Below are 144,179 nucleotides of genomic sequence, written 5' to 3'. Positions count from 1 at the left end.
ACTCCCGCGCCTGTGCAGGGGACCTGTGACAGTAGACATCCATTCATGGTGCATCGTCCTATGTCATGTACCACACATGTCTCACATCCTGTCGTGACATTGTTTTGCTGTGCTACCTTGGTTGTTGCATCATTGTGGTAGTACTTGGCCTTTGTGAGGTACTGCTACGTCAAGTCATCTACTGGAGGGTGTTTGGGTTCGTTTTTATGCCTTGGATTTTGTGATTTTGGAAATGAGTGTGGATTCTGAGGGTTCAGGCATCTTTTTACACACAAGGTGGGAGATGGTGACGAAGGGTAAAGGTGATCCTGTGGCCAGGTGGAATTGAGGTTTGGTGGCTCCATGACCAAGGTGCAGTTGTTCAGTGGGTCAAGGTCATTTGTGAGGGGGGGGTTGTTGTTGATAGTTGCCTTGCCCTGCAGTGTGATGGGAACTCTGACATAGTAATGGTGGTATCCTATGTACATGTTGTGTTCTGCTGATCAATGCCTGTTCATGTGTTGTGTTTTCCTTTCAGGTGCGAGGGGATAGTTGTGGTTTGACATGCTGGGGTGTACACATGGTGGATGTTCACATGTGATGTGTAGGGAACACTGATGGTCACTTGAGTGCACATGCATATGTGGAGTGCATGTCCTTGCAGAACCACACACTTGCACTCTGATGCACTACATGTACTCCCACCCTTGCATATCCACGTGTACACTGTTTGCCTTCTGGTGCCCACTGTGTCCCGGCAGCACATGTTCTGTGACCGATCATGGATCCAGTACATGCCTAATTTGCTGATTGACGTGGTCTGTCACTTAGATTTGATGCTCAGGGTGTGCATCACACACAATGGCTGTTCACTGTGCTGTGCGCTGAGCAGTGTGATGCAGGAGTAGGACACTGCACACATGAGCTGCAGTGTTGATTTTGCAATGCATAATGTGCATGTAGACAGGCATTCATTGTGATGTTACGTCTACGACTGTTGTAATGCATTTGGAAATGACTTATTTTGGGTGGGAGGTTGTTGGTCTGGCATTTCATCTGATTCCGGGTCAGGCAGCAGTGTCCGATGCCACTGTGCATTTAGGACATGGCAATGTGTACCTTGTCGTTACTGCATTGGTGTATGGGTATTGCGTGTCATGTCATGTTGATGTTTGGGATGGTTTGAGTGACATGACAGTGATGGCCATGGCCTGTTTTGCAGGTGTGTGTGATGCACACCTTGCATGTCCGTGTCATCCGCTTCTCAGAGCAACTAGCTGGGGGTAGATTTCTCTCCACAGCAGGGCCCTCCCCCTGGAACAGACTTCCGGCCTGACTTGAACTTGAGGGGAATCATCTGCAGTTCTGGAAGCACCTCAAGACCTTCCTCTTTGCTTCTGCTACTGTCTGCCTCTCCCTTGCAGAATTCTCCACTGGAACTGCACAGGAGCTGCAACTGGCCCACTCTCACCGACCTCGGTCCCTGGCCCAGCCACTCTCCACTTGCACTGCCTCCCTGGCAACCCCTGCACTGCAGTACTGTCTCTCTATCCCTACAGCCCTCCCTTCCCAGCACTTGTCTGCACTTACCTTTGTAGTTGCCACCAGGCGACCTATGTATTATTTTTTTGGGCTACTTCCCCTGTTCTGGACTCCCCCCCACCCTTCCCCTTGCACTTTTCCCATTCCCCCTACCCCTGCACTTGCACGATCCCAATGACACCTGGCCTAGTAGTACCGTTCCCTGTGTTCCCTTGTTCCCCCCTCCCTGCCTCATTGCGCCTTGGAATACTTGTGTATGGCCCATATCATGTCATATGTCATATGTGTGCCTTTTGGCCACACAGGATAGCTTGTGTTTAAGTAGCTAGGGATGCAGACGATGTGGCACTTCCATGGCAACTTTCTCAGGGTGGTAGGGTTGTGACAGTTAACTGTCTCTTTGTCATCATCGATTGTCACCTGGTATGTGCCAGGCCTGTGTGTACTCCGCAGGGGTGGGAGTTTAGGTGAAAAATGTGGCATCAAGCTGGGTCCGGGCTTCCTCGCCACGTGCCCTGTCCCCTCCCATGGGCAGCGCCTGTGCCTGTGGTTGGGGATGTGGGGGCACCACCATGTCCACCGGGACGCCCTGCCGTGTTGCAACATTGTGCAGGACACATGCTGCCACAATGATCCTGCACACTACTGGTGGTGCATAGAGTAGTTGGCCACCAGAGCGGTCAAGGGAGCGGAAACGTGACTTGAGCACTCCGAATGTGCGCTCCACTATGCCCCTGGTTGCAATATGGGCGGCTTTGTATCTTACCTGGGGTGGTGTGGTGGGGTTCCGGATTGGCGTCATCATGTGGTTGCTCAGAGGGTAGGCACTGTCCCCTGGGGAGGTGATAATAGTTGAGATTATTAGGGTTTGGATATTTGTCTGTGTGTGACTTGCATGCATGTGCAAGGGCATTTGTACTGACCTAGGAGCCATGTGTCGCCATGCTGCCCAGCTTCCAGGGCCCGGCTCAGGGCGGACATTCTGTATATGAAACTGTCATGGGTGGAGCCAGGGTAGTTTGCATAGACAGAGGTGATGATTCCCTTTGCATCACATACCACCTGTACATTGATGGAATGCCAGTGCTTGCGGTTTCGGTAGATGTGCTCAATGGCCCTAGGTGGACGTAGGGCCACATGGGTGCAATCTATGGCACCGAGCACTTTGGGGAAGTGTGCCACCCTGAAAAAATCCAGGACAACGGCCTGCCTTTCTGCGGGTGTTCTGGGCATGTATATGTGCCTGCGGACTGAGGGGCGCGCTGTCATGATTGCCAGTACCTGGTGTAGGCAGCGTGACTGCGTGGCCTGTGAGACCCCCCACACTATGGCAGTAGTCCGCTGAAATGACCCAGTGGCCAACCAAAAAATGCAGGACATTGAGCAGCTTCTCCAAGGGGTGGGGGATGTGAGGTCATCTTCCCACTCCCTGACAAGGTCTAGGATGATATGGGGTGGAAACCTATACGTGCCATAGACCTGGTCGTCAGGCATCCCAAAAAGGCTTGTCCGTGGTGCAAAAATGCGTGCCCTGGCTATTCTCCTCCTCCTGCGGTGTCCCACGATCAGTGCAGCGACAAATGGGGCATTCATCGTAGCTGTATATACGCGTTTGTTGTTTGCGCGCACTTTTATGCTGTGCGCGGGGACGCTTCCGCCTGCCTTCGTGTGGCAGACGCGTTGAGGCCTGTGCACGTCTTTTGCCGTGCGCGGGGTTCCCGTATTCGGATACGGTCCGAGTGTCATCGCATGTGATCAGAGGGGAGTGAGCGTACATGCAACTGGCCTGGGTACGTGTGTTTCGGGGTGCGCGGGAAGTTCCACACGCGATTAGCCTGGGTACGTGTGTTCCGGGGTGCCAGGAACTTTCACACGCGATTGGTGGAAATCCACGTGTGTTCTGTCATCACGTGCAATGAGGGAAACACCTGCGCGCGTCACGTCACAGACGCGCTCACGCGCTAAGGGCCTTTGGTCCAATGAAATCGCATATGCGTGCTGCCGTGCATACGCGCATGGGCCCTTTCCTCGTATTACACGCGGACGTGCAGTTTTTCATGTGCGCTGAAATGCGCATGCACGTCTGTACGCGTCACATCACAGGGGCGCTTGCGCTTGTGGGGCCTTCTGTCCAATGAAAATGCGCTAAGGGCCTTTCCTCGAATTACAGGCTGACGTGCAGATTTTTCACGTGCCAAATCACTCCGTATCAAGCTGGCCACGCGTAAGCACACGGAAGACCACGCTCCTGCCCAGAAGGCCGGACTACTGCCCCCCAGAGCCCCGAGCACGCTCCCACCTGCCATCTGCTGCTGCCTGACTGCCTGCTGCCCACGTGCCCTGCCATTTGCTGCCTGCACATCAGCCAGGGGTGCTGTTGCTGTGACCACCCCTGCTGGAACCGAAGACTCCCGACTGGGATTCCATGGCTCCACAGCCCAGCCCCAGGACCCAGTTGCCCACCCACTCCTGCCTCTGGGGTTGTCATGTCGGGGCAAACACCATCTGTGACCACTGACAACCCCCGGCCAGAGAGGCAGAGGGGCACCAGCTTCAGTGCCACCGAAGTTGGTGTCCTGGGGCAGTATGATGCCCTCTTCGGAAGTTCCCGCGCCGACAAGGAAGGACGGACTCGGATCTGGACTGACATCGTGACTGCCATCAACACGGAGGGGGTGGCAGTCCGCGACTTACAACATGTCAAGAAGCGCTGGGAGGACTTCAGGTCCAGGACCCTGAACAAGGCCCGGCGCCTCTTGAAGGCAGCGGATGCCAAGGGGCGCCGGGGCCACTTGTCGGAAGAACAGATGAGGGTCCTGGAACGCATATCCCCAGCGCTCCACGTCCAGGTCCTTGAGAAGCAGACCCGTCTGGAGTCGAGCGGTGAGTGTACATGCATCCTGATTGTGAGCAGTGCGTGTGGTGATTATTCAGTAGTGTGCAGGTTGCACATCTGTTTGTATGGGGTCGAGTATGGGTGGGGGTGTACAGGGCCGTGGGGCTGACACATGCGAGGGCTGTAATGTGTGAGACATGGATGGTGCTTGTGTGTGTAGGCTTGCATGCCAAATGCAGTTGTGTGGGCACACATGTTTGGATGAATGTGTATGTAAGTAGACATGTCCGTGATGTCACGCATGTATGTTGTTTTCGGCTGCATGTATCAGCACTGTGTACATGTGCATGTGTGTGTATTTGACAAGGGTGCAACAGTGATGCAGCATGGATGCATGTGACAGCGGTATGTGGAAGCCTGATTGGCAGATGTGACATGGATGCCCGTCTGAACAGTGCGACACTTGGCAGAGGTGTACACATGCATGCAAGTGTGGTGGTGTGTGTACATGTGTGGTGCACTTCCTGTGTTGCATGTGATGTCTGGCTCACCTTTGGCTGCTCATGCTGTTGTATGTGTATGGATGGTGGTGGCAGTTGCGATATGGCTGTGGTATGGCTCATGTGTGCGAGTTGTAATGGCATGTGTGTTGGGGATTGTGATGACATGTCTGAGGTTTGCCAATGCCACTCATGTACAACTGTCATGTGTGTATGTGTCCATTGTACAGTGCCATGATGCCTGTGTTTTGTTTCTCCCTGTCTGCAGCGTCAACTGATGAAGAGGGCGGAGAAGGTGCTGTGGAGCACAGCGGCGGGGATCCGACCGCCAGCCGGAGACGCAAGGCCCGGCTCCCCTCCCAGGTTGTCATCTTGTCGGGGAGTGAGGAGTCCGGTGCCGCGTCCCAGGCCGCAGCTGCCGGGGGGAGGTCCAAGAGGCGGAGGTTGGAGTTGGACTCCTCGGCAGCAGAAGGGGCAGCTGGGACCCCACAGGGCCCAACAGGGGAAGATGGCACGGAGTCATCCAGGTTGGTGGGGGGTTTGGTGGAGGAGGAGGCCGTGCAAGCACCAGAGACGGGGTCTGGAGGTGGGGATCCCACTGGTGCTAGTGGTGCAGTGCAGGACCAGGGACAGGAGGCAGCACAGGCCGCCGCGGAGGTGCCTGTGTGCAATCCTGTCCCCGATCCTGTCCCTGCATCATCTTGCACCAGCAGGGATGCCTACGTCCAGACCCGTTTTCAGGCAGGGGATGAGCTCACGTCAACTGGCCTTCCTCTGCCTGCGGACGTGGCTATCCAGGTCCGGGTTGAGCCTGTCCTGGCTGGTGTGGCGTTGCGTCAACGGGCCATGCGAGGTGACCTGCAGTCTTTTCATGAAGAGACTGCGAGTCATCTCGAATGGCTCGTTGACCACGTCAGCTTGCTGGGACAGGTCACCCAGGCCGGATTCCTCCGTCTGATGGGGCTTGCTCCGACCCCCTCCACAACTGGACCACCTACGCGCCAGTCGTCCTCTGTGCCATCTTCCCACCCATCAGTCACCTGGGTGCCCTGTGGAGCTGCCTCTGACGGTGCAGCCAGGCTGGTGGAGGAGGCATCCCTGCCACAGTCGGGAGTCGGACGTCCAGCAGGGGTGGCCACATCAACAACTGCACCCCAGCCGGCGGAGGATGTGCAGGCAGCAGGAGGAGGTGCACGGGCAGAGGCACAGCAGCAGCAGCAACGTGGTGGGAGCCATGAAGGCTCGGGGCCTTCGACATCGGAGGGGCAGGCATCGGCCGGAGGGCAGGAGGACCCAGGACAGAGAGTGTCTTCCGTGTGGCAGCGGTTGGGCCACGCCATAGATGCGGAGCGGCAGCGGGCGGAAGAGGCACGGCTCACAATGGTCAGGGCGGAGAACTCCATGCGGAGGGCCCTGAGGCGGGCCGAGTGCCTCGAGGCAATCCGCAGGGGTTTGGAGGTGGAGACGTCGGCGGCCCTGCGGACCCTCGGGGCCATGGAGGAGGACCGCCTCCGGGACATTGAGGAGGAGTTCGATGATGCCCTGGCCCGGAACATCCACAAGTGAGCCGTGAAACTAGCCCGCTGCCCTTGTACATAGTTTCTAGGTAGTGTTAGGTTTCATTTTTGTTTTTATTTTATATGGACCTTTCGGCCACATTTTTGTATATAGTTTATTTTATTAGTTAGTGTAGTTAGATAGGTTTCCTTTATTTTGTTGGGATAATGGACCCTGGATTGTTCCCATGTACATAGTTGACAGTTGGATTGTATTTATTTTTCTATTTTTGACCATGGAGCAATGGCTTTCTTTTTTATTTCACATTGGATTTTGTTTTGTGGACATTGACTTTGGACATTACTTTGGATTTTTATTTTTGGTTTTGCTTTTTTTGACGGACATGCTTCTTTTCATTTTTGTACATTCACGTTTCTGTTTCTTCATTTTTTATTCTATTGATGTTTCCTTTAATACATATTATTTTTGGTGAACTTCAATGTGTGGTATCTCATTGGTTTCATGCATTTCATGATATGTGTTTTGAGATTCACTGACACCCATTGGGTGTATGTGAGGGAAATGTGTTTGTTTCAGAACTTGCAATTGGTGTTCTGTGATGTAATTGCAAATTATGAGTGGGTGGATGCAATACTCGGGTGGGTGTTTTGCATTTGGAGGCTGACCATAGGGACCAGGGATCTAGATTGTGATGACATGTTGGCTGGGGGACATGAGTTGCACATGGGTGGGGGCCTGGTGGAGGCTGCCCCTGCACTGCTGGGGTGGGGGTGCAGGGAGACATGAGTGGGGGCCTGGTGGAGGCTGCCCCTGGTGGCTGGGGGGTGGGGGTGCAGGGAGACATGAGTGGGGGCCTGGTGGAGGCTGCCCCTGGTGGCTGGGGGGTGGGGGTGCAGGGAGACATGGGTGGGGGCCTGGTGGAGGCTGCCCCTGCACTGCTGGGGGTGGGGGTGCAGGGAGACATGAGTGGGGGCCTGGTGGAGGCTGCCCCTGCACTGCTGGGGGTGGGGGTGCAGGGAGACATGAGTGGGGGCCTGGTGGAGGCTGCCCCTGGTGGCTGGGGGGTGGGGGTGCGGGGAGACATGAGTGGGGGCCTGGTGGAGGCTGCCCCTGCACTGCTGGGGGGTGGGGGTGCAGGGAGACATGAGTGGGGGCCTGGTGGAGGCTGCCCCTGGTGGCTGGGGGGTGGGGGTGCAGGGAGACATGGGTGGGGGCCTGGTGGAGGCTGCCCCTGAACTGCTGGGGGGTGGGGGTGGTGGGAGACATGGGTGGGGACCTGGTGGAGGCTGCCCCTGCACTGCTGGGGTGTGGGGGTGGTGGTAGACATGGGGGGGCCTGGTGGAGGCTGCCCCTGCACTGCTGGGGGGTGGGGGTGATGGGAGACATGAGTGGGGGCCTGGTGGAGGCTGCCCCTGGTGGCTGGGGGGTGGGGGTGCAGGGAGACATGGGTGGGGGCCTGGTGGAGGCTGCCCCTGCACTGCTGGGGGTGGGGGTGCAGGGAGACATGAGTGGGGGCCTGGTGGAGGCTGCCCCTGGTGGCTGGGGGGTGGGGGTGCAGGGAGACATGAGTGGGGGCCTGGTGGAGGCTGCCCCTGCACTGCTGGGGGGTGGGGGTGCAGGGAGACATGAGTGGGGGCCTGGTGGAGGCTGCCCCTGGTGGCTGGGGGGTGGGGGTGCAGGGAGACATGGGTGGGGGCCTGGTGGAGGCTGCCCCTGAACTGCTGGGGGGTGGGGGTGGTGGGAGACATGGGTGGGGACCTGGTGGAGGCTGCCCCTGCACTGCTGGGGTGTGGGGGTGGTGGTAGACATGGGGGGGCCTGGTGGAGGCTGCCCCTGCACTGCTGGGGGGTGGGGGTGATGGGAGACATGAGTGGGGACCTGGTGGAGGCTGCCCCTGGTGGCTGGGGTGTGGGGGTGGTGGTAGACATGGGTGGGGGCCTGGTGGAGGCTGCCCCTGCACTGCTGGGGGGTGGGGGTGATGGGAGACATGAGTGGGGACCTTGTGGAGGCTGCCCCTGGTGGTTGGGGGGTGGGGGTGCAGGGAGACATGAGTGGGGGCCTGGTGGAGGCTGCCCCTGGTGGCTGGGGGGTGGGGGTGCAGGGAGACATGAGTGGGGGCCTGGTGGAGGCTGCCCCTGCACTGCTGGGGGTGGGGGTGATGGGAGACATGAGTGGGGGCCTGGTGGAGGCTGCCCCTGCACTGCTGCGGGGTGGTGGGAGACATGGGTGGGGGCCTGTGGAGGGTGCCCCTGGTGGCTAGGGGTGCAGGGGGACATGCGTTGGTGGGCAGTAGTGCAAGTTGACATGTGGGTTGGCTGGTGGGCATGGCCATGGTGGATGGGGTGCCTGCATGACATGTGCTGGGTAGGCCCCTGTGGTGTGAGCCACCTGCAGGGGCCGTGGAGGGTGTAGAGGGAACACCTGGGAGGACCCACACGTGCAATTCACGTGTGCTGCTCCCCGCGCACCCCTGTAATACACGTACCCTGATGATATCGCGTGTGGAACTTCCCGCGCACCCCTGTAATACACGTACCCTGATGGAATTGCGTGTGGAACTTCCCGTGCACCCCTGGAATACACGTACCCTGCTGATGTTGCGTGGGATACTTCCCCCGCACCCTGAACTACACGTACCCTGATGAGATTGCGTGTGTGACTTCCCGCGCACCCCAAAATACACGTACCTCGCTCAATCGCGTGTGTAACTTCCCGCGCACCTGCGAAATACACGTACCCCACTCAATCGCGTGTGTAACTTCCCACGCACCCCCGAAATACACGTACCCCACTCAATCGCGTGTGTAACTACCCGTGCACCCCCGATATGCACGTACACCGCTCAATCGCGTGTGTAACTTCCCGCGCACCCCCGAAATACACGTACCCCGCTCAATCTCGTGTGTCACTTCCCACGCGCCCCCGAAGTACAGGTACCCCGCTCGATCGCGTGTGTTGCTTCCCGCGCACCCCCGCAATACACGTGCCCCGCTCGCACAAGCCCAATTGCTGTATGTTGTCACTTTTGTGATACGCTGGGACTCTACCGCCTGCCTTCGTGTGGCGGACGTGTTTCAGCTTGTGCGTGTCTTTGGCTGTGCGTGGCTTTGCCCTATTCGATTCCATGAATACGTGTGGTTCGAGTGCGTGTGGGCGTTCCGCCTGATTCCCTGCAGTACATCCCCAGTTACGCCCTTATTTTCGCACGTTGTTCCCCATTCCGCGCGTTACGCCCTGTGTCCCGCCCACTTTCTGGTGTATGCGCTGAGGTTGTGCGCGTTCACTGTGCGCGTCGCGCACGCCTTTCGGGATGTTGCAGTGACTTGTGCGCCATGCACGGGTTTGGCGCACATCCCGAGGTGAACACGCGCAGGGACTTCCATGAATCGCACGCGTGCGCGTGCACCTGTTTTTTTCCGCTTGCGCCTGCTTGCGCGAAGATTTTCGGCGCACGTTTGTTCCATGAATCGGCCCCCTAATGTTGTGTTTTTCCCACCCAACAGTGCTCAATGCATAGGCATCCTAAATAAAGCTGAGGCAGCCTTGATGAACTTCAGACCTGAGACTGCAGGATGCACACAGAGATAAGAAGCAAGTGCTTAACTCACTGAGATACCTGTTTTGTTTCAAGCTATGAAAATGACCACCGCATAAGAAGGAACATGTTAGTTTGAAATGCCTTCAAAAGCTTTGCACATTACACTTTGTAGCTGGAAGGTTGCCGAACGTTAAATACATACATGATTAGCAACCATTAGAGGGCTATAGTTCAGTGTTTCAAAGAGGAGCATTTTTGCTTCTGAGGAGGGGGATTAAATCTGTCACAATCCATTGGATCGGTTTGGTACGCCAAATCCAGAATATTAGTATGTGCCCGCATAACAGTCAGATCACTTTGACAAGCTATATCAGACATATCTGGTGGAACCTGTGATACGATATCATCAAAAGATTCCTTTTGCAACGGCCCCTGCAGGTAGACTTGTGGTACGGTGGTCCCGAAAGGGTGCCGGTACGTTGCTACCGGAACCCTTATTTCCGGACCACCACACTTGTAATGAGGCACATAGTCTGGCAATATCTGCTTTACAATGAGCATAAGCATAGATTGCCACTATCCATAGACATAAGCTTGTGAAAATAGAATATGTAGACAACAAGAACTGTACTCCACGCCACGCTACTTCCATGGGACAGGGTACCTTAACACAGCACCATGTAAAAAAGGTAGCTTCATTTCGTTACCCTCTGTCTTTATGACCCAGACAATGCTGAAAGTGTTACAGCCTAAAGTACACTATTAGCATCCTCTGCGTGTTCTCGGTGTGGTACTAGGATTACACGGCAAGTGAGTGCCATAAGCTTTCTTGGAGGCCCTTGCTATGCCATGAATATTAAGTTTTGATAAATATATATATATTTTTCTCTGCCCCCACTAGGGTCAATAGTTTCACCTGCCCTGAGGAAGGCTTGACATGGATGCCACATCCATTGGCACACTGTAGTGTGCATCAGTGCTTGACTAATACAAGAGCATTGCCAAATAGTCCTGATTTTTCACGTACACGTAGGCAGACAGACAACATGACGACATGACTATTTATTAATCATGTCAACAATATAAAAACTCTCCAGGGTAACATTTTAAATACCCTGCAGCAGTTCTAGAGTAGTATTCAGTATAACTCACAGCAGTTCACATCATAGAAATGTTTTGTTTTCTGTTTTGTGTATTTTTTTTTTCAAATATTGTGTTACTTTGATGACTTTAGTATTGTCCTAGAACACTGGTTTTAGGTTTTTTATGCGTTGAGAAAAAAAGAAGAAATGCATTATTCATCACTGAATTAAACAATCTTTATATTCTAATGACACTCTCTGTGACCTCTGAGCACACAATGATTTTCTAAAAAATAAGCAGAAATGGTGATAACACAGGCCTCATTACAAGTGTTGCAGGGTGAGGCAACAACGGCGCCGGTAGTGCTACCAGTGCCGTTGTTACCTCACCGCAACATTAAGAGTTTGCTCGTGGGTGCCGCTCTGTACTCCTGGTCAGACCAGATGTCCAGAGCGGTACCCACAAGCAGGCCAGGATGCTAACAACGGTCCCGTCATTAACGGGCCCGTTGTTAGCATCCTCCCCATTCCCGTTGAGTCCCATGCAGGCTCAATGGGAATGGGGACGTACCGGGTCCCGAAAATGGGAATTACCGGGCCTGCAAATGTCGGAATGGCCCGGTATTCCCATTTTTCGGGACACGGGTTTGGGGGTAGCCATGCCGGTAGAAACGGCATGGCTACCTCCAAACCCGTAATGAGGCCCATTGTGTTGTCAGTAGCGTGGGCGTTTTCCTTTGCCTAACCTCGCTAAGCCCTTGTCTGCCAGATTAGGATAGTGGGGCTATTTCAGTCTGTGTACACCGGAACCTTTGGCCACTAGCCCTGCAATATAAACAAAACATAGAATGATTCAAGACAGATAATAATTACAAACCAAGTTCATAACACAATCCATTTACTCACTGGATAAATGACTGTATGCGAAATTTGATTGAAAAGGAACGGTAGTAAAACAAATCACAAATGAGAAAGGGCTTAATTGGCTTTTCTTTCAGTTTGTCAATTAACAGTACTGTTAAACTTGTATCTACAGTATTGTAACATAAGGTCATAAAGATCCTCTCAGCATCCTTTTTTCCACCCATGTACCAGTCCTTGTGGACCAACAGTCAAGAGCGTTTTTAAGAGACTCATGAAGGACACACAGACAACATGGACCATAACAAATAAATATATAAAACACAATTTGGATTCAGCCACCCTCCCCTGCCTTCCTCTGCTGTCCCAATCCTTCCCTCCACTCAGCACTGGAAGTCTGGGGCGGCAGACGGAATGCTGTATTTCTCTGCAGCGATGACGCGTCAGTGGAATATGCCTTCCATATTCCACTGCTATGATGTCACAGCAGGAGGATTTATCATTTAGAAATGCGCTGTCGGCTTCTTATGAAGCGGTACACAACAAAGATATTGTAAGTCACAGGGGCTAAACCGACTGAAGGTAGAGCAATTAATTTTTTTCAGAAATTCGTTTTTATAAAGTAATTGTTTTTATTTTTCCGAATGGAAGTCTCATATATTTTATACTGTTTGTTTTTTCAAACAGTGAGCCCAACTCAATAGGTTTCTGTCAACCGGTAATAAACTGAAAACACACACACACGCGCGCGCACGCACAAACTCATGCACACATTGTTGTGTTGTTTTAGCTCCTGTTGTAGTCAAGAACAGTAGTATGTCATAGTAGAATGTACAGGGGTTTAGGGAAATCTAGAATGTAGGGGGCAGTTAGGAAATATAATTAAAATAGTATGGATTGCATATCAAGGGCTCCTGCATATTAATGCTAAAGATACAAAACAATGGCGACTAGGAAAAACGAAACCTACGGAAAGTAAAGACTGTATAGCGTGACGGAAATAAGAAGGTGGAATGGCAGAAATTGAACAGCAAAGATTGAATAAGAAACTGGAGGATTAGAAATGAAATAGAAACGGTAAAACGCATGTTATATGGATTAGCGGCAAAATAAATAAAATGATTAAAGACATTTATCACTAAAGAGGGATATAAGCAATGACAAGCAAAGTTTAGAGAACTGCATCTTTTGAATACTAAAAAAACATACTTACTTGAAGTAAAGCGCGAGCACTCGATTCAACAGATAACAAACGCGTATAAAGACACTGCACGTAGATTAGAAAAAAACACCCCAAATAAACATAAAAAAACAAGCCACCATGTTGGATTCTGTTAAGTATATGAGAAGGTTGCCATAACAACCCAGCGGGCCCCATTGAATGACTATTACGAACTGGATCACATAATTCATATAAAGGCAAACAAACAAAGGGAAATGCAAATAAAATGGGAGCAAGGTGAAACATAACAAAACGAAAGTTAACAGACCAAATATTTGCGTGACATCAATAGATAAATGAAAGAATATAATACAAAGCTTGAACAATAAAATATATAGAGAAAATTTAAAATATTGTACAAAGGAAACTATAAAATATGTCTTCTGAAAATGCAAGTGGAGACATGAGCACATCATCACAGGCCATATTAGGAACACCGGTCATATCAACAGACCAAACTAATTATCTGAGAAAGCCCAATCCTTTCAATTTAGAGCCACAAGACGATCAAGGGAAAAGGTGGCAAGAGTGGCTTCATGAATTTTAAGAATTTCTAAGAGCAGTTGGTAACCAAAATGCTGTCAATAAATTGGATATTTGTATAAACTTGGTGGGAAGAGAAATGAAGCGTGTCATTAAGACAATACCAGCAGAGGAAAAAGTTATGTATCAGCTTCTGGTGACAGCAATAAACACAAGGATTATAGTGCCACCAAATCGAGACTATGAGTGTTACATTTTTAATCAATGCACTCAAAGCCCACATGAAACCATAGCACAATTTGGTTTACGTCTTCAGAGAAAGGCAACATACTGTGATTTCTCACATTTTACTGATGATGAAGCAATCAGATTAAGGATCATTGAAGGTTGCTTGTCATCCCCGTTCAGGAAACACCTACTTAAAAAGTCCCTTCCGTTGAAAGAGGTATTGGAGCTGGCAAGAATCTATGAGAGGGTAGACACACAAGCAGCTAACATGGAAAACCCTAAGAGACTGGACACCATTTCCGTCATGAATCAAAATCAGGGTGCACAATGGCAAAGAAGATATTCAAATGAGTCATTGGGGTCAACACCTTATTAGAACAATAATCACAGAAATCCTGGGGAAAGGCAATGTTACAGGTGTGGATTTGAATTTCCACATAGAGGTCAATGTCCGGCCTTAGGTCATATGTGTCTACGATGTGGTCAAGAAAATCACTTTCAGAATATGTGCCGAGAGAACATACCATGGACGCCTATACAAAAATCAAATGTGCAGACGGTTCCAGGTCAGAGGTATGACAGTCAAAGAAATTTCAATGCAAGAGCAAGCATGGAGAGGTTGAATGAAAATATAAGACCAAACCCAAATCAATCGGTTTCTCGACCAGGATTTGTAAGGACAATGGATGCTCTGCAAATAGAAGACACAAGACAAAAAGAACCTGAACAAACTCAAGTAACACAAGTATATCATAATCAAGACCAAGTAAAAGAGTTATATAGTGATCCATATGAAAATCCTCCGATAGAAGAGAGAAGCATGAATGTGGGTATGAGTAATGAATATTTTTAATATGACATGTACAGCAAAGAATATGTAAGATTGATGTATGACATGTCAGATGGAAATACGGCTGTAAAAGTAACAGTGTGTCTAGGAGATCAGAATATACAATTTTTGGTGCATAACGGTACTACGGTGAACGTAGTGAGCAACAAAATATATAAAGAGATAGCTCAGCTATACCCATTACAACCATCACAAGCTCATATATTCCAGTGGGGAGCGATACAACCACTGGCTGTGAAAGGGAAGTTTAAATGTGACTTGGTGCACAAAAATAATCATATACCTATTGAAATGTTTGTCATAGACAGTCCTGTGGAAGGGAGATGTCTTATTAGTTGCAGGACTGCAACAAAGCTAAGGCTTATCAATGTAAACTATAACCAGTCAGAAATGATAAAGGGTGTACCACCACAATGTCATAACATACAAACTATAACAGAAGAAACAATGGATCTAGAGAAACTAAAAGAGAAATTTCCTGATTTATTTAAAGGAGTGGGGAAATTGAAAGGAGATGCAATATATCTTTATATTGATCCACAAATTCAGCCGGTTCCTCAACATCCAAGGAAAATAGGATTCCATCCTCAGGAGAAAGTTTCTAAAGAGCTACAACAACTCATCGATAATAATATAATTGAAAAGGTGGAGAGTGGTCCCGTACCATGGGTGTCTCCATTGGTAGTGGTTCCAAAGGCAGATGGATGTATTCGTTTATTTGTAGATATGAGGATTCCCAATATGGCCATACAGAGAGAAAGGCACCCAGGGCCTAATATTGAGGACTTGATCATTAGATTAAATCGAACGACTAGATCTACGAAGCTTGATTTGAATCAAGGGTATCATCAACTGGAAATTGACCCTGAGTTTAGATTCATAACTATATTCACAACTCATGATGGTCTGTTTAAATATAAGCGATTAAGTTTTGTAATATCATCCGCAGCGGAAATATTTCAAGAGGCAATACGAAAAGTCATTGCACCTGTGAAGAATGCATTTAACTATAGCGATGATATACTAGTGTATGGGAGTTACTCAAAGACAGAATGATGAAGCACTACAGCAAGTGTGTACAGCTTTGCAAAACAGCAGATTGACTTTAACCCCTTCAGTGCCAAGGATGAGCTATCTCGTCCTTGGAATTACTTTCATAGTTCCAAGGACGAGATAGCTCGTCCTTTTTGGCACCCTGTTTTGAGCGATCCCTGCAAAGCAGTGATCGCTCAAAACTGTAATCCAACCCCCTGGCCTGGCTATGTGAGGGGGAGGGCCCCCCTCACTGCCAGGGGCTGGATTACCTTCAGTTTCACGTCGGCGTGCGTAATGCACGCCGGCGTGAAACTGAAAGTAAATTCACTGCAGCAGCCATTTTCGACTGCTGCGGTGAAGAGAGAAGGTGAGTGCCCTTCTCCATCTGCCTCGATCTCCGGCTGTATTTCAAGCTGGAGATCGAGGCAGGTGTCGTTGGAAAGGGGAGATTCTCCCCTTTCCAACGACACCCTTTGTGCAGCATTGCTGCTCATGGATCGGGCGCAGGCTGCGCGATCCGTGGGCAGCAATGTCACTGGATCAACAGGGATCCGTTTGTGAAGTGGGGGGTGGGGGCATGGGGCATGGGGCCACATGTATGTAGACCCCTGGGGGTGGATGGGTGACCATCTGCCCCCAGGAGTGGGGGGAGAAAAAAATAATTGTAAAAAAATATACTATGGGAAGAGGTGAGGGGGTTGCGGACCCTTAGGTCACCAGGGAGTTTTTTGGGGAGGAGGGTGTCGTTGGAAAGGGGAGATTCTCCCCTTTCCAACGACACCCTGTTTGTAAGCATTGCTGCTCCTGGATTGGGCGCAGGGCGCTCGATTCAGGGGCAGCAATGGCCACAAGACACCATGGATGTGTTACAGAGGGGGGGCAGCTTAATAGGTAAGCGCCTCCCGCCCATGGCCCCAAATCATGGGGCCACATGTATGGAGAGTGCCCCCCCCTCCACCCACTGGACCACTAGGGAATTTTTTTATGGAAAGGGGTTGCCCCCCCACCCCAAATGGACTTGGGGTCATGTCACGACAACCCCCCTCTTATCTGCCCCCAGGGAGGGCTGAATGAGATGCCCCCTCCTGCATTTGGTGTGGGGGGAGAGGGTAAACCCCCAGTACATTAGAAAATTACCTGGCAGTGTAGGGTGCCCCTCAGCCCCTGCTAAAGGGCAGCCTGCCATTTTGAATTATTTTCTTTGTTTACCAAACTTGCCTTGGCGCAGAGGAGCACATTGGTGTGCCAATCTGGCCCCGGGGTGCCCAAACCTTACTGCCCCATCCACCGGGGGGCCTGTCCCACAATTTTTGGGGGCCATTTCCCCCCCACCCAAATGGAGGGGGGTGTACCTCACGCAGCCGTTTGTAGGAGGCCCAGGGAGGCCTGCATGAGGTGCCCCCAGCACCCATTTGGGGTGACGGGGGAGAGGGCCCCCAAAAATTGTGGGACAGGCCCCCCAGTGAATGGGGCAGTAAGGTTTGGGCACCCCGGGGCCAGATTGGCACACCAATGTGCCCCTCTGCGCCACAGGGATTTGGGTTACCAAAAGAAAAAGTGAAAATGGTTGAACACATTTTAGAGGGGGCAGTGGGGCACCCCAAAGGGACAGGGAATTTTCTAATGGGATGGGGCATTGGCCCCCTAACCCCTACCCACAATGGAGTGGGTGCCATGTCATGTAGCCCTCCCTGGGACCAGATATCTGCTCCTAGGAAGGGACGCCTGAGCCCAGGGAGGAGTGCAGGATAGCCCCCCCTTATCTGCTTCCTGGGAGGGCTACATGAGATGCGCCACCCCTCCAATTGGGGTGGTGGTGGAGAGGTGCACCCCCCTTCACATTAGAACATTACTCAACGGTGTAGGGTGCCCCTCAGCCCCCGCTAAAGGGCAGCCTGCCATATTGAATTATTTTCTTTGTTTGGCAAACTTGCCTTGGCGTAGAGGGGCACATTGGTGTGCCAACCTGGCCCTGGGGTCCCCAAACCTTACTGCCCCACCCACTGGGGGGCCTGTCCCACAATTTTTGGGGGCCCTCTCCCACCTCACCCCAAATGGGTGGCGGGGGCACCTCATGCAGACCTCCCTGGTTGCAGATATCTGCCCGTAGGAAGGGGCAAATGGGTATTCACTGGGGTGAGGTTCAGTAGACCACCAGGGATGGCTTGCAAGGGGGGGCATGCTTGCAAAGTATTTATTTGTTTTTGCTGGTGTGACCGTAGGTAACACATGTTTTTTCTTTTGTGGACAGCTTTTTCTACGCGAGCAGCTGCAACGTTATGTGAGTAATGTTTTTTATTATTCTATGGTTAGGGCCCACTGTCAATGTGGTGGGTGAGACTGGGGCTGGATTGTTGGTGGTGTGGGTGGGAATGGGCCGTCTAGGCAGATATGTTGGTGGGCTGGGACACAATTGCAGGGGCAGGCCACAAATTGGCCCCCATGCCAGCAGAACATTGGTGTTTCCCTGGGAGTGGATCCCTCCCATGTGGGTTTTCCGCCTGCAAGCCCAGGCTCCACCTCTGGCTGTGCTACGTTACAGATGTCACCTCCGGGGAGGAATAGGGATCCTGCCGGGGCTCCCTGGAGCTGCTGCTGAGCTTAGGGGACGGTACACCCACATGGTACATGGATGTCCAAGGCCAGGAACATCACCTCTGACCGTCCTGGAGTTGCGGTTGGTGGCCTGCATTACCGGTTTTCCCTTCGGGGAGGTATTGGCACACTGCCGGGACTCCCTGGTGGGGAGAAGCTGTAACGCAGGGCAGCCAGGGCTCCAGCAAAGTCAGCGGTAATATCCCTGGCCTTGGGCACCCTTCTCCCATGTGGGTCTTTGCCCCAGGTTCTGGGTAATACAAATTCTGGGCCGATTTGCGTAAGTCAGACCTCTGTGGATTCCCACGCGTGTCCTCTTTTGGGAAATGCATAGGGTTCCCTGTTTTCCTTGTTGGCTTCGACACCCTAGGCCCAAATCTGTAGGTTGCCCATATGAACAAAATGTGCTGTGCCGAAAGGCTTGGGGTTACCAGTGGGTTAACCTTTTTCTTTTGCGCCCACGGTAGGTGCACCGACACATGTGAGGTACCATTTCAATCAGGACACATGTGGGGAGGTGGGAAGGTAGGCCATGTGTTGTTGGTGGTGTGTTTCGGTGGGTGTCCAGAGCAAAATGTCTGAGAATTGTGTTAATTTCCAGCCAATTTCAGAGACATTTCCCTTTGACCACTCACCGAAACACGTCGCCAACAACAGATGTCATACCTTCGCGCGTTCCCACAGGTATCCCGATGAAAACGGTACCAAACATGTGTGGGTGGACCTACCGAGGCACAAAAGGAAAAGGGTAAACCAATGGTAACCCCAAGCCTTTTGGCACAGCACATTTTGTTCATGTGGGCAACCCACAGATTTGGGTTGAGGGTGTCGAAGCCAGCAAGGAAAATGGGGAACCCCATGCATTTCCCAAAAGAGGAGACCCGTGGGAATGCACAGAGGTCTGACTTGCGCGAAGTGGCCCAGAATGTATTACCCAGAACCCCAGACAAAGTGAACATTGTGTGTTTCCCCCACCAAATATCACACTTTGTCAGAGATTGTGGCTAATAAAAACTGGGGCAATTTGTGCAAGGCAGACCTCTGTGGATTCCTCCGGGTGTCCTCTTTTCGGAAATGCATGGGCTTCCCCGTTTTCCTTGCTGGCTTCGACACCCTAGGCCCAAATCTGTAGGTTGCCCACATGAACAAAATGTGCTGTGCCAAAAAGCTTGCCGTTACCAGTGGGTTACCCTTTTCCTTTTGCACCCTTGGTAGTTGCACCCACACATGTGAGGTACCGTTTTCATCGGGACACATGTGCGGGCACGGGAAGGTAGGCCATGTGTTGTTGGCAGTGTGTTTCGCTGGGTGGCCAGAGCGAAATGTCTGAGAATTGTCTTCATGTCCAGCCAATTTCAGAGACATTTCTCTGAAAACAGATATCATATCTTCTCGCGTTTCCACAGGTGTCCCGACGAAAACGGTACCTCACATGTGTGGGTGCACCTACCGGAGCGCAAAAGGAAAAGGGTAACCCACTGGTAATCCCAAGACTTTCGGCACAGCAAATTTTGTTCATGTGGACAACCTACAGATTTGGGCCTAGGGTGTCGAAGCCAGCAAGGAAAACAGGGAACCCCATGCATTTCCGAAAAGAGGACACCCGTGGGAATGCACAGAGGTCTGACTTGTGCGCAGCAGCCCAGAATTTATTACCCAGAACCCAGACAAATTGAACATTGTGTTTTTCCCCCACCAAATATCACACTTTGTCGGGATTGTGGCTAATAAAAGCTGGGGCAATTTGCGCAAGGCAGACCTCTGTGGATTCCCACCGGTGTCCTCTTTTCGGAAATGCATGGGGTTCCCACTTTTCTTCGCTGGCTTCGACACCCTAGGCCCAAATCTGTAGGTTGACCCTATGAACAAAATGTGCTGTGCTGAAAGGCTTGGGGTTACCAGTGAGTTGCCCTTTTCCTGTTGCACCCCCTGTAGGTGTACCCACACATGTGAGGTACCGTTTTCGTCGGGACACCTGTGGGAATGCGGGAAGGTATGACATCTGTTGTGGCGACGTGTTTCGGTGGGTGGCCAGAGCGAAATGTCTGAGACTTGTCTTTATTTCCAGCCAATTACAGAGACATTTCCCTCTGTCCACTTAACGAAACACGTCGCCAACAACAGATGTCATACCTTCCGGCGTTCGAACAGATGTCACAACGAAAACGGTACCTCACATTTGTGGGTGCACCTACCAGGGTGCAAATGGAAAAGGGTAACCCACTGGTAACCCCAAGCCTTTCGGCACAGCACATTTTGTTCATGTGGGCAACCTACAGATTTTGGCCTAGGGTGTCGAAGCCAGCAAGCAAAACAGGGAACTCCATGCATTTCTAAACAGAGGACACCCGTGGGAATGCACAGAGGTCTGACTTGTGAACAGCGGCCCAGAATTTATTACCCAGAATCCCAGACAAAGTGAACATTGTGTTTTTCCCCCGCCAAATAGCACAATTTGTCGGGTATTGTGGCTAATAAAAACTGGGGCAATTTGCGCAAGGCAGACCTCTGTGGATTCCTACGGGTGTCCTCTTTTTGGAAATGCATGGGGTTCCCAGTTTTCTTTTCTGGCTTCGACACCCTAGGCCCAAATCTCTAGGTTGCCCATATGAACAAAATGTGCTCTGCCGAAAGGATTGGGGTTACCTGTGAGTTACCCTTTTCCTTTTGCGTGTCCAGTAGGGGCACCCACAAATGTGAGGTACCGTTTTCATCGGGACATGTGTGGGGACGTGGGAAGGTAGGCCATGTGTTGTTGGCGGTGTGTTTTGGTGGGTGGCCAGAGCGAAATGTCTGAAAATTATCTTTATTTCCAGCCAATTTCAGAGATATTTCCCTCTGTCCACTCACCGTAACACGTGGCCAACAACAGATGTCATACCTTCCTGATTTGCCACAGGCGTCCTGACGAAAACGGTACCTCACATGTGTGGGTGTATCTACCGGGGCGCAAAAGCAAAAGGTTAACCCACTGGTAATCCCAAGTCTTTCGGCACAGCACATTTTGTTCCATAGTGCCACCAAATCGTGACTATGAGCGTTACATTTTTAATCAATGCACTCAAAGCCCACATGAAACCATAGCACAATTTGGTTTACGTCTTCAGCGAAAGGCAACATACTGTGATTTATCACATTTTAATAATGATGAAGCAATCAGATTAAGAATCATTGAAGGTTGCTTGTCATCCCAGTTTAGGAAACATCTACTTAAAAAGTCCCTTCCTTTGAAAGAGGTACTGGAGCTGGCAAGAATCTATGAGAGGGTGGACACACAAGCAGCTAATATGGAAAACCCTTAGAGACTGGACACCATTGCCGTCATTAATCAAAATCAGGGTGCACAATGGCAAAGAAGATATTCAAATGAGTCATTGGGGTCAACACCTTATTGGAACAATAATCGCAGAAATCCTGGGGAAAGGCAATGTTACAGGGGTGAATTTGAATTTCCACATAGAGGTCAATGTCCGGCCTTAGGTCATATGTGTCTAGACTGTGGTCAAGAAAATCACTTTCAGAATATGCCAGTCAAAGAAATTCTAATGCAAGAGCAAGCATGGAGAGGTTGAATGAAAATATAAGACCAAACTCAAATCAACCGGTTTCTCAACCAGGATTTGTAAGGACAATGGATGCTCTGCAAATAGAAGACACAAGACAAACAGAACCTGAACAAACTCAAGTAACACAAGCATATCATAATCAACCAAGTAAAAGAGTTATATAGTGATCCGTATGAAAATCCTCCGATAGAAGAGAGAAGCATGAATGTGGGTATGAGTAATGAATATTTGGAATATTACATGTACAGCAAAGAATATGCAAGATTGATGTATGACATGTCAGATGGAAATACGGCTATAAAAGTAACAGTGTGTCTAGGAGATCAGAATATACCATTTTTGGTGGATACCGGTGCTACGGTGAATGTAGTGAGCAACAAAATATATAAAAAGATAGCTCAGCTATACCCATTACAACCATCACAAGCTCATATATTCCAGTGGGGAGCAATTCCATCATTGGTTGTGAAAGGGAAGTTTAAATGTGACTTGGTGCACAAAAATAATCATATACCTATTGAAATGTTTGTCATAGACAGTCCTGTGGAAGGGAGATGTCTTATTAGTTGCAGGACTGCAACAAAGCTAAGGCTTATCAATGTAAACTATAACCAGTCAGAAATGATAAAGGGTGTACCACCACAATGTCATAACATACAAACTATAACAGAAGAAACAATGGATCTAGAGAAACTAAAAGAGAAATTTCCTGATTTATTTAAAGGAGTGGGGAAATTGAAAGGAGATGCAATACATCTTCATATTGATCCACAAATTCAGCCGGTTCCTCAACATCCGAGGAGAATAGGATTCCATCTTCAGGAGAAAGTTTCTAAAGAGCTACAACAACTCATCGATAATAATATAATTGAAAAGGTGGAGAGTGGTCCCACACCATGGGTGTCTCCATTGGTAGGGGTTCCAAAGGCACATTGACGTATTTGTTTATGTGTAGATATGAGAATTCCCAATATGGCCATACAGAGAGAAAGGAACCCAGGGCCTAATATTGAGGACTTGATCATTAGATTAAATAGAACGACTAGATTTACGAAGCTTGATTTGAATCAAGGGTATCATCAACTGGAAATCAACCTTGAGTCTAGATACATAACTAATTCACAACTCATGATGGTCTGTTTAGATATAAGCGATTAAGTTTTGGAATATCATCCGCAGCAGAAATATTTCAAGAGGCAATAAGAAAAGTCATTGCACCTGTGAAGAATGCATTTAACTATAGCGATGAAATACTAGTGTATGGGAGTTACTCAAAGACAGCATGATGAAGTGCTACAGCAAGTGTGTACAGCTTTGCAAAATAGCGGATTGACTTTAACCCCTTCAGTGCCAAGGATGAGCTATCTCATAGTTGGAATTACTTTCACAGTGCCAAGGACGAGATAGCTTGTCCTTTTTGGCACCCTGTTTTGAGCGATCCCTGAAAAGCAGGGATCGCTCAAAACTGTAATCCAACCCCCGGGCTATGTGAGGGGGAGGTCACCCCTCACTGCCAGGGGGCTGGATTACCTTCAGTTTCACGTCGGCGTGCGTAATGCACACCGGCGTGAAACTGAAAGTAAATTCACTGCAGCAGCCATTTTCGGCTGCTGCGGTGAAGAGAGAAGGTGAGTGCCTTTCTCCCTCTGCCTGGATCTCTGGCTGTATTTCAAGCTGGAGATCAAGGCAGGTGTCATTGGAAAGGGGAGATTCTCCACTTTCCAACAACACCCTTTGTGGAGCATTGCTGCTCACGGATCAGGCACAGGGCGCGCGATCTGTGGGTAGCAATGTCACTGGATCAACAGGGATCTGTTTGTGAAGCTGGGGTTGCTGGGGCTGCTTACTAGGTAAGCGGCCCCCTTGCACCCGTGGCTGCAAAGCATGGGGCCAAATGTATGGAGACCCCTGTGAGCGGATGGGTGACCATCTGCCCCCAGAAGTGGAGAGAGAAAAAAATAAATGTAAAAAAAATACTATGGGAAGTGGTGAGGGGGTTGGGGACCCCTAGGTCACCAGGGATTTTTTTGGGGAGGAGGGTGTCGTTGGAAAGGGGAGATTCTCTCGTTTGCAACGAAACTCTGTTTGTAAGCATTGCTGCTCCTGGATTGGGCGCAGGGCACTCGATCCAGAGGCAGCAATGGCCATTAGACTCCAGGGATGTGTTTCAGAGGTGGGGGCAGGAGAGCATCTTACCAGGTAAGCGCCCCCTCCCCCAGTGGCCCCAAAGCATGGGGCTACATGTATGGAGACCCCTGGGGGCAAATGTGCAAAAGTCTGAGCGAAATGTCTGAGACTTGTTTTTATTTCCAGCCAATTTCAGAGACATTTCCCTCTGTCCACTCACCGAAACACGTCGCCAACAACAGATGTCATGCCTTCCGGCGTTCGCACAGGTGTCCCGACAAAAACGGTACCTCACATGTGTGGGTGCACCTACCGGGGCGCAAAAGCAAAAGGGTAACACACTGGTAACCCCAAGCCTTTCGGCACAGCACATTTTGTTCATGTGGGCAACCTAGAGATTTGGCCTAGGGTGTCGAAGCCAGCAAGGAAAACAGGGAACCCCATGCATTTACCAAAAGAGGACACCTGTGGGAATGCACAGATGTCTGACTTGGGCGCACCGGCCAGAATCTATTACCCAGAACCCCAAATAAAGTGAACATTGCGTTTTTCCCCCCACCAAATATCACACATTGTCAGGTATTGTGGCTAATAAAAACTGGGGCAATTTGCGCAAGGCAGACCTCTGGATTCCCACGGGTGTCCTCTTTTGGAAAATGCATGGGGTTCCCCGTTTTCCTTGCCTGCTTCGACACCGTAGGCCCAAATCTGTAGGTTGCCCACACAAACAAAAAGTGCTGTGTCGAAAGGCTTGGGGTTATCAGTGGGTTACCCTTTTCCTTTTGCCCCCCAGTAGGTGCAGCCATACATGTTAGGTACTGTTTTTGTCAGGACACCTGTGGGAATGCGGGATGGTATGACATCTTTTGTTGGCGACGTGTTTCGGTGACTGGACAGGGACATTTCTCTGAAATTGGCTGGGAATAAAAGACAATTCTCAGACATTTGGCTCTGGCCACCCACTGAAACACCCGCCAACAACTCAAGGCTGACCTTTCTGCATCCCCACACGTGTCCCGATGAAAACAGTACTGCACATGTGTGGGTGCACCTAGCTGGGGCGCAAAAGGAAAAGGGTAACCGACTGGTAACCCCAAGCCTTTCGGCACAGCACATTTTGTTCATGTGGGCAACCTACAGATCTGGGCCTAGGGTGTCGAAGCCAGCAAGGAAAACAGGGAACCCCATCCATTTCTGAAAAGAGGACACCCATGGAAATCCACAGAGTTCTGACTTGCGCAAATCGGTGGACAGAGGGAAATGTCTCTGAAATTGACTGGAAATTAAGACAATTTTCAGACATTTCACTCTGCTCACCCACCGAAACACGCCGCCAACAACAGATGTTATACCTTCCCACATTCCCACAGGTGTCCCGATGAAAACAATACCTCACATGTGTGGTGCACCTACCGGGGCACAAAAGAAAAAAGGATACACCACTTGTAACCCCCAAAGGGTTTTGGGAGACAACCTACAGATTTGGGCCTAGGGTGTCTAAGCCACAAAAGAAAATAGGGAACCCCATGCCTTTCCAAGAGAGGACATCGTGGAAATCCGCAGAGGTCTGACTTGAGCAAGTCGGCCCAGAATTTATCACCCAGAAATCCCGGCAAAGCCCGAAATGTGGCATAAACCCCCCAATTTCTGGACATTTCACTCGGCTCACCCACCGATACACGCCGCCAACAACACACAACCTAGCGTCCCCCGTTCTTACACGTGTCCCGATGAAAACAGTACCTCACATGCGTGGGTGCACCTATCCGGGTGCCAAGGGGAAAGCCTAAAAGACACCGAACCCCAAGTCTTTTCCGACAGCTGAATTTCACAATTTTTTCAGACAGGCACACCCTACAGATGTGGGCCTAAGGTGTCCAAGCCTCCACGGAAAAGAGGGAACGCCATGCATTTCTGAAACGAGGACACCCGTGGGAATACACAGAGGTCTGACTTGTGCGAAACGGGCCAGAATTTATTACCCAGAATCCCTGACAAAGTGAGCATTTTGTTTTTCCCCCACCAAATATCACACTTTGCCGGGGTTTCTGCGTAATACATTCTGGGCCGATTTGAGCAAGTCAGATCTCTGCAGATTCCCACGCGTGTCCTCTTTTTGGAAATGCATGGGGTTCCCTGTTTTCCTTGGGGGCTTGGACACCCGAGGCCCATATCTGTATGATGTGCCCGTCTTGAAAAAGTAGGAAATTCAGCTGTCAGAACAGACTTGGGGGTAGGGATATTTTAGGCTTTGACCTTGGTGCCCAGGTAGGTGCACCCACACATGTGAGGTACCGTTTTCATCGGAACACCTGTGGGAACGCTGGACGGTAGGACATGTGTTGTTGGCAGCGTGTTTCGGTGGGTGAGCCTAGGGAAATGTGCGGAAAATGCATTTTTTTTGCCAGATTTCAGACTTTGCCAGGGTTTCTAGGTAATAAATTCTGGGACGATTTGCGCAAGTCAGACCTCTGCGGATTCCCACGGGTGTCCTCTTTTCGGAAATGCATGGGGTTCCCTGTTTTCCTTGGTGGCTTGGACACACAAGGCCCATATCTGTATGGTGTGCTCGTCTGGAAAAAGTGTGAAATTCAGCTCTCAGAACAGACTTGGGGGTAGGGATTTTTGGCCTTTCACCTTGGCGCCCAGGTAGGTGCACCCACACATGTGAGGTAACGTTTTCATCGGGACACCAACACCTGTGGGAATGCAGGACGGTAGGCCATGTGTTGTTGGCAGTGTGTTTCGGTGGGTGAGCCGAGTGAAATGTGCGGAAAATGTGTTTTTTTGCCAGATTTCGGATATTGCCGGGGTTTCTGGGTAATACATTCTGGGCCGATTTACGCAAGTCAGACCTCTGTGGATTTCCACGGGTGTCCTCTATTCGGAAATTCATGGGGTTCCCTGTTTTCCTTGGTTGCTTGGACACCCAAGACCCATATATGTATGGCGTGCCCATCTGGAAAAAGTGTGAAATTCAGCTGTCAGAACAGACTTGCGGGTAGGGATCTTTTAGGCTTTCCCCTTGGCGCCCAGGTAGGTGCACCCACACATATGAGGTACCGTTTTCATCGAGACACCTGTGGGAACGTGGGACGGTAGGCCATGTATTGTTGACGGCGTGTTTCGGTGGGTGAGCGGAGTGAAATGTGCGGGAAATGTGTTTTTTTTGCCAGATTTTGGGTTTTTGGGGGTTTCTGGGTAATACATTATGGGCCTATTTGAACAGGTCAGACCTCTGCGGATTCCCACGGCTGTCCTCTTTTTGGAAATGCATGAGATTCCCTGTTTTCGTTGGTGACTTGAACACCCGAGGCCCATATCTGCATGGTGTGCTTGTCTGGAAAAAAGTGTGAAATTCAGCTATCAGAACAGACTTGGAGGTAGGAGTCTTTTAGGCTTTCCCCTTGGCGCCCAGGTAAGTGAACCCACACATTTGAGGTAGCGTTTTCATCGGGACACCTGTTGGAATGAGAGACCATAGGCCATGTGTTGTTGGCGGCGTGTTTCGGTGGGTGAGCCGAGTGAAATGTGCGGGAAATGCATTTTATTCGTTAGATTTCGGACTTTGCTGTGGTTTCTGGGTAATAAATTCTGGGCCGATTTACGCAAATCAGACCTCTGTAGATTCCCACGTGTGTCCTCTTTTCGGAAATGCATGGGGTTCCATGTTTTCCTTGGTGGTTTGGACACCCGAGGCCCATATCTGTATGGTGTGCCCGTCTGGAAAAAATGTGAAATTCAGCTGTCAGAACAGATTTGGGGATATGGGTCTTTTAGGCTTTCCCCTTGGCGCGCAGGTATATGCACCCACACATGTGAGGTACCGTTTTCATCAGGACACCTGTGAGAACGCCGGACAGTAGGCCATGTGTTGTTGGCAGCATTTTTCGGTGGGTGAGCCGATGGAAATATGCGGAAAATGCATTTTTTTTGCCAGATTTCAGTCTTTGCCAGGGTTTCTGGGTAATAAATTCTGGGCCGATTTGCGCAAGTCAGACCTCTGCGGATTTCCACGGGTGTCCTCTTTTCGGAAATTCATGGGGTTCCCTGTTTTCCTTGGTGGCTTGGACACCCGAGGCCCATATCTGTATGGTGTGCTCGTCTGGAAAAAGTGTGAAATTCAGCTCTCAGAACACACTTGGGGGGTAGGGCTCTTTTAGCCTTTCCCCTTGGCGCCCAGGTAGGTGCACCCACACATGTGAGGTACCGTTTTCATTGGGACACCTGTGGGAACGCGGGAGAGTAGGCCATGTGTTGTTGGCATTTTGTTTCGGTGGGTGAGCCGAGTGAAATGTGCAGAAAATGTGTGTTTTTCGCCAGATTTCGGACTTTGCCAGAGTTTCTGGGTAATACATTCTGGGCCGATTTGTGCAAGTCAGACCTCTGTAGATTTCCACGGGTGTCCGCTATTCGGAAATGCATGGGGTTTCCTGTTTTCCTTGGTTGCTTGGACACCCAAGGCCCATATATGTATGGCGTGCCCGTCTGGAAAAAGTGTGAAATTCAGCTGTCAGAACAGACTTGGGGGTAGGGGTCTTTTAGGGTTTCCCCTTGGCGCCCAGGTAGTTGCACCCACACATGTGAGGTACCGTTTTCATCGAGACACCTGTGGGAACACGGGACGGTAGGCCATGGTTGTTGACGGCGTGTTTCGGTGGGTGAGCCGAGTGAAATGTGCAGAAAATGCGTTTTTTCCCCCAGATTGCAGACTTTTTTAGGGTTTCTGGGTAATAAATTCTGGGCCGATTTGCGCAAGTCAATCCTCTGCGGATTCCCACGGGTGTGCTCTTTTCGGAAATGCATGGGGTTCCCTGTTTTCCTTGGTGGCTTGGACACCCGAGGCCCATATCTGTATGGTGTGCCTATCTGGAAAAAGTGTGAAATTCAGCTGTCAGTACAGACTTGGGGGTAGGGGTATTTTAGCCTTTCCGCTTGGCGCCCAGGTAGGTGTACCCACACATGTGAGGTACCGTTTTCATCGAGACACCTGTGGGAACGCGGGACCGTAGGCCATGTGTTGTTGGCATTGTGTTTCGGTGGGTGAGCCGAGTGAAATGTGCAGAAAATGCGTTTATTTCGCCAGATTTCCGAATTTTTGGGGGTTTCTGGGTAATATCTTCTGGGCTGATTTGCGCAAGTAAATCCTCTGCGGATTCCCACGGTTGTGCTCTTTTCAGAAATGCATGGTGTTCCCTGTTTTCCTTGGTGGCTTGGACACCCGAGGCCCATATCTGTATGGTGTGCCCGTCTGGAAAAATTGTGAAATTCAGCTGTCAGAACAGACTCGGTGGTAGGGGTCTTTTAGGCTTTCCCCTTGGCGCCCAGGTAGGTTCACCCACACATGTGAGGTACCGTTTTCATCAGTACACCTGTGGGAATGCCGGACAGTAGGCTATGTGTTATTGGCGGCATGTTTCAGTGGGTGAGCCGGGTGAAATGTGCGGAAAATGCATTTTATTTGCCAGATTTCGGAATTTGCCGGGATTTCTGGGTAATACATTCTGGGCCGATTTGCGCAAGTCAGACCTCTGCGGATTCCCACGGGTGTCCTCTTTTGGGAAATGCATGGGGTTACCCATTTTGCTTGGTGGCTTGGACATCCGAGGCCCATATCTTTATGATGTGTCCGTCTCGAAAAAGTAGGAAATTCAGCTGTCACAACATACTTGGGGTAGGGGTCTTTTAGACTTTCCCCTTGGTGCCCAGGTAGGTGCACCCACACATGTGAGGTACTGTTTTCATCGGGACACCTGTGGGAATGCGGGACGGTAGGCCATGTGTTGTTGGCGGCGTGTTTCGGTGGGTGAGCTGAGGGAAATATGTGGAAAATGATTTTTTTTCACCAGATTTCGGACTTTGCCAGGGTTTCTGGGTAATAAATCCTGGGCCGATTTGCGCAAGTTAGACCTCTGCGGATTTCCAGGGGTGTCCTCTTTTAGGAAATGCATGGGGTTCCCTGTTTTCCTTGGTGGCTTTGACACCAGAGGCCCTTATCTGTATGGTGTGCGAGTCTGGAAAAAGTGTGAAATTCAGCTGTCAGAACAGACTTGGGGGTAGGGGTCTTTTAGGCTTTCCCCTTGGCGCCCAGGTAGGTGCACCCACAAATGTGGGGTACCATTTTCATCGGGACACATGTAGGAACGGGGGACGGTAGGCCATGTGTTGTTGGCGGCGTGTTTCGGTGGGTGAGCCGAGGGAAATGTGCGGAAAATGCATTTGTTTTTGCCAGATTTCGGACTTTGCCAGCGTTTCTGGGTAATAAATTCTGGGTCGATTTGCGCAAGTCAGACCTCTGTGGATTCCCACCGGTGTCCTCTTTTCCGAAATGCATGGGGTTCCCTGTTTTCCTTTTGTGGCTTGGACAGCCGAGGCCCATATATGTGTGGTGTGCTCGTCTGGAAAAAGTGTGAAATTCAGTTCTCAGAACAGACTTGGGGCTAGGGTTTTTTTAGCCTTTCCCCTTGGCGCCCAGGTAGGTGCACCCACACATGTGAGGTACCGTTTTCATCGGAACAGCTGTGGGAACGCGGGACGGTAGGCCATGTGTTGTTGGCAGTGTGTTTCTGTGGGTGAGCCGAGTGAAATATGCAGAAAATTTGTTTTTTTTGCCAGATTTCGGACTTTGCCGGGGTTTTGCCTGGTTAATACATTCTGGGCCGATTTGCGCAAGTCCGACCTCTGTGGATTTGCTTGGGTGTCCTCTATTCGGAAATGGATGGGTTCCCTGTTTTCCTTGGTTGCTTGGACACCCAAGGCCCATATATGTATGGCGTGCCCATCTGGAAAAAGTGTGAAATTCAGCTTTCAGAACAGACTTGGGGGTAGGGGATTTTTAGGCTTTCCCCTTGGTGCTCAGGTAGGTGCACCCACACATGTGAGGTACCGTTTTCATCGGGACACCTGTGGGAACGCGGGACGGTAGGCCATATGTTGTTGGCGGCGTGTTTCGGTGGGTGAGCTGAGGGAAATATGCGGAAAATTATTTTTTTTCACCAGATTTCGGACTTTGCCAGGGTTTCTGGGTAATAAATCCTGGGCCGATTTGCGCAAGTCAGACCTCTGCGGATTTCCAGGGGTGTCCTCTTTTCGGAAATTCATGGGGTTCCCTGTTTTCCTTGGTGGCTTGGACACCCGAGGCCCATATCTGTATGGTGTGCGAGTCTGGAAAAAGTATGAAATTCAGCTGTCAGAACAGACTTGGGGGTAGGGGTCTTTTAGGCTTTCCCCTTAGCGCCCAGGTAGGTGCACCCACAAATGTGGGGTACCATTTTCATCGGGACACATGTAGGAACGCGGGACAGAAGGCCATGTGTTGTTGGCGGCGTGTTTCGGGGGGTGAGCCGAGGGAAATGTGCGGAAAATGCATTTGTTTTGCCAGATTTCGGACTTTGCCGGGGTTTTGCCTGGGTAATACATTCTTGGCCGATTCGCGCAAGTCAGACCTCTGTGGATTTGCACGGGTGTCCTCTATTCGGAAATGCATGGGGTTCCCTGTTTTCCTTGGTTGCTTGGACATCCAAGGCCGATATATGTATGGCGTACCCGTCTGGAAAAAGTGTGAAATTCAGCTTTCAGAACAGACTTGGGGGTAGGGGATTTTTAGGCTTTCCCCTTGGTGCTCAGGTAGGTGCACCCACACATGTGAGGTACCGTTTTCATCGGGACACCTGTGGGAACGCGGGACGGTAGGCCATGTGTAGTTGGCGGCGTGTTTCGGTGGGTGAGCTGAGGGAAATATGCAGAAAATGCTTTTTTTCACCAGATTTTGGAATTTGCCAGGGTTTCTGGGCAATAAATCCTGTGCCGATTTGGTCAAGTCAGACCTCTGCGGATTTCCACGGGTGTCCTCTTTTCGGAAATGCATGGGGTTCCCTGTTTTCCTTGGTGGCTTGGACATCCGAGGCCCATATCTTTATGATGTGTCCGTCTCGAAAAAGTAGGAAATTCAGCTGTCACAACATACTTGGGAGTAGGGGTCTTTTAGACTTTCCCCTTGGTGCCCAGGTAGGTGCACCCACACATGTGAGGTACTGTTTTCATCGGGACACCTGTGGGAATGCGGGACGGTAGGCCATGTGTTGTTGGCGGCGTGTTTCGGTGGGTGAGCTGAGGGAAATATGCGGAAAATGATTTTTTTTCACCAGATTTTGGACTTTGCCAGGGTTTCTGGGTAATAAATCCGGGGCCGATTTCCGCAAGTCAGATCTCTGCGGATTTCCAGGGGTGTCCTCTTTTAGGAAATGCATGGGGTTCCCTGTTTTCCTTGGTGGTTTGGACGCCCGAGGCCCATATCTGTATGGTGTGCGAGTCTGGAAAACGTGTGAAATTCAACTGTCAGAACAGACTTGGGGGTAGGGGTCTTTTAGGCTTTCCCCTTGGCGCCCAGGTAGGTGCACCCACAAATGTGGGGTACCATTTTCAACGGGACACATGTAGGAACGGGGGACGGTAGGCCATGTGTTGTTGGCGGCGTGTTTCGGTGGGTGAGCCGAGTGAAATGTGCGGGAAATGCATTTTATTCGTTAGATTTCGGACTTTGCTGTGGTTTCTGGGTAATAAATTCTGGGCCGATTTACGCAAATCAGACCTCTGTAGATTCCCACGTGTGTCCTCTTTTCGGAAATGCATGGGGTTCCATGTTTTCCTTGGTGGTTTGGACACCCGAGGCCCATATCTGTATGGTGTGCCCGTCTGGAAAAAATGTGAAATTCAGCTGTCAGAACAGATTTGGGGATATGGGTCTTTTAGGCTTTCCCCTTGGCGCGCAGGTATATGCACCCACACATGTGAGGTACCGTTTTCATCAGGACACCTGTGAGAACGCCGGACAGTAGGCCATGTGTTGTTGGCAGCATTTTTCGGTGGGTGAGCCGATGGAAATATGCGGAAAATGCATTTTTTTTGCCAGATTTCAGTCTTTGCCAGGGTTTCTGGGTAATAAATTCTGGGCCGATTTGCGCAAGTCAGACCTCTGCGGATTTCCACGGGTGTCCTCTTTTCGGAAATTCATGGGGTTCCCTGTTTTCCTTGGTGGCTTGGACACCCGAGGCCCATATCTGTATGGTGTGCTCGTCTGGAAAAAGTGTGAAATTCAGCTCTCAGAACACACTTGGGGGGTAGGGCTCTTTTAGCCTTTCCCCTTGGCGCCCAGGTAGGTGCACCCACACATGTGAGGTACCGTTTTCATTGGGACACCTGTGGGAACGCGGGAGAGTAGGCCATGTGTTGTTGGCATTTTGTTTCGGTGGGTGAGCCGAGTGAAATGTGCAGAAAATGTGTGTTTTTCGCCAGATTTCGGACTTTGCCAGAGTTTCTGGGTAATACATTCTGGGCCGATTTGTGCAAGTCAGACCTCTGTAGATTTCCACGGGTGTCCGCTATTCGGAAATGCATGGGGTTTCCTGTTTTCCTTGGTTGCTTGGACACCCAAGGCCCATATATGTATGGCGTGCCCGTCTGGAAAAAGTGTGAAATTCAGCTGTCAGAACAGACTTGGGGGTAGGGGTCTTTTAGGGTTTCCCCTTGGCGCCCAGGTAGTTGCACCCACACATGTGAGGTACCGTTTTCATCGAGACACCTGTGGGAACACGGGACGGTAGGCCATGGTTGTTGACGGCGTGTTTCGGTGGGTGAGCCGAGTGAAATGTGCAGAAAATGCGTTTTTTCCCCCAGATTGCAGACTTTTTTAGGGTTTCTGGGTAATAAATTCTGGGCCGATTTGCGCAAGTCAATCCTCTGCGGATTCCCACGGGTGTGCTCTTTTCGGAAATGCATGGGGTTCCCTGTTTTCCTTGGTGGCTTGGACACCCGAGGCCCATATCTGTATGGTGTGCCTATCTGGAAAAAGTGTGAAATTCAGCTGTCAGTACAGACTTGGGGGTAGGGGTATTTTAGCCTTTCCGCTTGGCGCCCAGGTAGGTGTACCCACACATGTGAGGTACCGTTTTCATCGAGACACCTGTGGGAACGCGGGACCGTAGGCCATGTGTTGTTGGCATTGTGTTTCGGTGGGTGAGCCGAGTGAAATGTGCAGAAAATGCGTTTATTTCGCCAGATTTCCGAATTTTTGGGGGTTTCTGGGTAATATCTTCTGGGCTGATTTGCGCAAGTAAATCCTCTGCGGATTCCCACGGTTGTGCTCTTTTCAGAAATGCATGGTGTTCCCTGTTTTCCTTGGTGGCTTGGACACCCGAGGCCCATATCTGTATGGTGTGCCCGTCTGGAAAAATTGTGAAATTCAGCTGTCAGAACAGACTCGGTGGTAGGGGTCTTTTAGGCTTTCCCCTTGGCGCCCAGGTAGGTTCACCCACACATGTGAGGTACCGTTTTCATCAGTACACCTGTGGGAATGCCGGACAGTAGGCTATGTGTTATTGGCGGCATGTTTCAGTGGGTGAGCCGGGTGAAATGTGCGGAAAATGCATTTTATTTGCCAGATTTCGGAATTTGCCGGGATTTCTGGGTAATACATTCTGGGCCGATTTGCGCAAGTCAGACCTCTGCGGATTCCCACGGGTGTCCTCTTTTGGGAAATGCATGGGGTTACCCATTTTGCTTGGTGGCTTGGACATCCGAGGCCCATATCTTTATGATGTGTCCGTCTCGAAAAAGTAGGAAATTCAGCTGTCACAACATACTTGGGGTAGGGGTCTTTTAGACTTTCCCCTTGGTGCCCAGGTAGGTGCACCCACACATGTGAGGTACTGTTTTCATCGGGACACCTGTGGGAATGCGGGACGGTAGGCCATGTGTTGTTGGCGGCGTGTTTCGGTGGGTGAGCTGAGGGAAATATGTGGAAAATGATTTTTTTTCACCAGATTTCGGACTTTGCCAGGGTTTCTGGGTAATAAATCCTGGGCCGATTTGCGCAAGTTAGACCTCTGCGGATTTCCAGGGGTGTCCTCTTTTAGGAAATGCATGGGGTTCCCTGTTTTCCTTGGTGGCTTTGACACCAGAGGCCCTTATCTGTATGGTGTGCGAGTCTGGAAAAAGTGTGAAATTCAGCTGTCAGAACAGACTTGGGGGTAGGGGTCTTTTAGGCTTTCCCCTTGGCGCCCAGGTAGGTGCACCCACAAATGTGGGGTACCATTTTCATCGGGACACATGTAGGAACGGGGGACGGTAGGCCATGTGTTGTTGGCGGCGTGTTTCGGTGGGTGAGCCGAGGGAAATGTGCGGAAAATGCATTTGTTTTTGCCAGATTTCGGACTTTGCCAGCGTTTCTGGGTAATAAATTCTGGGTCGATTTGCGCAAGTCAGACCTCTGTGGATTCCCACCGGTGTCCTCTTTTCCGAAATGCATGGGGTTCCCTGTTTTCCTTTTGTGGCTTGGACAGCCGAGGCCCATATATGTGTGGTGTGCTCGTCTGGAAAAAGTGTGAAATTCAGTTCTCAGAACAGACTTGGGGCTAGGGTTTTTTTAGCCTTTCCCCTTGGCGCCCAGGTAGGTGCACCCACACATGTGAGGTACCGTTTTCATCGGAACAGCTGTGGGAACGCGGGACGGTAGGCCATGTGTTGTTGGCAGTGTGTTTCTGTGGGTGAGCCGAGTGAAATATGCAGAAAATTTGTTTTTTTTGCCAGATTTCGGACTTTGCCGGGGTTTTGCCTGGTTAATACATTCTGGGCCGATTTGCGCAAGTCCGACCTCTGTGGATTTGCTTGGGTGTCCTCTATTCGGAAATGGATGGGTTCCCTGTTTTCCTTGGTTGCTTGGACACCCAAGGCCCATATATGTATGGCGTGCCCATCTGGAAAAAGTGTGAAATTCAGCTTTCAGAACAGACTTGGGGGTAGGGGATTTTTAGGCTTTCCCCTTGGTGCTCAGGTAGGTGCACCCACACATGTGAGGTACCGTTTTCATCGGGACACCTGTGGGAACGCGGGACGGTAGGCCATATGTTGTTGGCGGCGTGTTTCGGTGGGTGAGCTGAGGGAAATATGCGGAAAATTATTTTTTTTCACCAGATTTCGGACTTTGCCAGGGTTTCTGGGTAATAAATCCTGGGCCGATTTGCGCAAGTCAGACCTCTGCGGATTTCCAGGGGTGTCCTCTTTTCGGAAATTCATGGGGTTCCCTGTTTTCCTTGGTGGCTTGGACACCCGAGGCCCATATCTGTATGGTGTGCGAGTCTGGAAAAAGTATGAAATTCAGCTGTCAGAACAGACTTGGGGGTAGGGGTCTTTTAGGCTTTCCCCTTAGCGCCCAGGTAGGTGCACCCACAAATGTGGGGTACCATTTTCATCGGGACACATGTAGGAACGCGGGACAGAAGGCCATGTGTTGTTGGCGGCGTGTTTCGGGGGGTGAGCCGAGGGAAATGTGCGGAAAATGCATTTGTTTTGCCAGATTTCGGACTTTGCCGGGGTTTTGCCTGGGTAATACATTCTTGGCCGATTCGCGCAAGTCAGACCTCTGTGGATTTGCACGGGTGTCCTCTATTCGGAAATGCATGGGGTTCCCTGTTTTCCTTGGTTGCTTGGACATCCAAGGCCGATATATGTATGGCGTACCCGTCTGGAAAAAGTGTGAAATTCAGCTTTCAGAACAGACTTGGGGGTAGGGGATTTTTAGGCTTTCCCCTTGGTGCTCAGGTAGGTGCACCCACACATGTGAGGTACCGTTTTCATCGGGACACCTGTGGGAACGCGGGACGGTAGGCCATGTGTAGTTGGCGGTGTGTTTCGGTGGGTGAGCTGAGGGAAATATGCAGAAAATGCTTTTTTTCACCAGATTTTGGAATTTGCCAGGGTTTCTGGGCAATAAATCCTGTGCCGATTTGGTCAAGTCAGACCTCTGCGGATTTCCACGGGTGTCCTCTTTTCGGAAATGCATGGGGTTCCCTGTTTTCCTTGGTGGCTTGGACATCCGAGGCCCATATCTTTATGATGTGTCCGTCTCGAAAAAGTAGGAAATTCAGCTGTCACAACATACTTGGGAGTAGGGGTCTTTTAGACTTTCCCCTTGGTGCCCAGGTAGGTGCACCCACACATGTGAGGTACTGTTTTCATCGGGACACCTGTGGGAATGCGGGACGGTAGGCCATGTGTTGTTGGCGGCGTGTTTCGGTGGGTGAGCTGAGGGAAATATGCGGAAAATGATTTTTTTTCACCAGATTTTGGACTTTGCCAGGGTTTCTGGGTAATAAATCCGGGGCCGATTTCCGCAAGTCAGATCTCTGCGGATTTCCAGGGGTGTCCTCTTTTAGGAAATGCATGGGGTTCCCTGTTTTCCTTGGTGGTTTGGACGCCCGAGGCCCATATCTGTATGGTGTGCGAGTCTGGAAAACGTGTGAAATTCAACTGTCAGAACAGACTTGGGGGTAGGGGTCTTTTAGGCTTTCCCCTTGGCGCCCAGGTAGGTGCACCCACAAATGTGGGGTACCATTTTCAACGGGACACATGTAGGAACGGGGGACGGTAGGCCATGTGTTGTTGGCGGCGTGTTTCGGTGGGTGAGCCGAGGGAAATGTGCGGAAAATGCATTTGTTTTTGCCAGATTTCGGACTTTGCCAGCGTTTCTGGGTAATAAATTCTGAGCCGATTTGCGCAAGTCAGACCTCTGTGGATTCCCACCGGTGTCCTCTTTTCCGAAATGCATGGGGTTCCCTGTTTTCCTTTTGTGGCTTGGACACCCGATGCCCATATATGTGTGGTGTGCTCGTCTGGAAAAAGTGTGAAATTCAGTTCTCAGAACAGACTTGGGGCTAGGGTTTTTTAGCCTTTCCCCTTGGCGCCCAGGTAGGTGCACCCACACATGTGAGGTACCGTTTTCATCGGGACACCTGTGGGAACGCGGGATGGTAGGCCATGTGTTGTTGGCAGTGTGTTTCGGTGGGTGAGCCAAGTGAAATATGCATACAATTTGTTTTTTTTGACAGATTTCGGACTTTGCCGGGGTTTTGCCTGGTTAATACATTCTGGGCCGATTTGCGCAAGTCAGACCTCTGTGGATTTGCTCGGGTGTCCTCTATTCGGAAATGCATGGGGTTCCCTGTTTTCCTTGGTTGCTTGGACACCCAAGGCCCATATATATATGGCGTGCCCATCTGGAAAAAGTGTGAAATTCAGCTGTCAGAACAGACTTGGGGGTAGGGGATTTTTAGGCTTTCCCCTTGGTGCTCAGGTAGGTGCACCCACACATGTGAGGTACCGTTTTCATCGGGACACCTGTGGGAACGCGAGACGGTAGGCCAAGTGTTGTTGGCAGCGTGTTTCGGTGGGTGAGCTGAGGGAAATATGCAGAAACTGCTTTTTTTTCACCACATTTCGGACTTTGCCAGGGTTTCTGGGTAATAAATCCTGGGCCGATTTGGTCAAGTCAGACCTCTGCGGATTTCCACGGGTGTCCTCTTTTCGGAAATGCATGGGGTTCCCTGTTTTACTTGGTGGCTTGGACACCCGAGGCCCATATCTGTATGGTGTGCTTGTCTGGAAAAAGTGTGAAATTCAGCTCTCAGAACAGACTTGGGGGTAGGGGTCTTTTAGCCTTTCCCCTTGGCGCCCAGGTAGGTGCACCCACACATGTGAGGTACTGTTTTCATCGTGACACCTCTGGGAACGCGGGGCGTTAGGCTATGTGTTGTTGACGGTGTGTTTCGGTGGGTGAACCGAGTGAAATATGTGAAAAATGTGTTTTTTTGCCAGATTTCGGACTTTGCCGGGGTTTTGCCTGTGTAATACATTCTGGGCCGATTTGCGCAAGTCAGACCTCTGTGGATTTGCACGGGTGTCCTCTATTCAGAAATGCATCGGGTTCCCTGTTTTCCTTGGTTGCTTGGACACCCAAGGCCCATATATGTATGGCGTGCCCGTCTGGAAAAAGTGTGAAATTCAGCTGTCAGAACAGACTTGGGGGTAGGGGACTTTTAGGCTTTCCCCTTGGCGCTCAGGTAGGTGCACCCAAACATGTGAGGTACCGTTTTCATCGTGACACATCTGGGAACGCGGGACGTTAGGCTATGTGTTGTTGACGGTTTTTCGGTGGGTGAACCGAGTGAAATGTGCGGAAAATGCATTTTATTTGCCATATTTCGGACTTTGCCAGGGTTTCTGGGTAATACATTATGGGCCGATTTGCGCAAGTCAGACCTCTGCAGATTCCCACGGGTGTCCTCTTTTGGGAAATGCATGGGGTTACCCATTTCGCTTGGTGGCTTGGACATCCGAGGCCCATATCTGTATGATGTGCCCGTCTCAAAAAAGTAGGAAATTCAGCTGTCACAACAGACTTGGGGGTAGGGGTCTTTTAGGCTTTCCCCTTGGTGCCCAGGTAGATGCACCCACACATGTGAGGTACTGTTTTCATCGGGACACCTGTGGGAACGTGGGACGGTAGGCCATATGTTGTTGGCGGTGTGTTTCGGTGGGTGAGCTGAGGGAAACATGCAGAAAATGATTTTTTTTCACCAGATTTCGGACTTTGCCAGGGTTTCTGGGTAATAAATCCTGGGCCGATTTGCGCAAGTCAAACCTCTGTGGATTTCCAAGGGTGTCCCCTTTTCGGAAATGCATGGGGTTCCCTGTTTTCCTTGGTTGCTTGGACACCCAAGGCCCATATATGTATGGCGTGCTCGTCTGGAAAAAGTGTGAAATTCAGCTGTCAGAACAGACTTGGGGGTAGGGGACTTTTAGGCTTTCCCCTTGGCGCTCAGGTAGGTGCACCCAAACATGTGAGGTACCGTTTCATCGTGACACCTCTGGGAACGCGGGACGTTAGGCTTTGTGTTGTTGACGGTGTGTTTCGGTGGGTGAACCGAGTGAAATATGTGGAAAATGTGTTTTTTTGCCAGATTTCGGACTTTGCCGGGGTTTTGCCTGTGTAATACATTCTGGGCCGATTTGCGCAAGTCAGACCTCTGTGGATTTGCACGGGTGTCCTCTATTCGGAAATGCATCGGGTTCCCTGTTTTCCTTGGTTGCTTGGACACCCAAGGCCCATATATGTATGGCGTGCCCGTCTGGAAAAAGTGTGAAATTCAGCTGTCAGAACAGACTTGGGGGTAGGGGACTTTTAGGCTTTCCCCTTGGCGCTCAGGTAGGTGCACCCAAACATGTGAGGTACCGTTTTCATCGTGACACCTCTGGGAACGCGGGACGTTAGGCTATGTGTTGTTGACGGTATGTTTCGGTGGGTGAACCGAGTGAAATGTGTGGAAAATGCATTTTATTTGCCATATTTCGGACTTTGCCAGGGTTTCTGGGTAATACATTATGGGCCGATTTGCGCAAGTCAGACCTCTGCAGATTCCCACGGGTGTCCTCTTTTGGGAAATGCATGGGCTTACCCGTTTCGCTTGGTGGCTTGGACATCCGAGGCCCATATCTGTATGATGTGCCCGTCTCAAAAAAGTAGGAAATTCAGCTGTCACAACAGACTTGGGGGGTAGGGGTCTTTTAGGCTTTCCCCTTGGTGTTCAGGTAGATGCACCCACACATGTGAGGTACGGTTTTCATCGGGACACCTGTGGGAACGCGGGACGGTAGGCCATATGTTGTTGGCGGTGTGTTTCGGTGGGTGAGCTGAGGGAAATATGCGGAAAATGATTTTTTTTAACCAGATTTCGGACTTTGCCAGGGTTTCTGGGTAATAAATCCTGGGCCGATTTGCGCAAGTCAGACCTCTGTGGATTTCCAGGGGTGTCCTCTTTTCAGAAATGCATGGGGTTCCCTGTTTTCCTTGGTGGCTTGGACACCCGAGGCCCATATCTGTATGGTGTGCGTGTCTGGAAAAAGTATGAAATTCAGCTGTCAGAACAGACTTGGGGGTAGGGGTCTTTTAGGCTTTCCCCTTGGCGCTCAGGTAGGTGCACCCAAACATGTGAGGTACCGTTTTCATCGTGACACCTCTGGGAACGCGGGACGTTAGGCTATGTGTTGTTGACAGTGTGTTTTGGTGGGTGAACCGAGTGAAATGTGCGCAAAATGCATTTTATTTGCCATATTTCAGACTTTGCCAGGGTTTCTGGGTAATACATTATGGGCCGATTTGCGCAAGTCAGACCTCTGCAGATTCCCAGGGGTGTCCTATTTTGGGAAATGCATGGGGTTACCTGTTTCGCTTGGTGGCTTGGACATCCGAGGCCCATATCTGTATGATGTGCCCGTCTCAAAAAAGTTGGAAATTCAGGTGTCACAACAGACTTGGGGGTAGGGGTCTTTTAGGCTTTCCCCTTGGTGCCCAGGTAGGTGCACCCACACATGTGAGGTACTGTTTTCATCGGGACACCTGTGGGAACGCGGGACGGTAGGCCATATGTTGTTGGCTGCGTGTTTGGGTGGGTGAGCTGAGGGAAATATGCGGAAAATGATTTTTTTTCACCAGATTTCAGACTTTGCCAGGGTTTCTGGGTAATAAGTCCTGGGCCGATTTGCGCAAGTCAGACCTCTGCGGATTTCCAGGGGTGTCCTCTTTTCGGAAATTCATGGGGTTCCCTGTTTTCCTTGGTGGCTTGGACACCCGAGGCCCATATCTGTATGGTGTGCGAGTCTGGAAAAAGTATGAAATTCAGCTGTCAGAACAGACTTGGGGGTAGGGGTCTTTTAGGCTTTCCCCTTGGCGCCCAGGTAAGTGCACCCACAAATGTGGGGTACCATTTTCATCGGGACACATGTAGGAACGCGGGACAGTAGGCCATGTGTTGTTGGCGGCGTGTTTCGTTGGGTGAGCCGAGGGAAATGTGCGGAAAATGCATTTGTTTTGCCAGATTTCGTACTTTGCCAGTGTTTTGCCTGGGTAATACATTCTTGGCCGATTTGCGCAAGTCAGACCTCTGTGGATTTGCACGGGTGTCCTCTGTTCGGAAATGCATGGGGTTCCCTGTTTTCCTTGGTTGCTTGGACATCCAAGGCCCATATCTATATGGTGTGCGAGTCTGGAAAAAGTGTGAAATTCAGCTTTCAGAACAGACTTGGGGGTAGGGGAATTTTAGGCTTTCCCCTTGGTGCTCAGGTAGGTGCACCCACACATGTGAGGTACCGTTTTCATCGGGACACCTGTGGGAACGCGGGACGGTAGGCCATGTGTAGTTGGCGGCGTGTTTCGGTGGGTGAGCTGAGGGAAATATGCAGAAAATGCTTTTTTTTCACCAGATTTCGGACTTTGCCAGGGTTTCTGGGCAATAAATCCTGTGCCGATTTGGTCAAGTCAGACCTCTGCGGATTTCCACGGGTGTCCTCTTTTCGGAAATGCATGGGGTTCCCTGTTTTGCTTGGTGGCTTGGACACCCAAGGCCCATATCTGTATGGTGTGCGAGTCTGGAAAAAGTGTGAAATTCAGCTGTCAGAACAGACTTGGGGGTAGGGGTCTTTTAGGCTTTCCCCTTGGCGCCCAGGTAAGTGTACCCACAAATGTGGGGTACCATTTTCATCGGGACACATGGAGGAAGGCAGGACGGTAGGCCATGTGTTGTTGGCTGCGTGTTTCGTTGGGTGAGCCGATGGAAATGTGCAGAAAATGCATTTGTTTTGCCAGATTTCGGACTTTGCCAGGGTTTCTGGGTAATAAATTCTGGGCCGATTTGCGCAAGTCAGACCTCTGTGGATTCCCACGGGTGTCCTCTTTTCCGAAATGCATGGGGTTCCCTGTTTTCCTTTGTGGCTTGGACACCCGAGGCCCATATCTGTATGGTGTGCTTGTCTGGAAAAAGTGTGAAATTCAGCTCTCAGAACAGACTTGGGGGTAGGGGTCTTTTAGCCTTTCCCCTTGGCGCCCAGGTAGGTGCACCCACACATGTGAGGTACCGTTTTCATCGGGACACCTGTGGGATGGTAGGCTATGTGTTGTTGGCAGTGTGTTTCGGTGGGTGAGCTGAGTGAAATATGTGGAAAATGTGTTTTTTTTTCCAGATTTCGGACTTTGCCGGGGTTTTGCCTGGGTAATACATTCTGGGCCGATTTGCGCAAGTCAGACCTCTGTGGATTTGCACGGGTGTCCTCTATTCGGAAATGCATGGGGTTCCCTGTTTTCCTTGGTTGCTTGGACACCCAAGGCCCGTATATGTATGTCATGCCCGTCTGGAAAAAGTGTGAAATTCAGCTGTCATAACAGACTTGGGGGTAGGGGACTTTTAGGCTTTCCCCTTGGCGCTCAGGTAGGTGCACCCACACATGTGAGGTACCGTTTTCATCCTGACACCTCTGGGAACGTGGGACGGTAGGTCATGTGTTGTTGACGGTGCGTTTCGGTGGGTGAACCAAGTGAAATGTGCGGAAAATGCATTTTATTTGCCATATTTCAGACTTTGCCAGGGTTTCTGGGTAATACATTATGGGCCGATTTGCGCAAGTCAGACCTCTGCGGATTCCCACAGGTGTCGTCTTTTGGGAAATGCATGGGGTTACCCGTTTCGCTTGGTGGCTTGGACATCCGAGGCCCATATGTGTATGATATGCCCGTCTCAAAAAAGTAGGAAATTCAGCTGTCACAACAGACTTGGGGGTAGGGGTATTTTAGACTTTCCCCTTGGTGCCCAGGTGGGTGCACCCACACATGTGAGGTACCGTTCTCATCGGGACACCTGTGGGAACACGGGACGGTAGGCCATGTTTTGTTGGCGGTGTGTTTTGGTGGGTGAGCTGAGGGAAATATGCGGAAAATGCTTTTTTTTCACCAGATTTCGGATTTTGCCGGGGTGTCTGGGTAATAAAGCCTGTGCCAATTTGCGCAAGTCAGACATCTGCGGATTTCCACGGGTGTCCTCTTTTCGGCAATGCATGGGGTTCCTTGTTTTCCTTGGTTGCTTGGACACCCAAGGCCCATATATGTATGGCGTGACCGTCTGGAAAAAGTGTGAAATTCAGCTGTCAGAACAGACTTGGGGGTAGGGGATTTTTAGGCTTTCCCCTTGGTGCTCAGGTAGGTGCACCCACACATGTGAGGTACCGTTTTCATCGGGACACCTGTGGGAACGCGGGACAGTAGGCCATATGTTGTTGGCGGTGTGTTTCAGTGGGTGAGCCGAGGGAAATGCGCGGAAAATGCATTTGTTTTGCCAGATTTCGGACTTTGCCAGGGTTTCTGGGTAATAAATTCTGGGCCGATTTGCGCAAGTCAGACCTCTGTGGATTCCCACGGGTGTCCTCTTTTCTGAAATGCATGGGGTTCCCTGTGTTCCTTTGTGGCTTGGACACCCGAGGCCCATATCTGTATGGTGTGCTTGTCTGGAAAAAATGTGAAATTCAGCTCTCAGAACAGACTTGGGGGTAGGGGTCTTTTAGCCTTTCCCCTTGGCGCCCAGGTAGGTGCACCCACACATGTGAGGTACCCTTTTCATCGGGACACCTGTGGGATGGTAGGCCATGTGTTGTTGGCAGTGTTTTTCGGTGGATGAGCTGAGTGAAATATGTGGAAAATTTGTTTTTTTTCTCCAGATTTCGGACTTTGCCGGGGTTTTGCCTGGGTAATACATTCTGGGCCGATTTGCGCAAGTCAGACCTCTGTGGATTTGCACGGGTGTCCTCTATTCGGAAATGCACGGGGTTCCCTGTTTTCCTTGGTTGCTTGGACACCCAAGGCCCATATATGTATGGCATGCCCGTCTGGAAAAAGTGTGAAATTCAGCTGTCAGAACAGACTTGGGGGTAGGGGACTTTTAGGCTTTCCCCTTGGCGCTCAGGTAGGTGCACCCACACATGTGAGGTACCGTTTTCATCCTGACACCTCTGGGAAAGCGGGACGGTAGGTCATGTGTTGTTGACGGTGTGTTTCGGTGGGTGAACCAAGTGAAATGTGCGGAAAATGCATTTTATTTGCCATATTTCAGACTTTGCCAGGGTTTCTGGGTAATACATTATGGGCCGATTTGCGCAAGTCAGACCTCTGCGGATTCCCACGGGTGTCCTCTTTTGGGAAATGCAATGGGTTACCCGTTTCGCTTGGTGGCTTGGACATCAGAGGCCCATATGTGTATGATATGCCCGTCTCATAAAAGTAGGAAATTCAGCTGTCACAACAGACTTGGGGGTAGGGGTATTTTAGACTTTACCCTTGGTGCCCAGGTGGGTGCACCCACACATGTGAGGTACTGTTCTCATCGGGACACCTGTGGGAACACGGGACGGTAGGCCATGTGTTGTTGGCGGTGTGTTTTGGTGGGTGAGCTGAGGGAAATATGCGGAAAATGCTTTTTTTTCACCAGATTTCGGATTTTGCTGGGGTGTCTGGGTAATAAAGCCTGTGCCAATTTGCGCAAGTCAGACATCTGCGGATTTCCACGGGTGTCCTCTTTTCGGCAATGCATGGGGTTCCTTGTTTTCCTTGGTTGCTTGGACACCCAAGGCCCATATATGTATGGCGTGACCGTCTGGAAAAAGTGTGAAATTCAGCTGTCAGAACAGACTTGGGGGTAGGGGATTTTAAGGCTTTCCCCTTGGTGCTCAGGTAGGTGCACCCACACGTGTGAGGTACCGTTTTTATCAGGACACTTGTGGGAAGGCGGGACGGTAGGCCATATGTTGTTGGCGGCGTGTTTCGGTGGGTGAGCTGAGGGAAATATGCGGAAACTGCTTTTTTTTCACCAGATTTCGGACTTTGCCAGGGTTTCTGGGTAATAAATCATGGGCCGATTTGGTCAAGTCAGACCTCTGCGGATTTCCACGGGTGTCCTCTTTTCGGAAATGCATGGGGTTCCCTGTTTTCCTTGGTGGCTTGGACACCCGAGGCCCATATCTGTATGGTGTGCGAGTCTGGAAAAAGTGTGAAATTCAGCTGTCAGAACAGACTTGGGGGTAGGGGTCTTTTAGGCTTTCCTCTTGGCACCCAGGTAGGTGCACCCACAAATGTGGGGTACCATTTTCATCGGGATACATGTAGGAACGCGGGACGGTAGGCCATGTGTGTTGGCGGCGTGTTTCGCTGGGTGAGCCGAGGGAAATATGCGGAAAATGCTTTTTTTTCACCAGATTTCGGACTTTGCCAGGGTTTCTGGGTAATAAATACTGGGCCGATTTGGTCAAGTCAGACCTCTGCGGATTTCCACAGGTGTCCTCTTTTCGGAAATGCATGGGGTTCCCTGTTTTCCTTGGTGGCTTGGACACCCGAGGCCCATATCTGTATGGTGTGCTTGTCTGGAAAAAGTGTGAAATTCAGCTCTCAGAACAGACTTGGGGGTAGGGGTCTTTTAGCCTTTCCCCTTGGCGCCCAGGTAGGTGCACCCACACATGTGAGGTACTGTTTTCATCGTGACACCTCTGGGAACGCGGGACGTTAGGCCATGTGTTGTTGACGGTGTGTTTCGGTGGGTGAACCGAGTGAAATGTGCAGAAAATGCATTTTATTTGCCATATTTCGGACTTTGCCAGGGTTTCTGGGTAATACATTATGGGCCGATTTGCGCAAGTCAGACCTCTGCAGATTCCCACGGGTGTCCTCTTTTGGGAAATGCATGGGGTTACCCGTTTCGCTTGGTGGCTTGGACATCCGAGGCCCATATCTGTATGATGTGCCCGTCTCAAAAAAGTAGGAAATTCAGCTGTCACAACAGACTTGGGGGTAGGGGTCTTTTAGGCTTTCCCCTTGGTGCCCAGGTAGATGCACCCACACATGTGAGGTACTGTTTTCATCGGGACACCTGTGGGAACGCGGGACGGTAGGCCATATGTTGTTGGCGGTGTGTTTCGGTGGGTGAGCTGAGGGAAACATGCGGAAAATGATTTTTTTTCACCAGACTTCGGACCAGGGTTTCTGGGTAATAAATCCTGGGCCGATTTGCGCAAGTCAGACCTCTGTGGATTTCCAAGGGTGTCCTCTTTTCGGAAATGCATGGGGTTCCCTGTTTTCCTTGGTTGCTTGGACACCCAAGGCCCATATATGTATGGCGTGCCCGTCTGGAAAAAGGGTGAAATTCAGCTGTCAGAACAGACTTGGGGGTAGGGGACTTTTAGGCTTTCCCCTTGGCGCTCAGGTAGGTGCACCCAAACATGTGAGGTACCGTTTTCATCGTGACACCTCTGGGAACGCAGAACGTTAGGCTATGTGTTGTTGACGGTGGGTTTCGGTGGGTGAACCGAGTGACATATGTGGAAAATGTGTTTTTTTGCCAGATTTCGGACTTTGCCAGGGTTTTGCCTGTGTAATACATTCTGGGCCGATTTGCGCAAGTCAGACCTCTGTGGATTTGCACGGGTGTCCTCTATTCGGAAATGCATCGGGTTCCCTGTTTTCCTTGGTTGCTTGGACACCCAAGGCCCATATATGTATGGCGTGCCCGTCTGGAAAAAGTAGGAAATTCAGCTGTCACAACAGACTTGGGGGGTAGGGGTCTTTTAGGCTTTCCCCTTGGTGCCCAGGTAGATGCACCCACACATGTGAGGTACTGTTTTCATCGGGACACCTGTGGGAACGCGGGACAGTAGGCCATATGTTGTTGGCGGTGTGTTTCGGTGGGTGAGCTGAGGGAAATATGCGGAAAATGATTTTTTTTTACCAGATTTCGGACTTTGCCAGGGTTTCTGGGTAATAAATCCTGGGCCGATTTGCGCAAGTCAGACCTCTGTGGATTTCCAGGGGTGTCCTCTTTTCGGAAATGCATGGGGTTCCCTGTTTTCCTTGGTGGCTTGGACACCCGAGGCCCATATCTGTATGGTGTGCGTGTCTGGAAAAAGTATGAAATTCAGCTGTCAGAACAGACTTGGGGGTAGGGGTCTTTTAGGCTTTCCCCTTGGCGCTCAGGAAGGTGCACCCAAACATGTGAGGTACCGTTTTCATCGTGACACCTCTGGGAACTCGGGACGGTAGGCTATGTGTTGTTGACGGTGTGTTTTGGTGGGTGAAACGAGTGAAATGTGCGGAAAATGAATTTTATTTGCCATATTTCGGACTTTGCCAGGGTTTCTGGGTAATACATTATGGGCCGATTTGCGCAAGTCAGACCTCTGCAGATTCCCACGGGTGTCCTCTTTTGGGAAATGCATGGGGTTACCCGTTTCGCTTGGTGGCTTGGACATCCGAGGCCCATATCTGTATGATGTGCCCGTCTCAAAAAAGTTGGAAATTCAGCTGTCACAACAGACTTGGGGGTAGGGGTCTTTTAGGCTTTCCCCTTGGTGCCCAGGTAGGTGCACCCACACATGTGAGGTACTGTTTTCATCGGGACACCTGTGGGAACGCGGGACGGTAGGCCATATGTTGTTGTTGGCGGCGTGTTTCGGTGGGTGAGCTGAGGGAAATATGCGGAAAATGATTTTTTTTCACCAGATTTCAGACTTTGCCAGGGTTTCTGGGTAATAAGTCCTGGGCCGATTTGCGCAAGTCAGACCTCTGCGGATTTCCAGGGGTGTCCTCTTTTCGGAAATTCATGGGGTTCCCTGTTTTCCTTGGTGGCTTGGACACCCGAGGCCCATATCTGTATGGTGTGCGAGTCTGGAAAAAGTATGAAATTCAGCTGTCAGAACAGACTTGGGAGTAGGGGTCTTTTAGGCTTTCCCCTTGGCGCCCAGGTAGGTGCACCCACAAATGTGGGGTACCATTTTCATCGGGACACATGTAGGAACGCGGGACAGTAGGCCATGTGTTGTTGGCGGCGTGTTTCGGTGGGTGAGCCGAGGGAAATGTGCGGAAAATGCATTTGTTTTGCCAGATTTCGTACTTTGCCGGGGTTTTGCCTGGGTAATACATTCTTGGCCGATTTGCGCAAGTCAGACCTCTGTGGATTTGCACGGGTGTCCTCTATTCGGAAATGCATGGGGTTCCCTGTTCTCCTTGGTTGCTTGGACATCCAAGGCCCATATATGTATGGCGTAGCCGTCTGGAAAAAGTGTGAAATTCAGCTTTCAGAACAGACTTGGGGGTAGGGGAATTTTAGGCTTTCCCCTTGGTGCTCAGGTAGGTGCACCCACACATGTGAGGTACCGTTTTCATCGGGACACCTGTGGGAACGCGGGACGGTAGGCCATGTGTAGTTGGCGGCGTGTTTCGGTGGGTGAGCTGAGGGAAATATGCAGAAAATGCTTTTTTTTCACCAGATTTCGGACTTTGCCAGGGTTTCTGGGCAATAAATCCTGTGCCGATTTGGTCAAGTCAGACCTCTGCGGATTTCCACGGGTGTCCTCTTTTCGGAAATGCATGGGGTTCTCTGTTTTGCTTGGTGGCTTGGACACCCGAGGCCCATATCTGTATGGTGTGCGAGTCTGGAAAAAGTGTGAAATTCAGCTGTCAGAACAGACTTGGGGGTAGGGGTCTTTTAGGCTTTCCCCTTGGCGCCCAGGTAAGTGTACCCACAAATGTGGGGTACCATTTTCATCGGGACACATGAAGGAACACAGGACGGTAGGCCATGTTTTGTTGGCTGCGTGTTTCGTTGGGTGAGCCGAGGGAAATGTGCAGAAAATGCATTTGTTTTGCCAGATTTCGGACTTTGCCAGGGTTTCTGGGTAATAAATTCTGGGCCGATTTGCGCAAGTCAGACCTCTGTGGATTCCCACGGGTGTCCTCTTTTCCGAAATGCATGGGGTTCCCTGTTTTCCTTTGTGGCTTGGACACCCGAGGCCCATATCTGTATGGTGTGCTTGTCTGGAAAAAGTGTGAAATTCAGCTCTCAGAACAGTCTTGGGGTTGGTGTCTTTTAGCCTTTTCCCTTGGCGCCCAGGTAGGTGCACCCACACATGTGAGGTACCGTTTTCATCGGGACACCTGTGGGATGGTAGGCCATGTGTTGTTGGCAGTGTATTTCGGTGGGTGAGCCGAGTGAAATATGTGGAAATTGTGTTTTTTTTGCCAGATTTCGGACTTTGCCAGGGTTTTGCCTGGGTAATACATTCTGGGCCGATTTGCGCAAGTCAGACCTCTGTGGATTTGCACGGGTGTCCTCTATTCGGAAATGCATGGGGTTCCCTTTTTTCCTTGGTTGCTTGGACACCCAAGGCCCATATCTGTATGGCGTGCCCGTCTGGAAAAAGTGTGAAATTCAGCTGTCAGAACAGACTTGGGGGTAGGGGACTTTTAGGCTTTCCCCTTGGCGCTCAGGTATGTGCACCCACACATGTGAGGTACCGTTTTCATCGTGACACCTCTGGGAACGCGCAACGGTAGGCTCTGTGTTGTTGACGGTGTGTTTCGGTGGGTGAACGGAGTGAAATGTGCGGAGAATGTGTTTTTTTTGCTAGATTTCGGACTTATCCGGGGTTTTGCCTGGGTAATACATTCTGGGCCGATTTGCGCAAGTCAGACATCTGCGGATTTCCACGGGTGTGCTCTTTTCGGCAATGGATGGGGTTCCCTGTTTTCCTTGGTTGCTTGGACACCCACGGCCCATATATGTATGGCGTGCCCGTCTGGAAAAAGTGTGAAATTCAGCTGTCAGAACAGACTTGGGGGTAGGGGATTTTTAGGCTTTCCCCTTGGTGCTCAGGTAGTTGCACCAACACATGTGAGATACCGTTTTCATCGGGACACCTCTGGGAACGCGGGACGGTAGGCCATGTCTTGTTGGCGGCGTGTTTCGGTGGGTGAGCTGAGGGAAATATGCGGAAAATGCTTTTTTTTCACCAGATTTCGGACTTTGCCAGGGTTTCTGGGTAATAAATACTGGGCCGATTTGGTCAAGTCAGACCTCTGCGGATTTCCACAGGTGTCCTCTTTTCGGAAATGCATGGGGTTCCCTGTTTTCCTTGGTGGCTTGGACACCCGAGGCCCATATCTGTATGGTGTGCGAGTCTGGAAAAAGTGTGAAATTCAGCTGTCAGAACAGATTTGGGGGTAGGGGATTTTTAGGCTTTCCCCTTGGTGCTCAGGTAGGTGCACGAACATATGTGATATACTGTTTTCATCGGGACACCTGTGGGAACGCGGGACGGTAGACCATGTCTTGTTGGCGGCGTGTTTCGGTGGGTGAGCTGAGGGAAATATGCGGAAAATGCTTTTTTTTCACCAGATTTCGGACTTTGCCAGGGTTTCTGGGTAATAAATACTTGGCCGATTTGGTCAAGTCAGACCTCTGTGGATTTCCACAGGTGTCCTCTTTTCGGAAATGTATGGGGTTCCCTGTTTTCCTTGGTGGATTGGACACTCGAGGCCCATATCTGTATGGTGTGCGAGTCTGGAAAAAGTGTGAAATTCAGCTGTAAGAACAGAGTTGGGTGTAGGGGTCTTTTAGGCTTTCCCCTTGGCGCCCAGGTAGGTGCACCCACAAATGTGAGGTACCATTGTCATTGGGACACATGTAGGAACGCGGGACGGTAGGCCATGCGTTGTTGGCGGCGTGTTTCGGTGGGTGAGCCGAGGGAAATGTGCAGAAAATGCATTTGTTTTGCCAGATTTCGGACTTTGCCAGGGTATCTGGGTAATAAATTCTGGGACGATTTGCTCAAGTCAGACCTCTGTGGATTTCCACAGGTGTCCTCTTTTCGGAAATGCATGGGGTTCCCTGTTTTCCTTGGTGGCTTGGACACCCGAAACCCATATCTGTATGGTGTGCGAGTCTGGAAAAAGTGTGAAATTCAGCTGTCAGAACAGACTTGGGTGTAGGGGTCTTTAAGCCTTTCCCCTTGGCACCCATGTAGGTGCACCCACACATGAGAGGTACCGTTTTCATCGGGACACCTGTGGGATGGTAGGCCATGTGGTGTTGGCAGTGTGTTTTGGTGGGTGAGCCGAGTGAAATATGTGGAAAATGTGTTTTTTTGCCAGATTTCGGACTTTGCCGGGGTTTTGCCTGGGTAATACATTCTGGGCCGATTTGCGCAAGTAAGACCTCTGTGGATTTGCACGGGTGTCCTCTATTCGGAAATGCATGGGGTTCCCTGTTTTCCTTGGTTGCTTGGACACCCAAGGCCCATATATGTATGGCGTGCCCGTCTGGAAAAAGTGTGAAATTCAGCTGTCAGAACAGACTCGGGGTTAGGGGACTTTTAGGCTTTCCCTTTGGCGCTCAGGTAGGTGCACCCACACATGTGAGGTACCGTTTTCATCTTGACACCTCTGGGAACGCGGGACAGTAGGCCATGTGTTGTTGACGTTGTGTTTCGGTGGGTGAACCGAGTGAAATGTGCGGAAAATGCATTTTATTTGCCATATTTCGGACTTTGCCAGGGTTTCTGGGTAATACATTATGGGCCGATTTCCGCAAGTCAGACCTCTGTGGATTCCCACGGGTGTCCTCTTTTGGGAAATGCATGGGGTTACCCGTTTCGCTTGGTGGCTTGGACATCCGAGGCCCATATCTGTATGATGTGCCTGTCTCAAAAAAGTAGGAAATTCAGCTGTCACAACAGACTTGGGGGTAGGGGTATTTTATGCTTTCCCCTTGGTGCCCAGGTGGTTGCACCCACACATGTGAGGTACCGTTCTCATTAGGACACCTGTGGGAACACGGGACTGTAGGCCATGTGTTGTTGGCGGCGTGTTTTGGTGGGTGAGCTGAGGGAAATATGTGGAAAATGCTTTTTTTTCACCAGATTTCGGATTTTGCCGGGGTGTTTGGGTAAGAAAGCCTGGGCCAATTTGTGCAAGTCAGACATCTGCGGATTTCCACTGGTGTCCTCTTTTCGGCAATGCATGGGGTGCCTGTTTTCCTTGGTGGCTTGGACACCCGAGGCCCATATCTGTATGGTGTGCGAGTCTGGAAAAAGTGTGAAATTCAGCTGTCAAAACAGACTTGGGGATAGGGGTCTTTTAGGCTTTCCCCTTGGCGCCCAGGTAGGTGCACCCACACATGTGAGGTACTGTTTTCATCGGGACACCCGTGGGAATGCGGGACAGTAGGCCATGTGTTGTTGGTGGCGTGTTTTGGTGGGTGAGCCTAGTGAAATGTGCGGAAAATGCATTTGTTTTGCCAGATTTCGGACATTGCCAGGGTTTCTGGGTAATACATTTTGGGCCGATTTGCGCATGTCAGACCTCTGCGGATTCCCAATGGTGTGCTCTTTTTGGAAATGCATGGGGTTCCCTGTTTTTCTTGGTGGCTTGGACACCCGAGGCACATATCTGTATGGTGTGCCCATCTGGAAACATTGTGAAATTCAGCTGTCAGAACAGACTTGGGGTAGGGGTCTTTTAGGCTTTCCCCTTGGTGCCCAGGTAGGTGCACCCACACATGTGAGGTACTGTTTTCATCGGGACACCTGTGTGAATGCGGAACAGTAGGCCTATTGTTGTTGGCACCTTGTTTCGGTGGGTGAGCCTAGTGAAATGTGCGGAAAATGCATTTGTTTTGCCAGATTTCGGACATTGCCAGGGTTTCTGGGTAATACATTTTGGGCTGATTTGCGCATGTCAGACCTCTGCAGATTCCCACGGGTGTCATCTTTTCGGAAATGCATGGGGATCCATGTGTTCCTTGGTGGCTTGGACACCCAAGGCCCAGATCTGTATGATGTGCCCATCTGGAAAAATCGTGAAATTCAGATGTCGGAAAAGACTTGGGGTTAGGGGTGTGTTCGGCTTTCCCCTGGGCGCCCAGATAGGTGCACCCACACATGTGAGGTACCGTTGTCATTGGGACACGTGTGGGAACGCGGGAAGGTTTGACCTTTGTTGTGTTTGTGTGGTTTTCATAACTTTTTGACCCATTTGCTGGTGCCTTTTGTCACACAACCCTTTAATTTCCCAAATGTCATCATTTCGTGATTGGAAGATCATTTACACTTATTACAGACCATCAAGCCTTGATCTCACTCTTCGGAAATCCAAGGATTAGAATGCCTCCACGCATTGAGAGGTGGGGAATACGCTTGCAAGAGTATGAATATGTCATTGTACATAAACCAGGGAAAGAAGCTAATCCTGCAGACTATTTATCTCAACATCCAAGGGAAGGATCTGATGATAAAATGCAAACAAAGAAGACTGTGTGTCATATTTATCTTTTAATGCTCTACCGCCAACAATATCGAGAGAAATGGTTGTGGAAAAAAGTAAACGTGATCCGACAATACAAGCGGCAGTACATCTGACCATGGCTGGCAAATAAAAGTGGTTGGCGAAGGAGCAAAATGCTGAGGGAGGGGTGGACATGAAAGATCTTCAAAGATTAGCAAGGATAAGTGGAGAGTTGACAACAACGGATGACGGAATGCTCTTGAGAGGAAACAGACTGGGGGCACCAAAGAGCTTAAGGAAAATGCTAGTAATGCTGGCACATGAAGGGCATCGGGGAATAATAAATACTAAAAAGATATTGAGAAATCAAGTATGGTTCCTGTGTATGCATGTAATAATCGAAGACATGGTAAAAAATGTTTTGCATGTCTGGTGTCTACCTCTAATAGCAGTATTGTTCCTCTTCAAATTGTACCATTACCTGATGGACCATGGAGTAGAGTAGCCCTCAATTTTTATGGACCCCTGGAAGAAGGAGGATATTTGTTGGTGGCATTGGATGAATATTCCCGATTTCCACTGGTAAAACATGTGGTGTCAACTGCTTTCCATCATGTAGCTAGTGTTCTGGATGAACTATTCAGTGAGTGGGGTATTCTTAAGATTGTCAAAACGGATAATGGTCCACCATTTGAAGGACATCAGTTTGAGAAACTTGCAGCATACCTACGATTTAAACATCAAAAGATTACTCTGCTGTGGCCGCAAGCAAATGGCATGGTGGAGAAGTTTATGCTCAATTTGAAAAGAACAAGACAGAAGGTTATTGTGGATAATATGTCAATGGCACAATCAGTGTCATAAATGCTTAGCAGTTATTGGAACACCCTGCATGAAATGACTGGGTGTTCGCCATCAGAACTAATGATACGATATAAACCTCAAACCGGTATCCCGCAGATGAGTGATTATACTCTGGAAGAAGATGAGAAGATAAGAGAATGGGACAAGATGAAGAGAAGGAAAGTCAAAGAATGGACTAATTATAAAAGGAAGGCTGAATACAATCAAATTGGGGTGGGGGAGTCTGTGCTAGTTCTGCAAAGATTGTGCACTAAGTTGGATTCAAGATACAAACCTGTGGTTCTGAAAGTGAAAAGGGTGAAAGGACCCATGATTACTGCAGTTGATGAGGATAGTTATGAAATTACACGGAATGCATCATTTTTTAGGCAGATGTTTCAAGAAGATACTGATGTTGATGCTGAGAATGAAACAGGACCTAATCCTGATGGGGAGATGATTGACAATTCTATATTGGATAATGTCTCTGTGAGTTCAGAAGAGTTTCCAGCTAATGAAGAAGAGACTGAACTTGTGGGTGGAGGCTCTGGTGGTTTAAGTGATGTAGTTGATGTTTCACATGCTGGTGAGTTAGGATGTAGTAGAGAAGTGGATTCAAGAAACATGTCTGTGAGAGGTCGTCCTCATCGAGTGGTGCGTAAGCCAGATCGATTAATTGAACAAATGTAAATGTCAGGTCAACAGTCTGTAAGTACAAAGTTAAGTAATATTCTAAATGTTCAGATGGTGAAGTTAAGTGTTTTTGTGTATTTATATAAGTCAGATGATAAGCAAGGGGGGGTTGTGTTGTTATTAGCTCCTGTTGTAGTAAAGAATTGCATATCATGGGCTCCTGCATATTAATGCTAAAATACAAAACACACACTACATGTCTATTGCGACACTTTGAAATTGCTACTGCTCATTTGAGTCCCAAGTCAAAACAGGGGCAAATTGTGACCTGGGAGAGAAGTAGCAAGCAGCTCCTTTGTTGTGACTCGCCGGCCTCTATGTAGGCTTGTATGTATGTACTTCCTTTACATTGCTTTACAACTCCTTTAGCAAACTATATTTCACATATGTAAAATGGAGGCTGTCACAGCGTTCGTGTCTACTTAAGAGACCGACGCCGTGTCACGTGGGTAGCATCACGTGACGGGGAACGCAAGGGGGAGGGAACATTTCAGTAGTTAATGTTATGCACGATAATAGACCACAAGTATGCATAACCTCGGCGTGTCTGTCCTCCTGGGCCTAACAGAGGCCCATCACCTGCCGCCTGTTCAGTCACTCATAGGCATGCAATGTACATACAGGCTGTCTGGGCACCTGGGCTGGAATTCTCCTCCTCCTACTCTTGTGTGAATACATCTCAGTTGGGTGCAGTACATTGCACTTTAGTTTGCGTGTGCTCAAATGCTTTTGAACTGGCGCAAACGCTTAGGGAATCGAGCCCAATGTCGACGGACACCTTTTAAACGTTCATAAATATCGACAGTCCAGCAGAAGCCAGAAACGGGAAGTGGCTAGTATTTCTAAAGCGATCTTTGGAGCACTAAAGCCCAACAAGGATCCATCGCGCGTGGCTTCATTAAATGTCAGAGTCAACATGGGAAGCCCTACAACTGAGAACATATGGATATTATTTGGATATTTAGGTATTTTGTTCTGATTTCTTAAACAGTGAACTTGCTTTCACACAAGGGTCAACCGTTTGGATCCACCCCATTGTAACACCCTGTACATTGTACCTCGTTTTACCGACCCCCAGCTAGTCCTACGCCTGCTGTGGTAAAATGGATTGAACTGTCTTGCGTGAAAGGCCAGATGTCGGATGGACAAAGTGTTTCTCACAATTCCTGGAGAAACGGGAGTTGAATTGATGGGCAACGTTATTTTCTTAGCATAGGAATGCTCATTAAACGCGACCCGCGTTCCACCAGCATACTGTCGTGTGTGATCCGGGCTGAGCCTGACGCCCGTGGCATTTTTCTCATTAGCTTGGTGATAGCAAGCCATTATTCTGCTTTGGTTAAGGAATCTCTCCTTTTGCAAAGCCTGGCGCTCCGCACCTGCGCCGCCACGATGTTTATCTCTCAGCAAACAGGAGTGCAAGAGTCAGTGCAAATTCCGCGGTTTGACCTCTGACTGGCACAAGGTCGCCACCTGCATGTTGCGTTGGTTTATTCCCGAAGCACCTGACTCAATGCACCCTACGCACATCAAATTAATGACGCTTTGTTCTGGCAGCTGCGACACAAACAGCCATCGAATAGGCCGATACTATTTCCGCATTCAGGGCCATACTGAAAAATGTATTCTTCTGAAGTTTTTTTGTTTGTGAGGGGAAGTCACTCGTTTGTCAGGGCCCAGTGTCCTATAAGCGACATTTTCGGCAACATCCTGTTACATATGCAGGAATTTATTGTGAACATTATTCAGATCCCTGTATGCCCTCTCTTGAAGGTTTCTTTGCGTTTAGACCCCCGATTCCGTCGTGTGGCGTAGCACAAAATGTGAGGCCCCCCCAATGCGCCTTGAGTGGGCACGCCCGAAGTGTGACAACAAAGCACGGGCCGCACCGGCATGCCTGGACAGCTAAGCATGTGCAATGTGCATGATGGTCATGCAGATGCAGGGAAAAATGTGCACTGTACTAGGTGAAACATGGAAGTATGTGGTTTAATCAAAATTTAAATCTTTCACCTATGGTAGAAACAAGGGTCTGTAGCTGGCTCCAGAGTCCTGATATCCAAATGAACCAGACACCTCTGTGTGCGGCCAGCGATATTATGCACAACAATGATACCATAAGAAAACAGCCTCATGCTGGCTCTGGCAGTCTTTGCCAGTATCCAGTGGTCGAAGTGAGTGGGAGCGGTTGGGAGCGGTGCTCCACTACGCCGTTCCGTAATGGTTTAGTTTTAAAATAAAAGTGTAGGAAGAAGTTGAAACTTGCACTTTCAGTGCACTGCACTGAACGTTCCTTAAACAGCAGGTGCATGTGTTTGGGGGTTTGTATCATGTATGGGAGTGTGCGTGGAGATGGAAGTTTGTGGGGAGTGGGTGCAGGCCAGCAGGGAACATAGTTCCACTACTTCTTTTTGTCCACTCCAACCACTGCCAGTATCCCCATGTATTAACAGTTTCTTGGCTTTGCCCTTAGTGCCAGTAAAACTCTCCTGCCACAGGAAGAAAGCATGTTATTGCTGCTGCACAAATTGGTTGCCAAACCCCCATAGTACCATGTAAGAATACTCCGATTGACTTTGCCCTCAATGACAGTAAAACATGCAATGCTACAGTAAGGGACCATTTCCTTGTTTGGCTGCACGTATGCCTCCACCCAATATGCAAGAAAACTCATCATGTTGACTTTGCCTTTAACACCAGTAAGACATGCAATGTTACAGTAAGAACACATGTACTTGCTGACTGCACAAGTGCTCCCATGCTCCCTTGTAAGGACACACATCATGTTGGCCTTACCTCTTATGTAGTATGCCAAAAAAATAAAAAATAATCCAGTCTGCCTGCCCCATTGTTCTATAAACCTCCACCCCTCCTCCATGTAATAACATTCATCAAGTTAACACTGCCTAAAAATACCAGTAGAACATGTAAGAAAACATCAATGATCCGATGCCCCTTGCCTGGGCCCAGCCATGCATGCACACATTGATACCCATTCACCCACCAGCCACTCATCCATTGGCGGCTTGTGATTAAGTTAATTAGAGGGGTGTAAACATTTCCCACAAATGTGCCAGAGCGTGTGAGCATAACGAAGAAGTCCGAACCAACCAAAAGTGATTTGCGGTGGGGAGGGATCGAACACTCCATAAAATTGTTTTTCAATAATGGGCTAGAATGGTGCATTATACAGCACACTCTCTGTGAAAAATTGGTTACAAACCAGACAATTTGCAATAGGTTTTAATACAAAAATTCAATAAATGCAATTCACAAACAGTGTGCAGGAGCATTTCCATGATGCCTTTGTCCACAATAAATGCCAGTATTAAAAATGTTCACATTGGCTGTTCTCATACTTGGCCACTTTGGTAGTACCTATGTATATGCCAGTATTCCCATATAGGAACATACTAATGTTTGCTCTGCGCCTAATGCCAGTAAAGATACTATTTATTTTAAAATGTTTTTAATGGCATTTGAGTATTTACCATTCAACATACATTTCTCATCAAGAATCTTCTTTTACAGTGAGTGCCTTTAAGTAACAGTGTCATAACTTAACAACAACCAAAATAAAAGGAAACCTAACAACAACGTTAACTACTTCACCTGTGCGGCACATTGTGTTAGTAACTACCATGTATCTGCGAGGGCGAGTGGGGTTCAGCCTAAGGGTCTGCCTTCAGGGCCGGTCTTACAACAGATTGCACACCAGGCGGGAAGCATCGTTGGCGCCCACCCCTCCGACCTGTGATCTCATGCATGTGTCGTGGGCTGAGCAGCGGGAGTGGGGACTATGAGTTAACAAAATTGTCAATGCTGGCACTTGCTGAATTTCATGAACCTCAGAAAACAGCAATAAGAGGGTCAAACCCGAACAGGCCTGGTTATGTTAGTCTGCTTTTGCTCTTCATTTTTAGTACCAATGACCAGTTTGCTGCTGTGACTCAGGTCAGAGAATCAACAAATTCAGATCTACACTAATGTCATTCGTATGACCTCAAACATTTAACCATTCTTAAAAGGTGATAAACTGGTCTTGAACAGTGTTACTCAAAACTACAAGGATAAGCACCTGCAACATACCCACCGATAGCTGTACAAGCCCGTCTATCTCAGCATTAAAATACATGCATTTATGCAATATGTATTGCATCAAATATTTCACGGGAAGTTAAATATATTTAGGAGGGTCACACGTAAACAATATCACTACTCCATGTGAGTGGTAAAGTCTACTTTAAACATATGCAGAGATTTACATGCATGTACAATTCAACATAGCTCCCAATGTTAATGTTGGAGAGGTGGTGTTCTAAAATTATGACATTACAATGTGGACTTTACATTGAAACACACTGCAGTGCATTACTGCGGCAGAAAAATGGCAGTTCGAGTATTGGGGTTTGTTTCGCTCATGCTTGTGAACTCTCAAAATTCTTTAAATGTTTCACTCATGATCACTCATTTTAGCTCCCGACAGCACCATGAAACTGTAAAATCGCAAAGAAAAACAATGTCTACCATCCCAACATAAAAATAAAAACAATCAAAGTCTTAAAGGGTGGAAGATGACCTTTTCTTGGGACTCCTTAAGTTTACTTTTTGCAAATTACTAGTCGCGTGCTGCTTGAATAACAGCGGCCCTTGCACATTGTGCAGTATATAGATGAATTTCATTTCAAGGGACTTGGAATACTGCGGATATCAGGGGAAGCATCTCCAGTGTACCCCAAGTGTAGTGTGCTTTGCCCTCCCCCCTCACCCCCAGCCTTGCAGCCCTGCGCTTTTTCACATTCTCCATTATGGTAAAGAACATTGTCCCGAGCTTGGAAGAGAAAGGGACTATGCAGAAGGAGCAGCTTCCCAAGGGTGTGTTTAGCTGCTGGTGTATCAAATGCAGAAATGGGTGGCATCAAGAGCCCCATGCTCTGAAACATCTTTTGCGCACTGGTTGGTCACACGACAGAAAGTGTGAGCAGGTGATTCCCCAACTCTTGAACCATTCTTTAGAGACCTGGCTTTGATTAATGTGGCGTTAGCTAGTCAAGGCCATTTCCCAGCATTTGTGTTAAAGTAGATCGGAAGCTGTAATGTGCAGGGTATTTTAAAGGACATGAATTGATGCTACAGCATGTCGCCCCCAATGGAACAAAGAAAGTGAAGCATGCATCCTGCAAGTCTGGGTATTTGCATTATATGGAAGACGGGCCAACCGTCCACGGAGACGGTTTCTACTGTAGTTGCTGAGTCGATTTCCCAAGCCAGATGCTGTGCGGACTTCGCTCAGCTTTTGGTTCAGTGCCTGCATCCATCCTTCACACCATCATTCACAAGGTGCATTTGTGCAGGTGTTTGTTTATCTCCTTAGACTAGCCTGATTGCTATTCCAAACAAAAGAAGCACAACAACAAAGAAGGGTATAAGACAAGTCTGAGCGAACAGTGAAATGTATGAAACTCTTGCACTAAAATAAAGTCAGCAGTGCTTGCCCAGGAAAGAGGGAACGACGAGCAATATGCTCGGGAGCGGGAACTAGGGGGGGCGTAGTAACCCCCAAACCGGCCCAAGAATGGTACCGGCTTCCAGGGCCTCGCCCTCAAAGTGATTTTGGCGCTGCCAACGGACCGACCAATCCAACCCAGCTGGAATGCGCAACTGTCTAAGATCTGCTGACGGTGACACGCTGCCCAGGTCTTCCGAGAACCGGCCTTTTGATCTCCTGAGGAGAGTCCACCACCAGTGCTCGCTTCCTTTTTCATGACTACTTGAGCCTTGACAAAAGTGTCTAGCTTTGTGGCCTCCAGAGGCTCTTCTTGGATGGCCCAGTCATCTCCGTAATACCATTTTAAAATAAATAAAACGACTATGCAGCAATAGGCCTCAACTGCGAGGATGGGAGCAGGAGGAAAGAAGTGTGCTTGCCTCGACAGGCTGTAGTTACTGCTGGGTTTCCTGAACAAGGCCAATCAGCGATGGCAGGATGTAGCAACTGTTTGCATTTGCTGATTCTGCTGCTGCTTGGCAGTGTGTGCTTGTGATGGGAACAACCTCAGGATTTAGTGACCCACTCGCTCCTCTTTTCTGTAATGGCTGGGGCTGTGAACACCAGCCAGCCTCAATCAAACCACACTTCAGTGTCAGTGCGTGCCCATAGCTTGGAGGAGGGTACACCGCACATGCGCCCATGGGCCTGGTTGGCACCAGCAGCACCGGCGCCACCCGAGGCCGGGGGAAGGTAATAAAGCAACACATGTTGCTAATTTATTTGCCAATTGCCCTGCCTGAGGGCCGAGGCCAGGCCCGTTTCTTGGCCAGTACGAGGTGGGCAACTGCCCGGGGTGCAATAGCCCAGGGGGTGCAATTGCCCCAGTCCTTGGAGCATCTGGAGGGGATGGAATTCCCCAGTTTGTGGGGCGGCACATTGACGTGGGAAAAGTTCCGCAGGTCAGGTGCTGGTGCTGCCCCTTCCGACTGTAATGTCACATAGTACAAAAGTACTACGTGACATTACTGAAGTCAGAGGCTCCCTCTGACCACTTTAGCGCCACTTGGGGTGGGGGGCATAAGCACACCAATAAAACACTTTATGTCCCCCTGCAGCTAAGACCAGCCCCTTCCATCACAATGCCGGCAGGAAACTGCTAATGGTGGCCCATTAGTCACTAAATGGTTTCGTGCTGGCATTGAGATGGGAGGAGAGGTGTAGTGGTCTGGGGGGATTGGGCGTGCCTTGCAGGAACGCACCGTGGGCCCATGGTGCATACCTGCAAGCCCAGAAAATTGGAAAAATAATAGTTTAAAGCAGCACTATTTCTTTCAAGCTGCTTCTTTTCCAAACTATATATCAATTACACTTTAAACCACTTCCTTGGCACTGGTGATGAGATACTTCACTATGCGGATAATAGTTTTGACCAGTGTTGCTGAGTAAATATTCTTTAAGCTACAAACCGGTTTATTTATTTATTCATGCAATGTTTGTTGGGTACATGGAGACGGATAATTTATTTATTTATGCAATGTTTGTCGGAAACTTGTATCTGACACACATTGCATAAATAAATAAATATGCAAGTACCCGACAAACATTGCATGAATAAATAAATAATCCTGGTCCATGTATCCTTACAACAGTCAAGACTTTACTGTATCAAAGCATAAAGCTTTGCCGTTCAAAATGCCATGCCACGATTAGAATAAAATGTCTACACTGGATGCATAAAAATGCCAGTCTACCCACATAATAACATGTATCATTTAAGAACATGCCATTCTTGCTTTATCATGGATAGCTGCCCATTAAAAATGTCATGCCACAGTGAGAAATGGCTAGACCGGCAGCACCAAAATGCCAGTCTTGCCAGGTAATAACCTATCATGACATTTGGTGAGCATTTTTAGGAAGCAAATCATACCCTTGAGGATTTCAAAATTGCTGTATTCCGGGGTACTTTAAGGACTGAAAAAGCCAGAGAGATCTAAGAATTCAATTGCATGCACATTTTCCATACACTGACATGGGACTTGAACAGACATCACACTTTCACGAGCCACTATCCCACCTAACAGACTTTCACTGTTTTTTCATTAATCGAGATGCAGGGTTCACATAATTAAGACCAGACACGTTTGATAAATTTTTCCAAAATCATCACAGACTTCTGACTGACACTGCACGAGACTCTCAAAAGTAATGGCTCATTGCCAGGCTCACCTCAGCCCAGACCCATCAGCCCTCAAAAAGTTTCACGCGCAAAAGCTTCAAAGAGACCTAAGAGGGTCCAGGTCTCAAGCCAGACCCCACCCTTTCCTTATGATTGCAAACACAATCCTGATGGGTATTTGATACAAACGTAAAACGCTACACGAGTCAAAAGCCTAACACATGACTGGTTGTGCATCATCCCTATTGACATTCTAGAGCAGCGGGTTTCCACCTTTGGCTCTTCAGATGTTTTGTATTACAACTCTCATGTGCCCTATGCAGCAAAGTCAATGATGAGGGATTATGGGAGTTGTACTACCAACCATCTGGAGAGCCACAGATTGCGGACCCCTGTTCTAGAGGCACAAGCCTGATATGTGGATGATTGTGCCACCTCTACTATTGCAAAGGGGCCATGAGACCCACTGAGTTTCAACTGAGTTTCAACTGGACTGTACCTACTATGACTGATGCATCCCATCCATTCCTGCCTTCCTAAGAGCAGTCTAAGAGGATGGACTGGTTGTTTTTTTCCATTTCCTTTCTTTTCGCTTTAGTTCCACTGACTCCTACCCCTTGGTTCAACATCTAATGCGTGTCTCTCCAAGCAAACTACAAATAAGGTACACTGGAAAAAAGGAATGATTGTCAAACACATCAATTCATCCCTGCTTGAGGAAGCGATTAATACCACGAAAGCTTGCAAATAAATTACTTTGTAAACCACTATCGACTTGTTGTTTTCTTTTGGATCAACAATTTATTCTACCCATGGCTAAGAAGGTACAAGCAATCAAAACATATATTGTAGGGCGGCGGGCAACGGCCCTATAATTAAGGTTAGTCTGAGTTACATAGGTAATCAAAAAAAATTATCGCTAATATCTTTTGACTTGTGTAACAGATTCGCCCGAAATGTTGCAGACAATTTTGCACGTCTGCCCCCCACCACAGAAAGTTTGGGAAAGATTCTTTAAAAAAAAAAGTTATTTAGAAAACAAACAAAGAAATCACATTCGGCCTAGTCCACATTCCTTTTCCATAAACCAAAAAGGTCAATTTTTGCTTGACCGCAAAGCCAAAACCGATGCATGGATTTGGACTAGGTTTGAAACAACTTGAAGCATTGCCTCGCCATCCTTTTGTGGTTTGTGGTTATTCCATGCAGTACTTTTCAAAATATTTGACGGAGAAGGGGGTGTCCCTTTTCCAAAATAAGCAGCTATATCTACCAGGGAACATTGAGAATCCGGGTGTTTATAAATGAAACAGCCACCATCTTTTATTTTTTCTCGATGCAAGAGACATCCGTGGCTATACCCTAGGTTATCCAACACGTGTTATCCAAGAGGGTATTTTGTTTGTTGTACAAAGAAAATATTTCACGAAAAAAAATTGGCAAATTATACACTCCAAAATATTGTGTGGCGCAGTTTTTCAGAATGTGAGAAAATCCTATTTTCATCAGCTTACAAAAGGCTCACAATACTGGGGAAAACTGTTTTTGGGCTCAGGCATGAAAGGAAGTCGCTCCTATCAGTGAACTATTGCGCAATGACATGTGATGTGACTGAGGGCATTAGAATTCCCTGCTCTGCCAAACTGGAAGGCAGTACTAGCAGGGAGGACAAAGAAAGCAAGTGTGGCTAGAACCTGGCCAAGAGGCCTTCACTTTGCTTTGCCATGTGGGGCGTTAAAGACCATGTCCGACCTCCTTGCAGGCCATGGTGCTGTAGCACATTTTGTGCTAGATGGAATTACAATATGATATGATATGATAGGTTATTTATAACGTGCTTAATACTCAGAGGTTTGTAAGCGCGGACCCCGGGATCAAACCTGTGGTGCTCCGTGTCATCTTGCTTCCAAGGCAAGCACGTTGCCCCTGAGCTATGCTCCCGACACAATAATGGCCACAAATCAAATAACCGGTCAGACTCAAGGAATATGGCAAAATACTATTTTATTCTCAGTTTAATAAAGTAGGGAGACCTCACCCACATCGGACTAATGTATGCACACTCACACCTACGTTTGATTGCAGGGAGGTCGTACTATGTGGCAAAATACCAAAAGAATTGGTTAAGGGAACATATTTAGTTAGAAAATATATAAGGGTTAGTGTTTCATTTGCTACACCTTGCCTGTAGGGCACACCTTGAACTACCTCTAAATGCATACAGTACTGATTATAGTCTACAAAATATCAGTGGATTGGCTCTTACTACGTTGTATGTTAGTTTGTCCGCCAACACCACTGATTGGTTGGCATACTATCCCAACCTAGGACTTTCGGCTCCTTGACAGCACGTACGTGAAACGAAACTTAGGTGTTTGAATCCCATCAGACTACTCCCCATTTTTTTCCCAATTAGTCCATCATCTCTCATCGGCAGGCCAAAAGCCAAAGTCTCTCATTTGTAGTTTGACCTTGTTGCTGCTCACTGTCGTGGAACATTCAAGGGAGTGTGAACAAATCACTATCTTAGTTTAAGGCTCTAACAAATTGTTATGAAGATGAGGCGGACGCAGGTAAGTCAGATAAGTGGATTTATTTAGGATAATAAATCGGAAAAGAAGACCGCACATCTCATGGGCTCCCTCCCCTTCAACTCTCTCCTCCAACTGCCCAACTTAGAACCAAACAAGAAACATGCACTAACATTCCATGACATCATAATGTATGCTCTATTCACTAGAGAGATCTCCTCCCCAAAGGAGATGCACTACAACACATCTCCCCCCTTTTTTTTTTTATATATATATCATCTGATCGCCTTCTCCTTTTCAGCATGTTACAATAAATACGTCGCATTTCATACAATTGATCTAAAACAAAGATGTTACACTAACTAATTCACAATTCAAAAACTGATCTAAAACAAAGCGCCATGAGCGGCTCAGTTGCCATTTCCTTACTTCTTTCTCCTTGGCATCTTCCCGCATATGGCTTTCACACATTGCCTCTCCTCACAGAGGCAACTCTCTCTTTATTTCACACTTGCCCTCCAGCAACTCGCACAGCCCCTTTCATGAGTGCCACAACTCTGACAGGATCCGAATAAAGAGACTCCCCCTTCCTCCTTATCACTGCTCTCTTTATCCTAATCCAGTCACCACACTCCACATGCAACTCCTTCTTTCCTCTCCTCAAGTTTTCACGCTTGACCCAATCTGACTTCTTCCTCACCAATGATCTTCTCACTTCATCCACAACAAGATCGGTCTCCCTACACCTTCCCAGCCATGGCGGACAAGCTATGGAATATGGCTTCCTTCCCCTCATGAGTTCAAACGGGCATAGACCGGTCGTAGAATGCGGCGCCATCCTCAGAGCCCACATTCTATTTTGTATTAGAGCTAGCTTGTCTAAACCACACTCCTCTCCCATACGTACACTCTCCATCACATACCTATTCATTCTCTCAACCACACCATTTGACTCGGGATGGTACAATGAAGTTCTTTTGTGACCAACTCCACACTTCCTCAAATAGTTAGAAAATCTTTCTCCAATAAACTGGGGACCATTATCGGTCAATATGGTCTCAGGCAAACCCTCACTTGCAAAGATTTCCTGCAGAACCTTTATCATACTTTCACTCGTGATATCCCTCACGACCTTAAAATCCACCCATCTGGAAAACAAATCCACCACCAAAACAATATACTTTCCCCAGGCATAACCAAGTTCCACGGGACCAAGTATGTCCATGGCTATATCACACCATATCCTAGACGGAAGACCGACATCCACCAAAGGTTGTTTCGTGGCTGCTATTCCCTTTCCACTCTTAACACAAAACTGACAATTTGCCAAACGATCTTCCACCTCCTTGTCAAAACCCGGCCACCAATAATCTTCTCTTAACACTCCTTTGGTCTTGGTAATCCCAATATGACCGCTATGTGCTAAATCTACCACTTTCTTTCTTAAACCCATCGGGACCACTGCTCTACCCCATCTGAACAAAATATTATCATTTACGGATAATTCATCCTTCACCTCCCAAAACGGCTTCACTTCTTCCGCCAATTCCACCTTATTTGGCCATACCGTAGATTCAACATATGTGATTACCCTCCTTATGATGTCATCTCTCTCCATTTCGTCCAACCACTCCTGCTTGGATACAATACCATCAGTGTTGACAAACACTAATTCCATTTCCTCACTTTCCATACTTTCAGGTGCTGCCACCCTTATCCTTAATAGACTGTCGGCTAAAACATTTTCCTTCCCGGGAATGACCTCCATCCTAAAACAATGTGTCTGCATCCTGGTAACCCACCCTGCCACTCTCCGAGATACTTTGTCAAGGACCTTATTCTCAAAGATGGCTTTTAAGGGTTTATGATCCGTTCGCAACACAAACTCTACTCCCCACACAAAATTTCTGAAGCGTTCCACAGCCCAAAAACATGCCAAAGCCTCCTTCTCTAGTACCGAATACCTTAACTCTGCTCCCTTGAGACCCCTTGAGGCATGGGCGATTACCTCTTCAGAACCATCTTCCTGCTTTTGTGATAGCACAGCTCCCAGTCCACTCTCACTAGCGTCAACTGTGATCATAGTTAGCTTCCTCCTGTCAAAACACCCTAATGGACCGGCCATATTTATTTCTTCCTTTATCCTGTTAAACTCCCTGTCACACTGGCTATTCCATACAAAATCAGCGCCCTTCTTAAGAATCTTTCTCATCTCCTGTACTTTGTCAGCATAATTTATCACAAATTTGTGATAAAATTCCGTCATTCCTAGAAAAGAGCGCAGCTCATTCTTGCTTTTCGGTTTCTCAACACTCTTAATGGTATTAATCATATCTTCCTTGGGCTTAACTCCATCCCCTGACACTTCATGTCCTAGGTAGTCCACTTCCGTCACTGCAAACACACATTTCTCACCTCTCAAAGTAATACCTCTCTCCTCAAATAACCTCAAAACCTTGCGTACATTCCTGTCATGTTCTTCCATCGTTACACCACTCACCAACACATCATCCTGAAAACAGAACACTCCCTTAAGTCCCTTCAACAAACGATCCATGATCTTCTGAAATACTGATGAAGCGGACGCCAGCCCAAATGGCATTCTCCTAAATTGAAAAACACCTTCATGTGTTACAAAAGCCGTAACCTTCCTACACGCCTCCACCAATTCGACCTGATGATAAGCTGACGTCATATCTAACTTAGAGAAAAATCTTCCTCCACCCACCATGGTCAACAGTTCACCCATGTTGGGCAGGGGATGTCTGTCCACCAACACACATTTATTTAACTCACGCATGTCAACACATAACCTTATGTCACCTGAACTTTTCTTCACAATCACCACTGGGATACCCATTCAACCCCCCCAGCTCTCTCAATCACACCTGACTCCAACAGCTTCTGTAATTCCTTTTGCACTTTCTCCCTCAAAGCTAGAGGCACCGGCCTGAGTTTCGCCACAATAGGCACACTATTCTTTTTCAATGTTATCTGGTGCTGAAACCCTCTCACCTTTCCCAACTTCTCATTAAACACTTTCCCAAACTCCGACATGTATCTATCATGACTCGCAGACACTTCGGAAATTTGCAGCACTTGCTCTGGGTGATTGGGATCGAGTCTGATCCCTAAATTCTTTTGTTCTCTCCACCCTAATAAAGATTGACCCTTCTTGGTGACATACACTTTGCCATCACAACTGCGTCCCTTGAATTCAAATCTACTCCATACATAACCCAGTAAATCAATACGATCTTGGTTGTAACCTCCTGGACTTATGTCAGGCTCTGATAACTCAGATACTACCCCATTCATTTCGCACTCAAAGGCAACCCTCGATATTAAAGTTATTTTCGACCCTGAGTCAGCCATCATTGACACTTTACACCCATTCACCGTTACCACAGCATAAGGCCTTTCACAATCCTCAAGGTCCCCACCATTTGTAACAACATTCACCGTATTCACGATAACATTTTGTAATGGCACCACAACTTCGTCTTCTGATGACCTTCCATCTTCTTCCTCATTTACATACAAGACCCTCCGTTGGCCTGTCTGTCCAAATTGGTAGTTCTTGCAGCACAATGCTAAATGTCCTCTCCTTTTGCATTTTGAGCACGTACTTTTCCGCCCTGGACACACAACGGAGGATGCAAAGTGCGTTGCACTAGCACACCGATAACATAGCCTTTCGTCCTTCCTATCCTCTTTCTTCTCAAATCTCTGCATATAATCTTGACCCTTCCTTTCTTCCGGATTGTTCTTCCCTGACTGTCTGTTTCTTCCTTTCCTTTTGTTCTTTCCCTCGGCCACGGACAACACCTCCGGTTTACTTTCTTTGGGCTCCCCTCCTTCAGTTTTGGAAAGTTTGGCTACACATGCCATGGAATGCTCCACACGTTTCGCCAAGTCCAATACTTCATCTAAACTTGGCTCATCCTTTAGCCACAACTCCTCTCGTATCTTGTTGGATCGACAATGTGTCATGAATTGATCACGAATATGTTCGTCGAAACTTCCTTGAAATTTGCATGTAAGAGCCAGATGTCGCAATGCAGTCACATAATCCTCAACAGATTCATTTTGGGCTCGTGTGCGCATCCGGAAATTGTACCTTTCCAAAATTGTACTCCTTTTTGGGTTAAAATGCTTATCTAGCTTCACTAATTCGGACTCGAACTCATTTAATTCAACCCCGCTTCCGTCACTCACAAGTTGTGGTAGAGTTTCAAAAATTCTTTGGCCCTCAAAACCCACAAAATGTAACAACAATGCCAACTTCCTCTCGCCGGAATAGGCTGTCCCGCCGGCTGCTTTCATGTAGTGCAGAAAACCCTTGCGCCATTGGGGCCACATAATTCTTGCCCGCCTGGGGCAGGCATAAAAATGGGGTGCCCCGATATCCCTGGCAAAGCTGCCATATCATCTGATTGCAAAACGTCACTTAGGTGTGCTTTTATGTTCTCCCTGCACTGGAACTACTATTGCACAGTTGAATTGCCACGCTTCAGGTGTCTCCTAAAATGTTCCTCTGTAAACTTGCTTGTCCATACAGTAAGGACTGACACTGCAAAACCACACTACACAATATCTTGTTTATGGTTGATGTCTACCTTCTTGAGAGCTGTGCAAATGCAGCAGTGTCCCGCTCATCTTCCTAAATAATAACTAATATTGGTTTTCCCTAACACTTCAGTTATCTCCTTGTTGCTTTGATACAACAAATGACATATGAGGGAATAAGACTCCTCACAAAATGGGAAATGCCCCTCTAATATATAGTCCACGGTAGTCCTCTGCTCACATGTCCCTGTGTTAGGGGAAATACGGTACTCTGGTTCAGAGTCCGCTCCCCACGCCTTCCCTCAGCCGTCTGTGCCGGGCAACACAGCGAACCCTGCGCCGGGGCTAATTAACAAGATCAGGCACTTACTTTTCGTTGGAGAGGTGTGTTGGGGAGGTGCGTACACGCAGGCCTGCGCACGGTGGCCACTCAATGCTACAGGGGAGCGGAGCAGCCAACTCGAAGACCTCCGCACAGTGGCCGCTCAACGTTACGGGGAAGTGGAGCGGCCCTCCCAGACGTGTTCTTCTGACGCTGGCAAACTTCTTCTTAGCGACAGCCCCTGCCCAGTTGAAACGTTCGCGTGGCAAGCTGATCTCCGCAGCTCTGATCTCCGCAGCTGATCGCCTCAGCCGGTCACACGGGACCGAGCGAGCAGCCACGAACGACGAGGTGCAGTCCTCTCAGCGACCGTTGTGTGGGCAGGGTTCCACTTCAAAGGCCGCACACGGGAGGCAAAACGGGTTGGTCTTTTCGCGCCATGCCGGCACATGTAGGAAGGACTTGGAGGGTACGGCTGGCAGCGGGAGCGGGGCCCAGTTCACAGGACGTCTCTCTCAAAACTGAGCTCGCTGGAGCGGCATATCTCAGCTGGGGTCTTCTCTTCACCTGCGTTCCATGGCAACTCATCCCATCCTCGTCGCCATTGTTATGAAGATGAGGCGGACGCAGGTAAGTCAGATAAGTGGATTTATTTAGGATAATAAATCGGAAAAGGAGACCCCACATCTCATGGGCTCCCTCCCCTTCAACTCTCCCCTCCAACTGCCCAACTAAGAACCAAACAAGAAACATGCACTAGCATTCCATGACATCATAATGTATGCTCTATTCACTAGAGAGATCTCCTCCCCAAAAGAGATGCACTACAACACAAATAGTCGTTGTTTTCGACTTTGACATGTGAGTGGACCATATATTTGTCAATTTCAGTCTTCCATTTACTGCTATTTGATTTAATTATGCAGGGTGATGTTGCTCCTTCTGACCTCTAGAGACCTGCTCACTCTATGTCATATGAACTGTGTATGCTTTTAATTGACCAGTAGTTTGGTTCCCACAGATGTTTTTGTCTTCCTTCATCTAAGAAGAATGTCTCACCTTCAGAGCTTATCCGTATACTCCCTTTGTGCTCTGTGCTAATCCTTTAAAAATAGCATATTTGCTCTGGGCCGCCCTTGACTCATCATCGGCCTGCTCACGGGGGTGTCTTTCCACGTCTTCTGATTCCTACAGCCTCAGCCTGTTTCTGAGGTAGCTTGGTTACAATCAACGTGAACTGTCATCCATTTTACCTGATAAGGCTGTCCTTGCCATGTTATATATTCCTCTATACCAAGATTCTATGCGTTATCTTTCTACCTTGCATTACTGCATGTTTACAGTTATTGATCAGTAAGTTACTTCATCTTTTAGATCCATGATTGCTTTAGCTTCAGGTTCATGTTACTCTTAGTGCTTCAGTTACTTCATTACTTAATATTTTCATATTGTGTCAATATAGGTTCATATATCTTCTTCATGACATCACTTTGTCCTTTTCAGATTTCATTGAACGTCCATCTGCGATATTCACTGATGCATCCTGACATCTTGGCAAATGGCATCCTTAGACGTAAATTTCCTCCATGCGATATCCTGCCACACTTTTAGTGCGAGGCTACAATCTGTATGGCTGTCTGAGTACATAATATCTCTCATACACTCAATGCTGTATCAGAATGATACATGGATTCCCATCTATAGCGTTTCTCTGACTGTTACAATATGACAGTGATGAGGGGGTGGGGCCTGGTAGGATAATGCCTACCTGCTCCTCTACATTTCTCCCTCTGGTGGAATTTTCAACCAAATTCTCTTTTTCCATGACCTTCATCTCCTCTTCGTCATTTACAGTGGTCGAAGTGGGCGGGAGCGGCCGGGAGCGGTGCTCCTCTACTTGTTTTAAATAGATTTTACCGTTCCTATACTTTTATTTTAAAAAGAAACCGTTCCAGAATGGTTTCATTTTAAAATAAAGGTGTAGGAAGACGTTGAAACTTGCACTTTCGGTGCACTGCATTGGATGTTCCCTTAAACATCAGGCACATGTGTTTTGCGGTTTGTATTGTGCATGGGAGGGGGTGCATCAATTGGGTTTGTGGGGAGCGGTGCAGGCCAGTAGGGAACATAGTTACACTACTTCTTTTTGTACACTTCGACCACTGGTCATTTATCAGCATCTTTTCTTCAAATTGCTTTTTCTTTGGGATCCAAATCTTGGTCACACCCCCTCAGGTGTCCTGCATTCTTTTTGTGTTCACCCAAACTCCAGGTCATTCAACAGCACGCTGCAGATTGTTAACAGACTATCCAATTTCACATATATATTTTTCGATCCTTAGGATCATAGTACTTGGTTCCTGGAGGTGCAAGACTACTTTTCTTCATATTCTCACACATACTGGCTTCATTTTGCATCTGTTCCCCTGTTCCAGCGTCAATGTCAATCTTTATCCTCATCCTAATAGCTTTCTTGGCTTTCTTCTTGCATTGTCCCATGGTGATCCTTATGACACAGAATGCTAGCAACATGAACACTAGTATTGCTCCAAGCATTTTGAAAGCATTTGCCAGCCAAGTTGGAATCCACGAGAACAGAGATGTAAACCAACTATCATCTTCAATGTTCTTTACTTCCTCCACATCTTTGTGTGCAAAGTTGACAACAGGGCTATTGCTTCTGTCAGAGTTCCATTTTCTTCATCATGGGATTGTTTAAATGTACAGCAAGAAGGCCCAATATTCGCACACATGCCTCATTCCATCGCTATAATCTAGTCTAGAACATAGCTGTTCTTGAGGGTCATCAGCCTGATCACCCCAATTTCTTCTCTTATTGTATTAAATCCTTTTATTGCCGAGTTTATTGTTTGCAGCAACTCTCATCTTGTAATCTGCAACCGCTTGCCATTCATTGCAGCCTGGAGCCCTGGCAGGAATATAGATGTATATATCACTCCTGTTTTGCTAAACAGTGAATGTTAATCTGGAATATCATAATATGCATCTTCTGATTTTGCTGACAAGTAATTCTCTCTTTTCTTTCAATAGAGGTTGATCGACCTCTTCGTCCTCATGTGTGCATACATTTTTGGAAATTCATCAATGTGTAGGTCACTTCGGGGAATCATTAATGCTGGATATGATCACTATTAAACATATTCCTCCCTACATATTAGGCAGCCACATGTAAGCTCTGGATCCACAAGCCCATTATCCATCCCTTAGCAGAGCAGTTCCTCCATTAATTCCTGGAACTTCGAGCATGTGCTTGCAGCCTTTATTTTCTCCAACTTGAACAAATTCTTTGTTCCTAAAGCAGGTGGCCACGTTCAGTATAGGTACTATGGACACCGGTTATGCTTCATTGTAAACCCATGTAAGTAACTTAGAATACTTGGTCCAGGACTTTTGACATATGTTATTTATTATGTGCACTATGCTTACTGATTCCTTCATCAATAAGTGTGCCATGCATAATAACATTCCTTCTTCCCATCCTGTGCTGGTGGCAACTCGTCCATATACCAATGGCTGAGGCCGATCCCAGCATCCTGGTAATCCTGGTGTTTCCTGTCTATCTGCACATCCCATCCTCTTTATTTCCACAATTTTCACGGGTTCCCAGTGAAGGATGGATATATGAGCATTTTGCTCAGCCAGCCTATATCTTTCTCCATCTCCTGTGTTTTTACATAAGCATCTTCATATGTAAATGAACTCTTCAATCACCATCAGAGTGTTGCTCATCTTCCTTCGAATTGTGCTCTTGTTGTGCACGCTGCTAGGTGGCCAAGGCACTTTGCATCATGTTCAGTTATTTCTTTTGCAATACATGTTCTGGCTGCATTCAAAGAACTTGGTATTAAAGAACATAAATAGCAGATTCCATCTGACATTCTCTCTCCCACCTCCTTCATGTGCTGGTATCATAGGTTATATTTTAAATGAGCTGAATTGTCAAGGTTTGTATTTATATCTTTATGGTCTTCCTCAACATCCCGTTTAAATCAAAATAAACTCCTAGTTATATTGTAAAACAAACTGTCTGTGCCTCTAGAAGGCACAATAAATGGATGTTTCATTAATACCCTCTATATCAGTACTACCTTTTACCCCATTTTGAATTGCCATAATAATAAGGGGAGAAACATACAAATCATGAGGCCAATTGAAATCATCCTCAATACTGCATGAAAATCTATTGACTTTCTGGATGGCAATGAACCTCTAAAATGTTGGACTCTCTCCGTTTTATGTTCAATTTAATATGCTGATTTATTATCTCCTATTTAATCAATTCTATATACAAACTAGAGTATTATTACAATTATCACTCTCCAAACAATACCGTTGTTTTTAGGGTCCTCAAAGAAAGTGATGATATGTATTCCTCTTTGAATTAAGGCTGAATAAATCTGCAGTATTTATGAAAAAAGAACAGGAATGTGTATACGAGTGTGATTATGAGTATGATAAACAATGGTCAACACTCTTCTTTCTTCTTCAGCATCCGGTCTCTTCTCTCATTGTTCCTTAAAACCTGTCTAAAAGGAGTGTTCCAAAGTTACTGCAAATCTATTTTCTCCTTGTGAAATTTGAGAACCAACAATCTTCTATTGATTCAAAAAGATATTAAATCCTAATCTATAGTGCTTGTGTGCACTTCATTCTTCTTGTTCTCATTCCTAGCCATTTGGCAAGTCTGCAAGCACAGAACTACGTCTTTTGCTTCATCTGGATTGATCAGCACATGTGGAACTACTTCTCTTGTCTTTGGGAGGGGCCGATGTTTCGCCTTTGTATGGTCTGACATTGTGCAGATGTAGCCAGCTCTTTAACCCCTTCAATTCCACTCCAGTGGGTCTAGCTTCCTCAATTTCATGGGGACTGTCAAAACAATGTGTGCTCCAGGTGCATATGAATTTACGTATGAACACCTGGTCTCCTAGATAGAATTTTGGAGGTTTGAGCAGATCTTCTGTTTCATGAGATTTATTGACTTTATTGCTTCCTTTTGACCCCTCCCTTTGGTTTATAATCTTATGAGACATAAAAGAAACACTTGCAATCATTGTTCTTAAAAAATCATGCATTTCATCACCTAATGCCCTTCCTACACTGTCGGCATCAGTTTTTACCCTAGTTAGAGGAGTCAATGGGTTTCTCATACAACGTCCAGTCACCAACTCATGAGGAGTTAGATTATGATCTGAACCACGTTCGTTTCTCAGGGCATACAATGCAAGTGGTAGACAATGCAGCCACCCCTTTTTTTTAATTATCTTAATTTTGCCTATTTCTCAGTCTCTCACAGATACTATTGGCCTGTGGATGATAAGCAGATGAAAATGTGTGTTTAACACCTAATAGAAGTGCTATTTGTTCAAAAAGTTAATTTACAAGTGTGGTCCTTTGTCAGACCGCAAGACTTCACACACACCCCACCTGGGGAACACCTCGGGTGCAAGGAACTTGGCAGCACATGAGGCATCAGGGTGTGTGCATAAACCTGCCTTTATCCATATAGAAAAAGGACATACTACAACCAGCAGATATCTGTAGCCATTGCATATCTATAGCATATCTACATAATCTATGTGTAGATGCTGAAATGGTCCATTTGGTCTAGGGATTGCTCCTCTTACTGTTCGCACAGTGTGTCCTGCAGTACATTTATGTCCCCCTATGCAATTCACAATGAACTGTGCCACATGTTCCAAGAGATTTGGTGAGAACCCTTTTTCTGAATTGTTGCAGCTAGACTCGCTCGATTTGTGTGTGCTTTGTAGTGAAGCTACTCCAGCGCTACTCTCAATAATGCTAGAGGCATAACTGGCTTTCCAGTGCTATCCTGCCTCCAAATTGCCTCAGTGGGGGATAAAGAACACCCCTGCTTACACCATAAATCCTGTTCTTCTTGTGGAGCTCGACTTTGTATTTTAATCTTCTTTCTATAAACTGAACATAGATGGGTAATGTGGCGTTGGCCCTTTAAGGGCGGGCACGCGACGGGGTGACGTTCACTCCGTCGCGTGCGCAGTTAAATAAACGGGGCGTGTTCGGTGGCGACACAACCACCGGGGAGCCCACACGAGAAACATCTCTGTCTCCGTGTCTCTGTATCACAGGGGCTGGGGGGCTCACGGACGGCGGAATCCGCACACCGCCAACAGTGGCGACGAATGCCGGGATCACTCCCTGGAACAGGTGGAGATATTCGCTCGTAGCGTAGATGATCCTACGTGAGCGCTTCTGCGAATTCTGACCGCGGAGAGGGGAGAGACGCACGCGACCGGCGGCCATTTTGATGAATAGGCCTCGGATACTCACGGCTTCATAACAAAGCGCCGGTGAGCCATCCGGACATAATTTTTGGACAATCCAGCGGTGGACAGCCTCTGGAAACAGCACGTGTCAATTTTAAAATGAATCATTGACATTTTCACTGTTTTTCACTGAGTGGATGGGTGAGACTCCACTGGAAGCCTGCTGAATGCACTCGGGGTCTCCCCCCCTGCTCAATTTTTGGACGCTTCATTGTCCTCCCTGCTGGCTGGAGCGGTACATCCACGAGGGGCACATCTGGAGAGAGGCAGATTTTTGACCGTATCAGGAGGCTGCCTGCTGGTGGTGAGTTGCGGCCCCATTAATCATATCATCTGGGGTGCCTGTGCGCTATCCACCATGAGTCAAGCTGCTGCTGCTGCTCCTGCTGCTCAGCCTCCGCCCACCCTTCCGCTGAAACCACCTGGGTCCCTACAGCCAATGCCTGAGTTTGATATCTCGGGCGCTCCATCAAGCCTGGGACAGAGGTGGAAGATGTGGATGGATAGACTCGAGATGTACTTCAGGGCCACGATGGAGACGAGCGACGACAGTAAGCTGGCCACTCTCCTGTACTCTGCTGGCCCAGTAGTGCATTAGATTTTTCTGTCCCTGCAGCCAGCGGATGGGTCGTTTGCGGCGGCAAAGGATGCACTCCATAATCATTTTCTGCCAATTGCCAATGCAGATTATGAATGTTTTCTCATGGGGACGGCTCGACAGAAGGATGACGAGACTCTAGATGTGTTCTACGGGCGGCTGCGGAGACTGGCGGCGCCATGTGCGTGGAACGACCCTGACGTAATGATTCGCAACCAACTCATTCAGGGGTGCGCCTCTGGGAAACTGCGGCGCCAGATATTGCGCGAGCCGGGTATCACCCTTCCCCACATCTTAGAACTGGGAAGATGCCACGAAGTGTCTGAACTGCGGGCGACCAGAATGGAAGCTAGTGCCCGCCCAGGCAAGGTGGAGGAAGTCTGCGCGGTTGGAAGAGGCCGTGGAGCGCGGCGCCCCATGAACACCCAGGGCCCGCGCCCGCCAGGGACAACCTCCTCGTGCCCAAAGTGCGGGTATGACCTCCCGCACCCGGCTGAATGCCCTGCGACTGGGGTGAAGTGTGGTAGGTGCGGAGGCGCGGACCATTTCGCCAGGATGTGCCGATCTGCAGCTCCTAAGGTAGTGCCTAGGGGGCCTGTTCGAGCCAGTTTATTCCGCCCCCAGAGGGTGTCCAACGTTGCACAAGTGGACCAGGGTGACAAAGCAGCCCCTCAGGAGGGGGAGGAGGAGGAGGAGGAAGAGGATGATGAAAACATTTTCTTTGTGTCCAGTGTGAGCATTCTGAAATCCCGCTCCAAGAGGCAGCCCAGATGCAATGTGCTGGTCAATGGGGACTCTATACCAATGCTAGTGGACACCAGTGCCTCCGTGAATGTGATGGGCAGACAGCACTATGACACCATGCAGACCCCGCCCACGCTGACCGCGCCAAGAGCACGCATTTTCGCTTTCGGGGGCGACCAGCCCATTCCCTTGGACGGCGTGTTCGTGGCTGAAGTTCAATATGGCGACTCACATATACGGGCCAGGTTCTATGTCACGCCGGTGAGCGACAACACACTGCTGTGCTGTGCTGCGGCTGAAGCTCTGGGAATTGTAACATTCGCCTATTCAGTGCACCTAGACGACATTCAGGTGCTCCTGGCCAAACACAGCTCCCTGTTTGAAGGCATCGGACAGTTGGTGGGTGAGCCGGTCCGGCTCCACATCGATGAGTCGATACAACCAGTGGCGCTGAAGCACCGGCGATTCCTTTTCATCTCAGGGATCTGGTGGATCGAGAGCTGGACAATCTCGTAGGGCTGGACATTATTGAAAAGGTTGAAGGCCCCACCCCATGGGTGTCGCCCATTGTCATCGCACGCAAGCCCAAACAGCCCGATGCGGTGAGGATCTGCGTGGACATGCGACTCCCTAACAAGGCCATAAAGAGGGAATGGCACTTGACCCCTACCATCGATGACATTATAGCGGAACTGCAAGGGGCGAGGTTCTTTTACAAACTGGATCTGAGAGCAGGCTATCACCAGGTGGTCCTGCACCCCTAGTCCCGCTACATCACAACGTTTACCACTCATCGAGGTCTTTACCGATATAAGAGGTTGAGCTTTGGGGTGTCTTCCGCGGCAGAGGTGTTCCAAAACATCATAAGAGGAGCACTGGCTGATCTGGATGGAGCCCTTAACATCAGCGACGACATCCTGGTGTATGCCAGGTCATAAGAGGAGCACTGGCTGATCTGGATGGAGTCCTTAACATCAGCGACGACATCCTGGTGTATGCTGACGTCATATCTAACTTAGAGAAAAATCTTCCTCCACCCACCATGGTCAACAGTTCACCCATGTTGGGCAGGGGATGTCTGTCCACCAACACACATTTATTTAACTCACGCATGTCAACACATAACCTTATGTCACCTGAACTTTTCTTCACAATCACCACTGGGATACCCATTCAACCCCCCCAGCTCTCTCAATCACACCTGACTCCAACAGCTTCTGTAATTCCTTTTGCACTTTCTCCCTCAAAGCTAGAGGCACCGGCCTGAGTTTCGCCACAATAGGCAAACTATTCTTTTTCAATGTTATCTGGTGCTGAAACCCTCTCACCTTTCCCAACTTCTCATTAAACACTTTCCCAAACTCCGACATGTATCTATCATGACTCGCAGACACTTTGGAAATTTGCAGCACTTGCTCTGGGTGATTGGGATCGAGTCTGATCCCTAAATTCTTTTGTTCTCTCCACCCTAATAAAGATTGACCCTTCTTGGTGACATACACTTTGCCATCACAACTGCGTCCCTTGAATTCAAATCTACTCCATACATAACCCAGTAAATCAATACGATCTTGGTTGTAACCTCCTGGACTTATGTCAGGCTCTGATAACTCAGATACTACCCCATTCATTTCGCACTCAAAGGCAACCCTGGATATTAAAGTTATTTTCGACCCTGAGTCAGCCATCATTGACACTTTACACCCATTCACCGTTACCACAGCATAAGGCCTTTCACAATCCTCAAGGTCCCCACCATTTGTAACAACATTCACCGTATTCACGATAACATTTTGTAATGGCACCACAACTTCGTCTTCTGATGACCTTCCATCTTCTTCCTCATTTACATACAAGACCCTCCGTTGGCCTGTCTGTCCAAATTGGTAGTTCTTGCAGCACGATGCTAAATGTCCTCTCCTTTTGCATTTTGAGCACGTACTTTTCCGCCCTGGACACACAACGGAGGATGCAAAGTGCGTTGCACTAGCACACCGATAACATAGCCTTTTGTCCTTCCTATCCTCTTTCTTCTCAAATCTCTGCATATAATCGTGACCCTTCCTTTCTTCCGGATTGTTCTTCCCTGACTGTCTGTTTCTTCCTTTCCTTTTGTTCTTTCCCTCGGCCACGGACAACACCTCCGGTTTACTTTCTTTGGGCTCCCCTCCTTCAGTTTTGGAAAGTTTGGCCACACATGCCATGGAATGCTCCACACGTTTCGCCAAGTCCAATACTTCATCTAAACTTGGCTCATCCTTTAGCCACAACTCCTCTCGTATCTTGTTGGATCGACAATGTGTCATGAATTGATCACGAATATGTTCGTCGAAACTTCCTTGAAATTTGCATGTAAGAGCCAGATGTCGCAATGCAGTCACATAATCCTCAACAGATTCATTTTGGGCTTGTGTGCGCATCCGGAAATTGTACCTTTCCAAAATTGTGCTCCTTTTTGGGTTAAAATGCCTATCTAGCTTCACTAATGCGGACTCGAACTCATTTAATTCATCCCCGCTTCCGTCACTCACAAGTTGTGGTAGAGTTTCAAAAATCCTTTGGCCCTCAAAACCCACAAAATGTAACAACAATGCCAACTTCCTCTCGCTGGAATAGGCTGTCCCGCCGGCTGCTTTCATGTAGTGCAGAAAACCCTTGCGCCATTGGGGCCACATAATTCTTGCCGCGTCTGGGGCAGGCATAAAAATGGGGGGCCCCGATATCCCTGGCAAAGCTGCCATATCATCTGATTGCAAAACGTCACTTAGGTGTGCTTTTATGTTCTCCCTGCGCTGGAACTACTATTGCACAGTTGAATTGCCACGCTTCAGGTGTCTCCTAAAATGTTCCTCTGTAAGCTCGCTTGTCCATACAGTAAGGACTGACACTGCAAAACCACACTACACAATATCTTGTTTATGGTTGATGTCTACCTTCTTGAGAGCTGTGCAAATGCAGCAGTGTCCCGCTCATCTTCCTAAATAATAACTAATATTGGTTTTCCCTAACACTTCAGTTATCTCCTTGTTGCTTTGATACAACAAATGACATATGAGGGAATAAGACTCCTCACAAAATGGGAAATGCCCCTCTAATATATAGTCCACGGTAGTCCTCTGCTCACATGTCCCTGTGTTAGGGGAAATACGGTACTCTGGTTCAGAGTCCGCTCCCCACGCCTTCCCTCAGCCGTCTGTGCCGGGCAACACAGCGAACCCTGCGCCGGGGCTAATTAACAAGTTCAGGCACTTACTTTTCGTTGGAGAGGTGTGTTGGGGAGGTGCGTACACGCAGGCCTGCGCACGGTGGCCACTCAATGCTACAGGGGAGCGGAGCAGCCAACTCGAAGACCTCCGCACAGTGGCCGCTCAACGTTACGGGGAAGCGGAGCGGCCCTCCCAGACGTGTTCTTCTTACGCTGGCGAACTTCTTCTTAGCGACAGCCCCTGCCCAGTTGAAACGTTCGCGTGGCAAGCTGATCTCCGCAGCTCTGATCTCCGCAGCTGATCGCCTCAGCCGGTCACACGGGACCGAGCGAGCAGCCACGAACGACGAGGTGCATTCCTCTCAGCGACCGTCGTGTGGGCAGGGTTCCACTTCAAAGGCCGCACACGGGAGGCAAAACGGGTTGGTCTTTTCGCGCCGTGCCGGCACATGTAGGAAGGACTTGGAGGGTACGGCTGGCAGCGGGAGCGGGGCCCAGTTCACAGGACGTCTCTCTCAAAACTGAGCTCGCTGGAGCGGCATATCTCAGCTGGGGTCTTCTCTTCACCTGCGTTCCATGGCAACTCATCCCATCCTCGTCGCCATTGTTATGAAGATGAGGCGGACGCAGGTAAGTCAGATAAGTGGATTTATTTAGGATAATAAATCAGAAAAGGAGACCCCACATCTCATGGGCTCCCTCCCCTTCAACTCTCCCCTCCAACTGCCCAACTTAGAACCAAACAGGAAACATGCACTAACATTCCATGACATCATAATGTATGCTCTATTCACTAGAGAGATCTCCTCCCCAAAGGAGATGCACTACAACACAAATAGTCGTTGTTTTCGACTTTGACATGTGAGTGGACCATATATTTGTCAATTTCAGTCTTCCATTTACTGCTATTTGATTTAATTATGCAGGGTGATGTTGCTCCTTCTGACCTCTAGAGACCTGCTCACTCTATGTCATATGAACTGTATATGCTTTTAATTGACCAGTAGTTTGGTTCCCACAGATGTTTTTGTCTTCCTTCATCTAAGAAGAATGTCCCACCTTCAGAGCTTATCCGTATACTCCCTTTGTGCTCTGTGCTAATCCTTTAAAAATAGCATATTTGCTCTGGGCCGCCCTTGACTCATCATCGGCCTGCTCACGGGGGTGTCTTTCCACGTCTTCTGATTCCTACAGCCTCAGCCTGTTTCTGAGGTAGCTTGGTTACAATCAACGTGAACGGTCATCCATTTTACCTGATAAGGCTGTCCTTGCCATGTTATATATTCCTCTATACCAAGATTATATGCGTTATCTTTCTACCTTGCATTACTGCATGTTTACAGTTATTGATGAGTAAGTTACTTCATCTTTTAGATCCATGATTGCTTTAGCTTCAGGTTCATGTTACTCTTAGTGCTTCAGTTACTTCATTACTTAATATTTTCATATTGTGTCAATATAGGTTCATATATCTTCTTCATGACATCACTTTGTCCTTTTCAGATTTCATTGAACGTCCATCTGCGATATTCACTGATGCATCCTGACATCTTGGCAAATGGCATCCTTAGACGTAAATTTCCTCCATGCGATATCCTGCCACACTTTTAGTGCGAGGCTACAATCTGTATGGCTGTCTGAGTGCATAATATCTCTCATACACTCAATGCTGTATCAGAACGATACATGGATTCCCATCTATAGCGTTTCTCTGACTGTTCCAATATGACAGTGATGAGGGGGTGGGGCCTGGTAGGATAATGCCTACCTGCTCCTCTACATTTCTCCCTCTGGTGGAATTTTCAACCAAATTCTCTTTTTCCATGACCTTCATCTCCTCTTCGTCATTTACAGTGGTCGAAGTGGGCGGGAGCGGCCGGGAGCGGTGCTCCTCTACTTGTTTTAAATAGGTTTTACCGTTCCTACACTTTTATTTTAAAAAGAAACCGTTCCGGAATGGTTTCATTTTAAAATAAAGGTGTAGGAAGACGTTGAAACTTGCACTTTCGGTGCACTGCATTGGATGTTCCCTTAAACATCAGGCACATGTGTTTTGGGGTTTGTATTGTGCATGGGAGGGGGTGCATCAATTGGGTTTGTGGGGAGCGGTGCAGGCCAGTAGGGAACATAGTTACACTACTTCTTTTTCTACACTTCGACCACTGGTCATTTATCAGCATCTTTTCTTCGAATTGCTTTTTCTTTAGGATCCAAATCTTGGTCACACCCCCTCAGGTGTCCTGCATTCTTTTTGTGTTCACCCAAACTCCAGGTCATTCAACAGCACGCTGCAGATTGTTAACAGACTATCCAATTTCACATATATCTTTTCCGATCCTTAGGATCATAGTACTTGGTTCCTGGAGGTGCAAGACTACTTTTCTTCATATTCTCACACATACTGGCTTCATTTTGCATCTGTTCCCCTGTTCCAGCGTCAATGTCAATCTTTATCCTCATCCTAATAGCTTTCTTGGCTTTCTTCTTGCATTGTCCCATGGTGATCCTTATGACACAGAATGCTAGCAACATGAACACTAGTATTGCTCCAAGCATTTTGAAAGCATTTGCCAGCCAAGTTGGAATCCACGAGAACAGAGATGTAAACCAACTATCATCTTCAATGTTCTTTACTTCCTCCACATCTTTGTGTGCAAAGTTGACAACAGGGCTATTGCTTCTGTCAGAGTTCCATTTTCTTCATCATGGGATTGTTTAAATGTACAGCAAGAAGGCCCAATATTCGCACACATGCCTCATTCCATTGCTATAATCTAGTCTAGAACATAGCTGTTCTTGAGGGTCATCAGCCTGATCACCCCAATTTCTTCTCTAATTGTATTAAATCCTTTTATTGCCGAGTTTATTGTTTGCAGCAACTCTCATCTTGTAATCTGCAACCGCTTGCCATTCATTGCAGCCTGGAGCCCAGATGTATATATCACTCCTGTTTTGCTAAACAGTGAATGTTAATCTGGAATATCATAATATGCATCTTCTGATTTTGCTGATAAGTAATTCTCTCTTTTCTTTCAATAGAGGTTGATCGACCTCTTCGTCCTCATGTGTGCATACATTTTTGGAAATTCATCAATGTGTAGGTCACTTCGGGGAATCATTAATGCTGGATATGATCACTATTAAACATATTCCTCCCTACATATTAGGCAGCCCCATGTAAGCTCTGGATCCACAAGCCCATTATCCATCCCTTAGCAGAGCAGTTCCTCCATTAATTCCTGGAACTTCGAGCATGTGCTTGCAGCCTTTATTTTCTCCAACTTGAACAAATTCTTTGTTCCTAAAGCAGGTGGCCACATTCAGTATAGGTACTATGGACACCGGTTATGCTTCATTGTAAACCCATGTAAGTAACTTAGCATACTTGGTCCAGGACTTTTGACATATGTTATTTATTATGTGCACTATGCTTACTGATTCCTTCATCAATAAGTGTGCCATGCATAATAACATTCCTTCTTCCCATCCTGTGCTGGTGGCAACTCGTCCATATACCAATGGCTGAGGCCAATCCCAGCATCCTGGTAATCCTGGTGTTGCCTGTCTATCTGCACATCCCATCCTCTTTATTTCCACAATTTTCACGGGTTCCCAGTGAAGGATGGATATATGAGCATTTTGCTCAGCCAGCCTATATCTTTCTCCATCTCCTGTGTTTTTACATAAGCATCTTCATATGTAAATGAACTCTTCAATCACCATCAGAGTGTTGCTCATCTTCCTTCGAATTGTGCTCTTGTCGTGCACGCTGCTAGGTGGCCAAGGCACTTTGCATCATGTTCAGTTATTTCTTTTGCAATTCATGTTCAGGCTGCATTCAAAGAACATGGTATTAAAGAACATAAATAGCAGATTCCATCTGACATTCTCTCTCCCACCTCCTTCATGTGCTGGTATCATAGGTTATATTTTAAATGAGCTGAATTGTCAAGGTTTATATTTATATCTTTATGGTCTTCCTCAACATCCCGTTTAAATCCAAATAAACTCCTAGTTATATTGTAAAACAAACTGTCTGTGCCTCTAGAAGGCACAATAAATGGATGTTTCATTAATACCCTCTCTATCAGTACTACCTTTTACCCCATTTTGAATTGCCATAATAATAAGGGGAGAAACATACAAATCATGAGGCCAATTGAAATCATCCTCAATACTGCATGAAAATCTATTGACTTTCTGGATGGCAATGAACCTCTAAAATGTTGGACTCTCTCCATTTTATGTTCACTTTTAATATGCTGATTTATTATCTCCTATTTAATCAATTCTATATACAAACTAGAGTATTATTACAATTATCACTCTCCAAACAATACAGTTGTTTTTAGGGTCCTCAAAGAAAGTGATGATATGTATTCCTCTTTGAATTAAGGCTGAATAAATCTGCAGTATTTAGGAAAAAAGAACAGGAATGTGTATACTAGTGTGATTATGAGTATCATAAACAATGGTCAACACTCTTCTTTCTTCTTCAGCATCCGGTCTCTTCTCTCATTGTTCCTTAAAACCTGTCTAAAAGGAGTGTTCCAAAGTTACTGCAAATCTATTTTCTCCTTGTGAAATTTGAGAACCAACAATCTTCTATTGATTCAAAAAGATATTAAATCCTAATCTATAGTGCTTGTGTGCACTTCATTCTTCTTGTTCTCATTCCTAGCCATTTGGCAAGTCTGCAAGCACAGAACTACGTCTTTTGCTTCATCTGGAGTGATCAGCACATGTGGAACTACTTCTCTTGTCTTTGGGAGGGGCTGATGTTTCGCCTTTGTATGGTCTGACATTGTGCAGATGTAGCCAGCTCTTTGCCCCTTCAATTCCACTCCAGTGGGTCTAGCTTCCTCAATCTCATGGGGACTGTCAAAACAATGTGTGCTCCAGGTGCATATGAATTTACGTATGAACACCTGGTCTCCTAGATAGAGTTTTGGAGGTTTGAGCAGATCTTCTGTTTCATGAGATTTATTGACTTTATTGCTTCCTTTTGACCCCTCCCTTTGGTTTATAATCTTATGAGACATAAAAGAAACACTTGCAATCATTGTTCTTAAAAAATCATGCATTTCATCACCTAATGCCCTTCCTACACTGTCGGCATCAGTTTTTACCCTAGTTAGAGGAGTCAATGGGTTTCTCATACAACGTCCAGTCACCAACTCATGAGGAGTTAGATTATGATCTGAACCACGTTAGTTTCTCAGGGCATACAATGCAAGTGGTAGACAATGCAGCCACCCCTTTTTTTTAATTATCTTAATTTTGCCTATTTCTCAGTCTCTCACAGATACTATTGGCCTGTGGATGATAAGCAGATGAAAATGTGTGGTTAACACCTAATAGAAGTGCTATTTGTTCAAAAAGTTAATTTACAAGTGTGGTCCTTTGTCAGACCGCAAGACTTCACACACACCCCACCTGGGGAACACCTCGGGTGCAAGGAACTTGGCAGCACATGAGGCATCAGGGTGTGTGCATAAACCTGCCTTTATCCATATAGAAAAAGGACATACTACAACCAGCAGATATCTGTAGCCATTGCATATCTATAGCATATCTACATAATCTATGTGTAGATGCTGAAATGGTCCATTTGGTCTAGGGATTGCTCCTCTTACTGTTCGCACAGTGTGTCCTGCAGTACATTTATGTCCCACTATGCAATTCACAATGAACTGTGCCACATGTTCCAAGAGATTGGGTGAGAACCCTTTTTCTGAATTGTTGCAGCTAGACTCGCTTGATTTGTGTGTGCTTTGTAGTGAAGCTACTCCAGCGCTACTCTCAATAATGCTAGAGGCATAACTGGCTTTCCAGTGCTATCCTGCCTCCAAATTGCCTCAGTGGGGGATAAAGAACACCCCTGCTTACACCATAAATCCTGTTCTTCTTGTGGAGCTCGACTTTGTATTTTAATCTTCTTTCTATAAACTGAACATAGATGGGTAATGTGGCGTTGGCCCTTTAAGGGCGCGCACGCGACGGGGTGACGTTCACTCCGTCGCGTGCGCAGTTAAATAAACGGGGCGTGTTCGGTGGCGACACAACCACCGGGGAGCCCACACGAGAAACATCTCTGTCTCCGTGTCTCTGTATCACAGGGGCTGGGGGGCTCACGGACGGCGGAATCCGGACACCGCCAACAGTGGCGACGAATGCCGGGATCACTCCCTGGAACAGGTGGAGATATTCGCTCGTAGCGTAGATGATCCTACGTGAGCGCTTCAGCGAATTCTGACCGCGGAGAGGGGAGAGACGCACGGGACCGGCGGCTATTTTGATGAATAGGCCTCGGATACTCACGGCTTCATAACGAAGCGCCGGTGAGCCATCCGGACATAATTTTTGGACAATCCAGCGGCGGACAGCCTCTGGAAACAGCACGTGTCAATTTTAAAATGAATCATTGACATTTTCACTGTTTTTCACTGAGTGGATGGGTGAGACTCCACTGGAAGCCTGCTGAATGCACTCGGGGTCTCCCCCCCTGCTCAATTTTTGGACGCTTCATTGTCCTCCCTGCTGGCTGGAGCGGTACATCCACGAGGGGCACATCTGGAGAGAGGCAGATTTTTGACCGTATCAGGAGGCTGCCTGCTGGTGGTGAGTTGCGGCCCCATTAATCATATCATCTGGGGTGCCTGTGCGCTATCCATCATGAGTCAAGCTGCTGCTGCTGCTGCTGCTCCTGCTGCTCAGCCTCCGCCTACCCTTCCGCTGAAACCACCTGGGTCCCTACAGCCAATGCCTGAGTTTGATATCTCGGGCGCTCCATCAAGCCTGGGACAGAGGTGGAAGATGTGGATGGATAGACTCGAGATGTACTTCAGGGCCACGATGGAGATGAGCGACGACAGTAAGCTGGCCACTCTCCTGTACTCTGCTGGCCCAGCAGTGCATTAGATTTTTCTGTCCCTGCAGCCAGCGGATGGGTCGTTTGCGGCGGCAAAGGATGCACTCCATAATCATTTTCTGCCAATTGCCAATGCAGATTATGAACGTTTTCTCATGGGGACGGCTCGACAGAAGGATGACGAGACTCTAGATATGTTCTATGGGTGGCTGCGGAGACTGGCGGCGCCATGTGCGTGGAACGACCCTGACGTCATGATTCACAACCAACTCATTCAGGGGTGCGCCTCTGGGAAACTGCAGCGCCAGATATTGCGCGAGCCGGGTATCACCCTTCCCCACATCTTAGAACTGGGAAGATGCCACGAAGTGTCTGAACTGCGGTGCCCAGAATGGAAGCTAGTGCCCGCCCAGGCAAGGTGGAGGAAGTCTGCGCGGTTGGAAGAGGCCGTGGAGCGCGGCGCCCCATGAACACCCAGGGCCCGCGCCCGCCAGGGACAACCTCCTCGTGCCCAAAGTGCGGGTATGACCTCCCGCACCCGGCTGAATGCCCAGCGACTGGGGTGAAGTGTGGTAGGTGCGGAGGCGCGGACCATTTTGCCAGGATGTGCCGATCTGCAGCTCCTAAGGTAGTGCCTAGGGGGCCTGTTCGAGCCGGTTTATTCCGCCCCCAGAGGGCGTCCAACGTTGCACAAGTGGACCACGGTGACAAAGCAGCCCCTCAGGAGGGGGAGGAGGAAGAGGAGGAAGAGGATGATGAAAACATTTTCTTTGTGTCCAGTGTGAGCATTCTGAAATCCCGCTCCAAGAGGCAGCCCAGATGCAATGTGCTGGTCAATGGGGACTCTATACCAATGCTAGTGGACACCGGTGCCTCCGTGAATGTGATGGCCAGACAGCACTATGACACCATGCAGACCCCACCCATGCTGACCGCGCCAAGGGCACGCATTTTCGCTTTCGGGGGCGACCAGCCCATTCCCTTGGACGGCGTGTTCGTGGCTGAAGTTCAATATGGCGACTCACATATACGGGCCAGGTTCTATGTCACGCCGGTGAGCGACAACACACTGCTGTGCTGTGCTGCGGTTGAAGCTCTGGGAATTGTAACATTCGCCTATTCAGTGTACCTAGACGACATTCAGGTGCTCCTGGCCAAACACAGCTCCCTGTTTGAAGGCATCGGACAGTTGGTGTTTGAAGGCATCGGACAGTTGGTGGGTGAGCCGGTCCGGCTCCACATCGATGAGTCGATACAACCAGTGGCGCTGAAGCACCGGCGAGTTCCTTTTCATCTCAGGGATCTGGTGGATCGAGAGCCGGACAATCTCGTAGGGCTGGACATTATTGAAAAGGTTGAAGGCCCCACCCCATGGGTGTCGCCCATTGTCATCGCACGCAAGCCCAAACAGCCCGATGCGGTGAGGATCTGCGTGGACATGCGACTCCCTAACAAGGCCATAAAGAGGGAATGGCACTTGACCCCTACCATCGATGACATTATAGCGGAACTGCAAGGGGCGAGGTTCTTTTACAAACTGGATCTGAGAGCAGGCTATCACCAGGTGGTCCTGCACCCCGAGTCCCGCTACATCACAACGTTTACCACTCATCGAGGTCTTTACCGATATAAGAGGTTGAGCTTTGGGGTGTCTTCCGCGGCGGAGGTGTTCCAAAACATCATAAGGGGAGCACTGGCTGATCTGGATGGAGTCCTTAACATCAGCGACGACATCCTGGTGTATGCCAGGTCAGAGACAGAGCATCTGGCACACCTGGCCAAGACCTTTGAGCGCCTTCGCTCGCTAGGACTCACCCTGCACAAGGACAAGTGCAACGATCGAGTTTTTTGGATTCGTATTTAAGGCGGATGGGGTGTCGCCGGACCCCCGCAAAGTGAGGGACATAAAGGAGGCGCGTCCGCCAGAAAATGTTGCGGAGGTGAGGAGTTTTTTGGGCATGGTCACTTACTGTGGCCGGTTCATCAGGAATCTAGCGTCCCGTTCAGAGCCGCTGAGATCTCCGACGAAGAAGGATACCGTCTGGCAGTGGGGCCCCCTTGAGCAGGCGGCATTCAATGATATCAGGAGTGCTTTGGCAGCGGACGACACCAGGCGTTCTTCGATCCGAGCCTGCAGACAGAGATCGTAGTGGATGCCAGCCCTATGGCCTGGGGGCAGTGCTTACCCAAGTGGGGAGTGACCAGGATATTCGACCCATAGCATACGCCAGCAAGGCGCTCTCCGACACCGAGCAAAGATACTCTCAGATTGAGAGGGAAGCCCTGGCGGTGCTGTGGGGTTGCAGACATTTTCGCCTCTACATCCTGGGGCGCCCCGTGACTGTGGTCACGGACCACAAACCGCTGTTGCCGATCATGGCGGGCTCATCATCCCGTCCACCAGTGAGAATAGAGCGCTGGATGCTCGCCCTGCTCGAGTATGGAGTGTCGTTGACATATCGTCCAGGGGCTAACAACGCGGCGGACTACCTCTCTCGACACCCAAGAGGGGATCCGCAGGAGTCGACGTCGGCAGAAGAGGCCGACTAACATGTCCGCCTGGTCGTGGAGACGGCCACCCCAAACTCCATGCAGGTGGAGGAGCTGGAGCTTGCATCGAAGAGCGACGAGTGTTTTGCCATCCTGAGGGAAGCAATGCAGCGGGGTGCCTGGAAGACGGTGCTGGAAGCGGTGGAACGCAGGACATGTGAAGCCAGAGTGGCTCTCGAGCAGTTATGGCGAGTGAGAGAAGAACTGACATTCTCGGAGTCGGGGCTGCTACTAAGGGGTGAGAGGATCGTGGTGCCCCAGGCCAAAGTCGCACAGGTCATCGGCCTGGTGCACCAGGGCCACCAAGGGGCGCCCAAGACAAAAGCTCGCCTCCGCCAGAAGGTGTGGTTCCCGGAGCTCGAGCGGAAGGTGGAAGCATTTGCGGCATCTTGCGTATGGTGCCAGGCTGCGGCACCAGCCCAGAGGGAACCGTCCATTGAAACGATGCCAAGAGGGACTAGGCCAAGGGAAGTAGTGCATGCAGACTCCGGATCCACATCGAGAGGCACTCACTTCTTAGTTGTGGTGGACGAGTGGTCTCGATACCCGGAGGTCGAGTTCATAGAGTCTGTCGCATTTGAGAACGTGGTGGTGGCGCTGGAGAAGATTTTCGCCACCCATGGCCTGCCCTCCGTGCTGTGCTCCAACAACGGGGCTCCATTCCAAGGCGAGAGTTTTGCTGAGCTCATGAAGGAGTATGGCATTCAGCACCGACGGGTGCCCATGGAAAAGGCGAGTGCTTGCAGAGGGCACTGTATGTCTTCCTGCGGGGATATCGGACCACACCCCACTCCTCAACAGGTGTAGCACCGGCAGAGGCTCTCTTCCAAAGATGCCCGAGAGACGTTATACCGGAGGTGGGGGACAGGGACCCCGCGTCATTGACAATGAACAGGTCGAGGGGGACAGACAAACAAGGACGCAGATGGGAAACATCCGGAGAGGCCTGAGACCCCCAGACATCGCGCTCGGGGATGAGGTGCTGGTGAGGAATCGCCACCCACAAGGCAAGCTATCCCTCACGTATGAACCCACCCCCCTGGATGTCGTGGCAGTGAAGGGCTCTATGGTGACAGCATCTGATGGGACATCGTCCGTAACTAGGAATGCCTCCTTCTACAGGAGAATCGGTGACCCGAGAGTGGACAGCCCGGACAACCGAGAGGGTGAGGATGCCTTAGATGAAGGTGGAGGTGAAAGCCCTGCCGTGGACTCTCCTGCTCGGGGCAGACCAGGTCAAGAGATACCGGCCAGAGACGTTGGCAGGAGGTACCCCCTGAGAACAGGGTGTGGGAAACCTGCCCATCTCACAGACTATGTAACGGACTGAGCTGGGGAGGCTGACCTGTGGACAATGGTCAGGCCGTGACAGGCACCCTCGGGGGATCCAGGGTGGCTGTTAATAAATGGGGGTTTTGTTATGTGCATAGGTGCGTGCTTTATAAATGTGTGATAGTTAGTCCCTCCTGTTTCCAATTTGTTGTTATGGAAAAGGAGGAGTGTGGCGTTAGCCCTTTAAGGGCGCGCACGCGACGTGGTGACGTTCACTCCGTCGCGTGCGCAGTTAAATAAACGGGGTGTGTCCGGTGGCGACACAACCACCGGGGAGCCCACACGAGAAACATCTCTGTCTCCGTGTCTCTGTATCACAGGGGGTGGGGGGCTCACGGACGGCAGAATCCGGACACCGCCAACAGGTAATAGGCTGCTTTTTTAGCTTTTTTGTTTCCGCAGGTAACTAAATCTGCTCATTTAGAATGTGCTGAGCATTGTAATGGTAGACTCAGTGCGTTCATAAGCCTATCCAATAGGGCTGCATGTTGCGCTGGAGTGCTGTCTGCATGGAAGAAGTCCCTCCTTTTCCAACGTGACAGACCTACATTCACGATTGACATCACATTGGCAGAGCCAGAGTACGCCGTCACTTCCTCATCCTCAGTGCTTCACAGCGCTTCGATGAGCGCCACTAATTCTGCAGCCTGTGCTGAAAAATTCAAAGGCAATCTCATGCTTGTTAAGACTTCAAATTCACCTTCTCTAATCAGTTTTACTACCGCTGATCCTGTATGTCTTTCCCCAGTCGTTTGATCAATTTTCAAAGAACCTTCATTAAAAATTAGCCCCCCCCCCTCCCAATGGCATTCTCTTTAACTTGAGAACTTTCATTATAATTTTCAACATAAGTTGTGCAATCATGTACATAGTCATCTTCTCCTACTGGGTCTGCTATAAACGTAGCTGGGTTTACTGTCTTACATCTTACAATTTTAATCACAGGGTTATAAATAATTAGCTCGTACCCCGATGCTCTTTGTGTGGTCAATGTACTTTTAGGCTTCTCTAAAATTACAAATAGTGCATGCTCTACAAATAACGTTATTGGCCACCCCATCTTTATACATGAAACATTTTCATTTTCAAATGCAGCAGCAGCTAATGTTTGCTCATAGGGATAGTGTCTCTTCATGACTAGATCTCAAATCCCACTATAATATGTCAATGGTTCATGCCCATGTCCTAACGTTGCCTTCTGTGTAAGAACTGCTGTCATGACTTCTCCCTTTGAATGGGGGAGTAAATAAAACTCTTCATTGTAGTAATCTAGTATCCATAACTCAAGAGGTATACTAGTTTCTCTTTTCAATTCTTCAAACCCTTCAGTCATCTTGTCTGTCAATTTTAGTGTTCTTTTATCTACCTGTGCTTCTTTAAGCCCTTTTATTTATTTATTTTATTTATTGGGCATTTGTAAGGCACGTATACATCAAGAAAATTGTGTTTCGAAGCGCCCACACGGCAAAGGGTAGGGAACAAGGAAAACAGCTATACAGAGGAATGTGCTAAATACAAGAAAGCGGTCCTACTTGGGCTTGTGAACATTTAGATTCTGCAAGTACAGAAAGAGAGAAGGGAAAGGTGAAGCGGGTAAGTGCTAGAGGATGCGCAGAGGGGTGAAGTGCCATCAAGACAGTTGCATGGCAAACAGTAAGTGCCAGGCAGTGATCATAAGTGCAGTGGTGCCCAAAGGCAAGTGCTGGGGGAGGGCAGATGCTGGGGATGATCAGACAGAAGGCTAGGACCCAGAAGGACACATAAGGGACCAGGCCACCAATTACAGCTACCGTGGCGTTTAGTATGAGTGGGAGAGAGGGAAGGAGGAGGAGAAGAGGAAAGTCTTGTTGTGTTTGCGGAACTTGAGGAGATCCAGCTCAAGATGGAGAGAAAAGGGGAGGCTGTTCCAGAGGAGGGAATGGTTGCCTGATCTCTGCTTAGAGAAGCGCTTGACAAGCGGAGAGTTGGTGCCATAGGATCAGAGGGATCTGGAAGGAGAGTATTGGGTGAGAGCAAGTTGTAGATAGCTTGATCCCTGGCCCAGACAGCCTTATGGATGATGCAGAGGGATTTACATTTGATCCTTGCAGCAACCAGGAGCCAGTGGAGAGAATTTAGGGCTGGAGAGCATGGACCCCTAGGCTTGAGGGTAAAGATAAGTATCACAGCCCTATTCTGGATTAGCTGGAGTGGGCGGATAGAAGAAGGCAGATTAAGGAAGAGGATGTTGCAGTAGTCCAGCCAGGAGAGTACCAGAGCTCTGCAGAAATTGAGCTTCTGGGGGAAAGTGAGGAAAGGGAGGATGCCCCTGAAGAGGTTGAGTTGGAAATGGGCCTTCTTGGCAGGTCCAAGATGTGAGGAATGAAAGGGAAAAGAGTCAAAGGTAACTCCCAGGTTTCATGTCTCAGAGGAAGGAGAGGGGGAATAGCCCATCAAGGGTGGCTAGAGTGAAGGGAAAAAGAAGGGAACAGGAGTCCTGATAGGAAGAATCTCAGTCTTGCTGGCATTGAGACAGAGGTCATTGGAGGTGTACAGGAGGGCGGAGGATGGGGTGCAGGATTCTCTTACTCGAACACAAATCAATAAGGACAAGTCAATGGTTTGGCAAATGGAAGTCTGTTTAATGACAAGTACAAAAAAAGGGGAAACAAATGGAAATCAACAGTGATGCGATCGCCTGTCTCGCTTCAACTTCCAAATTCTTCATGCAAACACTAACAGTTATACCCAAAATTTGTCATCATTGACGTGTAACACTCATAAGTTTGTCATGCAATTCTATTGGTTGGAAAAGGTAACTTAAGTATAGGCGCTATATCTGTATATGGTAACAGAGCGTGAGGATTGGATAACTCTTATCGGGTGGGCATCTATGCCCATCCCTTTACATCACTTGCGATAGACGTCACTACAAGTACAAAGTCTAATTGGTTCTACTAGCTATAGGACCCTAGATTATTTGGTCCATTGTGATTGGGTAGGTTACACCCCTAGACATAAATCTCCACTTTAATTAGCAGAATGCAGAATGGACACCCAGATGCAGAGTGCCCCAAGATTCATCCTGTCTCCCTTCCATCAATCAGTCCTTTAGGGCTATGTGTCAATTAGTTGGCTGAGGATGGCCTCGAAACTTTAGCTTCTTATCAGGAAAAGATATGGCATCCTCGGGTCCTGGGTGAAATCAGACGTTGGTACCTCTTCGCCCTTGGCTGGTCACGTGTCTGTTTACTGTGAATCTGCTTCATTTTCCTTCTTTTCGTGTATTTGATTCATCCGTAGACTCGCCACGTGCCTGAGGCCTCCTTATCTCGACCTTCACTGGCTGGCTGCTATGCTCTGAAGTTTCGATTCTTCAAGGTTGCCGCTCTCCTCCCTTCTTGGAGTTCACCTTGAATTCCCAGGCTAGAGCTACTTCTTACTGAATTTCGATTCCGCTCTTCCCTTCTGGCTTTAGCTGGAATATGAATCTTGGCCTGTTTTACCCCTTGCAACCTGGGCTTAATTCTGCTTTTATGAAATGGAGTCACACTTGTATAATGTGCTTCATTGCTGCTCTACTATTCTACTAAGCATTGCAAGCAGTACCGTTTTCCTTGGCTTCTTGCGTTCCAAGCCTATTTACAGGCATTTGTTAGTTGTATATTTCCATCTCCCTTCATGGTTACGGTTCTTTATATATCAACATCGTTTCTTCTTACAGGTCCATTACATCGTTATTCTCGGCATTTCGCCCTTGTGTGTCACCCTTCGATCGTCGTTTATGTTCATCTGTACATCTGTCCGGGCTCTTATGTCATCACCATTTGCCTTCCATTAAGGCTCTTTGGGTCTCTTCTTGGACAGTCTGTAAGTAGTCTTCATTTCATGTCAGCTGCTGGTAGGTTTGCCTCAGTGGGTACCGGCTGCCCATGTTTGTCTGGTTATAGGCACTTCAACAGGTATTGCTCTTCTGATGGGCACCGACCAGAGGCCTAGAGCTGCTCTCTGTTGGTTCATTTGTTCCTCATACGTCAATTAACTTGGCAAGTATGTTCCTGGTACCTCAAAATGTGGGGCTGGGGTGCAGGCCATGTCTGGGACCTCCTCTACACCCCCCCCCTCTGGTCGGTTCATTGACCACTTCTGCTTCCTCCTTTGGGTTTGTCTTACTTGGCTCTTCTGCATCTTGTTCATCGTCTTCTGGGTTTGTACATGATGGTGTGAACGTGTTTCTTTGGAGTCCATATTTTTATTACTCCCTTCAAACTTCCTGCTGTATTTACATGTTCATCTTTGTTCCAGGTCATTAGCTGGCATTGTCCATTTGGGCTGCAGTAGATCCACTTTCCTTCATATTTTCTTGGTTTTCTGGGATACACAAACTTTGTTCCCTCTGGCACAAATTCGCTAGCCTTCACACAGTCTCTGATTTCTTCATCAGTCAGGTCTCTGGGCTTCCATCCTTGTTTGACATTGATCATGATCTTCATTCCAATGGCTTTCTTCGCAGTTTTCTGGCATTGTGTGATGATTATCTTGATAACTCAAAATCCTAGTACTATCATAATTAACAGGGCTCCCAGAATCTTGAATATGTCTGCTATCCATTGTGGGACCCATGAAAATAGTGTGCCAAACCAGCTGTCATCATCAGCTTCATCAGTTTCATTGATCATCTGGTTCTTTAGGTTTGTCAGCATACTTATGGCTTCTCTTAAGGTTCCATTTTCTTCATCATGCAAAGGTATAAATGTGCAACAGTATTCTCCGATTTTTGCGCAAACACCTCCATCCATCACGGTGATCATGCCAAGTACATATCTGTTCTGGAGGGTCATCAATCGGATTGCTCTTAGTTCTTCTTTGATTGCGTTGAATCCTTTTATGGTGGTGTTGATGGTCTGCAATAACTCCCATCTGGTTATCTGCAACCATTTAGTATTTACTCCAACTTGGATGTGTGGCAGGAAAATAATTGTGAATACTGATGAGGTGAGGCTAAACAGCCTGTGTCCATATGGGATTGCATGAAATGCTTCTTCTGATTTGGTAGAAAAGTAGTTCTCTTCATTCGGGATACCAGTTTCACGGAACTCTCCTCTTCCTTAGGTGAGCATCTGCTTTCGGGAAACTGTCAATATTCAGGTCACTTATCGGGATCACAAGTGCGGGAACGTGGACGTTCACTATTGTGATTATGCCTCCCCAGTTTTTTGGCAGTCTTATGTATGCTTTGGATCCACACGCCCAGTAATGATCCATAATCTCTGCAGTTCCATGTACCATTCCTGGAGCATCGAAAACTCGTCCACAGTTCTGATTCTCTTCCATCTTCCTTGTGCCGTTATTTCTGAAACAGAACTTTGGGTTCTCTAGTGGTACTATCTGCAAGGGTCCTCCTCTGCCTTCGACCCATGTGAGTAGTTTTGCAAGTTTTGTCCACAATGGCTTGCATCCGTTCCACACTATGTTGATGGTAGGTTCGTATTGACCAATGACCATCCAGGCTCTGCAGATTACTGTAACGCTCACCTGATTCCCGCAGAGGCGCCGGTCTTGACTGGGTGAATGCCGTATCTTCAAAGGTGATGTGTAACACACGGTTGGCTCTTTGGGCTGGACCTCTGTGCACTGTATGTCTGACTCGAAGAGTAAGATGTCTGCAGGTAGAAAATATGGGATTAATGAACTGGGGTTATTGGGTGCCTCTCACCTCTTCACTTTCTCTTCTCCTGTAGAACCCCAAAGGTTAACACCCTCACCTTAGGTAAGTGAACGCCGAGCTCTCCATCTGTCTCGGGGCAGGGTGCCGTAACCAGTTTCTTCACTGGATAAGGGTGCAGGCCTCTTGACCTCAGAGGACTGCTGTCCGTCGTTAACTGCACGAACGGTAAGTTCTGGGCACTTCAAATGTCTTAAAAGTCTTTTGTAATGATATCTCTTGTTTTGCAGGGTTCCGGCGATGGCGGATGGCGGGCTGATGAGAGTTGAGGATCGAACCCGCATGAGGAATAGAAGCGCCTGGAAGCACGTAAGTAAGCGCTTGTAGCCTGCTTCACGATGCGCACTAACTGTCCCTTTTATCTTGCAGGTACAGGTTCGGAGCTTTAGAGAAGCTGAAGGGTGCTGGAATACCCACTGGATTCGGCGTGGGAAGAAGTAATGGCACGTGAGTAATAAAGTTGCCCAATGTCTTTAAACGCACCTTCTTTTGTCTTTCAGATGCGGGATGCAGCGCCGAAGGCCTCCGGAGCATGCGAAGAGCTGGTAAACTTTTGTCTTTCAGATGCCGGAATGCAGTGCGAAGACCTCCGGAGCATGCGAAGAGTAGGTAAGCCTTTGTCTTTCAGATGCCGTAATGCAGCGCGAGGCGTTGGTGACAGCCGATTGACCAGGTAAGAGATGCGCTGCCACTGAAGACCGTAGTGCTAACCTGTTCTTTCTTTGTCTTTACAGGTGCTGCTGAAGACTGGATTCCAGGATGGTAAGCCTTTGTTCCCTTAGGCCCAGGATCAGAAGCAGAAGACACGATGAGCGTTCTGCTGCAGAGAATGCAGAATAACGCAAAGCAAGATTTATCCATCGGGTGTGGTTTAAATAGCCTCCTGTAGTGCTTAGGTATCTCCTTCCACAGCCTCGCCTAGGTGAGAAAAGAGTTCCTGCTTTCCAGAAGAGTTCCAGTGTTCTGAACCTAGGGAGTGGCTCCTGCCCTACCCAACAGGAAAAGTAGTCCCAAACAGAAGAGGATCAGGGGCTCAACTGGCAGGTAAGTAAGCAGCATGGTCTGCTGCAGGTAAGTCCACCCAAGCATTATGAGCCCGGCGCTTCCAGCGCTGGGACTGGGCATCTTTATGAGCCTGGTGCCACTGGTGCCAGGACAGGGTCCAAAAGGTCCCAATTGGGACTAGCTGGCACTCGGAACCGGGGTTATGGGTCTGCATCCAAGGGAGTCGGGCAAGTCCTGATCTTTTGGAAGCAGAGATCATGACAGCACCCCCCCTCAAGGCCCCTCCCAAACCGGGCTTCTCTGGGGGTTTGGGCTTGTTAGGAAATGTTCGATGAAATCTTTTGATTAGACGAGGCGCGTGGACATATTCTGCAGGTTCCCAGGATCTTTCTTGGGGACCGTAGCCTTTCCAGTCAATCAGGTAAAATAGTTTAGATTTGGAGATCTTGGAATCCAGGATACTTTTGACTTCAAACTCAAGTTCTCCATCAACTAGAATAGGTTTTGGAGATTTAGTTAGTCGGGTTTGAGGTTGCACGGGTTTTAATAGAGAGACGTGGAAGACCGGATGTATCTTCATGTGAGGGGGCAAGTCCAACTTGACCGCTACTGGATTTACTATGGTAGTGATGGAATAGGGACCAAGGTATCTTGGGTTGAATGTGCGTGGTCCTTTTAGAGGTAGATATTTGGTGGATAACCAGACTTGATCTCCTACTTGATATTGGGGGGCTTCCTTCCGATGTTGTCTGCTCCTTTCTTGTATTGTTCTTTAGCCCTTTGAAGGTGAGAAACGGCTTCCTTAAAGGCTTGGGTGATTGTAGAATGCAGGTGGTCTACTGCTGGTGTTCCAAGATCTTGGAGTGGATCCAACTCCGAGGTTCGAGGGTGACTACCGTATGAAAGAAAAAACGGGGTCTTCCCAGTTCCCGAGTGGACAGAGTTATTGTAGGCATATTCGGCTATCCAAAGGATATCTTTCCAAGTTTTTTCAGTTTGTTGTAGCATGCAGCGCAAATACTGTTCCAGAGTTTGATTGGTCCTCTCGGTTTGTGTGATGCCGGAAATGCATCTGAGGGACAGGGCCTCTGAATCCTTGTCCTTTTTCTGTTTTTACCGTGTGTTCTGTCATGTTTTCTGCCCAGGAGTCCATGAGGGACTCCTGGCAGTGCAGCTCTCTTTTGATTTGGTGAACAGACCCATGGGATACCCTTATGGCACCCATGGGTAGGGGTACAACCCTGTGCCCCTAGTGTATGTTTTTGGGCACCTGTGGGTGGCCCACAGAGCAGGGTATGGGCTGGTGGCAGCTCCATGCTGAATTTGACAGGTGCTCTGGGTGTCCTCCATTTTGGGATACCCAGGCCCTGCCATTGGAATCAGTTGATTCCTGATAGGAAACAAGATGGCCCCTGTGGCCTCTTGCTTTCTATTGCCTGTTATCTTGTTTTTCCCAAAGTCCTGGGAAGCCCTGACTCTGTCCCTTCCCCCTGACTGGCTGTTGGGTGGAAGTTCCATATATGGTGTTGTTGTGAAGGCCCAGCTAGACTGACTGGAGCCTTCCCAGTGACTGTATGTTGTGGGTACCTCCTGTGGGTGGGACCTGGGTGAATGGAGTGTGTGACCAATATACACTCCTTGTTGTGGTTGTCTGGTTTCTGGCATGAGAGACAAAGACTGAGACAGCCCTGCCCGAAACTGGCCTGAATGCAGTGTGTAGTGTTGAATGGCTGGGTACTTGTCCCAATCCACATTCCTTGTTGTGAGTGTCTGAAAGGGAGGAGTGTGGCCTGAATGCACTGTGTGCCTGATTGGCTGACTGACTGCATGAATGCCCTTCTGTGTGATTGGCTGCTGTGTGTGTGCCAGCAGTGTGGATGAGAGACAGAATAGTATATCTGGGGACCTCTCACCACTGGAAATTGTTCAGAAGCATTCAGAAGCTGAGTCTCCACTCAAGAGTAACTGGATTTGCTGATCCTCGACGTCCAGCTGGAAGAAGAAGACTTGCTGTGGCATTTGCTTCGACGGAACTGAAGGTTGTCGAAATCGTCGAGGACTGACCCGAGAGAGGACCTGGTAAGGCGCCCTCTTCCCGTGCTCCGAGGGACCATCGAGCACCGCTGAATCTTCGCCGAAGCGCCCTGGAAGTCAGACCCTCGAAAGGCTGCCGACCCGAGACGGGACCGCCGAGGAGATCGAAGTGAAGCACCCGGACATCGACGCTGTCGAAGTCCATTGCCGTCGACCAGGGTTCGCAGGTCTGTGTAACCGCTGGAGGCCCGTCGAAGTTGTGTTGCCCAGCCGTGGGAACCACTTGACGCCGTGCCGCCGACGATCGGAGCCGTCCGCTCCATTGCCTAAGAACATTCAATCGAAGGACTCTCTCGACCGCATCGTCGACCGCTTATCCTGCCGGAGAAAGTCGAGGACGACCAACGCGCCGAGGAGAAACCTGCCGGTGGGTTTCCCGCCACCCGACGACCCCAAAGACTCGGACGACTCGACGCCCTTGCTGGGCTCCCGTCTCTACAATCTTTGCGGTCCAGAACTATTGTCATCGAGGTGCCCCGCACACCTCCGCCTTGCAGGACGCCGACGCCCCGACGCCGACGAGCACCGCTCGGACGGAGCTGCCGCCTCTTCGACAACGTTCGGCCTCGTTTGTCGACGGACGTTCGACGCCCCGTGCCTCCCGCCTGAAAAGGAAGGCATTCAAGAAGGGCCGTCGATTCCCCGTCGCCGAACAGCGAGTCCCTCGACGCTTGTCGACGCCTTTTCGAGGAACTCGACTCCACCAGGTACATTGGGGGGGTAAAAACATTATAGGAGAGAAATAGACTATTGAACAATATCTGGACTGGGCTGGTGTTATATCTCTTTATTTTGCAGGTTGCCCAGGTGGGGGGATCTCCACACAGAACTGTGTCCAGTAGCAAGGGCCAGTATTCTGCCTATTGTTTCAACCCTCTGTTATCTCTCCTCTCTCTATTGCTGGTTTCCTTCTTATTGATCTGTGTGCCATTTCTACAGTATTGTGAATGCACTTTAATGAGGTCTAATATTAGTGGTACCACTTTAGAATTGTAGATATTTACCATTGCTGATTTTCCTGAGCACAAAGTGCGTTATTGTGATAAGTGTACATAACCCTTGAATATTAATTATATAAAGACTGTGTTTTCAGTAATACAGTGTGTGGACATTCCTTTGTGGGGGCTTGGGGATACACTGTACTTAAGAACCAGCCTGCATCACCTCCTGAGAAGCTAGGCCTTGATTGCTCGCCCATCGCTACCGTATTAGAGAATCTTGGCTGGGGTCCTCTGTGCCTCTCCTCTACCATATAGAGAGCGGAAGTACAGACCCCCCCACCGGTCTTCTTTACAAAGCTGGTGGCAGCGGTGGGATGCTTATGGTTTTAAGACTCAGTGTATAACCGTGCCACTTACAAAATATCCGCACTTTATTAGATTAAGGTTTGGGTGTGTACCAAATAACTGCATTACAGGCAATGGAGCCCATTGCAAATGGTAAATTGACTCGGATGAGCTTAGAGGCTCTCCAGAGTGCTTGTGAAGCCAGGGAGTTGGACTTTGTGGATAAGTCTAGGGCTGAGCTGATAGCTGCCCTGGTGGACTACCAGACTGATGGTGAAACCCTTGATGAAGGGGGGGATGCAACCAGTGAGGACTCTGCCCCTGGGGTTGTCGCTGAATCTGTTTCTGGGAATGCCACCATTCCTGCTGCCTCTGTTCCAAACCCCAGCAATTCCATGGAACTTGAGTTATTAAGGATGAAATTGGCCTTTGAATATCGCAAGTTGGAAATAGAAGCTGAGCTTAAGAAAGAGGAGCTGGCACAGCAAGTGGAACTCAAGAATAGGGATCTTGCGCTCAAAGACAAGGACACTGAATGTCAGAGAATCCAGCTAGAGAGAGCTAGAGTGGAGACTTCAGCTAGACCAATTGAGAGTGGCAGGTCCCCAGCCACCAAGTTTATGAAAGATTTGGTTGGTGTGTTTGTGGAGGGTTCAGATATCCTCCAATGGATTGAAGCGTTTGAAATGGCTTGTGCAATTCATGATGTAGATAAAAGAGATTGGGCTAAGTGTTTGTTAAGCAGAGTGCCTCAAACTGGATATGACTGTATTCTGAAGCTGAGTGTGGAAGAAAGGGGTCAGTATGAGTGTATGAAGTCTGCTTTGATTGCCAAGTTTGGCAAGACACCTGCCCAATACCTTAAAAGGTTCAGGGAATTTAAGAAAAGAGAGAATGTGTCTTGGGTTGACTGGGTGAGTACTGCGCACATGAACATGATGGGGTGGATTGATGGATACAAGGTGAAAACTTTTGTTGAGTTGTCCCACCTCTTGTTTTTTGAGCATTTTTCTGAAGCCTGTTCACCAGAGCTGCGTCAGTATGTGGCTGACCAGAACATTTTGGACCCCTTTAAGCTGGCTAGGTTGGCTGACAAGTGGGTCTCCCACCGGGTGTCCCCTAAGGACTCCAGTGGGAAGGACAAGGACAAAGAAAAGGGGGCCTCTCAGAAAGCTGAGGAGTCCCAAAAGCAGTCACAGTCGGGTAAACCAAAACCTTCCTCTCCTAAGACCCAAAAATCTAGTGGGGATAAGTCCTCTGTGGGTGGGAATAAGAGTAGTGGTCCACCTGCTGCAAAGCAGGCTCCCAGTGGTTCCAGTACCGTACCCCGCACTCCTGGCACTTGTTGGGATTGTGGGGCTCTGGATCACAAAAGGGGTGACCCCAAGTGTAAAGGTAAGGCACTTGGAGTACAGGCTGTCAGCCTGACCTACCCTTACCCCGTGTCTGAGGTGGAGGCCACTGTCCTCCCCTCCTCTACAGGAATCACATTTGGTGCTCCAGTAGAGATTTCCTTAGTGTCCCTTGGGGCCTGGGACCAGTACGCAGAAGTACTGGCGACTATCCCACAGAACACCCGTAGATTTTTGAGAAGTGTCCTCTTGAATGGCCAGCCTTCTACTGGTTTGAGAGACACTGGGGCAAGCATGACAGTGGTGGACAGGACCCTGCTCAAGCCAGAGGACTATGAAGGTGCTCCTCTGCAAACCACCAGGTTAGCTGGTGGGCCTCCCAAATTATCGCCTGTAGCCCTAGTCACACTCATGATTGGAGACAAGACAGCAAAGCTTCCTGTCCTGGTTCAGGACAATGTCCCTGCTAACATTCTGTTAGGAAATGATCTAGTAGAGTTGGGGTTGATCTCGGATGGTCTTCCCATGACTGCTGCTGCAGTCACTAGGTCACAGGTGACACCGGGTCTGGCTGTGAGTCAGGTATCCGAGCCAAAGGCGAGGCCTAAGGCAAGAAGAAGGAAGACCAAGAAGGCCACCTCTGTGGAGGGAACACCTTCTCTTCCTGCTGTTCCGACAGCACCCAATGGGATCCATGCTCCGGACGGGCTGGGTCCAGCGGAAAACCCAAACTCAACTCCTGTGGGAGAAGAGACAGAAGACTCTCCTGTGGGAGAGGTTCTCAACCCGGAGGATCATCCCGACCTTCAATGCTTGTTAGCTGAAGGGGGACCCTCCCGGGCAGACTTCTGTAAGGGACAGAGAGAGTGCCACTCTCTCGAGGGCCTGAGGAAACAGGCCCTGTCCCAGGCACAAGGTGAAGTGCCTAGGACATTCAAGATTTATTGGGAGGGTGAGCTCCTTGTTAGTGAGCCCACTAAGCCCGAACCTGGTGCCCGCAAGAGGTTGGTGGTACCCCAGGTTTACAGGCCCTTCCTACTGCAGTTGGCGCATGAGGTGCCCTTGGCTGGTCATCTTGGGACCAAGAAGACTAAGCAGAGGCTCTCTGCCCATTTCTACTGGCCACGGATGGGAGTAGAGGTGGAGTCCCACTGCAGGACCTGCCCAACTTGTCAGTTGTCTGGCAAGACTGGAGGCAGGGTCATTGCCCCACTGCAGCCATTACCAGTGGTTGGCACACCATTTGAGAGGGTGGGCATCGACATCGTCGGTCCCCTTGACCCTCCCACTTCAGGTGGACATCGGTTCATCCTGGTCTTGGTAGATCATGCCACCAGGTACCCTGAGGCAATACCCCTTCGGACTGTTACTGCCAAGGTGGTTGCCAGGGCTCTCCTGGGCATTTTCACCCGTGTTGGATTCCCCAAGGAGGTTGTCTCTGACCGAGGATCCAACTTCATGTCTAGTTACATGAAAACCATGTGGAAAGAGTGCGGGGTAACCTACAAGTTCTCCACCTCTTACCACCCCCAGACCAATGGTCTGGTTGAGAGATTTAACAAAACTCTCAAGGGCATGCTAGGTGCTTTGGAAGAGCCCCTAAGGAGGAAATGGGATCTCCTCCTGCCATGCCTGCTGTTTGCTTACAGAGAGGTACCTCAAGAGGGTGTTGGTTTCAGCCCCTTTGAGTTACTCTTTGGACATCCCGTGAGGGGGCCCCTCGCCTTGATCCGAGAAGGCTTGGAAGCCACCCCTCCAGGTCCCGCCAAGCAAGTGGGGGACTATGTGTTAGGCCTCAGGCGGAGGATGACACAAATGATGGGTCAGGCAACAGCAAATCTCAAGGCCAGCCAGGAATTGAATAAGTACTGGCATGACCTGAAAGCTTCGCAAGTGGATTGGACTCCGGGACAGGAAATCCTTGTGATGGAGCCTACCAAGCCTAGAGCTTTGGCAGACAAGTGGACTGGACCCTTCAGGATCATCTCCAAGATGGGCGAAGTCAATTATCTGGTGGACATGGGAGCCTCTGGGGTAGCCCCCCAGGTATTCCATGTCAACAGGCTCAAGCCTTTCCACAGGCGAGCAGAGGTCTCATGTCTCTTGCTAGCTTCAGGGCAAGAAGAGGATGAGAGTGAGCCCCTTCCTGATTTGCTGCATAGCAACCCTCAGGATGGCTCAGTGGAGGGAGTACAACTCTCTCCCGATTTGACAACAGAGCAGCAGAGGGCCTGCCGGGCTTTGCTCCAGCAGTATGCCCCTCTGTTTTCACTGACACCGGGCCTTACACCGTGGTGTAAGCACGAAATTGACACTGGTGACAGTGTGCCTGTCAAAAGCAGGAGCTATCGTATGTCAGATACCGTCAAAAACCACATCCAGGCTGAGGTCGCCAAGATGTTGGATCTGGGTGTTATTGAACCCTCCACCAGTCCCTGGTCCAGTCCAGTGGTCCTTGTCCCCAAGGCAAGTTCCCCGGCGGGTACCAAGGATTGGAGGTTCTGTGTGGACTACCGAGGAGTCAATGCCGTCACCAAAACTGACGCGCACCCATTGCCCAGGGCTGATGAGCTCGTGGACACTATAGGTGCTGCCAAATTTGTGAGCACCTTTGACCTTACCTCAGGCTATTGGCAAATAGCTCTGACGGACCATGCCAAGGAAAAGACGGCATTCTCCACACCTGAGGGACTCTACCAGTTTAGGGTCATGCCCTTTGGGTTGAAGAATGCCCCTGCCACCTTCCAGAGATTGGTCAACCATGCGCTCAGTGGGCTGGAAGCCTTTTGTGTGGCTTACTTAGACGACATTGCCGTCTACAGTTCCACCTGGGAAGAGCATTTGACACATCTGGATAAGGTGTTGCAGGCCTTGAAAAGGGCTAACCTCACTATCAAGGCCACCAAGTGCCAGATAGCTCAGGGGAAAGTTACCTATCTTGGTCATGAGGTAGGAGGGGGTCAAATCCAACCTCTCTCCAGTAAAGTACAGGACGTACAGAACTGGGAGACTCCCACTACTCAAACCCAGGTGAGAGCCTTTTTGGGCCTCACTGGGTACTATCGCAATTTCATGGCAGACTATGGAACCATAGCTGCACCCCTGACAGCTCTAACTTCACCCAAACAGCCTAGGAAGGTTAATTGGACTGAAGACTGTCAGAGGGCCTTTGATGGCTTGAAAGAAAGTCTGTGTAGGGCACCTGTGTTGAGTGCGCCTGACTACAGCCGACCCTTTATCGTCCAGACGGATGCCTGCGACACCGGAAGTGGAGCTGTCTTGTCCCAGTTAGATGACAAAGGGAGAGAACATCCTATCATATTCATCAGTAGACAACTCAAGGGTAGAGAACTTAGGTGGGCTACTGTTGAAAAGGAATGTTTTAGTATAGTTTGGAGCCTTAGGCGTTTTAGGCCCTACCTTACGGGGTCCACCTTCAAGGTCCAAACAGATCATAAGCCCCTGAAGTGGCTTATGCAGATGAAGGGTGAGAATCCGAAATTGCTCAGGTGGTCGATTAGCCTACAAGGGCTAGACTTCACCATAGAGCACAGACCAGGGAAGAGTCACGATAATGCAGATGGCCTTTCCAGAAGGTATGTTGACCGTCTGGATGAGGGTGTCTATCCCGTGGGAGATTAGGCACCCTCCACCTCAGTCTGGGGGGGGCGACTGTGATGCCGGAAATGCATCTGAGGGACAGGGCCTCTGAATCCTTGTCCTTTTTCTGTTTTTACCGTGTGTTCTGTCATGTTTTCTGCCCAGGAGTCCATGAGGGACTCCTGGCAGTGCAGCTCTCTTTTGATTTGGTGAACAGACCCATGGGATACCCTTATGGCACCCATGGGTAGGGGTACAACCCTGTGCCCCTAGTGTATGTTTTTGGGCACCTGTGGGTGGCCCACAGAGCAGGGTATGGGCTGGTGGCAGCTCCATGCTGAATTTGACAGGTGCTCTGGGTGTCCTCCATTTTGGGATACCCAGGCCCTGCCATTGGAATCAGTTGATTCCTGATAGGAAACAAGATGGCCCCTGTGGCCTCTTGCTTTCTATTGCCTGTTATCTTGTTTTTCCCAAAGTCCTGGGAAGCCCTGACTCTGTCCCTTCCCCCTGACTGGCTGTTGGGTGGAAGTTCCATATATGGTGTTGTTGTGAAGGCCCAGCTAGACTGACTGGAGCCTTCCCAGTGACTGTATGTTGTGGGTACCTCCTGTGGGTGGGACCTGGGTGAATGGAGTGTGTGACCAATATACACTCCTTGTTGTGGTTGTCTGGTTTCTGGCATGAGAGACAAAGACTGAGACAGCCCTGCCCGAAACTGGCCTGAATGCAGTGTGTAGTGTTGAATGGCTGGGTACTTGTCCCAATCCACATTCCTTGTTGTGAGTGTCTGAAAGGGAGGAGTGTGGCCTGAATGCACTGTGTGCCTGATTGGCTGACTGACTGCATGAATGCCCTTCTGTGTGATTGGCTGCTGTGTGTGTGCCAGCAGTGTGGATGAGAGACAGAATAGTATATCTGGGGACCTCTCACCACTGGAAATTGTTCAGAAGCATTCAGAAGCTGAGTCTCCACTCAAGAGTAACTGGATTTGCTGATCCTCGACGTCCAGCTGGAAGAAGAAGACTTGCTGTGGCATTTGCTTCGACGGAACTGAAGGTTGTCGAAATCGTCGAGGACTGACCCGAGAGAGGACCTGGTAAGGCGCCCTCTTCCCGTGCTCCGAGGGACCATCGAGCACCGCTGAATCTTCGCCGAAGCGCCCTGGAAGTCAGACCCTCGAAAGGCTGCCGACCCGAGACGGGACCGCCGAGGAGATCGAAGTGAAGCACCCGGACATCGACGCTGTCGAAGTCCATTGCCGTCGACCAGGGTTCGCAGGTCTGTGTAACCGCTGGAGGCCCGTCGAAGTTGTGTTGCCCAGCCGTGGGAACCACTTGACGCCGTGCCGCCGACGATCGGAGCCGTCCGCTCCATTGCCTAAGAACATTCAATCGAAGGACTCTCTCGACCGCATCGTCGACCGCTTATCCTGCCGGAGAAAGTCGAGGACGACCAACGCGCCGAGGAGAAACCTGCCGGTGGGTTTCCCGCCACCCGACGACCCCAAAGACTCGGACGACTCGACGCCCTTGCTGGGCTCCCGTCTCTACAATCTTTGCGGTCCAGAACTATTGTCATCGAGGTGCCCCGCACACCTCCGCCTTGCAGGACGCCGACGCCCCGACGCCGACGAGCACCGCTCGGACGGAGCTGCCGCCTCTTCGACAACGTTCGGCCTCGTTTGTCGACGGACGTTCGACGCCCCGTGCCTCCCGCCTGAAAAGGAAGGCATTCAAGAAGGGCCGTCGATTCCCCGTCGCCGAACAGCGAGTCCCTCGACGCTTGTCGACGCCTTTTCGAGGAACTCGACTCCACCAGGTACATTGGGGGGGTAAAAACATTATAGGAGAGAAATAGACTATTGAACAATATCTGGACTGGGCTGGTGTTATATCTCTTTATTTTGCAGGTTGCCCAGGTGGGGGGATCTCCACACAGAACTGTGTCCAGTAGCAAGGGCCAGTATTCTGCCTATTGTTTCAACCCTCTGTTATCTCTCCTCTCTCTATTGCTGGTTTCCTTCTTATTGATCTGTGTGCCATTTCTACAGTATTGTGAATGCACTTTAATGAGGTCTAATATTAGTGGTACCACTTTAGAATTGTAGATATTTACCATTGCTGATTTTCCTGAGCACAAAGTGCGTTATTGTGATAAGTGTACATAACCCTTGAATATTAATTATATAAAGACTGTGTTTTCAGTAATACAGTGTGTGGACATTCCTTTGTGGGGGCTTGGGGATACACTGTACTTAAGAACCAGCCTGCATCACCTCCTGAGAAGCTAGGCCTTGATTGCTCGCCCATCGCTACCGTATTAGAGAATCTTGGCTGGGGTCCTCTGTGCCTCTCCTCTACCATATAGAGAGCGGAAGTACAGACCCCCCCACCGGTCTTCTTTACAGTTTGTCCGTCGGTTTGAGGGTGGTGGCTGGTCGAAAGTCTCACATCAATTTGAGCCGACCGACAGCAACTTCGCCAAAAATGAGAAATAAATTGACTACCTCGATCCGAAATTAGAACTGAAGGAAAACCGTGCAGTCGGACGATGTTTTCGAGAAATTCTCGGGCCAGAGTTGCTGCTGTTGGTAAGCCTTTGAGTGGAATGAAATGCGCCATCTTGGAGAATAGGTCCACGATTACTAGGATCGTATTGTATCCGGAGCATGGAGGTAGATCAGTGATGAAGTCCATAGAAAGCGTATGCCAAGGGCGAGGTGGGATGTCAATAGGGCGTAAGAGGCCGGCTGGTTTTTCCTTTTGACTCTTGTTTTGGGCGCATACTCCACAGGACATTATAAAGTCTCTGATATCTTTTTTCCAAGACGGCCACCAGAAGTAGCGCTTGATCTTTTCCGAGGTCTTGGTCATACCGGGATGTCCTTCCATTAAAGAATCGTGATAACAAGAGATTACCTTTTTCTGTAAATCTGTGCTGGGCACAGTTGTGATCAGTTCTTGGAAATATAATAGGTTGTCCTTCACCGTAAAGTCCTTTCCCTGCAGATGCCAATTCTGTATGTCTGCTGGAGTTACCAGTAGCCTGGCTTTATCCTTAACTTCCTCTATGGATTGTGTGGCGATTACACCTAGAATTCTTTGTTCGGGAATGATAGGTACAGGTTTAGGATTGATCAAATGTTCTTCCACTCCCATCCGAGAAAGGGCATCAGCTTTACCGTTTTTTGTACCAGGTCGATAGGTAATTATGAAGTCAAACTCGGCGAAGAATAGTGCCCAACGGAGTTGCCTAGAGGATTGAGCTTTTGCGGTTTTCAAATATTGCAGGTTTCGGTGATCTGTAATCACAGTAACGGTGTGTCGGGCCCCCAGAAGATAATACAGCCAAGCCTTAAAGGCGGACTTGATAGCTAGAAGTTCCTTATCAGTAATAGTGTAATGGATTTCAGGAGGCGAGAATTTGCGGGACCAAAATGCCACGGGATGCAACTGATTGGTTACTGGGTCCTTTTGTGATAGAACTGCCCCCATGGCAAGGCTCGAAGCATCAGTTTCAACGATGTAGGGGAGTTCTGGGCGAGGATGTTTTAAGATCGGTGCAGAGATAAATCTAGTCCTAAAATTCTGGAAAGCTTGTTCCGCCTCGGTAGACCATTCAAAACGTTTGTTTTTCTTTAACAAGGCGGTGATGGGCTGGACTATTCGAGAGAATTCGGGGATAAACCTGCGGTAAAAGTTAGCGAAGCCTAACATGCTTTGAACACCTTTTACGGAGGATGGCGATGGCCATTTGAGAATTGCATCGACCTTCTTTGAATCCATACGCACTCCGCTAGGTGATAATATGAATCCCAAGAATTCAACTTCAGTCACGTTGAAAACACATTTTTCCAACTTAGCGAAAATTTTGTGTTGACGCAATCTCTCAAGGACCATTTTCACGTGTTTCCGATGTTCAGTTTCCGATGAAGAATAAACGAGGATGTCGTCAATGTAAACAACAACACACACATCTATGAGTTCTCTGAGGACATCGTTCATAAAATATTGAAAGGCGGCCGGGGCATTGCAAAGTCCGAAGGGCATGACCTGATATTCAAATAGCCCATACTTGGTGCGGAAGGCCGTCTTCCATTCATCGCACTCTTTTACTCGTACCAAGTGGTAAGCTCCTCTAAGATCTAGCTTTGTATATATGCATGCTTTTCTGACTTGGTCCAGGAGTTCAGGGATCAAAGGTAACGGATATCTATTCTTAACAGTGATCTGGTTCAGGGAGCGATAATCTATACAAGTTCTAAGGTCCCCTTCTTCTTTTGGAACGAAGAACAAAGCTGAGGAAGCAGGGGACTTGGAAGGACGAATAAACCCATTCGCTAGGTATTGATCCAGGTATTGTCGGAGGTGAAGATTCTCAGGCTCGGTGAGGGCATAAATTCTACTACAAGGAGGAGTAGATCCAGGTATCAGGTCTATCTGGCAGTCATAAGACCTATGAGGAGGTATAGAGTTAGCCTGATCCTTCCGGAAAACATCTTGGAATTCTAGGTATTCAGGAGGTAACTGGGGAGCCTCCGGGGAAATTGCTGCCAGTGCCACACCAGGTCGAGGGTGACAAGTAGAGACACATTCTGGAAACTGAACCGTTCTTGCTCGCCAATCGATCTGAGGATTGTGCTTCTCTAACCAAGGAATTCCTAGAATAATCTGGAACTGAGGGGCCTTGATCACATCGAACACGATCTTCTCATGGTGTCCATCTTGACTTACTAGCGTCACTTCTTGGGTGGTATGCGTTACTGGTCCGGAGGCTATCTCCGTACCATCCACCGTAGTAATGACGTCCTTTACAGCCTTTGGACAAAGAGTCAGATTCATCCTCAAAACCATTTCATGATCCACATAATTGCCGATGGCACCGCTGTCGACGTAAGCTTCAATCGCATGTAATCGATCCGGATGTTCAGGGATAATGAGGACCATAGGTATCACAAAATGCGAGGTCACGGAACTGGTTTTAACGCTCGGCAAGAGGACCTCTATTCTTGTCGGGCGAGGTCGTTTCCCTGCTCAGAGTTTGTGACCCTGGTAACTGCAGCTCCTACTGCCTTCTTGGCTGGTTTCACCGGACAGTCTCTAAGAAAGTGCCCCGAGTTTCCGCAATAGAGGCATAATTGCAGCTGTTTTCTCCTTTCCCGCTCCTTTTGCGTTAGTGGTCCTTTCAGGCCCCCTATTTGCATGGGTTCCCCGGAGTCTACTCCTTTGGTAGGAGTTGGTGGTTTGGAAAATACTCGAGCATCAAACTTGGAACGATCGGCCTTCCTGTTCTGCAGTCTGTGGTCAATTTGAACGACTAAGTCAATATAGTCCGAACAGTCTTGCGGGGGATTCACTACTTGGGCTAACACATCTTTCAGCTCTCCACGTAGACCTCTATAAAACAGCGTAATCCTTTTGTCCTCAGGCCATCGAGTTTCCACTATCAGTCTGTTGAAAGACGCAATATAAGCTAAGAGGTCTTGATTACCCTGTCGCAATGAAAGGAGCTCATTGTCCAAGGCCTGCCCCTGTGAATGTCTTGCAAACAGTTTTTCCATACTGAGCTGAAAAGCTTGAAAATCATGGAGAACCGGATCATCTTGATTAACTAGAGGGATCGACCAGTCTGCCGCATTGCCACTAAGGTACGAAAGCACGAAAGCTACCTTAGCTTGATCAGTTGGAAAGGCTGCTGGCCGGCATAAGAAGTGCAACCGGCACTGATTAATAAATACTGAAAACCTCTTTGGGTCACCAGAAAATCGTTCGGGCGGAGCCAGAGGTATATTCCCAGGTAGGTTGATCTGCACTGGGTTCGTAGAGGATGTTGAAGGAAGATTTGCCCCTGATGCGGGTAACGGAGTTTGTCCGGCTTGTGACTGTAGCAATTGTCTAGTGAGATTGTCTGTTCGCTCCTTGGAAATAATCAGTTCCCCTCTTAGAGCATTCGTTTCCTGACGGGCTGCATGCACTTCTGCTCTTAGTTCCCCAAGTAACTGGGCTAGCTGGTCGGTATCCGAGGTTTCCATAGCGCCTGGGTGGGAGTTTTGCTGTAGGCTTTGCGTTCTGTAACGCTCACCTGATTCCCGCAGAGGCGCCGGTCTTGACTGGGTGAATGCCGTATCTTCAAAGGTGATGTGTAACACACGGTTGGCTCTTTGAGCTGGACCTCTGTGCACTGTATGTCTGACTCGAAGAGTAAGATGTCTGCAGATAGAAAATATGGGATTAATGAACTGGGGTTATTGGGTGCCTCTCTCCTCTTCCCTTTCTCTTCTCCTGTAGAACCCCAAAGGTTAACACCCTCACCTTAGGTAAGTGAACGCCGAGCTCTCCATCTGCCTCGGGGCAGGGTGCCGTAACCAGTTTCTTCACTGGATAAGGGTGCAGGCCTCTTGACCTCAGAGGACTGCTGTCCGTCGTTAACTGCACGAACGATAAGTTCTGGGCACTTCAAATGTCTTAAAAGTCTTTTGTAATGATATCTCTTGTTTTGCAGGGTTCCGGCGATGGCGGATGGCGGGCTGATGAGAGTTGAGGATCGAACCCGCGTGAGGAATAGAAGCACCTGGAAGCACGTAAGTAAGCGCTTGTAGCCTGCTTACGATGCGCACTAACTGTCCCTTTTATCTTGCAGGTACAAGTTTGGAGCTTTAGAGAAGCTGAAGGGTGCTGGAATACCCACTGGATTCGGCGTGGGAAGGAGTAATGGCACGTGAGTAATAAAGTTGCCCAATGTCTTTAAACGCACCTTCTTTTGTCTTTCAGATGCGGGATGCAGCGCCGAAGGCCTCCGGAGCATGCGAAGAGCTGGTAAACTTTTGTCTTTCAGATGCCGGAATGCAGTGCGAAGACCTCCGGAGCATGCGAAGAGTAGGTAAGCCTTTGTCTTTCAGATGCCGGAATGCAGCGCGAGGCGTTGGTGACAGCCGATGGACCAGGTAAGAGATGCGCTGCCACTGAAGACCGTAGTGCTAACCTGTTCTTTCTTTGTCTTTACAGGTGCTGCTGAAGACTGGATTCCAGGATGGTAAGCCTTTGTTTCTTTAGGCCCAGGATCAGAAGCAGAAGACACGATGAGCGTTCTGCTGCAGAGAATGCAGAATAACGCAAAGCAAGATTCATCTATCGGGTGTGGTTTAAATAGCCTCCTGTAGTGCTTAGGTGTCTCCTTCCACAGCCTCGACTAGGTGAGAAAAGAGTTCCTGCTTTCCAGAAGAGTTCCAGTGTTCTGAACCTAGGGAGTGGCTCCTGCCCCACCCAACAGGAAAAGTAGTCCCAAACAGAAGAGGATCAGGGGCTCAACTGGCAGGTAAGTAAGCAGCATGGTCTGCTGCAGGTAAGTCCACCCAAGCATTATGAGCCCGGCGCTTCCAGCGCTGGGACTGGGCATCTTTATGAGCCTGGTGCCACTGGCGCCAGGACAGGGTCCAAAAGGTCCCAATTGGGACTGGCTGGCACTCGGAACCGGGGTTATGGGTCTGCTTCCAAGGGAGTCGGGCACGTCCTGGCCTTTTGGAAGCAGAGATCATGACAATTACTACTCCTTTCTCGCATGTTTCTGGTGAAAGCACTGTCCCCCAAATCTGCATTTGGCCTCTGTTCTTCCAACTTTGAGCCTTCTCTGGAGTTTTTCCTTGGACATTTAGCTTCTGATTCACTTTCCATCTAATTCCAGCCCCTTTTACTCCAGGGTTCTCGTACCTGATTACATGATTCTTAGTATGAACTCTGATTCTTGTCTTTATGTCTTGAACATAATCATCCTCGTCAGGATCAGTTGCTTCAGTTGCCCATTTCAGGGAGGCATCACTGCCCATGAACTGGCCTCTGGTCTTGCACATTGCTCTGTGCGACATACAGTGTTCTGTCTGGACATCAATTTCTACAGCCAAAAAGATCTTGGATTTTCCCATGCTGTACGGTATAAGTGCACAGACGAAGCATTCTCCTTCTGATTTTCTTCTTCCGGACTCTTTTATGTGTTGGTACCAAATGTTGTTTCCTAGATGTACTGTGCTGCCCAGGTAATCGTTCAGTTCATTGTTATCTTCATGTGGGCTTCTCTCGATTCTTAGTGTCTTTCTGTAGTTAGCTATAAAACTACATCTCTAAAAGTGTCTGTGTGACTTTTCCTTGATGGAGGACTCTCAGGCATGTTTGTCAGTGAAGCAGGTTTCATTATCTGTATCGCTGTGGTAAGAGGAGGTTTTGTATTTCTTTTCTTCTCCTCTTGTATTCTTTCATAGAGTACCTTTACCCACCATCCGTTTGACATCAGCCCAACGTAAGGCCGCATCGTGGGCCTGGTGCTTGTCATTTTTGTTGGAACTGGTGTGCTTATCAATATAGTCTCTGCGGTTTTATTTTTCATTTCCTCGTGTAGTTTCCGTGCTCTAGCTATAAACGGGAATAAATGGTCTATCAGCATTAGTGTCCTTGCAGTGAGTTCTCTCCTAGCCGCTTCTGTCTTCTTGAGGGCTTTTGCTATATCTTCTTTACTCAGCCTTTCATTTGCTTCTTTTTGGTCACCTTTATTATTTTCAGGGACTGGTTATTCGGTAGGCAGTCTTGTACTTTCTGTTGTCTTCGTTCGAGGTTCTGTAGACATTGACACTTGCCCTTGTTTGTGTGCATTCAGTGTGTGTGTGCCTGTAGTGATCAGTGCTATATTTTCATTCATTCCGTGCTGACCCTGTCTCCAGCTTTTCTCATCATTCGTTACCTCAAGTGTGTATGAATCACTGCTAATCAAATTCAATTTTAGTTTGTTTACCTTACCATCAGATTTTCTCGGGACTGGAATAACTATATAGGGTCTGGGTGCTTTCGTAGGATTCATATGTACATAATGTGGTGGGCGCACTGAAATTGGAACGCTTTGTGCACCAATAAAGAATGCAGTTCTGATTGTTAATGACAGGAAAACAATGATAAACACTATGCACATACACATAATTGAGCGATAAGACAATTGGCAGCATTTTCTTCCAGGGAAGTGGGGGCACCCCTCTGTTTGTGGGAGGACCAGGTTACTGTTCCGGGCCCCCATCTCAATCATATCACTGTTAAACTTCTTTCTTTTCACTTACTCCATGATTGTCTCTCAGAAATTTTGAAACATAAAGTGTTTTCTGCTTCGTAAGTGTCCCTCCTCTAGCGGGTGCCAATTGTCTCTGGTTACGGGATGCAGTTCCCTTGCTAGATTATGGAAAAAGATTAGACTATCACCTTTGGTGAGTCACATTCATTGAGCATATTCAAAATAGATCAATTCCCAGTCCACTCCCCGTATTTGCTTCAGTCCTGAAGACATGCTGGATCCTGTTTAATGTAAAAAACTGGAAAAAATAGCAATCAATCCAAATCAAAGTCAGAAAATAAAAATAATAAAAATAAAAAAATAAGACAGTGAAGTTCTCGTCTCAGCTCTCTTGATCTGTCCCACGGCGGAAAGATGAAGTGCTTTGTCTCTGTCTCCTGGATCTGTCCCTCAGCGAAGGTTTCACTGGAATCTCCTTAGATACTCTCGTTGAAAGTTGGACAGTTCAACCTGGAGCATGATTCCACGGAGGAGCGTTCCCATATGTGCAACATTAGCTGGATCTCTGATGAAGGTGATGACGTCAACCTCGGCAGGTCTCCCCACCATTTCTGGAAAGTCAGTGACTAGACGGAATAGGACATTGTGTGCCAGTCGGCTGTCCTCGGGTGACAGGGACATTTGTCCTGTTTTGCTGGGTTCTGAATCACAGGCCTTTCTTTTGACGTGAACAATCTCTACACTTTCCTGCTGCGTGGATTGCGACCAGGTAGTTGAGCTTGACCCACAGCTGGTTCAAATGTTCAGTGTTTCTTGGATCTCTAATGTATGTAAGTGTGTCCGTGGTTCTCCCGACGAGTCCTGGGCATTCCTCTATGATGCAAAAGAAAAGTGTTTACGTGAGTTCATCTATGATCACCTGTGGTGGAAGCATTTGTGCCCTTATGACTGTATTCGGGTAACTCAACAAAGGCTTCCGCGATGACAGTCAGCAGTTGCCAGATTACTTTCTTGTTGTCAGGGTCTTCAACAAAGTCTGTGACACAGGTTACTCTCCCTACAAGTGACGGATATGATATTACCACTAACTGGAAGTAGGTGAGTACATCCCATGTGAGATTTCTGCTGGGAGATACCATAAATGCTGCAAAGCGACGTCTTGATCTTTGATAATTCAGGATACGGTGTTACGTTTTTAAGATAAGAGTCCTCAATCACAGTCTATTAGAGTCTTGTTTTTCAACTATGCTTGAGTGTGGCTTGGTTCAAGAGTTCGTATTATCAGTGTGTTATGGCTTAGATGCGCAATTCTCTTCTTCACCCTGCAACTATGATGCACAGAGTGTCCGTTATGTCCTTATCCTCTTTTTTGCTTAGAGGAAATGTCCAGTTTAAGCCACAACTTGCAAAGGAGTTCTTTTTTCTTGGCTTTTGCTGCTCATGTGTCCTTCTTCCTCGTCTGGATCTCGTCTGCACGTGCTGAGGTTCTTCCCCGTTGTCTGTGATTTCTTCGCGGTTGTGTGCAGCTAGAGGGCTTTCTCCGATATAGGGCTTAATGTCATTCAGAAAGATCCATGCTCTCCTGCTTTGCAGCTTAACATCTGAGGGAGTGTAGTCCTCTACAATGAAAGGGCCGTTGAATCTTGGCTCGTCCCACCTTTTTCTCGTGTGGTTTTTTACCAACACAGCATCTCCAGGGAAGATGAGTGGTGCACATAGACCTTGAACTGCGTCTGTTTCAGCATCTCCTGCTGTGTTTTGTGCTGCGCTGCACCCTTTTCGTCGTCGCTGTAGTTGGTCTGAAACGATAGTAAGGCTTGATGTCATGCAGTTCAGGTATTCCTGCAGCTCGGTTCCCAAGACCTCTCGGGTTGCCTGGGCATCACATCTAGCTCTATCTCACGGGGAAAGGGGGTGTTCATTCTCCTTCCTGTACCTATCTCATGCGGCGTGAGATGATGGTCGGATCCTGGTTGGTTCCGAAGAGCACACAATGCCAGTGGTAGACAGTGCAGCCATCCCCTCTTTAGAGTAAGCTTCAACTTGGCTATCCTTTCCTTTAACAAGCCATTGAGCCTCTCACAAAAATTCTGTTACCTTCTGGATGATACACCGATGCAAACTTGTGCTTTATACCAAGCAGCAAGCTGATCTACTCAAATACTGCATTAACAAAATGAGCCCCATTATCTGATCTCATCACCTCACACACCCCCCATATAGGGAACACTTCCCTCACCAGGAATTTGGCAGCACAGGTTGAGTCTGGGTGTGTACAGGGACCTGCTTCTATCCATCTAGAGAATGGATACACCACAACAATGAAGTACCCGTTACACACTTGAATCATGTCAAAGTAATCGATATGTAAGTGCTGAAAATGCCCATTTGGCCAGGGCATGATTCCTCTCACTACTTTTAATGTGCGCCCAGCGGTGAATTGCTGGCAGACTATGCAGTTCACCATGAAGAACGCAACATGCTGCGCTAAATTCGGTATAAACCAGTCTTCTGCGAGCGTTGCAGCTAGATTTTCTTTTGACATGTGAAATGGGTAATGCAACTTTTCCAATGCTATCTTTAGTAGGGCTACAGGCATTACTGGTTTACCAGTGCTGTCTTGCCACCACAATCCGTCTGAGGGGTTTAAAGAACACCCTCAACGCTTCCACAGGTTCTTTTCATCCTGCGGTGCCTCCTCTTGAAGCTCCATCAGTTGAGTCTGCCCCATATTACTATAGGCCTCTGGTGCGGCTCGAGCTACCATCATTCGTTCCTGGGTGCGTGCCACTTCTACTTCCATGATCGTCTCATTTTTAGATGCCATACACTTGGCCTCCATGCATGCTGCATGGTTTCCGAGTGACACGAAATCTGTCCCCTTAGTCTGGGCGGCACATTTCATGACTGCTATGCCCACTGGGAGCTGTAGTGCCTTTATCAGCCTGTCCAATAAGGCTGTGTGCTGCACTGGCGTGCCATCCGCTCGAAGGTAGCCTGGCCTTTTCCAGTGTGCTAGGCCTGCATGCACTGTGGATGTCACATAGGCGGAGTCACTGTACACTGTTACTTTCTGGTCTGCGTGATTCTTAATGGCAAGTATAAACGCCAGTAGCTCTGCAGCCTGTGCTGAATAATGAGATGGTATTCGTGCACTGACGAGTACTTGAAATTCTCTGTTTGCTATGTGTTTCATTACGGCAACGCCTGTGTATCTTTGTCCGTCTTCTTGGTTGATTCTCGAAGAACCATCAATGAAAACAATCTCACCACCCGCCAGGGCATTTTCTTTCACCCGGGGGATTTCGTCATAGAATTCTTCATAATTTGTCTTGTATCGGCTCTCCTTCAGTGACTGGCTCAGCTATGAACATAGCTGGGTTTACTGTTTTGCATTGAACTCTTTTGATCGATGGATTGGATATGATCACCTCATATGCAGAAGCTCTCTGAAATGTCAATGTGCCTTTTGGTTTCTCTAAGATGGCGAATAATGAGTGCTCGATGTATAACGTCATGGACCACCCCATTACTATGGTTGTCGCCTTCTCTATGGTGAATGCTGCGGCAGCTAAGCTTTGTTAGCATGGGAACTGGCCTCTCATTACTGGGTCCAGAGTCCCATTGTAATACATCAGGGGCTTGAACCCCAGCGAGGTTCTTTGGGCGAGCACTGCCGTCATAACTCTGCCATCTGTGTGCGAGAACAGGTTGAATTCCTCTGCATAATTAGAAATCCCGAGAACTGGAGCCGTGCAAATTACTCTCTTGAGTTCTGTAAATCCTTTGTCCATTGCCTCAGTCCATTCAATTTTTTCCTTTGTCGCCTGGGCCTATTTTAGGGCCTGGAGCAAGGGCTTGGTATACGAGCTGTAGTCGATGACCCATGATCTAACATAATTGCACAGGCATAGGAAGGTCTGCATTTGCTTTATCGTGAGCGGCTTTGCCGTATTCATGATAGCTTCAGCCCTTTCTGGGGTGACCTTTTTCCCTTCATGCGAAATGAACTGGCCTATGTACAGCACCTCTTGTTGACAGTATTGTAGCTTTTCATTGTCGACCTTATATTCTTTCTCAGCCAGTATGGTTAGTAGCTGGATAGAATCGCACCTGCATTGCTCTTCAGTTTTGCTGCAGATCAGAATGTCATCCACGTACAGCAAAACAACACTGTCTACTGAAATATTGCTTAGGTCCATTTGCAGGACTCTGTTAAAGATGGACGGGGATTCACAATACTCCTGTGGCAAACTCGTGCTTTTCAGACGCATTTGTCTGAAAGTAAATGACGTCAGATCTTGCGAGTCACAGTGTACCAGGATTGAGAAAAAAAGCATTTTTCAAGTCAATCACTGTGAAATATTTCCCTCAATCGGTATGTTACACAGGATTGTAGATGGATTAAGGACTAGAGGAACTCGGCTTCGACAATATTGTTTAATGCTCTTCTTTCTTGACGGGGTAAATCACTGTATTACAGGGTGATTCTGACATCACTAGGATGCCCTGGTCCATCATGGCAGCGATTGTCTTCGCGATCCCTTCATCCTCTTCTCTGGACATGGGATATTGTCGCGCTCTCTGTAAAATTGCTCCTGGTTTCAGTTTGATTTTCACTTCTCCTGCCCCTTTCAGGAGGCCTACGTCATAGGGTCCTGTAGTCCATACTGAGACAGGCACCTGGGCCATATCATCATCAAAGTATGTGGGACAGATCAGCACCAAAATTATTCTTATTCTCTGTGGCACTTTTCGTTTGATCATTTTGACCCAGAATATGAGACTTACTTCCACCCTCATTTCTTCTAAGTCAGGGTGTTCTTCGAACAGACATCATCGGTGATGTCAGTCACTCAATACCCTTCTTCAATGGCGATAATCGCACACCATTGTCTGCCTTCATCATCGTACCCTTCGACTGCTGCTATATGTATTGTCAAGGGAAATAATTGTCCACCTTCTTCATGCATAGGTATTCTTGGTCTGAATAGAAACTCGTCAGGGGTTCTCATGGTCCTATTTGCAATACCTGGCAACCCTGCCATGAGAACATGTATGCCATATGTGAAGACTTCTGGTTCTAACGGTATAGCTCTCATGGCTATGTGTCCTGAGTATGCTGTGATCATTTCGCACACATTTGAATAATGCATTCCTGGAGTGGAGCATACTATGCCCTCCTCCGTGAACGAGATTGTCATATTCAACTTTGTCATTAAGTCTCAACCGAAAGGTTTGACGCAAATACAATAAAGGTACATTCTTTTTGCACTCTCCTATGGAGACTGGGAGTGCATCTGTAAAGGGAACTCGACTGTGAGCTTGTGTAAAACTCTGAGTGTCTATGGCCTGGCCGGACAAGGAAAACTTGCCTTCTCGTATGCACGAGCGTGTTGCACCGGTGTCAACTAACAAGGAATATTCTTTCCCCCTATGACAACATTCACCCTTGTTTCCCTGTTAGGGTCTGGTGTCACTGATAGGATAGAGCACATCAGGGTTCCCAATGAGCTGTCCTAGTTCATATATAAGTTCGGTCCACTGTATACTTGTGGATTTTCTTCATTCCCAGGGTTGCCTCCGGTTCCGAAGTTTGTGCCCTGAGACATTTGCGGTGGTGCATGTTGGGATTGCCCTTGTGGCAAGTTCCCCATGCTCAGGGGTTGAACCCCTTGCTGTGCACCTTGCTGCAAGCCTGGTTCTTGCTGCTGCACTGTGTGATTCTGTGCACCACCCTGTTGGGAGATTGCAGGCGGATTCACCGTGCCTGCTCCCATTCCTTGACCATTTTGCCATGCGCCTTGGCTTCTGAACGCGCGCCACATGCCCTGTCATTCCACACAGCCAACACATTGGTGGTGGTCGGGCTATTTGTCCATTTGACATATCTGGATTGCCCATCTGCACGTTTTGAAAACCTCCTTGGTTACTCTGGAAACCTCCCTGATTACTCTGCAATCCTCTTCCTCTAAATCCTCTTTCCCTCGGGTAAAATCCTGCGTTACCCTGGTTGTTCTGCGGCAGGTTAGTCACCTGTTGTGCGTTCAGTTCAGCTAGGCTCGTCAGCATGGCTCCCTCGAGAGCATACTTTGATAATTTCTTTTGCACCAGCTTTGCTTCCTCACCCTTACGAGTTGCCTCCTTTTTTCGATTCTTTTGTTGCAACAATCTACAGTAATGTGAAATAGTCAACTGTATTTCAGCCCGAGGTTTAGCCTCTACTCCTACCAATTTCTTAAGCTGTTTCTGCACCTGTTCTGGTAACCCTTGGCACAATATATGGTAGAATACAGGGATAGATTTCCTCCAAGATTCTTGAGTTTCGAGCACCCACGCGTCTTGGAAATTCTGGATATAAATCAATGGATCTTCTGACTCCTTCATTTTCCGAGTCATTATAGCTCCCATATCGGAAGTGTCTGGGTACAGCACTCTTAGCGCTTTCCATGCTGCTGCTCTACAATTATTAAATGGTGCTCTGTCATGGGTAGTGTTAATTATGGTTACACCAGGGTACCCTGCTTGCTTCCACACATCATCTGCTCTCTCACCAAGTATGGCAATCAGGAGGCCTTTAATGTCCCCTATAGCTAACGTGACACCCCCTGTCATTTTTTCTAACTCATGTATCCACTTCCCGGCTCCCGATGTCAGCATTGGAAGCTTGTTTTTTCAGGTTCTCTCGATCCATGTGTGGCCATGGAATATATTGTGGTCTTACTCCCCCTTTTTCTAGTAATTGGAATGCTCAGTCTTCCTTCTCTTTCCCCATGGCTCTCCTGTTTATCGCTGGGGTAAAATTCCTGCATCGCCATCTACCTGGCAGTCTCCTCAATCTGTCTACATAGGCGGGTACTGACACCCCCCTCTGACTGTGGGGTGTTCCCACATGTCGGTCAGGCTGCACGGCAGACTCTGATGTCATGGGTGTGGACTCGCTAGCGTCTGACCATCGTACCCCTTTGTCCCTTGGGAGCCGTTTTTCACGCCGTCTCCCTTCTTCATTTGTCTCGTCCTCCGTTTCCTCTCCGGTGTCGGACATTGATTGTTGCGAATTCACACAACTCCTTGCATCTTCGTTGTTCTTACTAATTTCTAGCCTGTCCAGGGACAGTCTCCTGCTCCCGCTACTTCGGGTGACATCCTCTGTTTCATATAACTGAGTGGTTTCCAAGCGCTCTTCTTCCCTTCCCCCGTGGGATATCAGCTCCAACCCCATTTCATCATATATTTTATCGATCGTTTCCCCGATACTTTTGGTGTCGAAATCATCTTCGATATTCGCCCCATTCGTGCCTGGTACTGAGTCATACACAGGAAAGAATTCTTCAATATCTTCCCATTCTACAACAACATTGGGTTTTTTAACTTCCCGCTTAAAATATTCGAGATCGCGTGCCCTCTGTCTATGCTTACGTTCTGTATCATCATCAACTTCATTGCGCTTCCTCGCTTGTTCTCTAGTCTTATCTTCTTCTCTTCTCCTTTCATTTCTACGTTCATTTGCCCTTCTAACGTCCTCATCTTCCGGACTCTTTATTCTCTTTTTACGTACTCTTTGCTCTTCTTCCAAACTTCTCTGATTCTGTCTGTACTGGTCCTAGGCTGCCTTCTGTTTGCGATCAAGCTGTTTTTCTTGCTCTTCGAGATATAGCTGTTCTCACCTTAGCCTATCTTTCCTTTTTATTCTTTCGTCCCTTATTTCCTTTTCCTTCTCCTTTTCCCTTCTCTGTGCCTCATGAGACCTCTCTCTCGGTCTCACATCATCCCTTCCTTTACCATCGAGTTTCAACAATATCTGTCGTCCCATCCATTCGTCTTTTGCGAATGCTATCTCATCAGTTCTGTCTTCACTTCCTTTCCGTTTCTTTCCCTCTCTCTCTCTATCGAGAGGTGCACTAATCTGTGCCTGATCCTTCCTTTCATCATTGCGTCTCTCCTTGTCCCTCGGCATTGCAGAGGCAAGATTAATTTCCTGATCCTTCCCCTTAATTTCGTCACTACTGTAGTAGGTGACTCATATGCAGGGTTGCTATACCCAGTGGCTGCCGTGAGCTCTCTTAGTAGGTAGAGTCCCTCTGACTTACTTCCCTTGATTTCTTGCTCAGGGGGGGCTGGTGGCACGGTAGGTGTGTCACCCCCCCTCCGTGCATACATTTAATATCCAGTCTACGAGTTGCTCTTCCTCCTTTGGCTGTTCAAACATTTTCCAAAGTTCCAGAACAGCAAGGCGTTTCTCTAGTTTCTTGCCTGTATATGTGGCATGCAAATAAGTCATCATATATTGTAAGTCGGCTTTCGATAAGGACCCATTGTGTGGCCACGGCATAAACATCTTGTGGGCGGTACCCTTAACCCATTCGGTGCTATATTTATTAAGTTTGGGTGCATGTTTCGGCAGCTGCTCACATAAGTGGGAAAGTGGGGTAATCTCCATGTTTGAACTCTCTTTCCAACAATACTTCCATGCAATTTCACCACTCCCCAACAATATGAGCAAGCACCAAATACTGCAAGCTCCAATCCAATCTTTCCCACCAAAATTTTGTATCATCAATTTACTCAAGAACATCAATCCGTGTGCGATTCCCTCTAAATTATGGAATCGCGTAAAACCCAAAACTTTGTTTCAAACAATCAATGATACACAATTCTTTACATGTGACATACAACAAAATACGTACAATAGACACTTGACAGACTAGACAGACGCCAGCTGGATACATACATCTCTGCCTTCTAATCAATACCTCGACATGAGGTGTAAACAAACTCCCTTAACAACGTCTTTAAACGTGGTCGTATCCTAATCGTCCCCTATACTGTGGGCTCTGAGTTCACATTTCTTCTGACCGCTATATTAAAGCGCAGGAACAAGGCGAATACTCTCATTTTTATCTCAGGTGTCCTCACTGGTATCCGCTGTTTTCTCTCGGGTGTCTATCCCGGTACTCTGTTTTCTCTCGGGTGTCTATCCCGGTAACCACTGTTTTCTCTCGGGTGTCTATCCCGGTAACCACTGTTTTCTCAATTATACTCGAGTCATTATTCCCATATATATATATATATATACAGTCTTCTCTACTTCTAACTATTTTTGTTTTTTCCGCCACCCTCCGTTACCTTTCCCTTACTTGTTCTAATGCCTATAAGACATTTGCCAAAGTATTGAATTTTTCGGTCCACTCACTGCTCACATTGTTCCTCCCTGGATCCTCGGGATCACCGCCCCTCCGTTACCGCCTCCTTCGGTCTTTTTTTCTGATCGCTGCCGGTAGAAATGAGAAGGGTTATGCTCTGTAAGGCAGGTTCCTTCAGACCCACTGCAGTTTTTATGGATTTACACTATCATTGTCCACGGGAAGCTTCTCAGTCTACTCCGGCAAATGGCAAAGGACTCATGATATTGCGGAAGACCTAGAGTTACTTTGTGTCAGCGGTCAATAGGTGTCTTATCAATAATCAAAACCATCCTCATTGCTACCAAGTGCACAGGAGGGCGGAGAGACCTCTGACGGGCCCATGGGATCAGAGCTCACCCTCGAGTACTTTTAAGACAAGATAGCTGCACCTTGAGGAGGGTGGGGTGCAGGATTCTCTTACTCCAACACTAATCAATAAGGACAGGTCAATGGTTTGGCAAAGGAAAGTCTGTTAAATGACAAGTACAAAAAACGGGGAAACAAATGGAAATCAACAGTGATACGATCGCCTGTCTCGCTTCAGCTTCCAAATTCTTCATGAAAACAGTAACAGTTATAACCAAAATTCGTCATCATTGTTCACCGTGAATCTGCTTCATTTTCCATCTTTTCGTGTATTTGATTCATCCGTAGCCACTTGCATGGGGCCTCCTTATCTCGACCTTCACTGGCTGGCTACTATACCCTGAAGTTTTGATTCTTCGAGGTTGCCGCTCTCCTCCCTTCTTGGAGTTGACCTCGAATTCCCAGGCATGAGCTACTTCTTAATGAGTTTCGATTCCGCTCTTCCCTTCTGGCTTTAGCTGGAATATGAATCTCGGCCTGTTTTATCCCTTGCAACCTAGGCTTAATTCTGCTTTTAAATTCTTTTTTTTAATTAACTTGACAGCACAACAAAGAAAACAGAGGGAGCCACATGGCACCAGCGCAGAAAGCAAGCAATGAGAATTTTAGGCAATACAAAATGAAACAAAATATGACGTATTCGGAGTATGGAGAATACAAGTTATTAATACATACATTTTAACAGGACATCCACTATGGGGAACCGCCTGGGGAAGCAGAGGCGGAAGTTGATGGTGAAGCCAGGGCAGAGATATAGGGGGTCATTCCGAGTCTGGAGGTAAGGTACAAACCATGCCGGTATTGATTTACCGGCATGGTTTTCCGCTCCATGCCATTCCGACCCCTCAGACCGTAAATTACGGCACCGTAAAATAAAAAATGCCGTAATTTACGGACTTGGGTTGTGCGCGCGCACCACCATGGCGAAATTAACGCCATGGCGTAAACCGGTGCTGATTCCAAGTAAGGACCACATGTAAATTACGTCCTCCTCAAGGCCGTAAAGTACCTTACCGGCATGGAGTACATTCAGGCATCTCAGAGAAGGAGTAAAGAACCCTGAGCAGTGGGACCCAGATCCACAGGTGCACACATGCAACACAGACGGAGGCCAGGAGTCCGGCATAGTAGAAAAGGAACACACCCACACACCACCACCCTCCCACACCAAGATGACACCAATTGAACAATCAAGTCCACAACCACACAAACCCCTGCAACAACACCAGGCCCCCCCACTGAGGAGACACAGGGGTAGAAGGAGGGGGGAGACAGGCCCTGCAAGCAGCACCAGTGCATCCTCCGTTACCACCCCTGCAGCCCCCATGCACACGTAGCATGACTTGATGCTCTAGGAGAAGGCCTACCAGACAGACACCCCTGACCACCTAGACTGTGACACCGTCACCACCATATTGCGGCACAGACACAAGACAAGCGAGCACCATACAAATGTACAGTGCCAACCCGGCACAAGTGATGGTGTTGCCTGTGCCCCACACTCATGCCAAAGGCACCCACCAGCACACAGTGGCATGTCACAACCGTCCATTATGCGGCCACATATCCAAGTGCCCTTACACCCCCCCAAACACATCCCCAAACATACAAGGGTCCACCGATCCCCAACACGGACCACCCATGAGACACACAACAGTAAAGCTGGACCAAAAGCAAATGGAGGCATGGCAAATGACAATGTTGCCCCTGACAGCACCCACCGGTCGTATGTGGACCAGCTTGGCATGCACGTTGCGGACATCAACTGCAAACAATACCACTCCCCCTACGTGCAGATGGAATGCAACACTACCAAGACCCGCACACATGGGTGGGCCCGACACCAAACAACTACACATGACTCAAAGGGCCTGCTGAAATGACATGATATGATATGGCATTTGGAACACGCCCATACACAAGTGTCTCAAGGCACGCCGAGGCAGGGAGGGGGGAACAAGGGGAAGACAGACAACGATCCCACCAGGCCAGGTGTCACACAGACCGCGCAAGGGCAGGGTAGTGAGAATGGAAAAAGTGCAAGTGCAAGGGGACGGGGGAAGTGCAGTACAAAGTAAGTCAAATATCCAAAAATAAATTAATAGGGCCATCTGGTGGCAAGTGCAAGGTAAGTGCAGACAAGTGCTGGGAAGGGGGGGGCTGTAGGGATAGAGAGACAGTCCCGCAGTGCAGGGGTTGCCAGGGAGGCAGTGCAAGTGGAGAGTGGCTGGGCCCAGGACCGAGGTCGGCGAGAGTGGCCCAGATCCAGATCCTGTGCAGTTTCAGTGAAGAATTCAGCAGGGGAGAGGGAGAGAGAAAGCAGAAGCAAAGAGGAAGGTCATGAGGTGCTTCCAGAACCAGAGATGGTTCTCCTCAAATATCAGGGATGCAGGAAGGCTGTTCCAGAGGGAGGCCCCTGCCGCGGAGAGAGATCTACCCGCTGCCCGTTGCTCTGAGAAGCGGCTGACCCTGAGTGAGTCGGAGACGGATGAGCAAAGGTCTTGGGAAGGAAGAAATTCAGGAGGAGAGAGTAGAAGGTATTCATGCCCCAGGTCCCAGAAGGCCTTGTGGACAATGCATAGTGTTTTGAACTTAAGGGAAGGAGGGAGTGGGTGTGCCGATGAGGAGAATCTCAGTCTTACTAGCATTAAGGCAGTGTTCATTGGCTGCACACCATTCCTGGATATCAGACAGACAGTCAGAGATGAGGGAAGGAGAGGAGGACGCCGAGGGTAGGCTGAAAATTTGCCGGGTATCGTCCGCATAGCGCTGAAAGTTTGGGCAGAGGGTGGCGATGCGGTGGCCAAGGAGTGCCAAATACTGGTTGAACAGCCAGGGAGGGAGATTAGATCCCAGGGGAACACCACAGGTGGAGGAAAAGATGTCAGAGAGGAGGGCTCCAAGTTGGACCTGGGAGGGTCGATTGAAAAGGAAAGAGGTCAGCACGCTACTGCGCCACAATGCCCAACATGCAGGATGACCTGTCTGGCTGGCTGTTGAGTCGTCTGACTGTGTCATGCAAGTGCACTGGTGCCACAGGGTGGGTGCCTGCATGAACCAACTGCGTAGAAAAGATGGAGCCATTGTATGTTGTTCACCCTGACAACAAACCTGCCAAAGAACCAGGGCAACGGCACATATGAACATATTTTCACTTTGCTAGAATAAGGCACCCACATCACACTACATCTACACCAACTGACTAGGGATAGGCACACTACACCAGCACCACTCATTGGCGGACACCACAACCGCAAGTGCATATCCGAGGGCACACTGCACATTCACATTGCGGCATCCCCCAGCCTGGCACCACATTGGAGACCCACCCTTGGAAGTGGAATTCACGGAGGACAGCAGGGGTACGATATCATGTCACCGGCATGGCACCCCCATAGGAGTGTTGGGAATCACCATAGAATGGATCAGAGCTGGATGATGGACATGATCCACAGCCAAATGAGAATGTACACAGTACACAGCACCAGAATGATCCGACATCAGAACAGCAGCATGCGACAAAGGAACATGTACCCCAAAATGTCCACACCACCGTTCACAGACCATCATGTAGACACGACACCCCACAGCATTACATAGCATCGGACACATATTTGTGTCCCTGATTGTGCCGAATATATCTATGTACATGTACATATGGCCATCATCGAAAGCCTGCCATGACATCCAAGTGCTGTTCACCACCATGACAGTCCACACACCCACCTCATTTTGCGACACATGCAGCTGTTGGTGGATGTACCCTAACAGCAAGCCACATGACCCCTGTCATGAATCCCCTGAACAGACCCATGGGGCAACCAGACCATGGCCATACCCGTGCATGCGTGTAGATGCAGCAGTCACCAGGTTTGCATGATGCACATATGTGCCCGCGAACCAGGACTGGTGGTTGACCCCTCCACTGATATCTGGTGTCGAATGGGCCCATGTCATATGTGCAGATGGACAAAAAGTGCAATGAAGAATGTCCACAACGGTTCAACTTTGCAACACCAATTGTGTATTGAGATAACAAGAAATGAAAAAACAGTGCTTACTTCAGCAAATGCCCATGCCCCCTCCCCCCTCCCCCCTCCCCCCTCCCCCCAACCCCAGAACACAACATCACCCCCCTCCCCCCAACTCCAGAACAGAACATCACCCCCCTCCCCCCAACCCCAGAACACAACGCCACCCCCCTCCCGCCTCCCCCCAACTCCCGAGCAGTCGTCCCATATAGGATCTTGGGACCACATGTGGCAGGAATGGCTAATGTCCCTTGGAGCCCTTGTCTGGGGGAGGCAAATCCCGTTTGCGCAAGGAACGCCGGAGGCGTCTCTCCGGGCTGCCTTGCGTGGCCTCACTTGTCTCAGACGTGCCCTCCTGCTGTGGCTCCGTATTTTGACTCCCTGCCTCAAGGGCATTAGCAATGCGGTTGAGGACATGGCATAGCCGGGTTGTATTGTCCGTCAGGGAGTCGCACAATCTGGTGGTGCAGTCGTTGAGGGACTGGCGCATTTGATCGAGTTCCTCATGCAGTCCAGCCCTGGTCTGGCGATTGTCCTCAATATAGTTCCCTATGAGATCGCTCAATTGCTGAACTCTGAACTGGTCAGGTGAAGGGGGGCCATCGGATGATCTACTTACACCAGCATGCTGTGCAGGGGGTTGTATGGGTGGGCTGGGGGGAATGACGTCACACCCCAGCGGGTCAAGTTCAAGGCTGTGCACTGGTGATGGCGCATCCCCGGAGTCACTGCATGACGCCAGTGTCACGAGGCATGGTTCCAGCATTTGCATGCTCTCCTGGTCGTCCTCCGACATGGGCCCCTGGATGGGTGGCGGGCTGGGCTCCCACTCATCTGGTGCGGTAGCGGCAGCCTCCCCTGAAATGCTCCATTGTGCTGAGGTAGGGGTCTGCTCGGCTGCTGCCACGGATGTTGTGTGGCTTGCTGGTCTGCCAGCTTCAAGTGGCCTTTGCGTAGGCTGAGGGGTGGTTTTCTTGGCTGCTGGCTTCGGCCTGGCCCTGCCAGTACCCGCGGAGGTGCTTGGCCGGCTTCCTTGGGGCTCTGTGCTGTCATGGTCTGTGCCTGTGTGGGTAGGAGAGAGGGACAACATTAGTGTATGTGCTATGTCCTATTTGTATACATGGATGCATGGACATTTCAGTCATTCACGGGTTGTTCAGTTTGGGGGGTAGCTATGGCAGTGGTACATGTGCATGGTGATGACATATACACATGTTTGGGAGTGATTCGTTGTGCCCTGTTCATGTACATTTCGGCAGGTACTATGCCTACCACGCTGGACGGTGTGCATGATGGGCTGTGCAAGTGAGTCCAGTATGGTTGATGTGCGTTATGTACTCGCACTTGGGCCAGCATTAGGCGGCACTTGCCTCAGCATTTGTGGGATGGGGGGATGGATTGGATGGGGGGAGGGCAACACGAGAGGGAGCCTTCGATGGCCCCTGGGTCAGTTTACATGATGCAATGGACATTGCCAGTGTGCACTGTCAACACTCACCTCCTTCTGCAGAAGTCGTTCCGGCGCACTCCATGGTCCCCACGCCCTCTATGGATTCCGTGCCAATGAGCTGCGCGGAGGTCTCCTCCCACGGCTCTAGTTGGACCTGTGTACTTGGCCCACCTCCCGTCTGCATGGCCTGGCTGCGGTTGGTGGAGAGGAGGCCCCTCACCCGCACCCGCAGGTCGTCCCACCGCTTGCGGCAGTCCCTTGGGATGCGGGGGGTGCTTCCAACAGCGCTCACCCTCTGTGCCAGTTCCGCCCAGATGGTCTTCTTGCGGAGGGTTGATTCCCTGCGCATGTCGCCGCTGAAAACTACATCAGCATGCTCTGCAAGGTAGTCTACCATGACCTGCAGTTCATCGGTGGAGAATTTCACCTTGCGGACGCGATCCGCCGCCCTTTGTGGTGCTTTCGGCATGTCCTGCAGTGCCTGGTCCAGTTCACGACTTTACTTCCCTCACAGGGCTGCTGGCAGCTGCAGATGGCAATGGATTGTGTTTTTAAAGATGGCCGCCGCTCTCCTTCCCGTTCCTGTGCGATGTCGTAATTTCCGGATCCGTTTTTCGGCAGAGACCGTAATTTACGGTTTCTGTAAATTACGGTCACCGTAATTTACGGTCACCGTTATGCACTGTCGCTAATGCTTACAGGGCGGTGTAGTACTTTACATGTCGGTTGCATGCCGGTAGGGGTTTTTCGGGGGGTTTTGCGGCTGGCCGCGCGGTCCTTTTCCGGCATGGCGGAAAGCGCATGTCCGTGAGCTCGGAATGGGCCGTAATTTTCGGACTTCAACCAGCACGGTGTTGTACTTTACGCCATGCTGGAAAATACAGATACTTACGGCATGACTCGGAATGAGGCCCATAGTCTCGAAATCTCAGCCAGACATCCCTCGCCTGGAGCGGGAACACTGCATCGCACTCCAGGACTGCTCAGTGTCGTGAGCCCATGTGACCGATCGAAGCCATTGTGTATAAGTGGGCGCTCTAGGGCGGAGCCAACATAGTAATATACAGCGGACTGCCAGCAGCATGCAGAGACCTGCCAGTTTCTTAGAGTCTTGAGGTAACTGAGGGAAGTCATGGAAAAAGCAATGCAGTGGGGTAGGGGTTATCGGGTGTTCCAGAATGTCAGACAATGTAGAGCAAACGTCTAGCCAAAATTGGGATAACCGGGGACAGAGCCACAACATATGTATGTAGATAGCTTGGTCTGTGCCACACCTGGAACAAGAGGGGGGGTTAGCATCGGACATACAATGAAGTCTCATAGGTGTATAATGATACCTGTGCAGGATTTTGAACTGGATGAGTTTAAATTTAGTATTGTAGGAGACCTCGTGGGTACGGGTGCACATCTGAGCCCACCTCTCATCAGTGATCTCAGAGCCAAGATCCCTCTCCCATTTGCGTCGCAGCTCGTTGAAGTGGGGGGCCGCTCTGGACTGTAGTAAGGAGTAAAGCCTCAACACTTTGCCTCTGAAGGAAAGATAGGAGCAGAGCTCCTCCACTATCGGTTCATCAGGGGGTAAGGCAGGGAAGTCTGAGTATCTGGCCTTAAGATGTCCGCGGAGTGACGAGTACTGTAGCCACACCGAGGGTCGGCGTCTAAGTGAGGGAGGAAGGTCAGACTATTCTATAAAGTTCCCCTGCTCAAAGGCATCATGCAGAGTCAAGAAGCCCGCAGTGGCCCAGCGGGTGACCACTGAAAGTGGAACGTGCGGAACATCGGGCAGGAAGTTCCACAGTGGGAGATCCCCGTGGAACGGACAGGGAGTGTCAACCATGGACCAGAATTTGGACAAGGCCAGGGATGTGCTGGCCCTGGATTCGCAGAGTTCAAACCAGGGGGGATCGGTTGGAGGACCAGGGAGCCGATCACACGGTCACAGACAGTAAGCTTCTCGAGGCGAACATGTGGGGGGGGATCAACAGTATTGAACCAAAATGCAGCAAACTGTGATTGGGCCACCACCCACTATCTGACAAAATCGGGTGCGCTGAAACCGCCCAACGCCTTAGGGGTGGATAGTGTGGAAAATTTGAGGCGGACAGCCCCGGAGTGCCACAGGAAGGTGTTACATATGCTGCGAAGTGTTCGAAAAAATTGTCCCCTGGCCAAAGAGGCAGATTAGTAAAACGGTACAGTAATTGAGGCAATACAATAATTTTGAGTATTCCAATCTTGCCTGCAAGCGAGAGGGGAAGTTTAGTCCAGCTGGCAGCTTTAGCCTCCAGGTTAGTTAAATAAGTATGGAAATTATCATTGCGCAACTGAAGTGTGTGCCGGGAGACCACCACCCCTAAGTAGGTGAAGCTATTAGGACACCAGTTGAACACATGTAGCTCGGGGGGGGGCCTGTGTGGAGTCTGTGAGTGGAAACAATACAGATTTAGAACAGTTAACCCTCAGACCGGATATGTCACCTAAACGAGCCACATCCGTCAGTATAGGCAAAAGGTTGACTACAGGGGATCGAACATACAGCAGGGTATCGTCAGCGTAGAGGGAGACTATGTCGGTCTGGCCAGATGTGCGCAACCCCCTGTGCGAGTGCGACTGTCTAATCATGTCAGCAAAGGGCTCCATGGCAATAGCAAAGATAAGCGGGGAGAAGGGGCATCCCTGGCGTGTTCCTCTAAATATCTGAAAGGGGCAAGAGCACCTATCTTCTTTGCGGACTTTGGCCGACGGGGCGGTATAAAGGAGCTTTATCCAGGTGCAGAAGTTAGGACCGAAGTTACATTTCTCAAGAACACACCACAGGTATCTCCATGAGACTGAGTCAAATGCTTTTTGCATGTCCAATGCAGCCGCCACTGCCTGAGTGGCAGGGTCGATCCTGCTGATTACATTGAAAAGTCTCCTCAAATTCAGGGAAGTGGACCTGCCGGGGACAAAGCTGGCTTGATCCGGATGGATAATGTGGGACATGTACGGGGCTAAGCGGTTAGCAAGTAGTTTGGCAAATATTTTGATGTCACTATTGATCAGAGAAAGGGGACGGTATGAGTTGCACTGCGTAGGGTTTTTACCTGATTTAAGGAGCACTGTAATCAATGCCTCCCAGAAGGACGGTGGAAGTATGCCCCTGTCGCATGATTCTTCCCAAAGCGTCAGTAGGTGTGGCGCTAATTGGGTCTTGAATAGTTTATAGAAGTCCATCGGGAGCCCATCGGGGCCGGGGGCTTTACCGGATGCCAGTGACTCAATGGCCTCCACAATTTCCTCTAGAGCGAAAGGCCTCTCGTGGGAGGCGCTAGCGTCGTCCGACAAGACTGATAGAGGAAGACTCTCTAAATAGGAGTTGATGTCGGAAACCTGGGAACTGTCTACCTCTGAGTATAGGGACGTGTAGAACGCGAGGAACTCAGAATTGATGTCTTGTGGGGAGGTGGCAAGTGTGCCATCTGGTCTAGAAATGGCCGGGATATGGGGGGCACCAAACCCGCGGTGCAGTAGTTTAGCTAGCATTCTGCCGGGCCGTTCACCCTCACCATATTTCCTCGCTGATTGAGGGGAATCCAGGAACCTAACCTCGCGCTCGGCAAGGCCACGGAACCTGTCCAGCTCAGAACCCAGCAGCGCTAGAGTAGCCGGGGAATGGTCCTCCGCGTATTGGGATTCATAGACGGACAGGGCCGATTCGCTGGCAGCGATATCGGCACGGATGTCCCTAAGTATGCCACTGCACTTGGAGATGGCAACCCCTCTAGTCTGTGCTTTAAAGGCTTCCCAGAGCACCGCTTGTGTTGAGACAGAATGTAAATTAATCTCGAAGTATTCCTCGATAGAGGACTCAAGCTCAGATAAGGAGCGCGTGGGGGCTCATCCTCCACTGTCTTGTTTTATTGGCATCTAATCCCCAGTTTAAAGAGATGAGTACAGGTGAATGGTCAGATAGCGTCCTGGGAAGAATGGCTAAGTGGGTAATGCATCTAACGAGTATATCTGTGACGAGCCATCTTTCTATCCTGGAGTGGGAATCATGCACTGAGGAGTAGAAGGAGTATGTACGGTCATTAGGATACAGCAGGCGCCAGGCGTCCACCAGGGCCAAGTGGGGGAGCGAGGTAAGGATAGAGTATGCTGCCCTAGAAAGTTGGCGGGGACGAGAACCCGATCTATCCAGGGTGACATCTAGTATCGTGTTAAAGTCACCACCCCATAGAATAGGAATTAGGGGGTAGCTCTCGAGCAGAGTGGCCAGGTGACGGTAGAAGTCAGGGTCGTCGACGTTGGGACCATATATGTTCAGGATGACTATCTCCTGTTGCTGTAATATACCGGCGATGAGCACAAACCTACCAAGTGGGTCTATGTGGGAGTGCTGACACGTAAACTTCAGGCTTTTATGTATTAGGGTGAGGGTGTCACGGCTCTGAGTGGAATAATTAGTATAATACCTCTGGGGGCCCCATTGCTTGGCGAAACGCTCACAGTGCTCCGAGCGAGCGTGGGTTTCCTGTAGACATAGGATCTTCACTCTGTGGCGTTCAGCGTGAAGCTGAATCTGTCTCATCTTTTTATGGTTGCCCAATCCCCTTACGTTCCAGCTCATAAAGGTCAGAGTTGTGTCAGCCATATTTGAAGGGGTGATGGTGGAATAGATAAAAGTGGATTCCAGTAAGGTGAACGGCATGGACCCCGGGAGTATGCGGCCTCCCGACCATATGTGTGAATTGATTGAACGCGGTGCCTGCGGCGCCTCTGAAGGCTGTCAAGACTTTTTCAAACCATAACATTCCCAACCTACCACCCACCCACATCCCTCCCCCAATCAGAGGGACGAAACCCAAACAAAACCACAACAAACGTAAACTTTTAGGCATCAACGGCTGGGGGTCTGTTTGCAGCCGGGCAATGGCGCGCCAGACTGGGAGAGCGTAAGGAGAGTTGTGCTACGTAGTAGGATTAGGCAGGGCATTTAGAGTGCATGCGAGTTACATCGGGACCAAATCTATGAGCGAGAGGGCCCAACAGGGTTTGGAGTGCGGCCGTGTGACAAGACACGGTAGTAACATAGTTGGGTGCGGATTTAGCCAGAAGGGGCCTGGGTCCCGCGGTCCAATCGACAAAAGTAACTGGGATGAAATGTCGGGCGACTCTGAGAAGGGACCCAAGAGAAATGGTCATTACAGTCAACGGTGCAACAGCAGGGTGCGAAGACACACCCACACAGATAGGAAATGGAGCAACATCAACAACATGAACTACAATGAAGTACGATGAATAGTGGCAATTGTGGGGGGGGGAGCCATGGCAGCCCCGACCCGCGGCCCAGGTACCACAGCAATCATTAAGAAACCATACAACCTATGTTAACATTGTTTACATCAACCAGGAAAGTGTTCATCTATATATTTCGAGGCTTCTTCGGGGATAGTGAAAAAGTGTGTTTGATTAGAGTGTTCAATCCTCAGTTTGGCGGGGAAGAGCATGGAGTACTTGACACCTAGGTTTCGGAGTCTCTTTTTCACCGCAAGGAAGGTCTTACGCTCCTGCTGCACAGCCACAGAGTAATCCGGGTACAAGTGTATCCTCGCTGCCCCAAGATGAAGCTCACCCTTGGCCCTGGCCGCCCGGAGCAGGGCGTCGCGGTCACGGAAATTGAGGATTCTGGCTATGATAGGATGGGGTGGGGCACCCGGCCTGGGTCTCGCGGTCAGAGAGCGGTGAGCTCGCTCGACTGCAAATTGTGCCGAAAGCTTGGGGATATCCAGGAGGGTCAAAAGGGTGCGCTCTACATAGTCCTCCATGGGCTCCCCGATGTCATCCTCCGGAATACCAACAATGCGGAGGTTATTCCGCCTGGAGCGGGATTCGAGGTCGTCATTTTTCTTTTCGACCATAGAGACCCGGCTGGTCAGGGTGGTCACAGCTGTGCGAAGGGAGACCAGGTCGTCCTCTGCGGTGCCAACCCTTGTCTCGATCTCAGCAACCCTACTGTCTGTTCTTTCGATATGGGCCTTTATGGATGGAATGGTCCCATTCATATCATCTAGCTTAGTGTGGAGCGTGGTGAAACCCTCTCGCATGTATTCCATCATTTTCTGCGTGTTGTCAGAGGTAGAGGGAGTTGCAGTGACCAGCGACTCCTCTGGAGGGTAACTTAGCGGCTTGGAGGGAGTTTTAGCAAACATATTTAGCAAGGCCTGCTTCTTGTTAGACCCGGCTCACTTGGTCATGGTGATAGAACACATCTGGCGTCCAGGATCCGGTGCAGGTATGGCGGGAGGCCTTCCAATCGACGGCCCAGAGGACGCCCAGGGGGGAAGGAGGCAAGGCGTGGAGAGCAGCTAACGAGGCTTGGGGAGACACCAGGGGTCCCCACCAGAGCACACAGAGCGAGACCGCCGGGCACAAGGACCAGAGGGGTAGGCCAGACGTGGGGTTGCTAGTTATGTGTAGGGACAGTTCCGTAGTTGTAGAGGCCGAGGGCCCTTCCACAAGGAGCGCTCCGGTGTTATTGGCGGACTGCTAGCAAGAGCCAGGGAGCACCGGAGAGCCCACACAGTTGATAAGTAGTGGGTTGGCTAGTGACAGCGCTATTACGAGGTGAGGGAAGCCAATTGTCCGTGGACTAGAAGTGGAGCTGAGGGGGGTATTACACCGAAGGTTGCCCAGTGAAGGGTCCGGATCCAGAGTTATGGTTGAGGGAAACAGTCAGTAGTCGAAGAAGGGGGGGAGGCAGAGAAGGGCGATGGTGCAGTGAGGGCAGGCGCGGACCACCAGGGCAGAGAAGTAGCGCTGGAGCAAGGCCCCCCAGCCGTGTCAGCCGCCAGGGTGGCAGGGAAACAAGTGGTGGTCTGCCAAACCCGCAGCAGGCGGATGGGGTGGCCGCAAGGACCTCCGAGGCAGGACACAGCCGCACCTCCACACGCCCTCCGACTTGATGTGGTGCCGCGCCGCAGGCGTGGGGCAGATCGTGGGGGTGGGGCAGGCGAGGTGGAGGCCGGAGAGAGCAGTGGTGACCAAGAACAAGTTTCCGCTAGGGCTCAGGGTCCAAAGTCACAGTCAATACAGGTAGGGTCCGCTGGACCGAATAAGTGACAGTAGCCAAGGGGAAGTAGCACGGTGGCCAGCCCAGTTCACAGGCTCAGCTGCAGCCCAGGATCGCAGGAGACGGGAGAAACCAAGCGGCCCCCTCCCCCTGCACACCCCCATACCTTGTCGTGGATCCGGGGTTACACTCCGTTGGAGGGGGGGCGCCGAAGGGAGGATGGCAAGTGGTGTAGAGAAACAGGGGTCCGTGGTGATGTCTCCACTCCCCACGGCACGAGACAGGGGAGCCGGACAGTGCGGCGTCACCAGCGCCGCGGGAGCCTGTAGATGCAGGCGGTCACAGGCCCAGGCAGGGTGCGTGGGGTCCACCGGAAGGGTGTTGAGGTCGTCGATGGAGCGCGGGGCCCCCACGGGATTCGGGCGGCCCGGGCCGACGAGGAGGGCTCTGGCGCCCCTCCCCCACAGCGGCCCGCAGCGCCGCGCCCTGAAGTAGGAGGGAGAGCCGCAGCTGGTGGAGCCGCAGAGTGGAGCGGCCAGGCCCACTCAGTCCCGGCGGAGTCGGAGGGCCGCAGCGCGGTCCCCAGAGGGCGGCGGGGGCCAGGAATCCGCAGGACTGCAGCGGATGTGTTCAGGAAGAAGCACCGCCGGCGCACAGGAGGATAGCCGCAGCAATAGGGTCTTTTTTAAGATTTGTGCGCTCTCCTAGCTCGGAGCTCCGCAGTTAGACGGCCATCTTACTTCGGCGCAACAGCGCCCCCCCTTAATTCTGCTTTTACAATATGGAGTGGCACTTGTATAATGTGCTTCATTGAGGTAGATATGTAATTGGCGCTTTCCGCTCTATTCTTCTACTAAGCATTGCAAGCAGTACCGTTTCCTTGGCTTCTTGTGTTCCAAGCCTATTTACAGGCATTTGTTAGTTGCATATTTCCATCTCACTTCATGGTTACTGTTCTTTATATATCAACATCGTTTCTTCTTACAAGTCCATTACATCGTTATTCTCTGCATTTCGCCCTTGTTTGTCACCCTTCGATCGTCGTTTATGTTCATCTGTACGTCTGTCCGGGCTCTTATGTCGTCACCGTTTGCCTTCCATTAAGGCTCTTTGGGTCTCTTCGGGGACAGCCTGTAAGTAATCTTCTTTCGTGTCAGCTGCTGGTAGGGTTGCCTCAGTGGGTACCGGGCTGCCCATGGTTGTCTGGTTATAGGCACTTCAACAGGTATTGCTCTTCTGATGGGCACCAGGCAGAGGCCTAGAGCTGCTCTCTGTTGGTTCATTTGTTCCTCATACGTCACATACCTTGGCAAGTATGTTCCTGGTACCTCAAAAAGTGGGGCTGGGGTGCAGGCCATGTCTGGGACCTCCTCTACAGAGGTACATCAAGACAGGATAGCAGATAGGCAATCAGGAATGACAGAGGAGGTCAGAAGAGAAGCAGTGGGTAGTCTGAAGAAGACTTGGGTGTCATCTACATAACACTGGAAGTGTGGTGGAAAAGCGGAGATAAGGTGAACAAGAGGAGCGAGATAGATGTTAAATAGCTATGGCGAAAGGATAGAGCCCTGGAGAATGCCACAGGTGGAGATAGAGGGGGTGAAGGAAAGAACCCAGGATTATTATTATTATTATTATTATTATTATTATTATTATTATTATTATTATTATAACCTGAGAGGGGCAGTCAGCGATGATGGAGGTCAGCCAGACCAGCGCCCATTCCGAGATACAAAGGATATCATGGAGCCGTTTTGTGAGAATGGAGTGGTTAATCTTGTCAAAAGCAGAGGAGAGATCAAGTAGAATGAGAACAGCAGGTGAGTTGAAATCAAGAGATGCAAGCAGTTCTTCATGGGTGTTCAGGAGAGCAGTTTCCGTGCCTCTGGATGCTAGGAATCCAGATTGATGGTCACACAGGGAACCAAAAAGCTCAGTATGCTGGGTCACTTAGGGGAAGACCAACTGCTCCAGGCATTTCCCAAGGAAGGGAGTGAGAGAGATGGGGCAGTAGTTAGCGGGACATGAGGGGTCGGCAGAAGATTTTTCTGGAGGGAGCCCACAAGAGAGTGCTTGGGGAAAGACAGGAAAGACCCAGCGGCAAGAGAGTGCTTGCAGAAGTCTGTGAGTGTAGGGGCAAGGGAGCCGATTTTGTCCTTAATAGTTCTGGAACAACAGTGGGGGAACTGTTTGGAAGAGACCTTCACAGAGCGGACAACTCTGGTGACCTCATTCAGTGTGATAGGATAAAATGAGGAAAGAGTGGATGGGGGAGCAGGAGGGGCCATGGGCATCAGTGGCATGAGGGTCGGGAGGAGAGGGCGATGCAAGAGAGAGAACTCAGAATGTCCTGAGTTTTGGCAGTGAAGTAGGTGGCCAGTGCAGTGCAGAGGGCCTGGGAAGGATTTTAAAGAGTTCAACTGTGTTGTTAGAAACTCAAGAGTCATGGGCCTGGATGTAAGCCCTCTTCTTGGTGTGAAAGGAGAGACGATATTGCCTTTGAGAAGGCGACAGGCCAGTTCATCGGAGGATGAGCTCTAGGTCTGCCACTTCAGTTCAGCCGCACTGTGCTTACATTTCACGGCTCCTATATCAGAGTCATACCAAAGTGTTACGCTTGGAGGCAGGGTTCACGTGTGTACAGGAGGGTGGAGCGACCTCTGATGGGCCCATGGGTCAGAGCTCACCCTCAAGTACTTTTAAGATGAGATAGCTGCACCTTGAGGAGGATGGGGTGCAGGATTGACTTACTCCAACACTAATCAATAAGGACAGGTCAATGGTTTGGCAAAGGGAAGTCTGTTAAATGACAAGTACAAAAACGGGGAAACAAATGGAAATCAACAGTGATACGATCGCCTGTCTCGCTTCAGCTTCCAAATTCTTCATGAAAACAGTAACAGTTATACCCAAAATTAATCATCATTGTTCACTGTGAATCTGCTTCATTTTCCATCTTTTCGTGTATTTGATTCATCCGTAGCCTCGCCACCTGCATGGGGCCGCCTTATCTCGACCTTCACTGGCTGGCTACTATACCCTGAAGTTTTGATTCTACGAGGTTGCCGCTCTCCTCCCTTCTTGGAGTTGACCTCGAATTCCCAGGCATGAGCTACTTCTTAATGAGTTTCGATTCCGCTCTTCCCTTCTGGCTTTAGCTGGAATATGACACAATGCAAGAAGGGCAATTCAGTAGTTTGGCAAAGGGAAGTCTGTTTAATGACAAGTACAAAAAACGGGGAAACAAATGGAAATCAGCAGTGTTGCGATCGCCCCTCTCGCTTCAACTCCCAACTTCTTCATTCAGACAGCAATAGTTATACCGAATTCTCGTCATCATTGACGTGTAACACTCATAAGTTTGTCATGCAATTCAATTGGTCGGAAAAGGTAACTTAAATATAGGTGCTATATCTGTATATGGTAACAGAGCGTGAGGATTGGGTAACTCTTATCGGGGGGCCGTCTACGCCCATCCCTCTACATTACTCATGAAAGACGTCACTACAAGTACGACGTCTAATTGTTTCTACAAGTTATAGGACCCTAGATTATTTGGTCCATTGTGATTGGGTGGTTACACCCCTAGGCATAAATCTCCACTTTTAATTAGCAGCATGCAGAATGGACACCCAGGAGTCTTGTGCTCCAAGATTCACCCTGTCTCCCTTCCATCAATCAGTACTTTAGGGATATGTGTCAATTAGTTGGCTGAGGATGGCCTTGAAACTGTAGCTTCTTATCAGGAAACGTTACGGCATCCTCGGGTTCCGGTTGACATCAGACGTTGGTACCTCTTTGCCCTTGGCTGGTCATGTGCCTATTCACCGTGAATCTGCTTCATTTTCCCTCTTTTCATGTATTTGATTCTTACTTAGCCTCGCCACCTGCATGGGGCTTCTTTATCTCGACCTTCACTGGCTGGCTGGTATGCTCTGAAGTTTCGATCCTTCGAGGTTGCCGCTCTCCTCCCTTCCTTAGGTTGACCTCGAATTCCCAGGCATGAGCTACTTCTTACTGAGTTTCGATTCCGCTCTTCCCTTCTGGTTTTAGCTGAAATATGAATCTCGGCCTGTTTCGCCCCTTGCAGCCTGGGCTTGATTCTGCTTTACAAAATGGAGTTGCACTTGTATACTGTGCTTCATTGAGGTAGATATATAATTGGCGCTTGCAGCTCTATTCTTCTACTAAGCATTGCAAGCAGTACCGTTTCCTTGGCTTCTTGCGTTCCAAGCCTATTTACATGCATTTAGTCAGTCACATATTTTCATCCTTCCTTCATGGTTACATTCTTCGTGCTGTACCGTTGTTTCTTTTTCTAAGTCCATTACATCATTATTCTTTACATTTCACCCTTGTGTGTCATCTTTTGATCGTCGTTTATGTTCATATGTACGTCTGTCTGGGCTTTTATGTCATCACCATTTGCCTTCCATTAAGGCTCTGTGGGTCTCTTTGGGGACTGTCTGTAAGTAGTCTTCATTTCGTGTCAGCTGCTGGTACGGTTGTCTCAGTGGTTATCGAGCTGCCCATGGTTGTCTGGTTATAGGCATTTCAACGGGTATTGCTCTTCTGATGGGCACTGGGCATAGGCCGAGTGCAGCTCTCTGTTGGTTCAATTGTTCCTCATACGTCACGTCCCTTGGCGAGTATCTATGTTCCTGGTACCTCAAACTGTGGGGCTGTGGTGTAGGCCATGTCTGGGACCTCCTCTACACGTGGATCCTCATGACAGGGGCAATAATATCGAGAGTGTGAGTGAGAGTGTGAGCTAGATTGTTGAGAGCAAAGTCAATAGCTGAATCAGAAGTTGGAGGAGGTGGGTGGAGGTGGATTGGAAACCAGCAAATGACACTCGTTCATTGGACGGATGTCCATAACCGAGGCTGGCAGAGCTGGGGTGGAGGGGGGTTTGGTCATAGGACTGAGAGGTCCCAGGTGGGAGAAAAGGAGCATGTGGTCAGACCAGAATAGCAGGGTGCAGAATGGGGTAGAGAGCAAGAGATCAGAATGGATGAAGGCATCAAGAGTGTTTCCAGCCCAGTGGCTAGGGCCGGAGGGGAGAATAGAGAGAGAGAGAGAGGTACAAAGTTCACAGAAGAGAGTGGAGGCCGTGACTGAAGAGTCTAAGTGTATGTTGAAGTCACCCAGAAGGAGGATATGGGAGGTGGAGGTCAGGAGAGAAGAGAAGAAATCAGCCCATTCTGAATGAAAAGTGGAGATAGTAGCAATGGTCAACGAGGAAGTGGGAGAGATGCCAAACTTGCAGATGAGGCTTTCAAAGGAGGAGTAGGACTGGGACAATATGAGGGAAGAAGGGACCCACTCAGGGAAGATCAAGGTTACACCACTACCAGTGGAGTTGGGATGAGGGTTTCAGGTGATCTTGTAGCCATCAAGGATAAGGGAGTCAGAAGTAGTGACTGAGCTGGCATTGAACCACGTCCCGTTGGGAGCAAGGATGTTGAGAAAGTCTTGCAGGAGGAGGCACACATCGGAAGAATGTTTGATAGCAGAACGAGCATTTAAGTGGGGGCGGGGGTTATCACTTTAAAGGTTTTCAGAGGAGGGACACAGAGGGACGGTTCACCCGCCGGAGTTGGTGAAGGCGGTGCAGAGAAATAGGAAGGCTGAGTAGCAGGAGGAGGAAGGAAGTTGATGAGAGACGGCAGAGCCAGTAAAAGAGAAGGAGCTTGGGTTGAGGACCCTGGGCCATGATATTGCCATTGTGATAGACATTAATGATGCACCTCGAGGATAAGAAGTCAGCCACGAGATATTCTCATCTAATGACACCATTAATGGGTGAGGAAGAGAAAGGGGAGAGTGTGGATACTAAATGCAGAGTCCGTAGGGCTGGAGAGGGAACAGAGTAGAGGATGTCAGTGACAATTAGTCTGACTATGGCACTGTAGGTGTCTGCGATAGGTAATCCAGGATTACTAGAAAGGACATATTTTTTGAACTTTTTCCTGCCACACTTAGTGAGAGAGGGGGTAGGTGATAGCATAGCAGTTAGAGTAGATAGGA

The sequence above is a fragment of the Ambystoma mexicanum genome, chromosome 3q (assembly GCF_040938575.1).
Source record: "Ambystoma mexicanum isolate Mex_15411 chromosome 3q, UKY_AmexF1_1, whole genome shotgun sequence".
Lineage (NCBI taxonomy): Eukaryota > Metazoa > Chordata > Amphibia > Caudata > Ambystomatidae > Ambystoma > Ambystoma mexicanum.
This window is presented reverse-complemented; position numbering follows the sequence as displayed.